This window comes from Melospiza melodia, chromosome 21, assembly GCF_035770615.1.
Source record: "Melospiza melodia melodia isolate bMelMel2 chromosome 21, bMelMel2.pri, whole genome shotgun sequence".
NCBI classification, from domain to species: domain Eukaryota; kingdom Metazoa; phylum Chordata; class Aves; order Passeriformes; family Passerellidae; genus Melospiza; species Melospiza melodia.
This window is the reverse complement of record NC_086214.1, coordinates 3,373,591-3,513,145: the sequence shown is the minus strand read 5'-3', so window position 1 is coordinate 3,513,145 and position 139,555 is coordinate 3,373,591. Positions and strand designations below refer to the sequence as shown.

General features: G+C 51.4%; 3 protein-coding genes across 10 annotated transcripts in view; all 3 read left to right on the top strand.

Annotated features, from left to right (window-relative positions):
• The window catches only part of RNF43 (ring finger protein 43), a 56,016-nt gene extending 11,624 nt beyond the window's left edge, over window positions 1–44,392 (top strand). The window contains exons 2-9 of the mRNA XM_063173848.1: window positions 27,918–28,040; window positions 32,330–32,404; window positions 33,723–33,854; window positions 34,361–34,462; window positions 35,141–35,296; window positions 35,795–35,897; window positions 36,405–37,913; window positions 43,992–44,392. Of these exons, the coding sequence (XP_063029918.1) occupies window positions 27,918–28,040; window positions 32,330–32,404; window positions 33,723–33,854; window positions 34,361–34,462; window positions 35,141–35,296; window positions 35,795–35,897; window positions 36,405–37,913; window positions 43,992–44,035 (2,244 nt within the window). The 3' untranslated portion in view covers window positions 44,036–44,392. The remainder of the gene's footprint in view (window positions 1–27,917; window positions 28,041–32,329; window positions 32,405–33,722; window positions 33,855–34,360; window positions 34,463–35,140; window positions 35,297–35,794; window positions 35,898–36,404; window positions 37,914–43,991) is intronic.
• A 3,058-nt stretch (window positions 44,393–47,450) lies between these two features.
• SUPT4H1 (SPT4 homolog, DSIF elongation factor subunit) lies at window positions 47,451–49,979 on the top strand. Its single transcript, XM_063173931.1, has 5 exons — window positions 47,451–47,573; window positions 48,076–48,182; window positions 48,293–48,348; window positions 48,553–48,606; window positions 49,582–49,979. Exons 1-5 carry the CDS (start codon window positions 47,496–47,498, stop codon window positions 49,647–49,649), a joined length of 363 nt encoding a protein of 120 aa, XP_063030001.1. The 5' UTR covers window positions 47,451–47,495; the 3' UTR covers window positions 49,650–49,979.
• A 17,328-nt stretch (window positions 49,980–67,307) lies between these two features.
• TSPOAP1 (TSPO associated protein 1) lies at window positions 67,308–134,464 on the top strand. 8 transcript variants are annotated; one of them, XM_063174278.1, is made up of 31 exons: window positions 67,313–67,754; window positions 79,258–79,365; window positions 80,978–81,106; window positions 83,132–83,308; window positions 86,527–86,781; window positions 91,245–91,352; window positions 92,168–92,251; window positions 92,932–93,021; window positions 93,719–93,841; window positions 94,233–94,337; window positions 95,664–95,714; window positions 101,616–101,799; window positions 102,099–102,319; window positions 104,844–104,953; window positions 106,751–106,860; window positions 108,271–109,086; window positions 109,576–109,727; window positions 111,188–111,748; window positions 113,868–114,155; window positions 114,426–114,605; window positions 117,576–118,703; window positions 119,313–119,439; window positions 119,584–119,735; window positions 120,182–120,344; window positions 122,553–122,624; window positions 122,985–123,020; window positions 124,302–124,405; window positions 126,125–126,196; window positions 127,664–127,792; window positions 130,888–130,947; window positions 134,244–134,464. In XM_063174278.1, exons 1-30 carry the CDS (start codon window positions 67,476–67,478, stop codon window positions 130,912–130,914), a joined length of 6,141 nt encoding a protein of 2,046 aa, XP_063030348.1. In that variant the 5' UTR covers window positions 67,313–67,475; the 3' UTR covers window positions 130,915–130,947; window positions 134,244–134,464. The 8 variants fall into 8 exon arrangements, with proteins under 8 accessions (XP_063030352.1, XP_063030350.1, XP_063030344.1 ...); XM_063174274.1 differs by lacking the exon at window positions 130,888–130,947 and having other exon boundaries at window positions 67,312–67,754; XM_063174275.1 differs by lacking the exon at window positions 130,888–130,947 and having other exon boundaries at window positions 122,988–123,020.
• The last annotated feature ends 5,091 nt before the right edge of the window (window positions 134,465–139,555 follow it).

Genomic DNA, 139,555 nt, shown 5'->3' with positions numbered 1-139,555 from the left:
TTCAATTGGCGTTTGTATCCATGGGCACTTTGGCCTTCATATCATGGAATCTTGGAAAAACCTGGGTCAGAAGAACTTTAAATATCATCTTGTTCCAAATCACTGCCATGGACAGAGACAGCTTCCTCTAGACCAGGTTGCTCCCAGTCCTATCCAGTTTACTGAACATAGCATTTTTATTCTTTGTCACCCTCATCATTCATGATTCCCTCACTATGTTCCACTGATGGGATAATAACTCTGTGTGTGTATCTCAAGCAACAAAACCTAGATCTTTGATACCTTCCAGAGAGTTTGAGTACAGCACATGCTCTCAGCAGTTATCTTGTAAGAGCTGTATCTCAATAACAGTCAGATATTCCTGCATTTGAAATAAGACTTCCTCTACTTATTTGAGAATATATATTTTTTGAAGATCTGTTGGCATATTCCCCTTTCCTTGCCTAGGGAATGAATCAAGGTGACCTGCAAACATCAGATACTTCATCACCAAGAAAATCAGTTGATGTGGAATCATAGAATCATTTAAGTTGGAAAAGATCATTAAAATCATCAATTGCGACCATAAACATTTATCTTGAAACAAATAGGACTGAGACATCATACTATGGGGAAAAAAACCTAGCCATAGTCCTATGGCCATCAGCTGAATTACTCTACACTGCTAATTGAAGGAAGCCCCTAAATTTGCCCTGAATGGCCATAAATACTTTGTGCATTTTAGAAAGATATATTTTATTTAGAGGTATCAGATAAATAAATCAGATAACTACTTCTGGGACATAAATTCTGACCTCAGCTGGGAGGTCAAAAATAAGCTTCAAGCCCTTGCCAACCATGCCATTTTAGAGTGGATTTTGGGGCAAATGTGTTCATTGAAGCATTGGTCAGGCCTGGCAGGGGCTGCTCAGGGCAGTGACGGTGTCCCCAGCCCTGGAGGGTTGAACAGCCCTGCAGATGTGGCACTTGGGGACATGGGGCAGTGCTGGCCTTGGCAGTGCTGGGAGAATGGTGGCGCTTGATGGCTTTCCCAACCTAAACACTTCTATGTTTCTATGGTTTGTGTTTTTAGGTCTGCTTGTTCAGCTAATGTCAAAGAAGGTATTTCGAGGTGCTGTAGTTTCTGTCTCAGGTCATGGAGCAGGGAATTCAGCGTGCTTGGTAGTGCCCAGCACTGGAAATTTTGGCTGCTCCAGGGGCAGAAAGATGGTTTAACTGGCAGGCCAGAAGTGTGAAATGTGGGATAATGTCCCAAAGGGCAGTTTGCAGAAACAAGGGGCTTTGCAAAATCCATTTCTCCAGGTGCCAACAAGTCCTGTCCCCGTTGTCTACAGGCCAGCCTGTTCCTTGGAATCCTGGTAGCACATTCCTGATTTTGCAGCCTGAAGGATTAATTGGCATCTGTCTAATCCTTCTTCCCCAAAAGCTGAGTTCAAGATAAGCAAGTTGGTGATTCTGCAGGCTTTGGTCTGGCTAGGACAGGCTAAGGGAAAGTTAAAGCCAGAGGGACTGGAGCCTGTTCTCCCAGCCTGACTAGAACAGAAGACAAGACATTTGCTCCAGTCCCTCTTCTGAGCTCTCCCCTCCAGATTCTGGTGGTTATTAGAAGCAGCTTCTCTTTCCTTAACCTCTCATCCCTGTGTTTCAGTGGTCCTGGATAGTTCACTGGGCCTGGTGAGCTGTGATGTACAGATCACACCAGTGCAGACACCTGGGCAACTATTTCTGTCCATATGAGGGATTTTCAATTTTAACTCCATGGTCCTAAAATTCTGTAGAAAGCTTTGGTAAAAGAGTGGTGACTTCTACCCCAGCATAAGATCTCAAGCAGAATCTCAGCATCCAGACACCACAGGGCTGTGGCAGCTTGTTTGTTACTGTGACTCTGTTCCTAAATGTGACTTCCCTGGCAGCACGAGGTTCTGCCGGAGGGTAAGAAGGACCCTCTGCTAAATATTTGACATCCAGGATCTTTGTTTCCCCTTCCCAGATAAGGTTTCTTACATCTTTTCCTGAGGTCATACCTGAGTTTTGCTGGAGCCAGAAAATAGCCCTTCTTTTCCCCCCAGTGACCCCCAGACCTTCACGGACAGAGAACTTTGTTCCCTCAGACACTGATGTCAGGCAGAACATCCCCTTCTGTGTTGCCCAGGACCATCCCCTGAAGGAGGCCTCTGTCCATTTGTATCATGAGCTGGGAGATAAAAGACATGCAGTGATATTGATAATTGCATAGCATACTGTATCAGGAGATGTTGTGGTACTGCCCAAGTGTTGTGCCTCCAGCCATCAGTAAATTCCATCAAAGGTCAAGTTGTTCAATGGCCTCTCCAGAGGATGGCTCCATTCCTGGTGTCTGCATGGCTGTGGAGTTCCATGAAACTCTACACCATTGCTGATGCTTTCAGGAATGCTGCTCAGTTAGGCAGCCTGTGGCTTGCAGACTACTCTAAAAGTGCTTGAGATGCCCCCTCTGTGGGGAGAGAATTGGTGCATGGAGTTGCCTCCTGAATGTGTATGTGGATTGTCATTTAAAGGAGAGAAGGAGATAAAGGGATAGTAATTGGGTTGTTTGGAGATGTACAAATCCACAAGAACTACTGTCCCTGCTTCCACTGCAGTCTTGTTCTTGGGGTGAATTGTCAGCCCACAACGGGGAGTCTGTCCCTGCTTCCCATTCTGAGCCCATACTCGTGCAAGTCTGCATCCCAAAGAACACTGCTTAATGCTGGGAACATTTCCCTTCTTCCATGGCAGGACTGGGACCCTTGTGCCATGACTTCTGAAGTCAGGGGGGAAGAAGGTGGGATGAAACTGGTGATGTTTTTTGGTAGCCATAGTGCTTTAAGCAGATGAATGCAGGGAGTAAGGCTGATGTTTCCATGAAGACAAATTTCCTTGTGTTTGTTTAATTCTGTTGACATATTGAGAACTTCAAGAGATTTTTAAACCTTCTAAACTCCAGCTAAGCATCTGTGTGAGTGTGGGCTTAAGCAGGTAGGCTGGAGAACTCTGGGTGTTTTGGGAGTATTCCTTTGCTTCCCTGAAAAATCCTGCGGGACCCAGGTGAAAGCTGCTGAATTTTAGAACCTTTGAGGATTTTTTTTTTTTTTTTTTGATGTGTGTATGTTAGCACAGATTTGAAGGACGATTTTGTATTGAATTGTAGCTTGTCTGTGTCCTGGTGGAGAGGTCACATTGCCTGGAGAGGTCAGTGATGGTTTGGCTGCCTCGTGGCCATGCAAACCAGTCCAGAGTTTGGGTGTTTGTTACGGATTTCCTTTAATCCAGTCTGGCAATTCCTGTGATCTTCGATCTCCTCCATCTGAATTGTACCCAGAGGTTTGCATCTGACCTTTTGACCATGATATCAGTCTGGCAGCCTATGTTAATTTGTTATTTCATCATGATATTGTCCTTTCATTGACCTTTGGTTGTTTTCAGAGTCAGTGCTTTCACGAGTGCAAGTCTCTCATCTTCTGTATTTTGAGCTATTTGTTCTTGGATTGTATTGGTGTCTGAGACTGTGTCTGGTCACACTAAAATGTGCATTTCTCATGTGGAAGATATCAGAGCTGGTGGCAAGCCTTATTTTTGACATTATTTATGATGGTCCAGGACTTAGTGTTTGTTATCTGCAGTGAGATTGCCACAAAGAACTAATCTAAGTTCCTCCATTTGATTGACTTTTCCAGTTAAATAGGTAGTTATTAAATGATTAAACTTAATTGATTAAAGAGGACAGAACAATGTATGAGCATCTCAAGTGCATTTCTGATTTATTCTTCACCTGTGGAAATTTCAGTGTGTAGAGTCTTGCCCACAGAAATGTTTGAAACCTGACACTTGTAGCTGAATTATTCATTTAGCAAATCTCTACCAAACTCCCTTCTCTCTCTCCAGCTGAGAAAAGAAACATCTTGGGGTAAAAAATGAACTGAAACATCCTGTCTATCAAATGTTTCTGTAGAATTTTTTCTCTTACACAAAGCCCAGTTCAGTGATCACCCAATGAGCACTGGTGGAGGGGGAGAGGTCTGAGTTTCAAAGTAATTTCTTTTTTATCTTTAAATTTGGATATTTGGTTTTTTGTTGGAATTCAGAGGAACTTCAGAAATTGAACTGTCTTTCAGATATGTTTGCAGGGAAAATGTATCTGCCATTTCCACTCAGACTGTACCTGTAAGCTGATATCTTTGGGGTTTCTTTGAGCTTCACTGGTTTGTTTTGCTTTGTTTCCAACCATGTTTTAGCAAGATAAGCATCTCTCAGTATTTTCCCTTCATTTCAGTAATTGCCTTCTCTAGTGACCCATTTCCTGTGCTCTTCTATTCAGGTATCAAGACCTCTGTGCACAGCCCACGTACCCCAGTGCACAGAGCCTTCACTTAATCATATTATCATCTCAGGTAATTCATTACAAGCTCCTCAGAGCAGCAAATGGAACAAAAAAACCCACTTATTTCTCTCAACTCCCTCCCCAAAGACACAACCCTTGTAAACAGAGCTGCTGACCAGATGCCTGGAAATTTGACATCATCAGCCACCGAGGTGGGAACTGAGCTTCTTTCAGGTTTTCAGAGTTCTTTCACTGAAATAATTTAGCCCCCCAAACTTCAATGCAGTTGTTATCAACTCAGTGTTTGCCACTGTTCTGATGTGCTGCAAAGCAATAAAGAAAACGTCATGAGTTTGAGTTTATGTGAGATTCAAACCATAAAGTGATTTGTAATAAAAACACAATAATTGAGGTTCTACATCAAAGAAATAAGGAAACGACTTTGTCTCTTGAAGCCAGATGTGATGTGTTCTCTTAAAAGGAGCTGACCAAGTGTCCAGGTCTATTCTGCATCCTCAGAGCTCACATTTGTGATGTTGCTCGATAAAAATCCTGGATAACTGATGCAATCTCCTCAGGAAACAGGGGATGGCTGCCTTGCAGGAACATGGCAATGCAATGTACTTTTACCTGCCATTGACTGGAAGTTCAGGCTCAAATGAGAAATCAAGGTTGTAAATTCAGGTAACTGAACAAAAGTCAAGCTGATAATGCTTTTTCTCCTTCTTGCCTGGCAATACTGTTTTGATCTTACTGGGACAGTGCTGGGTCAGTGTTTGTAACTGTGTGATCCTGCCTGGAGCCGAGCAGACACAGATTGTTGTGTTCATCCTCACCCCCTGAGGTGCCCAGGGGCCTCAGGGCTGTGCTGCAGGGGGAGGTGAGCAAGGCTGAGCTGGGCCAGTCCGAGGGCAGCAGGAGAGCGACTCTGGGGGAGCCTCCCCAGAGATACCCACAATAAACCCAGCCTTGCCAAACTGCCTGAGCAGTTCAGCTACTTGACATCAAGCCTGGAGCCAGGTTTAAAGGAAGTATGGAACCTTGAGCCAAGAGTTTAATTCTGTGTCAGCTCTGCTGCCTTTTTTTCCCCCAGCAATAACAAACCAACAGTAATCAGTTGGGATATTTCAGCCATGAGAAAAGAAGGCTTCAGTGTGACCTGACTGTGGCCTTCCAGCACGTGAAGGTGGCTGCCAAGAAAGATGGGAGAGACTATTTACAAAGGCCTGGAGTGACAGGACACAGGGAATGGCTGCCCAGTGCCAGAGGGCAGGGCTGGATGGGGGTATGGGGAAGGAATTGTTCCCTGATGGTGGTGAGGCCCTGGCACAGGTGCCCAGAGAAGCTGTGGCTGCCCCTGGATCCCTGCAAGTGTCCAAGGCCAGGCTGGAAGGGGCTTGGAGCACCCTGGGACAATGTCCCTGCCCATGGCATGGGGTTGGAACTGAAAACTAGATGAGCTTTGAGATCCTTTCCAATCCCATCCATTGTGGGGTTCTGTGAGTCCATGATATTAGACAGTGTTGAACCTCTCCCAGCAGTGCTCTGAGGTCACTGCTTCCATAAGTTGTTGTATCCTCATCTCTTTACAGTCAGGATTTTTGTACAGACAAGAGACTTGCTTTGCTGGTTTTAAAATGACAGTTTTCTTGCTTTTACTGGAGAACATGAAGCCAAAGGTGCCTTTACTTAGAAGTAAGAAAAAGTTTTACCTAGAAGTGAAAAATAAGATCTGCGATGGTTCTTCTTTCTTCAGGAAATCCAGTCCCTGCTGTTAGACTGAACCCCTCCAGAAGATTGTTTTCTGTGCAGAGGAGTTTCAGCTCTTTGGTGGAAAGTCATTGGAAAGGACTGGGACTTCTTGAGTGTGGGTGTGTGTCGCAGGGCAGATGAACCATGCAGGGGCCCAGGGGCTCTGGGGCTGTCTCTGAAGGGAGATGGGACAAAGCAGCTCAGCAGGTGTGGGCTGCACATGGGCACAGTGAACAGGGAGTCAGGAGACAAAGGACAAGGTGGGTCCATCCTCCCAACATCCCAGCCTCAGGAGCTTTGGGGTCATCCAGGCTGGAAATGACAGACAGGATACTTGAATTGTTATCTGGAATGGATCTTGTCCCATGGTTTATCTGGATCTTTTATATCTTCACACCATCCCTCAGCAGGGAGTGTCACTCAGAGCCTATGAGAAGAATTCTTGTTTATTTTACACCTTTTCCTTGGTTTGAAGTGACACCTTCCTCTGTGCATTATGAAGAATAGTGAGTAATTAATCTGTATTTGCATCATTTCCAATGTTCACAACTTTACAAGGTACCATCCTCTTCTGGGTGGAGCATCCTGGGCTCCCCTTAGCCACAGATTTCCCACCTTTTTTGCTACTTGTCTATTTTTTCTACCTGTGCCTTTTTTCAGATTTTCCCATGTTGACATAGAGTCAGCATTACCAAATTGCCTGTTGAGCTGTAAGTGTCCATGGACAGCATTTCCCAGTCTTTTTTTCCCCCATAAATTCCTAACTTTATCTGCTTTATTGGCTAGGGCAGGAATATATTTGTTTGTTTGTTTGTTTGTTTGTTTGTTTGTTTAAAATAGATACAGTGCCCATCAACAATGTGATGCTTTCAGAAAGTGTTCTGGAATAATTCCAGGATCTCTCCTGAGTTTAATGAGCTATTTTAAAGTCTATGTCCTTGTCTTTACAGCTCAAATGATTGTTCCAGGCACATCCCTTTGTCCTCACTGGTACTAAATTTCTCCTCTCCCAGCACAGAGCCATTTCAGCAGCAGTTACACACAGGGCTGATCCCAGCTCCTTGCTGGAGAGGACTTGCTCTTCTTTTTCCCTCACTACTGCTTTCCCCTCTCCTACTTTCTGTGCCACAACTCATCCCTCACTTGCTGTGACCCCAGGCCTTGTGAGACCCTTTCCCAAACCTGTCCAATTCATTACAACTGCAGCAAATGCTCAATTTTACTTGCTGGGTTCATTTTCTGGTGTTTTCATGAGCTGAATGAGCTCATGGAGGAGCCAGGGATGGGGTGAGCAGTGGGGAATGTGTGGCCAGGAGCATGGGAGGAGGTGGGAGCTGTTGGTATCATGTTGCTCAATAAACCATCCAGTGGGTAGCCTGAGATCCTTCATGCAAGTCTTCCCAATCAGTCTGAGATTGGATAATTTGGATTTTGAGATGTGGATAACTCAAAATAAAAAAAAAAAATTCATCTGCAAATTTTGTCACCTCATTAATTTACCCTTTCCCAAGTAATTTATGACCATGCTGAAATGCTCTGCATGGGAACTTCCTGACTTCCTCCGTGGTGCCCTATGATGCAAACAATTAATGTAGGTTTTTTTGTAAATATTTTTTGAGTGCATCTTTCATTCCCTGAGTTATTTGTTGGCCACAGAGACTCACTAATAGACATCCTGCTTCTAATGTGTTGAAAAAGACTTTATTGTTTGTATGGGAGCCCCTGGCATGTTTTTCTCTTTTGACCAGTCTCCTTAACTTGCCAGAATTACAGTCTTTGCTGTTCTCATCCTTTGGAGTTAAGTTCCTCTTTTAAAAGGTTTCCTTTTCTTTCTAGTCTTCTCCTTTCCTGTATTATTCACTGTTGGAGTTTTGGGCTCAATGGTGTAAATTTACTCCAAGCCTCCAGCAGGAAATCTTTCAATATTTTCTGTATAACCCAAAAACATTTTGCCTTTTAATTTGCGTTCTAAAATGTTTTCCCAACTACTTTTCTTATTCTTAGACTTCTAGTGCTTGAGAATGTTTTAGTTATTTATTTTTCTTTCCTACGAATAGTAGGAAAGAAAAATAAATAAATATTTCTCACTATTAGAGAAATAATCTATCTTCAACCAACCTCCCTGTGCACTATCCAGAATTGCACCTACTTTGGAGGTTGCTCCAAACTTTTCCGTAACGAAGTTGATAAAGATACCAAAATCTGTCTTATGATCAGATTTCAATACATTTGCCCTGCTGGTATGGAGATGACTGAAGTCACCCATTAATGATGAGCTGGAGCCCCTGTCCTGGTGCCCAGGAGAGGGCTGGACGTGGCACTCAGTGCTCTGGGCTGAGGACAGGGTGGGGACTGGGCACAGCTTGGGCTCAGTGGTCTTGCAGATCTTTTCCAACCCCAGTGATTCTGGGATTCTGTGGTTGATACCGTGCTTTTCTACTTTTGTCACCTCCCTCACTTGCTGTTGCCTTTCCTGCTTTCTGGGATCACCACAGAGAGATCATCAGTTGGTAGCTTTGGTATTTTTTTTCCATACTGGCATGGAATTTCAACCTATGATTTTTGAAACTGTTTCATGCAAATAAATATATTTTAATGCAGCCCACTGTATTATTCCTGTATCTCTGCTATCACAACAACATCTGAATTAACTTCTTTATTTTGAATTTCCCAGATGCTAATGAAATTAATTTTGTAATTTGAAAGTAATCAATTTGGTTTACCCATCTTAACTTCAGGCTTGGGTTTTAGGTTTGCAGTACAAGTAAATACTTCTATATATTTATACATAGAGATGTATATCTGTATATATGTACACATACAGATATATATACACACGCATAGGTACATATGTGTTTATACATACATTATATATATTTATTAATCAAACCAGAAAGGTTTGGTTTGGGAGGGACCTTAAAGATCATCCAGTTCCAACCCCTGCCATGGGCAGGCACATCTTCCACTACCCAGGTTGCTCCAAGCCCCATCCAGCCTGGCCTGGAACACTTGCAGGGATTGTTAATACCCAGAGCATTCTTGCATGTGGTGTTAGTGCAATATTCAGTTTTTTACGTGCAGGAATTAAGAGACAAGTCTTATCCCCAGATACCAGCTATGAATACATAAAACCTGACTTGCAGAATGACTTTAGGCACCCGAGGGATCAGTGGGGCACTGTGGGAGCTCCAGTGCCTCGGGAAGTGCAGTGGATTGGGAAAGGCTTCCTGGAGGGCCTGGTCTGGAGCTGAAACCAGGCACAGAGGGAGGCAGCGATGAAACATCTGCACTGCTTGATCTCTGCAAATGTTCATCAAAGTCTGAGCAAGCAACAAGTTTCCTCTTGTTGTGTCCTGGTTGGATCTCGCTCGCAGACAGCACGCCACGATCCTCATCTTCCCTCGCCATCCCTCACTCCAGCAGCAGCTTTCCCGAGCCTCAGGCAGCACAAGCTCTGACTCATTTACTTAATATTCCTCTAATGGAACTGCCCAGAGCTCTGGACCTATTCTCCGCCAAAACAATTCTTCTCCTCCCTATTTTTCCACACCCTTCACTTTCTTCTCAGCTCCCGTCACAGTCCTAATCAGACTTTAGCTGTGCTCCCCTGAGCAGACTTTGCCTTCCATTCCCTGCTGGATCCCTCATGTCCTGACAGCCCAAGGAGGGTGTGAGTGGCAGTGGAGGAGCCAGGTGACCTTTAAAGCAAAGCCAAGAGGGCAAGAATCAAGCAGGAGTTTCTTCAGCCACGGTGCCATGGGCAGAGGGGGACAGACATCCCAGTGTCCTCCCCACCCTGGGTTTGGAGCAGGATCCCAGCTAGCTGGAAGCTGCACTGGTTCCAGGGCATCTGTGGCAGGGGAGCTGGGACAAGCACAGATGCTTCTTCCAGAAAGGATGGGAATGGCAGAAAAGGCTGAGGATGAAAAGTCTCTGCCAGAGCTGTGTGTATTGGTCAGGCAGGCTGGAGGGCACTGGGATGAGCAGAGCTCCAAGCCAGGGACTGCCGCCCCAATCAGCCAGACAGCAGCTGTGGAAATTCTTGCCCAGCCTTGTTGAAGACCGTGTTACCACCATAATTCAAAGATGACAAGGTGGTAGCATTCCTGGAGTTCTGATCTCTTGATTGCAGGACCTGAAATCCCAGGTAGCAACCCCAGACTGCTCAAGGGAAGCTGGCCGAGATGATTTTTCTCTTTTTGTGGAATCTGCATCTTCCAGGATCTACCTGAGACACCTCCCAGGCATCTCCTGGAGCCTTTTCATATCTCCTCCAGGCAGCTGATATCCCAGGTACCATCTCCCAGAGTCTTTTCATCTCTGATTTAGGCACTGGCTATCCTCAGTAGCAGTCCCAGACTCCTCCAAGGAAGTAATCTGAAATTATTTTTCTCCTTTCATGGAAACCTCATCTTCCAGGATGCACCAGGCATCTCCAGGAGTCTCTTTACATCTCCTCTTGGGAGCTGAGATCCCAGGTAGCAGCCTCATACTCCTACAAGGAGGTGCCCAAGGGGCTCTTTCTCTTTTGAAGGAAAATGTATGTTCTGGGATCCACCTGAGCTGAGCCCGTTCCCAAGCATTTCCTGAAGCCTTGATCTCTGATTTCAGGGACTGAGATCCCAGGTAGCAGCCCCACACCACTCCAGGGAAGCTTCCCAAAAAGTTTTTGCTCTTTTGGTAGAAGTTCTCTGTTCTAGGCTCCAGTTGAAACTCCTTGGATCTCGGCAGGGAGGGGCAGAGCAGGGCCCAGGCTCTGCTCCAGGCCCAGCAGTGGCACCAGAGCCACGGGCAGGGCCTGAGCCCAGCACTGCCCCTGCCCAGCAGGCACAACTTGTGCCCTGGGCAGTGCCCAGCCCTGAGCAGGCTGCCCAGGGAGGGGCTGGAGTCTCCCTCAGCACTGGGGATCCTGCAGAGCCCTGTGCACACAATGCTGTGCCCTGTGCTCGGGGATGGCCCTGCCTGAGCACGGAGGCGCCACCAGGGACCCTCTGCGCCCTGCACAGCCTGGCCCATTCAGGGATTCTGTGGGATAAAGGGAACTGCAGCCATTGACAATGCTGAGGTCCAGAAATAGGGAGTCTCACCTCCTTCCTTCCCCAGGTCCACTGAATTTGCCTTTTCCCTGCTCAGATGCTGGCACTAAGCACTGGGAGCAGCCCTTTGTATATTTTATATAAATATCAATGATGGAAGTACTGCATGAGAGGTTGTGTGGTGGGAGCAGAGGGAAAAAGGAAACAGGGGTAACCAGCACACCCACAGGCTTTCCTGGGTGCGGGACGCAGATGGGGCTGGAATGGATCCGCCCGGGTTGGACTGAGTCTGGAGATGGTGGTGGGGCTGTGGTATTACCTGCACTAGGATGCAGAGACTGTCAGGAGGATTTCAAACCATTCTGCATTGTTTGGGGGGGGGGGGTTGTTTGCTTTATTTTTCTTTTTTTAATGTATTTGTTATTTTACTGAATCTAAAGGACTTTGAAGGACCTTGGTCCTCTTGGGAAGCAGATGGGGCTGATCCAGAGGAGGACTAGGTGCCCAAGGAAGGATGTTTCTTCCTAGGTCTGGAAAATCTGTGCACATGGCTTCTCAAACTCAGTGTTGATAAGCAGATTCCTTGCTCCTAAGGAACATGTTGTGTCCCTCCTCAGGATGTCTTTTTTAAATTGTTGCTACAGCATCTGCAGAATGGCTTCATCCAGGGCAGAGGATTTGTTGTGATATTGATAAATATAAAATAATAGGTGGGTGGACGTTCCTGCCAAGATCTGGCATTGTTGCATGGAGGATTTCTTCCTCCTGAGCAGCTTTGAAGGATGCCCAGGGTGGTTCTGAGCAGCAGGAGGGAAGAATTTGGGTTTGGGTGGATGATGGGGCTGCTGAAGAGCACATGGGGCAGGTGGGTGATGGGGAAGAGGTTTGTCTCTGGAGGAGGGGATTAGTGGGGTGAGGAGGACAAGGTCTGTCCAAGGGTGCTAATTGGAGGAGCAGAGCCATTTCCCGTGCAAGGCAAGGCAGGGGCTGGTGAGCGTTGTTGGAGCTGCACACACAGAGCTCTCCTGCTCCCCAGCCTGTACAGACAGGCCCGTGCTCCTCAAAGGAGGGATCAGATTCTTGCCCTCCGGGGCTTTCCAGCCAGCTCGCAGTTCAGAGGAGTCCTTTCTTTCTCCTGCTGTTCACGCCCCGCAAAGAATTTTCTATCAACAAAAGAAATTGTTTTGTAATCAACTTGATGTTCATCCCCAGTTCTGGGCTATGAAAGGGGTTTTGAAGGACCAGGGAAATGGAGCCTGGAGATTGTGGAAGAGGACAGCAGACAGTGCCACAGCCCAGCTGGGATGGGGTAGAGGCATTCTGGGGACACTCCAGAGCCACTGAAACTCTTGGGTGCATCTCTGAGAGTGGGTGCAATTGGACAAAATGCAAAGCACAGGAAAGGAATGATCCCTGAAAAGAAAGCATTGGGGGGTCCCTTGTGTGTGCCATGGTAGGCTGAGAAGGCTTCTGCAATTTTTCTGGCTGGATTTAAGTTCTGTTGGGTGCTCCGTGGCATGAAGGTCCTTGAAATGTTGGTTGTGGCTCAGGCTGTGCCTCAGCTAGTATGACCATGTCGAACTCAGAAGGATTTTCTTTGAGCATGGTTTGTTATCATTCCAGGGAAAAGCCAGTCCTGTTAAACCCTACTTGATGTCAGTCCTGTTGTGAACCTTCTCAGGTCAGGCTAGGCAGAAGAACTGTTTTGAATTATCTGACCTCAGGCTTTTGGAATTGAATTATCTGACCTCAGGCTTTTGGAAAGCAGCTGTTGTGTCCCTTTGCAGTACAACTGTCCTTGCCTGGGTCGGCAATTGTGGAGTCAATATTTTTAGAGAAAGATGGAAACATGGGCTGCCTCAGGAGCTGGACTCCATTACCTAACTGGTTTTCTTGGCTTCCATGAATGTGTCCAGAAGCCAGTGAGTTTGGAAAGAAATTTTTTTGTGCTTACAAAAGGCGATTTTTAAATGTCGAAGTTGAAAGTACTTTTTCTTAGTTAAAAAAGAAAAAACATCATCACTGAACCATCCCAAACTGGCTGGGCACAAAACTGCCTGAGCAGCTGAGCTGAATCCGTGGCACCTTCTGGAAGATTTTTTAGGGCTTTGAAAGGAGTCCCATGTTTGTGTTGTATCTCCCAGGCAGGAGCTCACACTGACCAACACACCGCAGCCTTTAAGCTGTTTGTGTCCAGATTGTTTGGTTAGTTAATTTTAAACCGACCAAATCCCCGTATTCAGAGGAATTGCCACATCATGGCACTCTGGAAGTGTCCTGTGGCACTTGATTTATAGCAACTAAACAGCAGTGGGGTCGGTGGTCAGCTGGCCACTGAGCAGGAAGCTGGATGACAACAAGAATGAATAGTTTTCCATGGAAGCTGGAGTGCCTGATGGCACTGGGAGGTGTGAGGATGGATCAGCCTCCAGGTTATTAACCATGGAGATGCTCTCAGCATTTGCTGCCAGTGCTGATAGCCCAGGGAGCAGATGGAACATGGGTTCATCTGCCCCATTGGCCACCAAGCCGATCAGTTTGGCTGGAGATGAGGGAATTTGATACAGTTGTACAGAAGCAGCATCTCTGCACGTTTCCAAAGCATGAGAAACAGCCATCCCTAGACAGATCTCTGGGAGAAGCAGCAGTGTTTGGGAATTCCCCACTCCCAGTAGCAGAAGAGATTGGTGGGAGCCGGGAGATGCTGGGGTTTGTGCTCAGCAGTGGTGTTTGGGCTGTCGGGCTGCCCATGCTGCAGCACTGTCAGAGCCGTGGGGATTGATCACAGAGCTGGGAGAGAGCTCAGGCTCAGAGGAGTGGGGAGGAGGGGCTGTGCCGCTCCTTAGCTGGATTAGATCCAGCAAGGAAGGTCACTTTCAGCCTATTTTTTGGTATTAGAGAAGGATTTGAATGCTCCTGCAGGAAAAGTGCCACCCCCACTACCACACAGCAGTTTGTCCAAGTTGACCTCAGTGGTTTCCTGCCAAAAATACCTGTGAACAATAATGACTTGTTAATGATTTATCCCTGTGTTCTCAAGTGCTGCACTGATTCCGAATACCACAGAAACCATTGGGACTCTTAAGGTTTTGGGCACAATGGCTTTTTGTCCTTCCCCTGTGACAGAGATGCCAGTTGCATGAGGGAACCAAGGGCTCCGTGTACTGGGCAGTGTAAATGCACATTGTTCAGCGTGACTTTAGGGAATATTGGTGGGAAAAGCAACTGCATTGGGCCAGGGCAGAAATCAGCTGGGCTGTAACGCATGATTGTCCCTTGCAGGGTTTGCAGAGTCGTGAGCAGTCACCAGCAAGTTCCCCGTGGTGCCAGCACGGCACAGCTGGACAGAGAGTGCTCTCTGCAAAGAGCTGCAAATCCACGTTGTGTGGACCTGGTGTGGCTCTGGACATGGGATCCAGCACAATAAACTCTCTCCTTCCCTGGGAGATGGGCACCTGCCATTTTCCCAGGCCATCAGGGCAAGAGGGTGGAGGTTTTATGGCATAGAGGGGTGAGGTACCACACCAGAAAAGATCTTCCCTGTGCTTCCAGCCTGGCTGTGCAGTAAACCTGCCTCTGCCATCCTGCCTTGGGAGTGGGAGCACCACAAGATGAAAAGCAGCAGATAGAGAGGGAGAATCTGTGATTGCAACAACCACCTCCACCCTGCAAAACCAGGAGAAAAGGCAGTGGAGCCAAGGAACCAGAGTCTGCATGAGTGAACTCAAGGTGTTCATGGCTCATTTTACACAACAAAGTAGACTTTCAGTGCTGAGCAGCCAAAGCAGAAGCTTCAGGCAATGCTTGACTCTCCCAGTGGTCTGTGTATGGCAGGGGCCAGTGTCATTGGTGAGAAAAAAGCAGAAAAAAGCAGAATTGGCAGGAGCCAATGGAGACTCCATCCATCATGTCTCCTCTGCAGGAACCAGGGATGCGAGCAGGAGACCTCCCTCCAGTAACCAGGAGGACTTTCTCCTTTCTAAATTTTTTTAGTCTGATGTACTGTGGCTCCAGATGTCCTCATTATGCCAGCACTCATCCTGCTCTCCAGGATGGCAAGGGCTGGATGCTCCAGTGGAGGCTGTGTCTCAGCTCACCTCCTTTCACTGCCCCAAACAAATGGGCTGTGAGTGGCTCCCTTCCCATTCCTTGCAGTAAAACAGCTGGTACAGCTCAGTGATTTCAAAGGAATATTTGATGAAATTATTGGGATCCTTGAATGAAGACAGTGGGTAGGGCATCCACTGGATCTCACTCTGTTGAGCAGGGAAATTATTTCACTTCTTGCCCTGTTTGTCCTTCCTCCTGTGTTCACTGCTCTGTGCTGCTCTGGACACAGCAGCAGAGATGCCTGAAAATGGAAATTTCTCCACATTTTTGGTCTCAGTCTCTTGAGTCCTGGGGCAAGACTTCCGTCATCCCTGCCCCTAAGAACCTCCACATGGAGATTTGGCCTTTGGTGATGAATGCTGGAGTTTCCAGAGGCTCCCAACAGGCTGAAACTAAAGGAGGAGTTTCATGCTTACCTGCTTCAAGCTCCTTCCAGTATGCCAGCTCAGCTCTTTGAATGTCTGTGACACCTGGTCTAGTGGAAGGTGTCCCTGCCCTTGGCAAGGGGTGGAATGAGATGGTCTCCAAGGTCCCTTCCAACCCAAACCATTCTGGGATTCTGTGATCTTCATTGGCTGGAGTCCCCCAGGATGCAGCAAGGATGGTAACAGAGTTCACTCTTGGAAGTCTCCTGTGAAATTATCTTCAGTCCAAGAAAGAGTATTTTATTGACTTCTCTGAAATCCTTTATTGAGATCAATTGCAGGGAATGTTGTGGAACAAGTATAAATGGGCTAAAAGGAAATAAGGTGTGTTTTTGAAATCCTTCAGGCTGTTCACCAGCTGGCTCTGGGTACACTCCCAGATCAGTAAGTCTGGTAATGCTGGGAAGGTATCTCAAGTGGAACACCAAGTGGAAAACCACTCTTTGAGAGGTCTCTGTTGGCCTGTGATGGGTCACAGATTCCCAGAATCCCAGAATGGTGAGGCTGGAAGGGGCCACCATGGGTCACCTGGTCCCAACCCCTGCTCAGCAGGATCATCCCAGAGCACAGGGCACAGGATTGTGTCCATGTGGGTCTGAAATATCTCCACCCCATCCCTTGCAGCCTATTCAGGACTCGGGCACTGCCCAGGGAAGAAGTTCTGCATCATATTCAGGTGGAACTTCTTGGGCATCAGCTCCTGCCCAGGTCACAGACTTCTGTCAATTCTGGGTCTGATCCCTTGGGCCTATGCTGAAATTCTTGTTTCTGCCCAGCATCTGAAGACATCAACGAAAGAAATTTTCAAGCAATTTCACTTCTGCTTTTTAAAGTGATGCAGCCCAGTTTGTTGTGTGGCCTCAGGAAGAGCAGTGAGTGTAGGTTGGAAGTGAGGCAGGAGTGCAGCCCAGGCACCCCACCTTTGGTGCCTCCTGCAGCAGCAGATGAGCTCAGCATCCCCAGGAGCCCAGAGCTGCATTCTTGGCATTCCTGCAGCTCCTTAGATGTCAGTGATGTCATCTATAGCAGCCAGGGAATTGCAGATCCCAGAGGGCCTGAACTCATGTCTTAGCAAGTAAGCGTAGGAGGAACCAATTTCTGTCGTGTACTGCACTGTACCAGCAAGTTTCATTGAATCAAATCACAGCAAATGTATTTGCATCTACATTTCTGTCTTCTGGGAATACAGCAATGTCCAACAAGAAACGCTCGTGTCTTCCACCAGCCACTTGCTCATCCATGCTACAGAAAACTACATCTGAGCAATAAAACAGCGGGAAGCCAGTGCAGAGTGAGATTGAAAAGCAAATAACTTATTCCTTTAGCTGTTCAATCTTTGTTCTTGTGCCCAGGACCTGCTGATATAAAACATATTTCAAGACAGAACTGGTATGGAGTGAAGGCATCAGCCCTTCTCTGGAAAGCATCCCTTGATAACTCCATCTCTTGTCAGCCTGTGAAAGAGATGAGTTTGCATTTTTTTGTGCAGGACAAAATAGCTTGTTTTAGGAACACAGAAGCAAAATTTTAATTGAAGTTTTGTAATTTTATCACCTGGCATTTTGTACCACGAGCTTTGGGATGATGGCAGACCAGTAGTGTGCAGGCTCTCGGTAGGCACAGGATGCATCGGTTCCTGCTGCTGGTGTAGCTGGGAGTTTGGAACTCTGGGATGGACTAAAGCAGCACTTTTTTAAACAATGGTTTGATGGTACCTCAAAGCAACAGTGGCACAGTCTGCACATGATCAGCATTAAATAGCATTTCACAGGCTGAAGTTTGGTGGTGAGGGAGACTGATGGGCCATGACACACGTTTCTATCTGAAATGGAAATCTTAATTTTTTTTCTAGTTGTATTTAGGAAGTTACCTCTGGCAGGACCTTCCAGGGCAGAGCATGGTGCAGAGATTCACTTCTACACCCACTGAGCCTCCCCAGGTGTATGTGGGTGCAGGACCATGAGTAGGACAGACCCTCCTCTGCAGCTGCGGAATTTCCTGCTCAGAAGCAGAGTTTGCTCTGCAGCCTCGGTGCTGCTTGAATGTGGCTCTGTGTTACTCAGCTGTAATTAGAGCAGCTTGCCAGTTCTTTATTTCATCCCTTCATTTCAATGGGATTTCTAGATCTGGTGCAATTTGCCCCAGAGAGCTGGGGTTTGTTTTCAGGCCAAAATCTTGCCAGACCTTATACCTACGCCTGCATTTCTCCATCTACAAATAACAATGGAAGTGATTTTATCTAATCTCCCACCACCTGGTTTGCTCTTGTGCTCACTCTTAGGCATGAGGGCATTAAAAATGTTTTTGGCAGGAGGCACTTTAAGCTGTGTAACCACCTGCACTAACCCAACTACCCAGGCTATGTGTAAAGAACCAGGTATGGATGGCAGTGACCTCATGCAGGGAGGGAAACCTGGACAGCCAGAGCTCGTGGATTGTGCGGTGTCCTCTGTGAGGGAAACCTGGACAGCCGGAGCTCGAGGATTGTGTGGTGTCCTCTGTGAGGGAAACCTGGACAGCCAGAGCTCGAGGATTGTGTGGTGTCCTCTGTGAAGGGCTGGAAGGAGAACAGCAAAGCCATGGCTGGTGTCGGGCAGGGAGCGGCCCACCCGCCTGCAGCCCTGGGCACGGGGGGCTCCAGGAGCCCTCGGGCCTTCCTGTGTCTCTGTGTGACTTGTCCAGACCCCAGGACACCTCTCCCGAGCAGATCTGTGACTTTCTAGCTTTGGTTTCATGACGGAGCACCCAAGGCCCCTCCTCTACGCCGGCATTTCGGCGCTGCGCTTTGGAAGGACTCCAGACCAGCAGTGAAGGGCTCTTTGATAATATCTGACGGGTGGGTAAGAATTTTGGGCAGCAGCCAAGGTACACATTGCCTGTAATCGTTAACTCGGTCTGTAAACAGTTCAAACGGCACTGAAGAGGCCGTCAGTTATTACATTAGAGAGAAGCCTTTCATGTGCCCGCGCAGGAGCCGGAGCCCACAGCGCCGGCCCCTGCGGAGCAGCTCTGGCTGCAGGGCTGCAGCGCGGCCTGGCCGTACCGCGGCTGCTGCACGCCTGACCTTCAAACCCTCGGCGCTGCAGCAATAACTGAATCATTGCTTTCCTTTTGTTCTGCACCTGGCTCAGCGCTGGAGCCCAGCGAGATGGAGGGGGAAGGGATCAGGCAATGTTCCCCCCGGCGCCGGCCGAGAAGGTTCAGCAGGGCTGGCGCCTCCAGCCCAAGCCCATCTCCTGGCTGCGGCTTTTCCCTGGGGCGATTCCTCCATTCCAAGCCCATGTCCTGCCGGCAGCTTTTCCCTGGGGTGACTCCTCCACACCAAACCCGTCTCTGTCTCCTGCCGGCAGCTTTTCCCTGGGGCGATTCCTCCATTCCAAGCCCATCTCCTGGCTGCGGCTTTTCTCTGGTGAGAACAGCTCCATATGCAATCCTAACAAACGTTTCACTTGTGAACTGTCAAAGCTTCCCTGGACCATTCCTGATTTCTCACGACATGGCCGCAGTGCTGGTTCCGGGCCATGTCAGGGTCCTGACATTTCCAGGCAATGATGCTTCATCTTCAGAAGAGTTTTAGAGAATTTCCCAGTCCACATCAACCTGTGGAGAGCTCTTTGGTCTCTTTCCAGAAGCAGTTCAGCCCTCCTGGAGATGTGTGATGCTTCAGAAGAAGTTATTGCTTAATTTGCCCCAAATTTCTTGTCAGTCTTTGCTCTTCTAGATCCACCTTCTCCTTTCTAGAGGATCAAGAATGGCATCAGTTGCCAAGGTTTTAACTTTGAAACCCATTGTAAAAAGCTGGTGGTTGAGGAAAAGTACCCAGTGGCTGCAGTAAAGTGATCTGGGCTCAGGTGAATCTCTCTATGTGGCCAATCACTGCAGGGCTGCTTGCAGGGTTAGAGATGTCTCAGGTGTTTCAGTTGTGGGAGTCCTCATGTGTTTGTGCCACCTCCGAGCTGTTCCCAAGGGACCTCTGTGCTTGGAGAGGTGAGAGAGCTGCCAGCACAGCTTGGGCTTTGCCAGTGCTCCAAGGGCTGCAGAGGGACAAGACTTGTGTGAGTTCTGTGGGACGGCTTTAACCTCCCTGCCGCTGCCAGCACAGTACAGAGGGGCATGTCAAAGAGGGCCTTCAAGGATGGAGATGGCTCCAGAGTGGGGCCAGGCTGGGCCCTCCAAGGTACTTGAGGTGAGCAGGTCACTGTGGGCTGGATGCTCTCCATGGGATTTGGGATCCAGACTGCCTGCAGAGTGCTTGAGGCAGAGAAGCATGAGCTGTTCTCCCGTGACTTGGGCCAGCTTGCCTTCACTTCCATTTAGTGCTGTGAGTCAGGGCTGACCAGACTCCCTTTGCCTTTGATACTCCACCATGGATGTGTGGAGCAGAGACAGTTTAACCAGACATCGTTATGGAACTTTGCCAGAGGTTTCCTTGCCAGTCCATATAATCCTCATGGTGCCTGGGCCAACGGAAGTGTTACTTGCTTCCCTCATGTGGGATTTCTCTGTCCACAGGAGAACAAAATTCAGCAGAGCAGTCAGTGAGGGGCGTTTGAGAGTTTTCTCCAGCCCCATGGGAATAATTTAGGTTGGAAAAGCCCTCTAGCACCATCAGACCTAGCCTGTGCCTGATCCCCACCTCGTCACCAGCCCAGAGCACTCAGTGCCACGTCCAGGCCTTCCTTGAGCACCTCTAGGGGTGAGGGCTCCATCATCTCCCTGGGCAGCCCCTTCCAAGGCTTGACCACCCTTTCTGGGAAGAAAGTCCTCCTGATGTCCAACCTGACCTTCCCCTGGCACAGTTTAAGGTCATTTTCTCTTGTCCTGTCCCTTGTTCCCCAGGAGCAGGGCCTGACCCTGACTTAGCTTTGAAGTCCTTTCAGGGAGTTGTAGAGAGCGACAGAAAAGATCCAGACCACCTAAACTGTCTCATCCTGCACGTGTGGTTATCAAATAAACATCCCTCTTGGGTTCAGCACTGCTCTTCATTGCTCACCAGCTTGGGAATGAAAAGGAGAGGGAAAACCAGTAATTTCTTGATTAGGGCCTGATTTGTTGTATCAAACCCTCTGGCCCTGCTGACCCTTGACTCGGGCCAAAGGTAGTGAAGTTCATGAGCATGAGTAAGGGCACGAGCACAGGAGTATTGCACAGGCACCTTGAAGGTCCTTTGTCTCCTCTCCCACCTCTGGCCATTCCTTCAGGGGACTTGGATGGTTGTCTGAGCTGTTCACACATTGAGGTAGGACCTGAGTCTCTCTAAGAATAATGTATCTGTTATCAGTGAATGTGTTTGTCTGTGACTCACATGTGGGTAAGGTGTGTTTGCTATTATAACAGCTCTTGAAACTTTATGCAGGTAAATTAAAACAGCCCCATATCCTGATGGCTGAGCTTCATGCCCAGGAGTCATGGAAATGGCACTTTTCCCTTGGGCCTCTTGAAACCCTCTGCTGTTCTTTTCCAGCCAGCCATTTCCATCTTCTTCCTGGCTAAAATCCACTTCATCTCCCTGCCCTGTCCCTCCTCATCCTCCCATGTCCTAGCAGTGTCCCACAGCACTTTCCAGCTCTGCTGTCAGTGTGTTTCAGCCTCCTGGCAGCATCTCCTGTGCCTGTGGTAATGTCCTGTCATTCCTGCTGCTGTCTCTGTGAGTAGAGTGGAATGATCTTGGGGTAAGAGTGGCTTCTGTTCAGCTGGTAAAGCTGGAGAGTTCAGGTAAACTGGGAAGAGCCTTTCTTACAGCAGTAAAGACATTCACACATTTCTTACAGCAGTAAAGACATTCACACATTTCTCACAGCAATAAAGACATTCACACATTTCTTACAGCAATAAAGACATTCACACAGTATTTTTCACGGAGTCACAGAATCACTGAGGTTGAAAAAGACCTCGAAGAGCATCAAGTCCAACCTGTGACCAATCCCCACCTTGTCACCCATCCCAGAGTCCTGAGTGCCGTTCCTTGGACACCTCCAGGGATAGGAACTCCACTGCTTCCCTGGGCAGCCCCTTCCAATACCTGACATGAAGAAATTCTTACTAATGTCCAACCTGAACCTCCCTGGTCACAACCTGTAGGTGTTTCCTCTTGTCCTGTCACTTGTTTGGGAGAAGAGTCCGATCCCCACCTGGGTCCACTCTTACCAGGCTGAGCTTTGGGGCAGGCTGGGAGAGGCAGATCTGGTGTCTGGGCTGTCCCAACAGGACAGTGTTGCTGTCAGGAGCATTCTGCAGTGACTGAGAAGTGCACATGGTCTGTTCCATCCCAGCTGTGCACAGTCCCTGGAGATGTCCCTCGTGCCAGCAGCTGGGACACTGCCTATGCTCTGACACCTCTGGGAGATGCACTGTGCAGGTGCAGATCTGGCTTTTAGAGCTGAGACATCTGCTGTGCTCCTTCCCACAGGAATCCTGTCTCAGGTGCCCTGTTTCCATTTCCTCATAGATCCAGCAGAGGAACTTGCCCAGTAATTCTTACATCCAGGCTGGTGTTGGCAGCAAAGATGGAGAGGGTTGTAGGAGAGCACTTCCACTTGCCTTTTGAAGCCTACAAAGGAATACAAACCTTACTTACCTCAGAGGCTCACTGCCAGAATTCCAGCGGGGAAAAGGTGTCTTGAGCCATACACATCCACAAATCCAGGAATATCCAGATACTGCCTCAGAAGCTCATGCTGGGTGACAGTGACATGAGAGCTGGGTGAGGCCAGAAGTGGGTGTCTGCTGTGGATGCATGGACATGGCACTGGGATGTCCAAGATGCTCTGTGTCACCAAAGGTGCTGTTGTGGTGCCCTAGGCTCCTTCATCCCCTCACTGCTGCTTTGGCTGTAGCTCATCTTTGGAGGAGACTTTCCACAAGACATTTCATCCACTCGAGGCTGTGGTGCCAATGGCATGTGGAGAATGGTCCTGGCATGAGATGGAGTGGTCCTGGCGTGAGCTGTGGTAGGGGAGGCCCTGCTGTCCTGAACAAAGTCCTTGCACCTTCTCCTGGCCCTGCATGTGTGAGCATTCCCTCAAGGTCTTGCATGGGATTCTGCCTGCTGGAACACTGGCAAGAGGAGGGGAAGGAGAACTGGTGCTGGGACACAGCCAGAAGTCACAGTACTGTCCCACAGATAAGGCAGCAGCTGGCTCTGCTGGTGTTCTGGACACAGATGCTGCCCTGGCTCTCTGGCACCACTGACCACAAATCCCAGCAGTATTCTGGAGTTTGGTTCCTCGATGAAATATTCATGGCAAAAGTCTTCTAGTGGGGAGGTGAGTGTGCAGCCCATGGTGCTGCCTGGTGAGTGCAGAACCTTATATGTGCCCCAAAATGGGCAGAGCACAGGCAAATCCCAATGGATAATCCTCTGCAGCCCCCTGACTGCAGCAGGCTGTGCCCACAACCAGGCTGGTGTCCCCACTTTTGCATTTAACAGCTCTTCCTGATGTTTTGATCCAGGAATTCTTCATATTTTTAATGAGTTTCTGTATCTTTAACATATCCCACCTGTAGTAAGCTGAAGAATTCTTGTTCACTTAATCACTTGTACAGAAATCTCTGTTTGAGATTTCTGCTCACAAGGAGTGAGCAGAACTCCTTGTAACAGTCAAAATGTTGACACACTGCAGCTTTATCTAGTGGATTTTCATTTTTCATTTGTTTTTTACAGTAATGCCTGTTTGCTTTTTGACTGCTTTGGGTGATTCAACAACGGTTTCCATAAAACTCCACTGTGACTTCAAGCTCTTTCCTGTTCATTAACTGCTCACCTAGAGCTCATCTCTGTGTAAAATACCTGGATATATTTTTCATATTTGCATTTCTTAATATCCTGTATTACTCCATCACTCAGTAGCATGAGATCCTTTGCTAGACAGTTTTAATATCTACCAGCTTGGATTTTTATGTGTTACTGAAGAGTTTGGTCATTTCACCATCCCTCTCGTTTTCCATGTGGTTTGTGAATATTTGAACAACACTGTTTGCCTTGGGACTGTGCTGGTGAGTTCATTGTAAGGGCTGCCCTGCTTTCTTCTCTTTTTAGTCCTGAAGATCATAGAACCATGGAATGGTTTGGATTGGAAAGGATCTTAAAGCCCATCTCGTCCCACTCCCTGCCATGGGCAGGGACATCTCAGGGTGCTCCCAGCCCTGTCCAGCCTGGCCTTGGGCACTGCCAGGGCTCCAGGGGCAGCCCCAGCTGCTCTGGGCACCCTGTGCCAGGGCCTGCCCACCCTCACAGGGAACAATTCCTCATTCCCAATATCCCATCCATCCCTGCCCTCTGGCACTGGGAGCCATTCCCCCTTGTTCTGTTGCTTCAGGCCCATGTCCAAAGTCCTTTCCCTGGGCAGTACTGCACAATATTCCATCATCTTCCATACCCTTGACCTTGCAGAAGAACAGAAGAGACACTAGAGATTGGCATTCATGGAACTACCTTTAGTCCCACACTCACTGACTGCTTTGAGGAGCCCTGTGGCTCTGTGAACCATCCCTTTCCTTTTCCAAAGCTCTGTTAGTTCTTCCCTTCTCTTCATTAACCTGTTTTTGTAACCTGGCTTTTCTTTTGGCAGGGAAGTCAGCATTATCAATCTGCCATTCCCTGCATTGCTCTTGACTCCTTCAAATGCATTTTGGTATTTGCTGCCTGCAATTCTTCAGGGATTGCAGTCAATGTAGTGAAGAGTTCAGTCCAGGATTTTTCTCAAGCCCTTTGGTGAACACTCTCCTGTCCTATTCTCTTCCTGTCTTTTCCATGTCAATCCTATCTGTTGGTTATACCATTTCTCCTGCCACTGCAGATCAGATCAAATTTTGATTCCTCCCCCATGAAGAAAGCGTGGGAAGTGCTCTGAGTTCCCTTACAGGGAAAATGAGGATTTTCTCCAAACCCTTTTTCAGCCCTTGTCCCTCAGGACTCCTTGGTGAACAGAAATGTTTAAAGTCTCCCTGGGGAGGAAAAAAAATAGCACAAATAATTTCTTTTCTATGGGCATGGTTGATTCAGTGAGAACTAATAGGCTCAGACTGGAGCAAAACCAGTGAGGTACTGCAGTACACTTTGTGATGTGGAGGAGAAGGGAGTCCTGCAGTGAGTGAGGAGTCTTCCTTTTTGGAGGTCTTGAAAACAGGTTGAGCAAGTGTCTCAGAGGAATGCTTTAGGTCTGGCTGATCCTGCCTTCAGGCAGCAAAGTGGGCTAGATGACCTCTCAGGGTCACCTCTTTTCCTCCTGTTTTGTACATGAAGTTCCCAAGTGGGAATTGTGTACCTCTCCATGCCTGATTCCCCAAGACCTTTCCCCATGTTTCTGCTGCTCAGTGCAACCTGTGATGCATGCTGGTGTGAACTTCAGTATTTTAGGAATAGTACTCTGGACAGAAAAGGTAAAAAATAAAGAGAAGCCATAAGGTAAAGAGAGAAGAAACCAAAAAGGTGATATCAAGAAGATGGGGATGAGGAGGAGCTCTGTGTCTTCTCAGAAGGTGTGACAGGTGGGATGTGGTGACAGAGACAGATGGAGTGACAAAGCCAGGGGTCACAGGTTGGCAGTGTCTTACCAGGGCCAGGGTGAGGACAGAGCTGCCGGGCTGAATTATCTAAAAGTGTGTCCAAAGCCTGCCAGCTGATCCCAGCCCATCACTAGGATCCCGGGAGCACAGAGGCAGGCAGGGATTGTCCTGGGAGAAGGATCTGCCAGAACAGCAATGTATCTTCCACCAGGGAGCCCTAGCTGGAACAGCATCATAATCCCAGAGGTCCCTCTGCTGCCTGGGAGCCCCTGGGCAGTGCTGGAACAGGAGTGTGGTGGGATTTAGGCAGCATGCATGAAACCTCTCTGATTTTGGGTATGAACATACCCCCTCTGTCCAGCAATGGGATTTGTTGTCTCCTAGATCAGATAAGGGTTTGTAAGGAGCTGTTGCCCCGTGGCTGTGGCAGTCGGTGCTGCAGAAGTGCCCAGCCTGGCAGAGAGGGGGATGCCATGCCTGGGAGCCCACCTGCAGCCACAGACCCAGGAGGGAGCAGGGGATCCTGACTCTGCAGCTGCAGCCACACGTGGGGCACGAGTCCTCTGCGCTGAGAAATCTCATAATATTTGTTTTTCCACATCATCCTTAGGTTGTTTTTCGAGTCTGCTCTTGTCCTGCGAGCGCAGTGTGCAGCCAGGATCCCTCACTCATAATACCAGGGACAGGGCAGTGGGAATGCCAAGAAATGCTGTTGAAGGATGTAGAAAGTAAGAGTCATGTCTTGCTGCTGTGCTGCTGCTGGGGTTGAGTGTACAGTAACAAACAGAAGGAGCTGAGGGGAGGAGAGGAAAGAGGTCTCTGGAGCAGAGATGAGTGGAGTGTGTGGCTGTGGCAGATAGTGCCTGTGTCCCCAAGCTGCCCCTGGGCGTTGCAGGGTGCTGAGAAGGCTCCTGGGCCCAGCCTCCAGCCTGATTGTGTCTGTGAGGGACCCAGCACAGAATAATGAGGGTCCACTACTCTGCCTCAGCTCCATGGACAGCTGCCCTTGTGGGGAGGGTCTCAGGTACAGGTACCAGCAGGTCTTCTCCAGATTTATCATCTGGGTCTTGCTCCAGAGCAGCTGCCAGCATTTTCCATATGTTCCCCATGCACATTTGGAGGTGCAGCAGCTTGGCCCGTTGCTCATATTCCTGGTGTTCATCATTAATCGTGGAATGGCCTGGGTTGGAACAGACCTTAAAGCACATCTTGTTCTACCCCCTGCCATGGGCAGGGACACCTTCCACTATCTCAGGTTGTTCCAAGCCCCATCCAGCCTGGCCTTGGACACTTCTGGGATCCAGGGGCAGCCACAGCTGCTCTGGGCACCCTGTGCTAGGCCCCCTCACCCTAATGCTGGCATGAGGCCCAGCAGTCCTGGTCACAGAGAGGCTGCTCTGAGCTCAGCACACAGGGCTGTCACTGCCCTGTGAGTGTCACAGCCAGGGTCAGACACAGCTCCAAGGTCCTTCTCAGCTCCCCCAGCTCCGGGAGCAGCCCGGGGAAGGCTCCAGTGGGGTCCCTCCGAGCTGTTGGAGCTATCCTGAGACACACTCTGCATTTCCTGCTGGGTGTTTTGCTGTGGCAAGCACATATGAACCCAAAGCCATGATCACATCCTAAGCCCACCTCCCAGGCAGGCAAGCAGGGCACAAAGCGAAAGCACAAAGTTCTGGGTGAATCCAGCGGGATCAGGGCACTTGGATGCCGTGTCAGTGTCGGTCAAGGCAGCATCTGTTGGTGCTCCAAGGGAGCAGGGGCTTTTTGGGAGCTTCCCTGACTGCTCCAAGCCATAACAGATCTGGTTGCTTCCCTAAAAACCTGGATTTATAGAGTTTGTGGTGCTTGGCTTGGTACAATCACACTCTATCTGATGTCCTGTGGTGAAGTCTAAGTTGTAGCGTCCCAGAATGGTTTGGGTTGGAAGGGACCTTATGACCATCCAGTTGTCCCCACTGCTATGGGCAGGGACATCTTCTACTAGACCTGTGTTTTGACAAAAGGATACAAACTTTTAAATATTTCAAATTTCAGTGAAGCCCTTTGCTTTTACTTTGGATTTTTTTAATCCAGAAATGATTAGGAGTTGGATTCAAACTCACAGCCACAGACATTTGCACTAGGCATTAGCATAAGTTGGTCTCGATGCTATCACCCTAGGATTTGATAAGTTTAACTTACTTTCATAGTTTTGTTAGACCTGTTCTTGTTTTGATGCCCAAGACTTGGTGCTACCAAAAGCAGCTCTGTGGCTTTGTGGTGCCTCCCAACCCTGCAGTGCTGGGTGGTTGTGGATGTGGGATTGGTGCTGAGTTACGTCACTGCACAGGCAGCAGAAAGCATCCCCGTGGCTGGCAGCAACATTCCTGGCACTTTTCTAGTGGGTATAACCCTGGTATGGAGGAGGTTGTGTGCCAGCCACCTTCCTGGGAATCCCAGTGCTGGGGTTCAGGGGAGCACAGCAGGAGCCCATCGAATGTGGTCTCCAGCTCCAGAGTCCAGCCAGGCTCTGGGGGTGGTTGGAGTGGCTGGGGTGACACCCAGCTCGGGCAGTGAGTGTTCTTTTGTGTCTTTCAAGGCCTCACTGGCTCGGGCAGGGCCATGGCATGTAGCAGTGTTATGGTGACACCCTGCAGGTGCGGGTCCTGCACCTCTGGGCAGGTCCAGAGGGTTTTGCAGGGTGGGCTTGAGCCCCCTTTGCAGTGCTGGGCCCCGGGATCTGAGTTTCTCCTTGCTTTTGTCCTGCAGTCCCACCCACTATCCCTGTGCAACACCAGCGAGGATGAACACACGGAGTCGGGATTCATCACCATCGTCAAGCTGGAGCAGCCGGACCGGGATCCCAACCCCTGCCTGTCCCTGGCCAACAAGGTAGGTGCAAAATGCCTGAAATGGCATCAGCCTGGGAAGTGAAACCTGTGGTGCAGCAAACAAAATGGGAGGAGGAGGCAGCAAGGAAAGAGCTGTTGGGAAGTAGAGAAAAGGACAAGGATGGATCAGGGTCCTTGGCAGAGGCAGTCCTTGGTAGAAGGGGTCCTTTGGGAGAGATGCTGTGCCAGCCATCCCAAACACCCATCCCTTGACCTTTTGGACTGCCTGACTTTGTAAAAGGTGTGGAGTTCCCCCTAGCCTGGCAGCTCTGGGATGGTCAGACCTTGCCCAGCATCCCACACTCTTGGCTGCCCAGTGGCCTTGTGCCTCTCCTGTTTTACAGCCTTACGTTGCTTTCTGGTCTGTGTGATTTGTGTTTCTCTGTGTTCTCTGGCCTGTGGGAAAACATGGACACAGAGAACATCTTCCATGGCTCTGTTTCAAAAAATAATGCTGCAGTACTTGACTGGATGAGGCATGGGAAGAGTCAGTGCTGAGCAGTGAGATAAATGCAGACCAGCTGAACTAGTGGTGGGTCACAACTTGTTAACAGTTCATGCCCTGGGAGATCTCAGAGGTCTTTGGATCAGGCACCTCAGTGAAACAGCACTTCCTGTGCCAAAAGCTGAGGTCAGTGGTCCAATTCTCTGGTAATAAGGAAGTCAGGTAGGAACAAGGGTCATTTTAAGGCTTAAAATCTTCGTGATTCTGATCAAGTTGCATGGATAAGGATGACATTGGTTTTTTCTTTTGATTGTCTCTCTGCCAAATGTTGACTATTTTCATGCTTGTGCAGGTGTTGTACAAGCATGAAAATCCCCTTGTTCTGCTCTTCTTGGCTTTACTTGGATTGCCTTCAGGTCATTTCACCCTGTTGCCTTCCTGCTGGTGGTGACGTGGTGGGGATGGGGACAGGGTCCTTTTCCATGTTCCCTACAACTGAGCTGAAGAAGGCAGGCAAAACTTGTACCCAGTGTTTGCTCCTGCACAACAGGGTTTTTTCATGGATGCTATGGCATCAAAAGTAAGGAAAGGGACGTGATGCAATGGTGGAAATGCCATCCCAGGGCTGGTTCCCCCTGGCTGCACAGGCAGACAGGCAGCAGTACCTGTCCTTTCCTAGGTTGCCCCAGGATGTTTGGGCAGTGCAGCTGCTGTGGAGGATCATGAACAAGAGGACGAAGCAGCTGCAAAGGTCCATCTTCCATTTCACAACGTTCAAAGGTTTCAAAACTTAGGCCATGTTGGATGGAGCTTGGAGCAATATGGTCTAGTGGAAGGTGTTCCTGGCTGTAATGGGGTGGAATGAGATGAGCTTTAAGGTCCCTTGCAGCCCAGACCATTCTGGGATTCTGTTTTGCTAGTTTTGTCCTTCATCTGTGGGACTCTGGTCGCAGCACTGGAAGTACCAGTGTGTTACTGAGTCCAAGGATCAGCTGAGGAAGGTTGGCACGGAGTGGGACAAGACATGGGGCATTGCTGCACTCTGCTCTTCCACCTGGATCCCTTCTCCAGGACTCATAACCCCCCAAAGCAAACAAACCCTCAGTTCACCTGTACACTGTGTTCACTGGCCATCAGTCATCACTACTCTGTTACCAGAGCCAGATCCAGCACGGGGTTTTGATACCCAGCAGTTGCAGTCCTGCAGGTGTTCCTGCTCTAAAATCTCACCAAGGGAGGCTCACAGTTCTTCTCCCCTGAACAGGAGTGCTTTAGCCATGAAATTGAGCAGATACTCCTTAAACTGGCAGCATCCCTGGGCCCTGCCTTGTATCATGGATCCTCCATCCCCTGCAATTCCTCCCTGTCTGCTTCTCCAAACTCCTGAAGCCTCTGCCAAGCTCCCTCCCTCTAACATCGTACAGACCAGAGAATCACAAACTGGTTGGGACTGGAAGGGACCTTAAAAGATCATTGCATGCTGAGCTGCTGCCATGGGCAGGGATGCTGAGGTCTCTTCCTCAAAATCCCAGGACCACACTCCTCCTCTGGATTAGGGGTGTAGCTGTGGGGTTTGGCTGGTGCTGAGTGGAGCTGGAACCTTGTTTTCCTGGCAAGTGTGTCTTGGGGCAGAGCTTTGCATGTGGCATTGCAGGGCTGTATCAATGATGATAAAAATAGCCGTGTGCAGAGTGTTATCACAACCTCTGCTTCAGCTGTCACCCAGCCAAGCCCTGCACACGGACAGCCCTGGCCAGCCCAGCACAAGGAGAACTCCACCAGTCACCTGAGGCACTTCCCTGCTTCCTAAATTCTGTCACTGCTTCAGCTTCCAAAGCTAAAACCAACAGGGAAAGCATTAGAGGAGAGGAAGGCATGGAAGGACCTCTGGAATCAATCAAAAGTGATTTATTGTTATTTCTGATCATAATTTGTAAATTTTTTTGGGGGGGGCTTTATTTTTATTTCTGAATGAACCTGTGATTGCAAGCCTGGTTGTCAGACTGCTGAGACCTCCAAAATCATCCTGTAAATACCTGTTTGCACCAGAGGGAGCTCAGCTGTGCCACATGGCTGAAGAGATACAGTGCAAACACAGCTAACACTGAGAAAATTACTGTATCAAGCAAATTGTGAAAGGCTTGAACAGAATTACAGAGTATCTTGAGTTGGAAAGGAGCCCCAAGGATCACCCAGTCCAGCCCCTGGCCCTGCACAGACACCCCAGCAATGCCATCCTGGGCATTCCTGGGAGCTTCTGGAGCTCTGGCAGCCTCGGGGCTGTGCCCATTCCCTGGGCAGCCTGGGCAGTGCCAGCACCCTCTGGGGGAAGAACCTTTCCTGAAATCCACCCTAAACCTCCCTGGCACAGCCCCAGCTGTTCCCTGGGCCCTGTCCCTGGTCACCAGAAGTTGTATCCTTTGCAACAGGAGTCAGAAAGATGTTGGGAAAAGTCACTTGTCCAGTCTCAGTTGTTCATTGCCCCATAGTCAGTGTCTCTAACAGGATAAAATCAATGTAGAGCTGTTTGTTGTTCATCAAGGCCTGACTATGGGATGGAATTCACTCCCTGAAAGTCCTCTTCCCCTGAAAGTGCTGGCAAATACTGAGGTTCCGTCGATCCTAGGCAGGACCCAGTCTCTGATCCCTGTCTCGAGCCTTGATCCCACTTTTCCAGCTTCCCTATGAGTGTTAAATCCTGTCAGCAGCTCAGAGCCTCCACCTCTGCCTGTTGCTGACCACCTGCAGCTCCATTCCCATCCCTGTACCCAGACCCAGGCCCGCAGTGCTCCTGGCCGAGGTGACCGGGAGCAGGGATGGATCTGGTGCCCCCGGGCTGCTCCGGGAATGCATCCCCGGGATGGAGCTGCTGCCCCCGGGCCGTTTCAGGAATGCATCCCCGGGATGGAACTGCTGCCCCCGGGCCGTTTTGGGAATGTATCCCCGGGATGGAGCTGCTGCCCCCGGGCCGTTTCGGGAATGCATCCCCGGGATGGAGCTGCTGCCCCCGGGCCGTTTTGGGAATGCATCCCCGGGATGGAGCTGCTGCCCCCGGGCCGTTTCGGGAATGCCACATCCTCGGCCCAGCCGGCTCCCGGGGCGGGCAGTGCCCCACGGCCCGCCGCCTTTGGCAATGCTGCTCCTGTTTGCCTGGGATCAAAGGGCTCCGCCTGAGCTACCGGCCCAGCCCAGCCCTGCTCACCTTCCACCTCCCGGGGCTGCCTCTGCCTGCCTGGAGGGCTCCAGGGGCTGCCTGGGAGGAGGTGGGTGACCCTTACCTCATCAGGGTGGCATGTGTGCTCGCCTGGGTGGGTCTCTGAGCTGTCCCTTCCCGAACTGCTAATCCTAGAGCAGACCCGGCTCCACCTGAGCTTCTCCCTAACGAGCAGGGGGAACCAGGGAGAGCAGCGTGAGTGGGAGTCAGGCCCTCTGACAGCCCTGGTGCTGACAGGGGACCTGTGGGAGTTTCTGCTGTCCGTGCAGGTCAGGAGGGTTAACGGGGCTGCACATCGCTCCTCGGCAAATCCAGCTCTGAAACAAGGGAGCAGCTGGCACGTGGACAGCTGAGGAATTGTTGGGTTTCTGTTTTGCTGTGGCTGCAACATCACCAAGTAGTTCACCTCAACAGCTTTAGGAAGAAACCACCCATGAGCTGCGGGGCTCTGGCAAGTGTAGGCACTGCAGCCCACCACAAGTCAAAAACTGAGGTAGGAATGGTTTCCTCAGTCCAAACAGGTGCTTCTTTCTCCTGGGAAGAGCCCAGGAGGCAGACATGGATCCAGTGGCAGGTGTGGACACAGGGTACAGTATAGAATTTCCACTGAAGCTTCTGTTGTTTTGGACAGGCAAAGCTGGCAGGGGAGCGTGGAGCCCGTGCGATCCTTTTTGACATCACCGATGATGAAAGTGCTGCTGATCAGGTACAGACCCCAGTGATACCCTCAGCTAAAACACAGTGCTCCTGTCACATCCCAAAATGTGCTCAGGGCAGGACCCCCTAGCCACCAGTGGGAGGTCCCAGGATGCTGCTGGTGTTGGGTGTTGGCTCTTACCCTACACAGACACTTTCCATGGCACATCCATGCTCTTTAAAGACATTGTCTGGACAATCAGACTTTTCTGTGAGGAGCTGGATTGTTTCCTCTTGGGAAATCATAAATCTCCCCATCTCACATAGTCCAGACAGCCCAGTGTACCTCAAGAAAGGTGATTTCTCAAGTTTCCAAGCCAATCTGCTTTTCTGTTGGTGCAGGTTTAACCTTGGTTAGGACACCTCCAAAAGTCCTTTTCCCAAGCACTGTTGTCATCTCTGGAAGGGAATCAATTCCCCATCCAGATAATCCAGGGATACCCAGCTTTAGGTAGGGAACAGACAGGGGAGCTGGTGCCTGACCTCATGCAAGCTCTGGGCTGACTCCTTGCTAGATCCATCCCTTGTGGCTCTTTCATGCACTTAGATCCTAATTTCTGGTGCCAGAGAAACACGGCAGCAAATGCAGGTCCATGAGGTGATGCTGAGGTTGCTCAGATCCCAGTCTCTGATCCCTACCTCAAGCCTTGGCTTCCACTTTTCCAGGTTTCCCATTTGGTACACAATAGCCAAGAGCATCAAATCCTATCAACAACTCAGAGCCTTTGGCCTTGCCTTCATGGTCTTCCTGACCATCTGCACCTCCATTCACATCTTCATCCCTGTCCATTGACCTTTGGATTCCCCCAGGATATGGGAAGGGGTTACTGGGTCTGATGGCCACCCTGATCCAGGTCAGGTGGAGGAGAGCAGACTCAGACACTTGCTGAGCCAGCCTGGACCACAGTGTGACAAGCAGAACAAGCAGAATGTCCTTAGGGAGGAGGGGAACGGGATGTGTCCAGAGCAGAGGAAGCATTTCTCTGGTGAAGGCAGCACTTGGCAGTGCTCTTGGCACTTTCACAGAGAAGAGGAGGGACCAAGAGCTTTTGCACAGAGGCTTGAAAGGAGCTCAAGAGACAGCAAGAAATGGGTGGTTGTGCATGAGGAGTCACCAGCAGGGAAAATAGAGAAATCCATGCTGGAAAATTGATAAAAGAGAAATTTCCATCTGATTAATCATAGAGGGATAGTGTAAACTTGGGGGAGCACTCAGTCTCTGAAGTGTTGCACAAAACATCATGAGGAATGGACTTGCCTGGGAGGCCGGGATCATCCTTGCTTCAGGCTGTGCTGGATCAGCCCTTACTGTGTTTGTTTCTTTGCAGCTGAGGAAGCCCAGAGGCCTGAGCCAGCCTGTGGTCCTGATCAGGGGCCATGATGCTGAGCTCCTCATGGGCGTTGTGAACAAGAACAGAGAGGCCCATGTGAAGATAGAGGTCAAGGAGCCACCAGCTTGGGTGAGAGACACATGATTCCCACTGCCTCCTGTATCCTCCCTCCCAGCCTGCTAGGCTTTCCCAGAGAGGCTGAGCTTTCTTCCTTAAGGATGGAGATCATGGCCTGTTGCAGGAGTCTTTAGCATTCAGACCTGCTGCAAGTAAAGGCTCAAAAGCACTTTCAACTTACTTAGTTTCTTTTGCTTTAATGTCATGAATGAGGCAAGGGGATTCTCTGTCTCTTCAAGTAAAACCAAACCTTGATTTTCTCATTTTGTGCTGCCTTAGACTATGTCTCAAGGCAGCTGAGATGCTTCAAGACTGAGATATTCTGTTCTTGTGTGGATGTGCAGAAAAGACTGAACCGTTTTTAATTTTACCTGTAAAGAACAAAGAGGAGGAGCTTGGCCAAGGATGATATTTCCCAAGACTGATGGTCCAGAAAAGATGGAGATTCCCCTAGCCTCTAACTCCCACCAAGAGTAATTTCCACACAAGAGTAATTTCTCTCCTATTTTATCCAACAGCCAGACTACGATGTGTGGATCCTTCTCACAGTGGTCAGCACTGTGGTCGTCATCATTTTGATTTTTGTTGTCCGCACAAAGTGCCAGCTGAACAGGACTCAGGTAGGGATCTCATGGAGCAGACGTGTCTGAGCAAACAGGAAGAGAAGGAAAGCAGGAACAGACACCTTTTGGGAGTGGAAATGGGCAGATAGTGATAGGACAGGGAGAACAGTTTTAAACTAAGAGGAAAGATTTAGGTTAGATGTGGGAAGAAATTCTTCCCTGTGAGGGTGGGGAGGCCGTGGCACAGGGTGCTGTGGCTGCCCCTGGATCCCTAGAAGTGTCCAGGGCCAGGTTGGATGGGGCTTGGAGCAACCTGGGATAGTGGAAGATGTCCCTGCCCATGACAGGAGAGTGGAATAAGATGAGCTTTAAGGTCCCTTCTAATCAAAGCCATTCCTTGATTCTATGATTGTATGATTTAGTATTCTTAATAGAAATTAACAAATGAAATAATAATCTTCTCAGAGTCAGATGTATTTCCATATTTGAGACTATCCCATTTGTCCCATAGAGAGACAATCCTTTGGAGATCAAAAATTCAGCACTGCTGAGTTACTTGAATATCTAGGGCCAGATGTCTCCCGCTGGTGACAAAGCCTGCTTTGGCTGAGTCAGCTTAGACAGAAAGTCACCTCTGAAGATAGGCATCATCCCCAAACTTCTGATAATCCCATTGTGAATATGGGAGGGCAGAGTAAGGCTGATCCTGTCCTCAAGCCCCGCGTGTCTCTGCAGGACTCGGTGCAGCAGCAGACCCTGCGGGCCATCGGGCAGCTGGCCACGCGCCGCTACCAGCCCCGGGCGCGGCCGGCCCCGCGCTGGGACTCGGCCAGCAGCTGCAGCTCCGCCCCGCTCTGTGCCATCTGCCTCGAGGAGTTCAGCGAGGGCCAGGTAGGCTTTGGGCAGGATGCTGCACTCACGGCCCTGGCTTCCCTGGTGGCGGGGGCAGCAGTGGGAGCTGACAATGGCAGGAGCCGGAGGCCTGTGAGATGCTTCCTTCTGAACTCCTGAGTGCTGGAAAGGGATTGCGTCCGTGGAGGTGTGCCTGCCCCTGGGCTATAAAGCCTCTGCTGAAGTCATGTCTCCAGGCAGGTCTCCAGCCGTGGCTGTGGGGTAAAATGCCTCTGTTGAAATAGGGTAAAATTGGGTTTGCTGCTCCATAGCACCCAGCCTGAAATCTCCCTATTCCTAAGGGCTTGAGCCACTCTGGATGTTCACAGAGCAGGACTGGAGGTGCTCCACAGGCTCCTCCATGCGCAGTTGGGCTGCAGATCCCTCGCTGTTAGACGTCTGTCTGTCCTTCAAGGCTCACTTCCATCAAGAAGGATTCATCCAGGTCTTGGAACATGGTTCGCCTTGCTCATGCTCCTCCTCTCCACTTCTTTCTAGGAACTGCGGATCATCTCGTGCTCCCACGAGTTCCATCGGGAGTGTGTTGACCCTTGGCTGCAGCAACACCACACGTGTCCACTTTGCATGTTCAATATTCTTGGTAGGGCTCACACACGGCATTTCCTGGCTGAAGACAGGGTTGGGTGCAGGATTGTGCCCAGTAGCTCCAGTTACTCTTGGGAGATGGTCCTTGTGTCCCTGTGCACAGAGTGGACAGGGGACTGTGTGCATGGAGAGGAGTCCCTTGCCTGTCAGCCCACCAGGGTACAGCAAGGTGCTGGGCTTCAGCTGGGACCCGCACCAAGAAGAGGGATTCCAATCCTGAGATCTGTGGGGAAGGGAAGGTGGGATCTGGGGGTTGCAGGGGCCACGGGGAGAGTGTGCAGGACCATCAGGGTGGTTTGGTGGTGGCAGCAAGGAGTTGCAGAGTATGGGTGGGACGTGGGGCCACGCATGGTGGGAGGGCAGTGGAGCATCAGTGCTGGGGTTGCTGCAGCTGGGCTGTGGGACATGTGCTGTATACTCCCTTCTGGGCTGTGAGGTTTGTGCTGTATACTCCCTTGTGAGCTGTGGGATATGTGCTGCATACTTCCTTCTTTCTCCACAGCCAGAGACTCGGGGGACCAGGCCATGGCTGCCAGCTCCAGGCTGGTCCCTCAGGACATGGAGCCGGGGCGGCGACTCCACCTTTTCCGCCAGCATCCAGGACATGCCCTTTACCACCTCCCACAAGCATATCCTCAGAGGAACCTCAGGAGCTTTCCCCCAGAGTCAGCCCATGGCAACCCCTTCTTCCACTCTCCAGAGCTCTCCCAGTTGGATTTTGGCACCATCCACTACATGCCCTACAGACCAGCCACCTCCCTGCTGGCCTGTGGCCACGTGGCCCCGCTGGCCCCGGGCTTGCTGGGGCAGCAGCACCCCAACCCCTCTGCATGCGGGCAGGTGCTGGCACCCCACAGGACATGTCCCCTTCAGCCTCAGCCCCCCTGTGTGGCACCCAAGGCAGCCGTGGCACAGAAGCAGCACCGTGTGCCCACCCTGCGCCGAGGGCTTGGCCACGGGCACCAGCACAACAGCAGTGGCTCTGGGGAGAGCTATCTCACGGAGCACAGCGGGTACCTGGCCGACGGGCCGGGCAGCGACTCCAGCTCGGGGCCCTGCCACGGCTCCTCCAGTGACTCCATGCTGAACTGCACAGACGTCAGCCTGCAGGGCATCCATGGCAGCTGCTCCACGTTCCGCAGCTCCCTCAGCAGCGACTATGACCCCTTCGTGTACTGCAGCTCCGAGGGCCCCACCACGGACCACGGGCAGGAGCAGCTGCGGCTGCCCAGGGACAGGCGGCCCCGGTCCTTGGACCTGATGGTGCCCCAGGGGGCTGCTCTGGCCAAGCCCCAGGTGCTCAGCCACGTCCACTACCACCACCACCAGCACCTCCACTACAGGCAGGACTCAGAGTGTCCCCCTGGGCGAGCCGGGCAGGGGCCCGGGCCACGCAAATCCCGGTATTCCGGGGCCAAGGTTGCCCTCCACAGTGCTCGGACACAAAAGAGAACTGAGAAAAGCCATCATTCTCAGCAGCCTCTGGAAAGCAGTGCCGTGCTACAGGAGGCAGCTCCAGCAGGCCAGCCAGCCTGTCCCCAGGAAGGCCAGGAACCCCGTCACACCCCCTCCATTTCTCCAAACAGGCTGGACTTCAGTGTAGATGCCAACAGACAACTGGGAGCTGTCCCACTGTCCCCCAGACACAGCTTACAGAGCAGGCATCACCGAAGGAAAAGAAAGTGTCCCCTGGAGCTGGACCCCGCTCTCCTGCCCAAGGACTCGGCCGAGCCCGGAGCCTGCGGCGCTCCCCTTCCTCCTGGCCATCCCGCTGGCTCCCGCTGCTCTCCCGAAGCCCAGCCCCTGATCCCAAGCGCTGCCCTGCCCAGCAGCTCCCAGCCCCTCTGGAAGTGTTTAGTGCCACAGCCCAGCTCCGAGCTGAGGAAGCAGGAGGAGAGGTTGTCAGGACGGGAGAGAAACCGCTCGGTTCCTGCGGATGTCTCAGGGACGTGCACCCCCAGGCACAGTCTGAGTGTCCGCCTTCACTGCCCATCTCAGCAGGGTGGTCAGGGTAAGTCTGCTCTTTGCCTCTACTGGCAGCAAGCAAGTGAAGGAGGAGGGGGTTTGCTGAAGGAAATCCAACTGCCAGGACACCTGGTACCTTCCTGATGGGTTTTCCTACAGGAGCACTGACTGCAGGAGCATTCCAGAGCTCACCTGTGAGGGTGATGGCCTGAATGATGAGCGAGTGTGTTAAAGAGTGCACCAAACCCTGAAATACTACAACTGAGAAATAGGGTGGCTAATTTTAATTAAACATCGCTAGCAGCTGGAATATCTCCCAAAGGAAGGGGTGGGACCACATTTTTCAGTGTCCTTGCACCAGTCTTGGGTGTCTTACTGGCACAGTCGTTATCATTAAGGCTTTTTGGGCTCCAGTTGTTTTAGCCAAGCCCAGCTAACTGGAATCAGTGAGAAAGGAAGTGTGTGTGGCCCGAGGTAGTAGAACAGACTAATTGAGTTGCTCGATTTGCACATCCCTCATTTCTCACCTGCCTCTGTTGCGTGGGAGTTGCTTTTTAGTGTCTTTTGGAAATCAGATGTAATTAAAGTTTGGCCTTCTGCCTAACTGCTGCGCTCTCTCACAAAGAGAGGGAAAATGCCTTTGAGACGAGTGTCTTTGAAAGAACCTGAGTTTAGCTCCCAGGTTTTGCTCTCTCAGGTCCTCTGAAGGCAGCAGCCTGCAAGTCAGCAGGGACAGGTGCTGGCTGGGAGCAGAGCCTGGCTCCCTTCCTCGCCCTGCCACTGACTCATTGCAGGTCCTCGGGCAAATCCTTTTGATTTAGGTACCAAACACAGATCTGGCTGTCTAATTTCTGTTATAACACTGGCCTTAAACTTGTGACTCACTGTGCCCATTGTGCCACAGAGATAATAACTTCCTCCCAGTGCTTGTCTATCCAGCCCCACCCCACGCCCAGGCTCCTGGTTCTGCGGAGGCAGTGGGGCAGGGGAGGCTGGATGGGCATGGTCCTGGCTCCCTGCAGCTTTCTGGCCTCCCAGACTCCCAGGAACAGATATTTTTCCCAGGTGCAGAAGTGCCTGACACTGCAGATAGATGATAGGGAGGTTCTGCCAAGGCCTGGAGGGATGCTGGTGTTTGGAGAGATAAGGAGGCATCAGGGCAGAGATGTCTCTGGTTGCAGGGAGCTCTGAGTGCCGATGCCCTCCCAGGTTACCCCACTTGGAGAGAGCCCTCCTGGCTCAGGGCAGGTTGCTCAGGGCTTGCTTTGAGCTCCCAATGGACCTGGGAGGCTTCAAGAGCAGGAGTCTGTACACCTCACACAGGGTGCTGGGCATTCCAAGGTCCGTGCCGGGATGTTCTGTGTCCTTGGAAATGTCCCAGTGGCCCCAGTTTGTGCCATCACCTCCTGATGACCCTCTGACCCCCACCCAGAGCCAGTGCCAGCTGCTTTGCCAGGCACACCAAGCCTTCATTCCCTCTTCACTCCCCATTCCAGCAGGCAGAAGGACCAATGTATCTGCAAGTGTTGTGTATCTATGTCTGTTTACTGCAGTAGCTTCTATGGATGCTTTCAGAATCACCCAGAGAGTCAGAATTCCCTTGCAAGATTGAGAGACTACACAGATTCAGGATTTAACTTTATTAAGAGCAGAAGACAGAGCACAGAGCTTGTGCAGGGCTTATGCAGAAAAGCCACCAAGCTGAAAACATTGGCTGACATAACACAACCTCTGAATTATAATCACATTGGTTCTTTATCTTGAGAAAAGTATAAATCAATAGAGAAGTAAAAAAGAGCAAAGAACAATCTCAGTGGACAGTCCCATGCAAGCAGGACACAAAACACAGACAAGGAGACCAAGGAAAAATGCATCTCTGCCTCCAGATAAATGGCATAAGGCTAAAAATATAAGTGGATGAATTAGAAAGCCCAGCTTTAAATTAAAGTTTTGACATAAACTTCTCAGAAACCCAGTTTAAAAGAAAAGCAAACAGTGGGACCCTGTAATTCCTAGATGAAATTACAGAGAGGGAAGCGTGTGTCTCTTATGGTGGCATGGCAGAGACACTGCACTGAGAGTGTCAAGTCCAGTGACGAGTGACACAAAAATCCCCAGCTGCCCCTGAGCAGAAGGAGGGTGGCATTAGGGTTTATAACACTGTGTCAGCATAGGCTGCAAAGAGGAGCCTACATAGACAGGAGAGTCTTATGATAATATTGCTAAAATCAGCAGTCAAATGATGCTTTTGGGCACAGGGATCATGCACAGCCCCAGAAAAGGGCTGGTCAAGCAGCAGGGCAGAGAGGGCACTTGGAAACTGCTGTTCCAAAGCAAAGGTGTGGCTGGAGAAGGAAATCAGAACAGAGCTGGATGCCAAGTGAAGTACAGAGCCATGGAGAGACAGTCCAGGGAATATTGCTGTGAACAGCTTGTGTGAAGCAGACTATTAATGCAAACGTTTTCTGCTGCATTGGGAGGGAGAAGGCTGCCTAGGGTTCTTCAGATCTAGGGAGTGCCACAAGTCTGAGGGATGTTCAGGGGCTGTAAGTGCAGAGCACTAGAGCAAACTGCCTTTATTGCATTAGTGATCACCAGGGGAGTGCTCAGGGAGGTTCTCACCTGGCACAGCTCCATTCAGGGCAGGGGGGGCAGAATCCCTCATGAATCAAATCACCAGTCTGAGCACTTCTGAAATACAGTGGAGAGTAACAAATTGCCAGGGGTACAGATTACCCCCTGGGCATCCTGCAGGGCTCCAGCACTCAGCTGATAAATCCTGAATGTGGACTGCAATCTCTTATCCATGCCCAGACCGAGGAGGAAGAGCTGAGGGCAATATCAGCTGGAAATAGCTGAAGCTACAGAATGATGAGCCTGACTTTCCAGCCAAGCAAACTGTTAAAAATTCAAATACAGGGTCTGATTTGTAGGCACCTGGCTGAATGTGAAAACCAGGGGAGGAGGCAACCCAGTTTTTGTAGGGAGAGATAACACCTGACAGATCTTTTAGGGGAAGGAAGCTCTGAAAGGATAAAAGGGAAGGTGCTCCCACAGGTAAATAACTGACTGAAAAAGGAGACAAGAGTGCAGATCAGACTTAATGGAGGGGAATTACTCAGAGAGGAGAGAAGTGGAGTTCTGCAACTGTATGATCCTTCCAGCAAGCTCATAAATATCCTGGACAAGGAGAGGAGATAGCCAAGTGTATAACATATAAAATCCATCAGGATGTCAAGCATTAAAACTGGATACAGAGTGTTACAGGAGGATCTCCTGCTGCTGAGCTGTTGAGTGAGGGAGTGGTGGATTAAATCCCCTGTAAGTAGCACAAAATGCCACACATGAGCAGAGCCACTTTTAAGTAAAAATCACATCATTATTGTTATCATTATTGTTGTTATCATCATCATTAGCTGGCTGGGAACTATGTGGAACAAGCAGAAAGTGCCTTTATGCAGCTGTGTAAGCCTGTGGTGATCTCACAGCTCCTGATCACCAAAAAGGGTGGAAAAAGAAAGGGAAATAATTTCTACCCCCTTGGAAGCAGGGCAGAAATGTATCTGGTACAATCCCAGTGATGTTTTTTCCTGAGAAAATAGAAAGAATAGTGAGACTTTCATGTGGGAAAAAAGGTGATCAGCAGAGGATAGGGAAGAGAAGATATGAAATAAGGAGAGCAGAGGAGAAGGTAGACAAGAGAGTGCTTAGAACAAAGTAATTGATGGCATCAAATGGAAACCAGAAGCTTTAAAACACCCAAAAGGCAACACAAGGTGTGTAATGAAACCTGGTGCTGGTTGCCCCCGGGATGTAGATGCCAGAAGTAAAATGGTTTTGAGAGCCCAGATCAAGAGGTAGCAAATGCAGAGATGCAAATCTGCCCTCTGGCTCAGGAAGTTCCTAAACCAGGGCTTCCAGAAGCTGCTGGTGGTGCTCCTGTGGGATGCAGCACCCTCCAGGTGTATGCTGACCTCACCCAGCTGCCAGGTGAGGCTGAATTTTGGTCCACAGCCCCTGGAGAAATTCCACTTGTGCAGGCAGTGCCATGCACTGGCATCCCAGGGAATAACGCTGTGGATGACCCCAAAGAGCCTTGCATGATCTTGGAGTTGATGCCTCTTCCTTGAGCACCTCCACCAGCCCTTCTTGGTGGGCTTTGCATAAAGGTGGATCCCTTACTCTTGTGTTGCCTGGAGAGACCACACCTGGGAGTCTTGTCCCTGGAGAATCAATCCTGGAGCAATGCTGATGGATCCTCCTAAGGGAAGACAGACAGCTGGCAGTGAATTCCAGCTGGATGGCTTCCTGAACTGCCCTGACACACCCGGGAAGCGTCCCAGAACAGCCACACTGCTCCAGCACAGGCTGATGAAATCTCTTCATTTCTCTCCCTGTGAAAGCTCACCTCCTGCAGTCCTCTCAATATCCTCCCCGTCTCCTCCCTCCTGCTCATCCTGACTCCCTTTTCCTGCCACATCTTTTAGCCTTACTAGGGAGGGGGAAAGGGATGAGAGGGCAAGAAAAGACCGCCCTTAAAACCCAACACCCAAAGAACATGATTTCTGTGGTGTATGATGGTGTGCTCCAGGTCGTGGCCCTGCCATGGCCAGTCCACCGGCCAGGGTTCTCTGACCTGTCCCAGTTCATGATCTTTTCTCAGCCCAAGCAGGAGACACTTATGCAGGCACAGCCTTCAGAAAATATTTTAGTAATGCTATTTGAGACTGAAGGCCTGTGAAGGCAGAGGGCTTGAAGCTGGACAGTCTCTTTTTGGTTTGCACTAAGCTGGTCACAAGGAAAGTATGTGGAAATGGCTTACTCCACACACTTGTGACTCAAGGCACAAATGCAAGAGATGCTTAAACTCTGTCTTCAGGTACTGTGGCCATGCTTGCACATGTGTGTATGTGTGTAACATCATGTGCATTCATTTTCCCACATTGATTAGCTACACTTTTCCAAGCAGAATCTCATTTGTTTGTTTTCTTCCCACATACTTAATTTTCAAGGCTCTGCTCCTACAGCTGGAGCAGATACATAGGTGATATATAACCAACAAGAATTTGTTGTGACTGTTCTGAAAAGCTGTTTTGAATTGCCCTCGATGAATCTCTAAGAGGCCATTTCTTTCCTTTGATCTCAGAAACATTCAGGAAAAGGGAGATAGGAAAAATAATGCCTGTGTGCCTTTGCTGGGCTATGCTGACCTTGTCTAAGAGTTCTGGGCAGGCTTGAGAGACATCTGGGAAGGGACTGTGGTGTGTGTGACAACAGGCAGTGAGTCAGAGAGAAAGGGGCTGTCTGGAGCAGTGACTTGGGTGCACCTTTTTAGGCAGCCCTTTTGTTGGATGTTTCCAAGTAAACTGCTCAGCACCTGCCTGTCAATTCTCCAGGCAGAAGGGGCTGGCAAGAGCCTGGGCCTGAGCTGGGCTCAGAAGCAATTTGTGCAACCTCTGGCACACTGTGGAACATGTGTCATTCCTGTCTTGCATCACTGCTCTCTGCTCTTACTGCCTGGAGTTTCTGTTGCCCCCTGCCTCTATGAGATATGAATTGGTGTAATTTTCTGTTCCTAATAATTTTTGAATCGGCACTACAGATTTTCACAAAGAGCAAACATAAAAAAGCCTCAAAACAAACACCTAGCAGTGATGTGAATCCTAGGATGCCCTTAGCCTGCCTCCTCTGAAATATATAAGGAGCAGCTTGATGTCTTGAGATTTTATTGTACTTCACCTTAGAGGAATAAACTGGCCAGAAAATTCCCTCTGAAAAACTGAGAGAAACTTCCTAGAATCATGCAATATTCTGAATTGGAAGACACCCACAAGGATCATCCAGTCCAGTCCCTGGCCCTGCCCAGGACACTACAACAATCCCAGCCTGTGCATCCCTGGGAGCATTGTTCAAACACTCCTGCTGTGGCAGCCTCGGGGCTGGGACCATTCCCTGGGGAGCCTGTTTCAGGGCTTAGTGGCTTTTTTAGTAGCTTCCACTTAGTGTTTTTTCCTGCAGCATCTGTTCTCTGGATTGCAGGGTCAAGGCCCCAGCCGCTGCAGAGCCTGGGAATGTTCAGCCAGGTGTAGCTGACACTTTTCTTTCTCCTTTTCTTTGAATGCAGAATCTGAAGAGGAGGTCCAGGATGTCCATGAACACTCAGTTTAATAAAACACTGGCCTGTTTGCTCGCTGGGAGTTGGAGTGGACACAGATGTTGATGGAGCTGCTCACATGTGGCTCTGCCCAGCCCTGCCCTGCTGAGACACAGACTGGCGAGAGCAACGGGCCACTCATGGTCTCCTGCCATGTCCCCAGGGCCCCACGGTGACACAGACAGAGCTGCTCCCTGGGCTGTGTGCTCTGGAGGCACAGCAGCCCCTCCTCATCCCATGGCACCGCTCCGAGCTGGGCAGGGCTCCCGGGGGGAGCTCACCGAGTGAGTGCAAGCTGCTATTTTGGCGTCTTCATGCCACAGAAGGTTTTGCTAAACACTGCAAAAATAAACAAGCCTTCAGGACCAAAAGCTGCAGAAATTACTTTCTGTGGCCTGGTAGCTCCTGACTTCATTTCCTCACTTAGGTCAAAAGCCAGATTTCTTCAATTAACTTTTCCATGCTTATTTCAGACACAGGAACAAGCTATTCTCCATCTCACCGCTCACAGGGCTGCCCTGCAAAGTGCTGCTTCTGACTTCAGTGGAAACCAAGAGCTCTCATCACTTTTCGTCACCTCAATGTCCCTCAGCTGACACCATCTTGGCCACTGACTGTTTGCCAGCAGCAGGAGAGGGGAAGACACAGGGATGTCAGCATTTCTGGGAAGGAGCTGGGTCAGACTCTTTTCATTGCAAAGAATCTACCCTCTCATCTGGCAATGTGAACAAAGTCTCTCATTCACCCCCTAACTTCTCCACCTACCCCCAAATAGCTGTCATGGCCTGTTAAGAGCATATTTCAAACATATCTTAGATGTCTCCATCACAGGAGTCATACAAAATCCTGGAGTTCATGTGGTTCCTGCTTCTCTCCTTCCTCTCATTGCCCCAAGACACAGCAAAAATTCCCAGCAAAAGCCTCTGTAACAGATGCAGAGCAGAGCCCTATCCATCACCCAGCCTTAACTTCATATTCTGAGACTCCTGAAATCCTTCAAAAGGATTTTTCTATCTTTTCCAACATTTGATGATGCAGGGATAAAACTTGAGAAGTCATCAGGCTGTAGTTTATTACATTCCCCCTTCCCCCCCCCATTTATGAATGTTTTGGGTTTTTCTGAATATCACTAGTTCTTATTTCCTACATCTCATAATTTGCAGACATTCAAGCAAAATGAAACCTGCCAAATTCAAAACTTACAGAACCCATGCAGCTTTCAAACAGCAGAGAATTCCTGTCAGATTCATTGCACTAAATGATCAGTCAGGCCAGATCCCCATGTGAAGTGCACGTGTCTGTGGCATCAAGTGCTTCCAAGCACAAGGAAGCATTGGTGAGGGTACAACACTGGAGCTAAAGACAACTCTTAACAATTTGAAACTTGATGTAGGGACAGACTTTCCCCTCTGCTCAGTAAAGCTTCCCATGTCTTCCTTTGAAGCAGCAGCTTCTCAAGAGAGTGCTCTGGTGATGCAGTCCCAGTTCAGGATAATCCTCTGCCTCCCTTTGTTGGTGGGAAAGGTTTTTACAGGGTTTGCTGCCCTTAATCCTCGAAAAAGGCATCTTTGTCCCAGCTGCTAATCAGTCCCTGACAGTCAAGTGATCAGCCAATAGCGCTGTTTTAAGCCCAACATTATTCCCTTGTAGAGCTCATTCCTTGTCTCCTTGTGACCAGGCCCCTGTGGAACCTTTCAGTCTAGGGAAGAGCTGAATTTCCTTCACCAAAGAACCCGGCAGAATTACATTCAGACCTTTCCAGGCTCTTGTTTGTCCTACAGCACAAGCAGAAGACACAAGCTCAGAATTCTCCTGTGCAGAGAAGTCAGTCTTAAACTAGAGGAAAAATCCAGGAGCGGGTCTGGATTCACCCCATTTGGCTTCTTGTGCTCCTGGTTTGTGGCTTGTCTGAACCAGCTCCCTGTAGCCTTGACCATTCTGGAGGGCTCAGAGGCTTAACAGAGGGGGAAGATCTTGAAGTCAGGGTGCTCCCACTGCTTTTTTTAGGAGTCAGGAAGGCAGAGAGCCTCCAGGGATGCATTTCTCCGCTCAAAAGAACAAGTGCAGCTCTAAAGTCCTCTTTTTCCCTCCTTATCCCTAACAGAAGAGGAGATTCCTGAATTTGTGAGCCACAAGCTTCTTTGGGAAAGCTGCACCCCCTCCACTCCCCACTGCAGTATTACCAGGCTGCCGGGGTCTCCCTTGCCCGACCTTCTGCTGCTGCTCCTGTTCCCATAGGAACTGCTGGAGTGCAGGTCTGTCTCCGTGGGGCTCAGGGGAGGAGAGGGAGGAACTGTCTGGGAACTTGGGTTTGAAAGATCCTCTTCAGCAGATGTGTGACTGTCCTTGGCTGCCTGGAGGGGAAGAAGCAGTATCTGAGAAAACAGGGAATGGTTCCTCACAGTTCTTTACCTCTTGCTTCTGGGTGATGCTTTTGAGGGCTGTGGGCTCCACTGTGGAGTTTCTCCAGCATTCCTGCAGTGATGTAGAGCTTATTTTCCTTCTTTGCATCCCAAGTCACAGCCAAAAACTGATGGAAGCCAGAGCATCCCAAACTCCCTCTATGGAAACTGAAGGCCCACTCCTTCTGCTGGGACCCCCTTCCCAAGAGGTCCCACCCCTGAACTGGGCATGGTCGGGCTGGCTGGATATCTCCCCTCCTGCACAAATCCTTCAGATCCTTTGGAAATGTGAATATCGGTTCATTTTGTTGTTGCTTTTTGTTTCGTTTGGGGTTTTTTTTGCTGAGTCTATCTTGGCTCTCGGGGTTTGGGAATAAATTATGACCCAGAAAAAAAAAAAAAAAAAGACCACACACGGGGGAAAAAAAATACATTTTATATATATGCAAAACTGTGTATTTATGTCCGATAAACACAAAGATGTGTGAATATGCTGATGTGCTCAGAAATATATTTATTTACTAATATATTTATCCATGTACTGGTCTGCTGCCTGCGTTTGTTCTTTGTGCGTGGGGCTGCGCTCGGGCCCGGCCCGGCCGTGACAGAAACCCCGTCCGGGCCCGGGGCGGACCCAGCGCTGGGGCGAGCTCGGAGCCTCTCCCGTTCCCGTCCCCCGTCCCCGTCCCCGTTCCCGTCCCTGTCCCCGTCCCCGTTCCTGTCCCCGTCCCCGTCCCCGTTCCCGTGCCCGTGCCCGTCCCCCGTCCCCGTTCCCGTCCCTGTCCCCGTTCCCGTCCCCGTTCCCGTCCCCCGTCCCCGTTCCCGTTCCCGTCCCTGTCCCCGTCCCTGTCCCCGTTTTCCCGTCCCCGTTCCCGTCCCTGTCCCCGTTTTCCCGTCCCCCGTCCCCGTTCCTGTCCCCGTCCCCGTTCCCGTCCCCGTCCCCGTTCCCGTCCCCGTTCCCGTCCCCCGTCCCCGTTCCCGTCCCTGTCCCCGTTTTCCCGTGCCCGTGCCCGTTCCCGTTCCGGGGCGGCGCCGGGGCCGCTGCGCAGCCGCAGAAGGGGAGCGGGCAGCGATGGCCGCCATCTCGCTGGAGACCGTCCCCAAGGACCTGCGGCACCTGCGGGCCTGCCTGCTCTGCTCCCTCGTCAAGGTGGGACCGGGGAGGGGACAGGGACAGGGGCCGGCACAGGGATTGCTCCCCGCCGGCTCCGGACCTTCCTCTGCCCGGCTTAAGCCTTGCAGCCCCTACCGGGCCCCTTTTCCCGGCCCCGGCACTCCCGGTCCCAGCCCCGCCGCGTCGGCTCCGGCCCCGGCCCTTCCCTGCGCCAGCTCTGTTTCCTCTCGGTCCCGGCGCGAATCTTTCTGCCCTTCTCGGTCCTTTCCATGCCTGTTCTGGCCCTCCTTGTCCCGGCCCAGGCCCCCCTTCCCGGCCTGGTGCTTCCCCCGCCTGGTCTGTCCCTCCTGCCCCGGCCCGGCCTCCCCGCTCCTGCCCCGGCCCTGCCCCGCCCGGGCCGCTCCGCAGCCCCGGGGCGATTTCCGTCCGCCCCGGCCGTGGCCCTGAGCCCTCCTTCCCGGCCTTCCCTCCCTTTCCCCGGCCCCGTCGCTACCCGGCTCCCGGCTGGTCCCGGTCTCCCACACCCGTGTTCCCTTAGACCATCGACCAGTTCGAGTATGACGGCTGTGACAACTGCGAGACGTATCTGCAGATGAAGGGCAACCGCGAGATGGTCTATGACTGCACCAGCTCCTCCTTCGATGGGTGAGTGGGGCTGGGCCCCGCCGCGGGCCCCCGGGAGCCTGGGGACACCCAGGTGGCACTGTGGGGTCACCCAGCCAGGAGACATCCCCTTACTGCCATCCCTCCTGCAGGATCATCACCATGATGAGCCCTGAGGACAGCTGGGTCTCCAAGTGGCAGCGGATCAGTGAGTAATTTGGGAGCTGGAGATCCCTTCTCTACAAACCCTTCTCAGGGGCAGTGGGAACTGCTGCTTGGGGTGGAACTTGGGTTTGGGCACTTGGAACTGCTGGAAGGAGTTCTTCCCTCCCTGTAAAGGGACATCTGCACAGGTTGAGGATTCCCATGTGGCTGCTCCATGTGGGGTAACTTGGGGTTTTATTTCCTGCAGGTACCTTCAAGCCAGGTGTCTATGCAGTGTCTGTGACCGGCCGCCTGCCCCAAGGTACCTGTGTGGTGGAGTCAGGCTTTGGGGCTCTGAACACTGCATTAGGGAACATGCCATGTGGGTGATGGGATCAGCAAGGGTGTGACAGGATCAGCAAAGGTGACTGCGAGGAGGTGCTGGATTAGAGAGGGAGTTTTAGAGTTCAGCACTGTACCTGCCAGAAGTTTATATTGTAAGCTGCTGACTGAAGCCTGGCTATCAGAGGCATCAACTGGGTTTAATTAGTGATTCTGGAAAGTGGGCATGTCTCAAACCATTCAGCTCCAGGATAACATGGAGTTTTGTTTATAAAAAAGGGTTTTGCAGAATGGGGTGCTGTTGTGGCAATCCCAATGAGCAGACCCCTCCTCCTGCACTAAGGGCTTATGCCATGGTGGACTTGTGTGTTTACAAATGGAGTAGAGGGTGCAGAGGATTTGCTTCATCTCTGGAATGCAGAAAGGGCATCATCCATCCAGCTGAGTTCCTGCCCAATATGTAGTCCCAGAGTAGACTCCTAACCCAGGGGTGAATCCCAAACCCTGGGGTGGAAGCTATGCCTGTGTCTGACTGGGGTCTGCATTGGGAAGGAGCTGGAAACATCATGAGGCCGGGAGCTGAGGCCTTCTGACACAGCCCAGGCACATCTGAAATACCCAGGGTTACGGTTTAAATGGGATATCCGGGAAAGGTTCTTTCCTCAGAGGTGGTGGGGCACTGCACAGGCTCCCCAGGGATGGTCCCAGCCCTAAGGCTGCCAGAGCTCCAGAAGTGTTTGCACACTGCTCCCAGGCATGAACAGGGTGGGATTGTTGGGGTGTCTGTGCAGGGCCAGGGACTGGACTCCCGTGATCCTTATCTCTCTTCCAACTCAGGATATTCCATGATTCTGTGAAATGAAGGTTATTGTCCAGTTCTACATGACAGAACCACCAGATGTTCCCAGGGCTCCTCATTCCAGAAGACTGAGATGTGTTTGTCTCCTTGCTGCAGGGATCGTCCGAGAGCTGAAGAGCCGTGGCGTGGCCTACAAGTCTCGGGACACAGCCATAAAAACCTGAAGGGCCCTTGTGCTGCCTGGAGATCCCAGTGCTGCATGGAAGAAGCAGTGGGCACTGCTCCAAAACCTCTGAGCTTTATCCTGTTGGGAAGTGGGGCTGGACTTGGGGTGTCCAGCTTGGCTTGGAGCTGGCTCAGCTCCCCTCGCTCAGTCCCTCCAGACTCCTCCACACCACAGACATTTATCTGAGCCTTGACAGGGGGGAGGGTGTGAGTAGAGCCGGGAAAAGATGTTTAATCATTATGCCCAAGCTTTTTTACAGTTGGTGTGGGAAAGAGGGGATTTGGGAAATAGCTGTGTAAATAGTTCAATAAAACCCACTGGCTGGTCAGGGCTGGGCCCAGCTGTCACTGTGTCACTGGTTTCACCCTGTGATTGTCACTGCTTGTGCCATGGGCCACACTCCTGCCTTGAGAGCGAGATCCTGCCCTGGCTGCATGAGGTGTCCTTCCGCGTGGGAAACCTGCAGCTGCCAGCTGGGGGGAGCACAGACGGTGATGGCCAAGCTTCCTGTGGAGCTGCTTACATGGAGGTCATGGAGCCCTGGGCCTGCAGGTCCTGTACAAGGGACAGGTGGCAGGATGGAGCTCCCAGGACATCACTGGCTCTTGCTGGGCTCCAGGGCAGGCAGAGCAGGACGAGCCCGTGTGGTGTGGGAGGCAGCACCAGGCCGTGCACACAGGCGGGGTGGACAAGCAAGGGTGGAACGCCCAGCCAGCCTTTTCTTTTTTTGGCCTTCTTGAATTACTTTGTTTCACTTCTGCAGCACCCATTGATCAAGAAGGGCCGAGTCCTCAATCAGTAGCCCTGTGAAATAAGATTTTTTTTTTTTCCATGAGATAATCCTGGAGCTGGAAAGCTCAAGTTTTGTTTTCTGGAGACAAGTAATGGAAAACCAGTAGAGCCTGAAAATTACACTTGGTCTGGGATGAGAGCAGCTGCAGCACAGGGAATGCAGGACTGGCTGAGAGTCACACTGCCAGGCGTGCAGAGGTGATGCCCTCCCTGCACTGCTCTAGTCTGTAGAGTTGGCCATGAGAAATGAGTCCTAGGTGCCCCAGGTCAGACAGAGCATGGCCTCCTGTAGAGATCTGGAGCAGAAATGTGGTGAGAGAAGCCTGGAGAACAGGGAAGCTGGAGGGGAAGGTGTCTTAGGCCACCTTTCACATGGGCCCTTGCAGATGTGGTGCTGAAGTAATGAGTATTTGCTCAGTGCAGACCAGGGTCAAGTCAAGTCCTTGCTGGGCTCTCAGCTCCAGCAAACATCTCCAGGTGCAGGTCACTTTGTGGAAAGAGGTGAGAGCACATCAGCCCCTGGTGTGGGGGTTGGACTCTCCTCTTGGGTACAGGGAGCAGCAGGTTTGGTTCTGCAGTCAGAAGGGGAGTTGATCATGACTTTTGCACATCTCTGGTGAAATCAAATCCCTCGAGCTGACTGGTGAATCATCCTTCAGGCTTGCTGGGTTGCACTCTGGGCAGAAGATGGACCTTGGGAATTCCCAGCAGACCAGTGGGACAAGAGGTGTGACTGTCCCAGCTGCCCAGGGCCTGCCTCTGCAGGATGCTCCGGCTCAGGCATTCTGGGCACGCACCTCTGGGCTCTGGAGGGCAATTTTGACCCAGCTGTGCCGTGAGTGGCACAGGGAAACCTGGGATCCCCCCAGATGCATTCATTCCCTGTGGAATGATCTGGGAAAGCTGCAGCCCTGGGCTGTCTGGACTGTCTGACACGTTCAGGATGGAAGGGGGCAAGGAGGATGAGGTGGGTGGCTCTTTGTCAGCTGGCTGGAAACGGGTTTGGGGAGCAAGGGTTTGGCTCCAGCCAGGCTGGGACGATGCTGGATGACAGATCCACCCCCCTGCCATGCCCAGCCCGGGGAGCCGCACGCTGGCAGTGCCACGGGGTGGCAGCACGGCCTTGTGCTGGGGTTGGGGAGCTGCTGGAGGCCGACTGAGACGCAAGCTCCATTTTCTGCTGTTTCACAGCACCTTTCAATCCAACTGCCTTCCCCTGGCTGCAGGGAATGGCCATGCTGGAGCCACATCAGGACCCAAGACCCTTGTCCCCTGGCCCATGATGCAAAGGAGGTGACGAGAGGGCTCTGCACAGGACCCTGAGCATGATGGGCTTGTTTGGCCGGGGTTGCTGTGGGGCTGAGGCTCTGTGGTTCTCATCTCCCTTCCTGGGAAGTTGCAGTCACTGCTCAGGGCTGGGAACTTTGCTGAAGGAAATTGTCCCCAGGGCGCAGTGTGCACTGTCACTGTGCCTCTCGGGGAGACTGAGGTGGTTTGGGAACCCTGCAGAGACCTCACCCCTTGCTAGAAGTCCAAGTGCTCCAGGATATGTGGAGGTTAAGATTGGCCGGAGCTGCAGTGCAAATGCAAAAGAGCCACCCCAGTGAGGAAAATGAAGGTGGTGGTCCTTGAAAGCTGCACCTCCTGTGCCTGGTGAATGCGGTGCCTCTCACCAGGCTGGCCCCGAGCCCATTCCCTGCGAGCTCCCTCCGCTCCCGCAAGGCTCCCAACAGAGCCCTTCAGTGAGAGTCCAGCCCCGGAGCTGCCTGGGGTATGTACGAGCAAAAAAGCAAACGATGCGGAGCTTTATTGGCTGCAAAAAGTAGGGCAGGGAGCTCTCACGTTGAAGAAACTGGAGGGAAAATGTGCGGCAGCAGCCGGAGTGGGAATCGGGAGCGAGAAGCGTCAGCGGGCCGGGAGCTGAGATGAGTCAGGAGCGCTCCTCCCCCTGCACCAAATGACGCTCGAATGTTTCAGCCAGGCCCGAAAACGCTGCAGGTTTGGCACCCGAGCAGCCTGGCAGCGCTGGGCGGCACGGCCAGGGCAGGAAACACGAGCCAGTGGATTTTCGTGCGGGTTTTGAGAAGCGATACCCCGGCTCTCCCTGCGGACGAGAAAAGCGACTTTCCAAACCGCAGCGCCCTCGGTGCCTGTGCAGAGGCAGCTGCCGGGAAATGCCGTCCCCACCTGCGGGGCCCCTCCGGCTCTCCGGGGACAGCGAGCGGCCCAGCCCGGGCCAAGGCGGCCCCGGCCCCTCTCTGGGGCCGCCCGGGCTCCGGGTACGGGAGCACACTGCACCCGCCCAGGGCCGAGGCTGGGCCGCCCCCCGTCTGCCCCCGTGCCTGCTACGCTGAGGTGTTGCCGGGGCTGGCAACAGCATCATGGAATCATGGAATGCTTTGGGCTGGAAGGAACTTTAAAGACCGTCTTGTTCCCTACCTTGCCATGGCAGGGACACCTCCCAGTGTCCCAGGCTGCTCCCAATGTCCAGCCTGGCCTTGGGCACTGCCAGGGATCCAGGGCAGCCACAGCTGCTCTGGGCACCCTGTGCCAGGGCCTGCCCACCCTCACAAGGAACAATTCCATTCCAATACCCCATCTAACCCAGGCCTTTGTATATTGTTTCTCTTCATCTTTCCTGTAATTTCTCTTCAGGTACTGGAAAGCCATAGTTAGGTCACCCTGGAGCTTATTTTTCCATGCTGAACAATTCCAGTTCTCTTGCCTTTCCTGACAGGACAGGCGCTCCTGCTCTCTGAGAATCAGTCCTGCTTCACCCTAAATGCCCTTTCACCTTCTCCACTGGCTCCCAGTGTGGACTTGGACTTTCCCAGGTGCCTTCTGGCCACCCTGTGTGCCTGGGGGGACCAGATACCTCCGGGATGTGGAAACCCCTGGGGACAGGTGGTAGGAGTAGGAGAAAAGCCCCAAACAGACCCAGTTTAAGACTGTTTTCCTTGGAAACTGGCTGAGGAGACCTTGGCAGGTGGAGGTGATAGGGAAGATGACCTGAGTTGTCCTGGCAGCTGGAGTGAAATGGTGCTGTAGTGAGGATGGCAAAGCCTGGGCATGCCAGGAATGGGTGCCCCTGTCGCCCCCGTGTCGGGGCACATGGGCAGAAGCCACCGAGGCCCCTGTGTCTGATGTGGGGAGAGGAGGCGCCCAGGCCAGACCCGAGCAGCAGCAGGAGGGGGGAGTTCTTTAGGGGGCGAGGTGGGGAGGGGGCAAGCTGCAAGAGCCCTCAAAGCATGGCAGGAACAGAGCCCAGCTGCCACGTGCCTGCGCCAAGGGGACCCTGGTGCACTGGGATGGAGGCAGGTGGGCAAGGAATGGGGATGTGCTCCCTGCTGAGGGGATCTGTGAGCAAACAGGGAGCTCCCATGCATGATGGGTCCTCTGGGTGCTTTCCCCTCAGGAACTGTGGAGGAAGGAGGAGGCGCTGCCTTGTGAAGGGGAGAGACTGATGGGTTCCTGACAGAGGCCTGCAAAGGGCACCTGGAAGTGGAACATCCACCCCTTGTGAGCTCAGGGCTGTCAGCAAAGAGACCTAAACTGCTTCATGGTGGATACACCTCCAAACCCACAGGTCTGCCCACAGAGTTGGGGTTCTGGAGTCTGGTGGGGGGTCCCAACCCATCTCTAGCCTGAGATCTTTCACCTCCCTGGCCTACTCCATCATGGGAAGGGAGATGTAGAGGCTTGGGAGGGGCAGAGTGGAGTCTCAGCTTAGGAGTGGAGGTGGCTCGGGGGTGCTGAGGACCCATTTCCTGAGGCCACATGGCAAAGTGAGACCACAGCTGAAGTCCAAGGATGGTATCTCTGCATCCCCAGCTCTCCCAGACCTCCTGCTGCATCCCAGGTGGCACTTATCCTTCCTCCTCCTGGCCAGCTGCATGTCACCCAGGCTGGTGCTGCTGCTGGGCTGGAAGGGGCCTATTCCCTCCAAGGAAACTGGAAGGGGCTTTTCCCCTCCAACAGGCAGTTGCAGAAGAACCACTGAGTGCCCAAACAGAGCCGTGGGACTTGGTTTGGGAAAGGCCATTGCAGCTCTGGTGCCCGAACAGCCCAGGTGTGTGGTACAGGGCAGCAGTGGCTGCAGGATCCACCCCCTTGGCCAGGCGGGGGCTTTGGAACAGCACAGCGGGCCTGGAGAGGCGCAGGGAAGGTGCCGCCAATGCCAGCTTCGGGGAGAGGCTTCCTGGCAGCCCCGACTGCCTGTCCCCCCTCCTCAGCTATTCCTGCCCCTTGTCTTGGAAGCTCAAGGGACAGCAGGGTTTGTCAGCACAGAGCTCAGCCCTGCACCTCTGAGCCCATCCTGCCCTGGGAAAGCCACAGCCCAGCCTCGTGGTTCTCATGGCTGCTTGCCGGTGTCCCTGCCGGGCTCTGTCCCACAGGGGGGACACAGGAGCTGCCCACGTGCAGCAGCGGATGCTGCGGGCCCGCAGCGCCCCCGGCCCACGGGTGCCTCCCCCAGCAGGTGCCCCGGAAAGCGCCGGAGCGGCCCCGGCCCGGCCCGGCCCGGCCCAACCGCCCCGCGCCGCCATTGGCGCAGCCGGGCCGCGATTTTCTCCATATTTGGGCAAACCCAGCGCCGCGTCCCCCGCCCGCCGCGTCACTTCGCCTTTTTGAGGTTTCCCTTGTGCTCTCATTTGCCTCCCGCCCGCCTCCTCCCCGGGCCGGCAGTTTCTGGTTGAGTCACGTTTAACGGCCCCGCTCCCGCCCGGCCCCCGGGACACCGGCGAGCCTGGGAGCGACCGGGAGCGCCCCGCACATCCCGCCCAGGGCCTCTTCCCGGGCCCGGGGGCGAAACGGGCCCACGCCGGGACCACAGCTCCTCTCTGAGGTGCAGGGGTGGCCTCTCAGCCGTGCCACAGGGGCTGCTGCCCTTCCTCGAAGGGTTGCCATGATGGTGGCAGACAATGCTCCGTGATGGTGGCAGACAATGCTCTTCCCATCCAAAAAGCTCTTGGGGGCAGTGCTTGGCACTCGTGGCTTTTTGGTGCTGCAGATGTCCCTAGTATCTGTTCTCCTGAAGAGAGAGGGCTCAGAGCCCTCTGTCCCAGGGGTTTTAGGAGGTCACTCTTTGCACTGTCAAGCGGAGAGAGCCATCCCCCTCCCGCCTCTGTCCTGTGTTCTCAGAGGGATGTGGTGTCATTAGGCTTCAGTGTGAATGGTGGCCTGACTGAGACACTGTGGCTCCTTTGGGGCCTGGCCAGGAGATGCTACAGCTTGGCTGTGCGTCCAATGGCTCACCTGGCCGCTTTCCTGCTGGCCCCAGGGCAGTGGAGATGGCTCGGGGAGGGTTTGGGTGAGACCCTCCTGTTCCTCCTCCTCCTCCTGTTCCTCCGTCTCCTCTTCCTCTTCCTTCTCAAGGCACCAGTTGGATGGAAGCCATGGGGTGCTGAATGGATGGATGGATGGATGGATGGATGGATGGATGGATGGATGGATGGATGGATGGATGGATGGAGCCATGGGGTGCTGGATGAAGGGATGCAGCCATGGGGTGCTGGAGGGATGGATGGATGGATGCAGCCATAGAGGGATGGATGGATGGATGGATGGATGGATGGATGGATGGATGGATGGATGGATGGATGGATGGATGAATAGATGGATGAATAGATGGATGAATAGATGGATGAATAGATGGATGAATAGATGCAGCCATGGGGTGCTGGAGGGATGGGAATCACACGAGTGTGGCGGGGCAGCTGCCTGTCCCCACCACAGAGCGGGTTCACAGGCCGGGCCGAGGCGCCGGCAGGAGCTCAGCTCGTCTCCCAGCCCCGGGCTGAGGGCAGCACTTCCCCTGCCGGCAGCGAGCGCCGCGACCGCAGGCGAGGAGGGGAAGTTGCTGCGAGGCCGATAAGAACTATCAGCGCTTTCGCAGCGCCCGGGCTGCGCAGCCCGACAAGGGCCCTTCCCCCTGCCCGGCGCCGCTGCCCCGGCCCCGCGCTCCTGCTCCCCTGCCCTCCCCGATACTGGGGGAGTTACTGGAAAAGGAACAGCCCCGGGGAGCTCGGCGCTGCTGGGGGGCAGCGAGGTACCCGGGGGCTCCATGCACAGGAAATTTCGGGGTGCGTGGCAATGTCTGAGCTGCCTCCGGGTGCCACAGACGAGGGCAGGGGAAGGCAGAGTGGGGGAGTGGTGCCTGGGGGGTCAGGATTTGTCTCAGGGAGCCCCTGGGAGACACTGAGCAGGTGGGCAGAGTGTGGAGAGGGGCCTTGGGAAAGCTGGGGACCAGATCTTGTCATGAGGTTCCCAGGGAAGGAAATGCAGTTGTTTCAGCCTCCCCCAAACCCAAAAAGCTCCTGGAGCTCCTTCAGACAGACATGAGTGGAGCAGGACCAAATGGTGCAGAGCCAAGGGCTGGAGTAGGAATTCCCACAGCCTTGTTTGCCAGTCAGTAAAATTAACCAATGGCTGGGGAATGTGGTAAGTTCATCATCAGCTGGAGACCTTCAGAGACCCGTCAGAGCCCAAGGAACCAGATCTGCTGATTTCTTCCTTTCTGAGACTCAAGCAGGCAGAAGGAAACCAGCCCAGGACCCAAAATGTCATATCCCCCATCTGTGCTGGGCTGGGGAAAGAGGAAGCGTCGCCTCCCCCCACTTCTCTGCTGGGAAAGTGCCTGTGGCCCCTCTCTGTGGCCCCTCAGCAGCACAGGCAGGTGCTGGGCAGGGCTCTGCTTGTAGGGACCCCATTTTGGGAAGGCACAGCTTCCTCCCTGCTGTCATCCTGCACATCCCCAGCTCTGGCCACGTGCTTCACTCTCCCCTGACATTTTGTCCTTGGGTACAGTCTCCTCCAGCCGCCTCTGTTCAGAAATATCTTCATCTCACTTTGCCCCATGGTCAACTCAAACTCAGGTTTCTTCACTGGGCCCAACTTCTCAGCCTGTGCCCTGCTCGCAGCCTGCAGTATTTACCAGGGACCAGTTTGTCATCAGCCAGAAGCATGGCCTGGACCCTGGGTCACAGGGGGAAAGTCCCTCAGCAGCACCAGGGGCCAAATCTCTCTGGTTGCCCCCCAAAAGGCTCCTTTCTCTGCTCTGAGAGTGTGGTTGCCTGTACCCTGTGCAGTTTTCACCCCTTGTGATGGCACCCACCACTTCTGGGGAGTGTCCCATGGCACTGAGGTGGCTGATGGCACTGGGGGATGTCTCCAGGATGGTCTCTGGGTTGGCCACAATCTGCTCTCAGGCACAGGGTGGGATTGTTTTGGTGTCCTGTGCAGGGCTGGATGATCTTTGTGGATCCCTTCCAAATGAGGATATTTTGTGGTTCACACCAAAAATTATATTTACATGCTTCAGGTCCCCATGAGGGCCATTCTGAAGTCACCTGGCATCAGGAGGCTGCCCATGGACCCAGCCTGTACGTGATGGCCTCTGCCATGGATGAATGCTTGCCCAGCACAGGCCCTGGAGAGGCAGCACGATGCTCCTGGGCTCAGAGCTGCCAGAAGGGCCCTGGGAGACATCACCGACAGCACTTACATTCCTTGCTGCATTTCTCTGCAGCACAGGGAACACAGTGTCCCCAGCCCCATGACCATAAGGGATGGAGATGGGCACAGGGCCAGGGGAGGGTGGGAGACAGGGCAGCTGTTGGTAGCCCAAGGCACGAGGTTCTGATTGGTTTTTTTCCACTGAAACTCCCACCAGCCTTGGTTTGGAAAGGGCTTCCCAACCAATTCCCTCTCTCCTAAAGCCTCCTTTACCTGCTGCCATCAGCACACATGCAGCTCAAGTCAAATCACTTCTGCCTGTGCTGCTGCCTGGTTCTTTTTGGCTTTTCTCTTTCCCTGCCTCTTGCAAACCTCACCAGCACAGTTTTAAAATACATTTCTGTCCAGATTATCAATGTTGAGAGTGAATTGCATTGGCCTAAAAAGAAGCCTTTGGCAGAGGCACATGAAAACCAGTGCAGGGACAGACATGGCCCCATTTATGGTCACTTTTGGGGATTTAGCCTGTAGGTTTCGATCTAGTTTAGTGGTGGGCTTACCCTGGTGCTGGGATGGGGTGGTGCTAGCTGTGCAAAATCCACCTGCTCTGTGTCCCAGCACCATCCCAGCGCCGTCACCAGGGCCATTGGGACCTGAATGTGCCAACCTCCAAACCCAGCTTTCGGTTTTCTTCCCGGGCCTCACATCCCTGTTGGTCGCTGCAGCTGCCCGGGCCGGGGGAAGTTTGGTGCTGCCGAGCCCCGGGGTGGGAGGCTGCAGGAAGCCGCTTGCGCCACGCGTTTCCTAAAGCAAGGCTTGGGGATGTGACTCGCTGGCCTCTGTGTCCCCACTGCTTCACCCCACTGACCGGGCAGCCCCTGAATCCTGCAGCCCCTGCCACGGGGACCCTCCATGGGCAGCAACTGCCCCCGTGCAGGTCCCACCACTGGGATGGGGCGAGGGGCCGCAGCGCAGCCGAGCAGCCGTGGGAGGTGGATTCAGTTACTGTCACCCTGTTGTAACACCTCTTTTTTTCCCCCCCTTTCTTTCTTCTTTTTTTTTTTTTTTTCTTTTCTTTTTCTTTTTTTTTTTTTTTTTTCTTTTTTGTACAAACATGTTTGTCGCTGTCAGCAGCAAAGCCCACGAGAGCGTAACCGGCTGGTGCTTCCTGGCCCGGTGCTGGGCCGGCTGCGGTTGGGCTGCGGGGCGGCGCTGGGTGGGAGCGGCACCGTTATCTGCTCTGCAGCCGCGGCTCTTCCTGTGCGGGGCCACGTGGGCAGGATGGGGTTAAAAGCAGCCCCGCGCCCCACGGGGGCCCATTGCTCCCCAGGCAGCGCCCCATGAGCACCCCGCGACCCCGGCAGTGGCACCCGGCACGGGCCACCAGCTCCTGCCCGGGGCCACCAGCACCTGCCCTGGGCCACCAACACCTGCCCCGGGCCACCAGCTCCTGCCCGGGGCCACCAGCACCTGCCCTGGGCCACCAGCTCCTGCCCGGGGCCACCAGCTCCTGCCCCGGGCCACCAGCGCCTGCCCTGGGCCACCAGCTCCTGCCCCGGGCCACCAGCGCCTGCCCTGGGCCACCAGCTCCTGCCCGGGGCCACCAGCGCCTGGCGCTCACCTCCGTGCCCGGTGCGGGCCACCGGCACCCATGGGGGTCGCCCACGCCCGGCGAGAGCCGCCCGCACCCAGCCGGTAACGGAGCCGGGCCCGGGGGCGGCACGGGGTGCCCAGGGGCCCTGGTGCCACCGCCAGCGGGGCATGGGGGGCCGGGGCCCGTGACAGGTAAGGGGGCACAGTGGTTGGCAGGGGAGGAGGTGCCATGCTGGGCAGAGGCGGGCAGAGCGGGAAGTGCCCAAAGCAGAAGTGGCACCCACGGGGATTTTGGTGGCAGCCAGGACGGGAGCGGGCGGACGCGGAGGCTGGTGTGGCAGGTGAGGCTCTTGGGGCTGGGTGGTCTCAATGGTGGGGACATGGGGGTGACCCCAGAGGGCAGCGGGGACATCCAAAGGATCTCCGTGTGTCTGGCAGATGGGGCGAGGGGGGCCCAGGCAGAGCAGCAGGACAGTGAGCTCCTGTGACCTCCGGGCAGGGATGGGACAAAGGGGACTTCAGTAAAGAATGGGAGAGCAAGGAAGGTCCCCATGAGGACATTTCAAGAGGGACCCATTGCCATGGATCTCTGCCATAGGGACGAGGCACTGCAGGCAGTCTCTGTCACGCAGATGGCGTTTGCCGTGGGCTCACCACCACGGGGACAAGGTCAGGGAGCCCTCTGTGGCCAGGATGCCATTTAGGTGGGGTCCCCTCGTGGGGACATGGCACAGTTGGGCCCTCTGTGATGCAGGTGGGATTTGAGGGACAAGGATGGAGTTTGAGGTGGGATCTCACCCTTGGTGTCCCCACATGGGGGGTCCTCTGAGACTGGGGTGAGGTCTGAAGGGCAGCAATGGAGCTCAAGGTGGAATCTCCCCTATGGGACAAGGCAAGGGGTCCTCTGGGAATGCGATGGGAGCTGGAGGTGTCCCCATGGGATCAAAGCAAACGCACCCTCTGTGCCTAGGATGAGGTTTGAGAGGGGGTGATGGTGTTTGCAATGTGGACCAGGCATTAAAAGCAGGGACAGGGCATTTGGGTTCTCTGTGACCAAGGTGGGGTCTGATGTGGGGTCCTTCCTTTGAGAATGAGTAAAAACTGTCCCCTTCGACCAGGATGAGATATTAAGTGACCTCCCTGCCTTGGGGAAAAAGTTAGGGTGTCCCCTGTGCCCAGGACAGGGCTCGAGGTGGGGCTGTGGAGTATGAGGTAGGGTCTCACCCATGTGTAAAAGGTGAGGCTGTTCCCTGTGCTCGGGCGGGGGCGTTTGGGGGGACAAGGGAGGCCAAGGCAGGATCTCCCCCCAGGATAAGGATGTCCCCCATGCTCGGCATGGCTCCCAGAAGGTGGCACTGCCATAGGGTCTCTGTCCCGGGGCCGGAGCAGAGCTGCCATTCGTGTCTGTGGCCACGTGGGGTGTGGCACGGCCCGTGTGGGGAAGGAGCTGCACGCCGGAGGAGAGCGGCCGCCGACAGCGACTGAGAGACAGTGCAGTCACCCATAAAGTAGAAAGCACTACTAAACAGCACTGCAGGGTGTAGTGTTTCCTACTTTATGGATGAGTGTACTGTGGGCTACGGAGAAGAGAGCACAGAGCAGCGTGGAGCCACAAGCCCATGGAGCGCCGCCGGGCCCTGCCTGGCCCACAGCACCCACCCAGAGCTCCAGCACCCCCGGGGCTGCTCTGCTTGTCCCCCCTTGTCCCCCTGACACTGGCATGGCCACGTGGGCGGGAGAGGCCAACGCAGTGTCCCGTGGGTGGCACTGGAAGGAGCCATCCCATGGGCATGAGCCTCGCACTGAGAGGCCAGGTAGGCAGCAAAGCCTCCCGTGCACGTTTTTCCCCCCACCTTCATTTTCCAGGAGGTGAAGCCCTGGGGAGAGCTGGGCAGTGGCAGCCACGTGGAGCGTGGGAGGCAGAGTGGGGTTCCTGGTGATTGCTGGGTTCAGCAGGGTGAGGGGCTGCTAAATAAAACTCTTTTGGTATTGACTTGTGGGTTTTTTAATGCAATTCCTGAGAACTGGGGAGAAGCTCTTTGCTGTGCCCAGGGCCACGTGCGGTGGGGTCATTCCGGATTTGGAGCTTTGGGGAGCCTGGGAGACACCGTGGCTGGGGGTGGTGGCTGGCCAATCTCAGCCCATTGGCACAGGATGGTCTCCTTCAGTCCCCTGAGGGTCACCAGCACAGCTGCTGTGTCCCATGGCAGCCCCAGCCGTGGTCACAAGGCCATGTGGAGCCAAAACCTCCAAAACTCCTCCTACAATCCCAGTCTCCTTCCATCCACATGTCCCTGCCCCTGTTTCCTGGGGGTCTAAAACCAACCCACCTTCCACAGAGGAGGTTTGGGCCTTGTTCCCAAATGTCAGCTCCCAATGTCCCTTCAAGCATTGTCCCTTTGTCTTTGACTCCCCGTGTCCTGCCTGTGGAAGACAGCATCTAAAAATAGTAGGAAAAAATATTAAAAATACTTTTTTTTTTTTTTTTAAATGCAAATGCCACTGGAAAGTTTTTACATTTTGTAAAACTTCTTATGCTGGTCTTGGGATCATTTGGGGGGGTTTACTGAGTTTGTGGTATTTTTCTTTCACTGAGCTGTCCAGAAATGACTGGGGTGTTTTACTTCTTGCTGTCCCAGCTTTCCCATGTTCCCTGGCTTTGTGGCTGTTCAAAGGGGATGTGGAAGGAAAAAAAAATCAAATCAAAACTGTCGTCATGGTCACAAGGATACAAGTTTTTAAACAGTAAAAACGAAAAAGGGCTAAAAAAAACCCCAAGCAGCCACTGCGGACTGCCATGAACAGCTTTCAGTTTGTGAGCACCGGGAGGGAAAAGCAAATTCACATTTTTAACATGCAAAAACTTTGAAAATTTACCTCCTAATAATGTGCATTCAAGTATTAGGAAGGATAAATATCCAATCTTCGTGCCCAAGGTCTGTTGGGGTTGCAGATGCTACTCAGTGGTCACTGCTAGGAGAGACAATTGGAAAGGTGGTTCATGCTTAGAGCAGCAAAACAGAAACTGCTACTTTTTTCCTGTTTTTTTTTTAAATAAAACCCTCAATTTTTTCAAGCCCTCCCTCCATCCTGAAGGCATTTTAGCAGGTTTCTGCAAGGAAACGGGTCCTGTCCCTGTTGGGGTGAACTCCCAGTCCCCACAGGACCTCGCTGCCCCAGGAATGCCCCAAGCAGGGCAGGGTTTGGGGCTGAGACCCCTCTGGGGGCAGGGGTGTCCATCCCAGAGCTCTCAGGATGGCTCTGGAAGGGCTGTGGGGACCAACAGAGCCCAGCCAGGCTCTTGCCAGGCTCCCCGTGCCAGCCTGAGCTGGTGTTGCCACACCACAGCACGCTGCAGCTGCCAGGGCTGGGGCTCACTGTGGACCCTGGCAGGGCCAGCCCAGCACATTCCTTTTCTAGGTTATTTTTAACAGGGGCTCCATCCCAGTGCTGCTCCAGTTCCCTGCCAGTGTCCGTGTGCTGCTGGGCATGGCAGGATCGGGGGAATGGGGCCATGTGCATCCTCCTTGGAGCTGCTCCAGGACGCATCAGACCTCAGGCTCAGGAAGTGTTGTGGGAGCTGGAGGGCTCTGCTGGCACAGCAGGTGCCCACTTGTGTCCCTGCATGTCCCTGCAGCCACCAGCATGGCTCATGAACAGAGACAGGATGATCATGTGCTGCAGCCATTCCCAGGGCACTGCCAGAAGGAGGGTGGGAATGGGTTGGCACCTGCCAATCCCCTCAGCTCGCTGAGAGCTGACACACGTCACTGTCCCCACACCCTGGGGACCTCCCTCAGGGCTGCCTTGGCCCCTCATGCTCATTCTTGTGCTTCTTTCCCAGCCAAAACCACAGCAGAGCTCACACTGCCCACTCCAGTCCCTGCTGGAATGCCCAAAACCAGGGCAGGACCCATCAGGCACTCACTGCACATAACCACCTGTAGGGCCAGGAGCCTCAGTGAGGCTCAGCGCTGGTTCTTCAGGCCTTGGCTGGGCTTTTGTAAGTAAAGCTCTGTTGGCTCTGATCTCCTCAGCAGGCTCTGGATCATCACGCTAAGAATCCTGTCTCCAGTCACATGTGCTGGCTGGAGCCCAAACCAACCAGTTTGTGTCTGGCCCTGCACCTGGCTGGATGCACCTTTGCTGGAGCCTTATTTCCAGCTCTAGCTCTGTCTCCTCCTGATCCTGGCTGGGGTCCCTGTCCTGGCTCATCTGATCTTGTCTGGGGCTGTCCAGGGACCCCATTAGCACTGTCCTGCTCAGTTCTGGGATGGCCCCTGGGGTTTGAGGATGCTGAGTGTTCTGGATCACACCCGGGTTCCCCTTTGCTGCTCACTGTGGAGCAGCCCTGTCCTTGCTGCTGTCTGCTGGAGAGCACAGGGACACCATGCACTGGATCCCTGTCCCTGCAGGACCAGGCACGGACCCGGCTCCCTGGAGGCCTTTGGAGAGCAGTGGGAACTGCTGGAGGGCTCTCCTGGGATCCTTTGTCATCTCCCCACATTTGAGCTGTTGATCTTGAGCTCTCCAGTGTCACTGTTGCTCTTAATTTCCTCTATATTATCACCTCCTTTCCCTGAGCCTGTGGTTTCCCCTGTCCTGGAGAGTTTCAAGGATCTTTCTGGGTCTCCTCTGCAGGGAGCACAGCCCCACAGCAGGTACCTGGGTAACCTGGAGGACCAAGGTTACCATCCCTGTAGCCCTCATGAGAACTTTGTGACTCGGAGCTCAGGGACCTCATAACCCACCGAGTCTTCAATAGCCCAGATAAATTTTTCCTCTAACCTTTTAAAGTAGACTTAATAAGGACTTACCCAGCTGTAGGCTGGCCAAGATGTGAAAGATCATCTCCAGCTTCCCAAGCTCAGGGCCTCAGGAGATATCCTCTCCCCAGGAATGGTGTGAGGTTGGGGTTAGGGTTAGTTTGGGTTAGGACACCCTGTCCTTCATGTCACCTAACTGGGGCTTTCCCTGAAGGCTGTGGTGGGTCCAGACTTGTGCCTGGGGGTCCCTGGCGCCTCTTTCTCCAGAGCAGCCCCAGCAGTGCCGTGGAGCCAGGTGGGTCTGGCACACATCTGTGGGACAGGGGAAAGGTGCTCAGGGTCAGTGGGGGCAGCATGTTCCAGCTGAGCCCAGCAGAGCCTGAGCAGCACAGGGCAGTGGAAGCACAAAGCAAGTGGGGGTTCTGAGAAGGCTGACAGCCACAGGAAATCTTATCAGGGTGCATTTCTCCTCCCACTGCTGCTGCCTCCGCCTAATGAAACCTGCTCGTTCTGTCTCGCTGGGGAGCTGAGCTGTGCCTGGCTGTTCTTCCACACTGGTTCAGCACCTGCAGAGCCTGCCTGGTACCTTGCCAGGGGGAACAGCTATGGGCAGGAACTGAGGGGATCTGAGTGGTGGGAGATGGTGAGATCTACCCTGACCTGTTCCTGCAGCACAAGGAGCCACGTGAGCTGGTGGTTTCAGGGTACAAGATTACCAGAAGACAGAGGAAGGTGGGATCAGTTTTCTGGAATCTTCCCTTTAGTCTGTTGACTGCATTTTCTCCTCATTACAAGCTTGGGGCTTCCCTTCACCATACACAAACACCCCTTACGAACGGGCTTGGAGATAGAGGATTCAGGTGGGATGGCAGAGTCCTGCACGCTGTGAGAGGTGCCTTGTAGCCACACCCAGATGTGAGAGAGACCCTGCCAGACCCAGTGATAACTCCCTACACACAGGACCCATCCAAGTGGGTCCTACACCCGTGGCAGTCTGCAGTGAATTTACTGTCTCGATGTGCCTGGGCTCAGGCAGATGTGACACACAGTGTTGGGCTCAAGAGGTGACTCGTGCTCATCTGGATGGGCTGGAGAGGCTGCTCAAAGGAGGTGCCTACAGAGTGGTGTCTGACAGGGGCACAGAAGGCCCCCCTGCCCCCCCGGTTCCTTTTCTGGAGAAGGTGGCCCCAGGCAGGTTCCTCTGATGGCTCCACTGCCACAAAGGGAGCAGCACGTGTGAGATGCCAAACACCACCCACGCTGCAGCAGGGAGCCACCAGCAGTGGGACTGAGAGCTGTTACCACATACAAGGACATGGGGAGGCAGGACCTCTCCCAGCTGCTCAGGGGTTTGGGGATCACCAATCCCTCTTGGGTTTTGGGATCGGCAAACCTCGCTCTGCAGTGGGTCAGGCATTGAGTGGGGCTGGGGACAGGGCCAAACAGATGTCCCCCAGGGTGGCCCAGTGGTTTTCCCCTGAGCATCACGGGCACTGTGCAGCCTGGTGTATGATGTGATCTCCATCAAAGACACAGCACGGCAGGGAGGAGGCAGGGAGAGACAGAGCAGACGCCCGCCTGCTCGTGTGCGGGGGGATGGCGGTGCCCGCTTGGCTATGGCGTTATGCTGTGAACTCCTGTCACCAGGGATCACATCACCCATCCTCTCCCTGCCTGCTCACACACTGCTCTGCCACTTGTCCCAGCCCTTTTCAGAAGAGGGTTGTTTCCAGAACGGTGTGTCCGGGAGGTTCTGAGGTTTAGCTCACACTGTAGAAAGGTGTGCAAGCCAAGCCTGGGAAAGAACCAGGCATCCTGGGCAGAGCTGAGGGCATCCCCAGGGCAAAGTCAGGCATCAGCCGGGGGCAGAGGTGGGCATCCTTGCAGGAAATCAGGCATCCTGGGGCAGAGCTGAGCATCTCGGGGCACAGTTAGGTATCCTGGCCAGAGTCGGGTGTCCAGGGCCAGAGCTGAGCAGCCCTGGGGCAGAGCCGAGCAGGGGCTCGGGCCGTTGCTGTCCCCAAGCCCCCATGGCGGCGGCTCCCCGGCCCCGGTGCGGGGGGATGCGGTGCAGGGGGAGATGCGGTGCAGGGGATGTGGGGCAGGGGGGGATGCGGTGCAGGGGGATGCGGTGCGGGGGGATGCGGTGCAGAGGATGCGGTGCAGAGGATGCGGTGCAGGGGATGCGGTGCAGGGGATGCGGTGCAGGGGATGCGGTGCAGAGGATGCGGTGCAGGGGATGCGGTGCAGGGGATGTGGGGCAGGGGGGGATGCGGTGCAGGGGATGCGGTGCAGGGGGATGCGGTGCAGGGGATGCGGTGCAGGGGATGCGGAGCAGGGGATGCGGTGCAGGGGATGCGGAGCAGGGGATGCGGTGCGGGGGATGCGGTGCAGGGGATGCGGTGCAGGGGGAGATGCGGTGCAGGGGGAGGTGCGGAGCAGGGGATGCGGTGCAGGGGGAGATGCGGTGCAGGGGGTGCGGTGCAGGGGATGTGGGGCAGGGGGGGATGCGGTGCAGGGGGAGATGCGGAGCAGGGGATGCGGTGCAGGGGGAGATGCGGTGCAGGGGGTGCGGTGCAGGGGATGTGGGGCAGGGGGGGATGCGGTGCAGGGGGAGATGCGGTGCAGGGGGTGCGGTGCAGGGGATGTGGGGCAGGGGGGGATGCGGTGCAGGGGATGCGGTGCAGGGGATGCGGTTCGGGGGGATGCCGTGCAGGGGATGCGGCTCAGCACCGCTGCCCCCCCGCCGCCGCCTCATCAATAGGCACCAGACCCCGCTCCGCAGCGTTGCCGTGGAAACGGGCGGAGCCGCCGCCATTGGCGGCGCGGGGCGCGGCGCGGCCCCCCCGGTGCCCGGCCCGGCTCCGTATTGATGACTCGGCAGCGGCTGCGCCGGGGGCTGCCCGGGGCCGCGGCGAGGGGCTGGCAGCTCCCCCGGCCCCTCCGCTACGTCATGGGGCCGGGGGCGGCGGGGGCCTGAGGGCGGCGGGAGCAGCCTCCGCACGGGGAGCCGCGGATCCGGGCGGGGACGGAGCCATTCCCGGTGCGGGACGGAGCCAGCCCCGGTGCGGGGATGTTGCTGCCGCGGCCGCCCCCGACCCCGGTCCCGCCGCGGAGGAGCGCGGCCCGGGCTGCTCCCGCCGCCGCTCTGATGCCTTCGGCTTTCCCTCGCCGTGTCCCGACGTGCCGGGCAGCGGAGTGAGCCCAGCGCTGCCCCAGCCATGCAGGAGCCGGAGCGCGGCGTGCCCAGCGCGGCCCCGGGGCACAGCGGGGTCCCCGCCGCCTCCGCCCGCCCGGACCTGGACACGCGTGAAGGCTCGGGGGGTGACACGGCCGGCTGCCGGCTGTCCCCGGGCTCGGAGCAGGACGGAGCACTCCAGCCCCAGGAGGAGACCTCGGGACCCACCCGCGTCCCTCCGCCGGACGCCCAGCGGGTTCACTCCGCACCGGAGCTCGTCAGGCCGCTGCGAGCGATGGAGCGGACAGACAGAGCCCCCAAGGTAAGGCGGGGGTCGGGCTGTGTTTGCTCATCCTGGGGGAGACGCGGAAGGATGTCACCTCGGTACGAGACGGGGAATTGGGAGCGCGGGGCTGCGGCTGAGCCATCCCCAAACCCATCCCCGTGGGGCCGGCACCTGCCACAGCCGCTGCCACACACCCGCGGGAGAGAAAGGAGCCTTTGCTGTCCTTCAGCAGGGATTTCCAGCTGCGTCAGCCCTGGAGGACGCTGGAGCTGGTGCGGGGTCTTGCCGGAGCCCACCTGGAACAGGCACAGCCCTGTACGAGCCGAGGCTGAGCCATCCTTGCAGCATGTACCCGTTCCGGCAGCATCAATGGCTCTGCAGACAGTGTCAGGGACGTGATTCAGTGCCGCCCTCTTCCAGAGCATCCCCTCTCCTCTCTGGGGAGCCCTGGAGGACTTGGGGCACCTCCACTGCAGGAGGAACCAGCCCCTGCAGGAGCACCCAGGCACCTTGGGCAGTGCAATGCCCGGCCCTGCAGCATCTCCCTAAAAACAGCCCCAAAGGCTTCCTCAGGATCTCACCGCCTTGATCTGGGTCACAGAAGTTCATCAGCTCACCCTGTTTAGGACAGTTTCACACCCTTTCCCATGGGGAACATCAGCCATCTTCTTGGGGTCTCCTGGAATCTGGGGAAGCTCTGTGGTGCTTTTAAAATAGGGGAGAAAATGGCTCTTGACTTTTTCTTATTGAGCGCAGGGGAGAAGAGCTGCCCAGTGCTGCTCGGGGTTTAGCAGGGGTGTTTTGAGCAAGGCTGGGTTGCTGCTGAGCCCAGCTGGAGAGCAGCCTGGAGCAGCCTCGGGAGGAACGGCGCCCCTGGAAACCCTCCGGGGGAGAACATGATTTCACTGCAGGCCAGTTTGTAAAGGGTCTCTTCTGAAAGGCTGTTTATTGTGATAACAGGGAAAAGCCACATTGAACCTTGGTCGGACTCTGACCTCAGCCCTGCTGTGCCAAAAGCGCCACAGTCAAAATATGGGGCAGCAGAATGGGATGGATTTCTGCTCCCACCCCTCTTTTGTATCCCAGGAGTCCAGTCAGTTGTGCCAGACTTACTGTCTTCAGAGAATCCTGGAATGGTTGGGTTGGAAGGGACCTTACAGGCCATCTCGTTCCAGCCCACCTTCCACTAGACCAGCTTGGCACAAGCCCTGCCCAGTGTGTCCTGGAACACTTTCCTTTGGGAGAGCCGGCTGGCAAGGGAGGGAGTGGGTGCTCTGTCCTGCTGGGAGCCCGAGTGGGAAGGCTGGGGTTGGAGGGAGGGCAGGTGGCTGGTGCAGAGGGCTGTTTGTGGGTGCTCCAGCAGCTGAACTGCACCTGTGTGGTGGGAGCAGTGCACTGGTTCTGATCCCTGCAGTGGTCCCCCCTATTGGTCTCTATGGAGGTGACTGCTGAGCACCTGCCATCCAGTTTGCCTTTGTCCTTGGGCTGCATTGAGTGTTTTCCTGCCATCCTGGAGGCTCCCGGCTGGGTGGGAGCCTTGCCATGGCATTCTGGCAGCACCACAGTAGTACCATCAGGTAACCATGTACTGGGGTGGGATTGGTGGTGCTGGTGGTGGTGGGATGTGCTCTGGTGCCAGACTGATGGTGCTGTGGGACCGGTGTTACTCTGCTGCATCGTGGCAGTGCCACAGTGGCACTGTGATGTCATTGGGGTGGTGCTGGTGGTGCCATGGCAGTACCATCTTTAATATTGATGTTGATATCCAGAAAGGTTACCTCGTGTTTTCCTTGGAAAAAAAAATCCAGCAGTTTCTCCTGGAGTCAGGTGGCTTTATGGATGTGAAAGGCTTCCAGTTCAGCCCCAGGAGGGAGCTCAGTGCTGCTGTCCCCAGTGCTGGTGCTGCTGGGCTGTGGAGCAGCAACCCTCCAACTGCAGGACAAGGTGCTCTGTTAGAGCTCGGGCCAACTCAGGCTTGCACAGTTCCCTTCCAAAGCTTGGCTGCTCCTGGCCGGGCTGGGACACACCCTGTGTGTTGCGCTGCCAGAGCTGAGCTTCCTCTAGGACGTGTGTCCTTGGGATGTCAGAGCTGCACTGTGTGAACAGGACAGCTGCCTCCAGGGAGTCCTCTCCTGGTGTGGGGAAGAGCCTCCTGAGGGCTCATCGCTGACAGAGTTGATTAAAGATGTTGATTTTATGATGAAGCTCTTGCTGTGTGTCCCAGCTTCTGGCACCACTGCTCAGCCATTCCCTGGGGGCCAGGCTGTGGAAAGGCATTCAGAGAGGCATTAAGACTGTCTGTAGGTCAAGTTAATCCTGGTGTCCTTGCCTGCGTCTCTCCTGAGTGCAGAGCGTGGAGAGCTGTTGCCCTTCTCCCGTCTGGGAGATGGCAGAGGAACTCTGGAGTTTGGGAGGTGGGACGAGGGGACACACCTGGAGCCTCCCATCCAGCCCCTAGAAGGCTCCAGAGATGGAAGAGGATCATGCCCTGACCAGGCAAGTGTTGAATATCTCCAGGGGCTGGGATCCCACAGAGAAATATTCTTCACAGCCTGGGGGGAATTTTCCTTGTTGAGGTTTGTGCTCACATCTCTCCATCCATTTGTCACATGTCCCTACATCCTGCAAGGCACTGCAGGCTCCTCAGCAGAGCAGTGTGTCCCACCACAGCCCCACTGGATAATGCTGTCTGGGGTGTTGTCACAAGTGTATCCTTCCTCCTGGGCCTTTGGAATTGCTCTGGTCCTGCTTCCCAAAATTTCTGTGTGGACATGAGACATAAGAAATTACTTTGCTGCTGAGAATCTCCAGGCACTGCAGGGGTGGGATCCCAATCCAAATAATGAATATCAGAGGAGAAAAACATTGTCTGTGTAGGAAGAATGGGGTTAAAGTGGCACAGATACAGTCTGTCTGGAAATTGGAAAGCTCCCAGAATGCTGTCAGATGGATTTTAGAGCACTTCCCACAAGAGCTCAGTTGCCTGCATCTCCCAGGGGTTGCTGCTCCAGCAGGATCTGCTTTGGCCCTGGAAAATTCAGAGTTTGGAATTTGGGAGTGGGTTGCAGAAGGGAAGGCTCCCTCCTGGTGCCCTACACTGGACAAGGGAAGAGGATCAAACTGTTCACTTTCTGCATATTCCCTGCATCCTTCCCTTCCAGATTACTCATCTCCCCAAGCTCCCCAGATCACTCATGGAAGGGATGAGCTCAGCAGCTGACCATTCCCTGTTCCCATCCCAGAGCCACACAGGCAAGGGGCACAGTTAGGGTGCTCTGAGCTGGTTCCTGTGATTTCTTCTCAATCACAAGAGGTTGCTTTGGATTTGAATTTCTTAAAATCCTAGCCTCAGCTTTCCTTGAGGTCATGTGGAGCTGAGAATATTCAATAAATCTGTAAGCCCAACTGAAAATGCTTAACTCAAGGAGCCTTCCAGTGAGTAAGAATTTAAATAGCTGCAAAAAAAACCAAACCAAACCAAAACAAAACAAAAAAACCAACACCAAAACGTGTCGGTCCCAGTGGGGCCTAATAAAACAACGCAGAGACACAGCTTGCTCAGGCCAAGCTGCATTTAATGATAAGCTCAGTGCCTTTTGCAGGAATTTGTGGTCTTTCAAGAGCTTCAAATTTTCCATTGGCAAAGCTGGAAAGCTGTTCATTTAGTGTCTGAGGGTGTGTAGAGCTGCACCCTTGACTGGGAAGGGGAGGTCAGCAGGATGAAAGATGGCAGTAGGACAGGGAGAACTTGGGCCATGGAGCCGGTTCTTGCCACCTCTTGCAATCCCAATTAAAAGGCTGTATTCCATCATGCTCAAAATCTGAGTAAATTAATTTTCCTTGGCTTGGCAGTGCACAGCCTCATGCAAATGCCTTAGTGCTGTTTGCTGCAGCACTATGGATGCATGGCCATCTCAGGCAGCTGCCTGCCAGGGAGAGCCAGTGCCTCTCTATTTGTAGGAATGAATGGAAAACAAGGCAAAGTGACACTGTGCTCATTTTAGCTCTTTTTTTTTATTAAACTCATGCCTTCTGTGCAAAGACATGTCCAAGTGGTTTGGCCAGGTCACTTGTGTGGGATGTGGAGGGTGAGTGACACCAAGCAGTGCCTCCTTGCTGTGTCCTTGGCTCCTCTGGGCTGGTGGAGATCAACTGGATTTGGGACAGGGCTGTGACACCCTCTTGCCATTGGCCATTGCCAGACCATGACCAAGGTGAGCAAGAGCACTGATGCCAACCTCGAATCACAAAATCCCAAAGTGGTTGGGTGGACCCTTAAAGCTTATCCAGTCCCACCCCACTGTCCCAGGCTGCTCCCAGCCCTGTCCAGCCTGGCCTTGGGCACTGCCAGGGATCCAGGGGCAGCCACAGCTGCTCTGGGCACCCTGTGCCAGGGCCTGCCCACCCTCACAGGGAACAATTCCTTCCTATCTAATCATGCCATAGCCTGGGCAACTGCAGCAGGATTTTAGCCAATGTGACCCAAAATAAAATGTGTTCTTGGCCCCTGGGAAGCTTCCAGTGATTTGGAAAATGGGAAGAAGTGGGTGAGAAACTGCAGTGCAGATTTCTGGGCAAAAACTGACTTGTACATACAAAATCTGCCCCTCGGCTCCCTGATGTACTCTGCGAGGTGGAAGAGCAAATACACCTCTTCAGAGCTGCATATCTTGAGGAATCAAGTATTTCCACTTAATCAAAGCACACCTGTGATCAGGATGTTGCTGCCGAGGCTCTGTGGGAGGAGAGCTGGTGTTGACTTTGCAAGCCATGATCGTCTTAGAGGTCTGTGGCTCTTCTGTATGGGCAGGGGATTGACTGAGCTGCAGCTCAGTGGCTTCCCAGGGTGAAGGCAGAAGTCTCCTCATGCCTTTCTTGGGAGTGTTTCTCTGGATTAGAGTTTCTGTTACAGGAAAGATGAGATATCAGAGAACAATCTTCCTTACTCCAGCCATCAAACACCAAACCTGGAAAGAATAAAATTTTATCATTCTTCACCAGGGACTTTAGGGTATTTTGCATGTTCACAAAATAGAATTATCTGACCCATGGCATCCAGAAAGAGTCCAGATGCTCAGCAAAGAGCTCAGGGTGGTCTGGGCCTGAGCCTGCAGTGCTGGGAGCTGCAGACTGACCTCTGCTTAGAGCTAAGCAACAAAAATGTCTTATAGTAAGCCAGTACCCATGTTTTAGCTCAAATAATTTGCAATGTGCATGAGTACACAGCAGTGGAGGTTGCGAAGTCTTTCTGTGTTTTCACTGAAGTTTTTCACACATTGCTTCCCACATCTTCTACATTTTGAGTTTTTTTAATATAGTGGAAATAGTGTTGCATGAGCTACTTCTCTGCAGATTCAATGATTTGTTCAGCAGCACCCAGAAAATTCTGCAGTGGGGGAAAAAGACAGCTTGGCTGTCTTGGCTTCAGAATGTTGTAGCCTGACCAGGTTTTATGGTGCACAGCCTGTCTTCCACACGTTCCCCAGGCAGGCAGTGAAACAGCAACGTCCCCTGAGTGCAGTGGGGATGAGCACAGTCCTGCTTTACCAAGAGTGGAGCTTGGCCAAATCTTTCTGGACGCTGGTAAGAGAAAAGGGAGACACTTGTACACCAGTGTTTAAAGGGTAGTTGGGAGAACAGGCTTTGTACCTCTTTTTCACCTTACAAAATGCAGATATCTTTCTTACAAGGTGTGTAGGGGGCAAAGACCCTGCAGGGGACCACAGGGATGGGATGGGGTCACACAGTGGCCCAAGAGCAGGAGGGTGATGTTCCTGTACTTGAGGAGTGTTGCACAACCCGGTGCTGCTGCAGGTTATCTGATGGATCAGCTGCAGTTTGTGGCTGCACACAGCCTGGGGTTGCAAAACACTCTGTGCTTAACACAGAGACAGCTGGGTCACAGCTGGGGAAAGCCTGTCCAGGGCCACACAGACCTCGTCATGCCTCTGCTTCAGGTGGGTCGTGGCCATCTGGAAGCAGGGACACGTCTCCATAGCCACTGGAGAGCAGGACCAGGAGCAAACTGGCCACACAAAAGAACTGGCAACACCAGCAGTGTCCAGGCAGATGAAAACCTGCACCCTGAGCAGCACCTGTCCCTTGCCAGTGCTGCCCATGGCTTCTCCAAACCCTCATTCCTCACAATTCCCTGCCCTTTTTTCTGTCTGATGGTGAAGGATGAAGAATGACATGTGCAGCGCCTCAGGAGCATTTCAGAATCACCTTCCCAGCAGCCATGAGGTATTTCAGTGTCATTTTCTCTCATCTCCTTGCAAATCCTCATGCCTTTTGGATTTGCTGTCAAACGTGAGGAATTGTCGCATTGCACTCTGAACCCAGCTGCAGCCTTGGATTTTGGAGAGCTGATCCTCTGCCTTGGGAGTTTATTTTCCATTCACACTCTTCCCTGTCTCAGTTTTGCAGGAACATTAATTTCTCCATGGTTGGGAGGCTGGAGAAGCTGAGCTCATCAAAGGACAGTGAGCCAGGTCCATCAGGCCTATTGAGCTGATTATTCTCCTGGAATAGCTCAATTTGTGTTCCTGGGATTCATATTGGTGCTTCCAGAGAGGGTTTTAAGATAGAGAAAACCTGTTTTTTCAAGACTCCAATTTCAGCTGCATCTCATTTTAAACATCCAGTCAGGAGCATATGAAGAGCTGGCAGTGGTCAGAGCGTGTGCAGGAGAGGACGCCTGGGGAAATTCAGAGAAACAGCAAATGTATAGTGACTGCTCCCCTGAATATTCCCTCAATATCTTCCAATTCATGGGTCCAGCACTCCTCATGCTGGAGGCAGGATTTTGGAAGTTAATAGCCTTGGATGGATTTTTTCTTCCATGAATTTGTTACATGGGGTGATAAAAATCAGATAAATGAGGAAATCACATAAATAAGGGCAAGTAGTAGTCTGGAAGAGGGATGGGCAGCAGGAGAAAATGCTGACTGATGGAAAGGGAGTTGGCAGCACACAGGGCTGTGGGGAAGTGCCCTAAAGGCAAAGGCACAACAGAGATGTTTGTGTCTGAAACCAGGAACGGTGCAAAATGCAGGAAGGAAGCAGGACAAGCACAGTGGGACACACTGCCTGCCAGAGTGGCAGGATGATCAAGCTTCATCCCAGGCATGTCTCTTACTTCTCCCATGGCTTTGCAGCACTGTCCCTGTTCCCTGAGTGGGGATGTGCTGGCTGATCGCTGTGCTGCAGCTCTGGGGCTGGCTCTGCTCACTGACCCAACAGGAGGTGAGGCTATTTTTGTCTTGCTTTTAACATGCAGTGAGGGCACTGCAAAAGAGCAGCCTATGGAAAATAATTTTGTCCTGTGCGGTGGCTGATTCCCTTGAAACTGTCTGGAAGAGAAGAAAATGGATTGGCAATGACAGGCTTCATTTCCAAGTGAAGAGGATTGAGAATTAAAGGGAACTAATTACTAAAGTCAGGTGGAATGAACAGCTAAAGGGCTTTGGCATGGTGGAGGCTTGGGGACAATGATTTCAAATGAAGGAGAGGTGGTTGATTTAATATATCCGAGATAGCAGGAGAGCTGGGATAGCTTCACCTGGGTCACTCTGCAAGGTGTCTGCAGAGGGGGGTTGTATTCAGAGATGGCTCCTGCAAAGCAAACCTAGGAACTGGACCCTGGATCAGCTGCAGGTGGAGAAATCAGGACATCTTGAAATTGTCAGTGGTTTGTACACCTTTAAATTGTGCGTGGTTTCTACACCCTCAAATTAGGTATGTTTTCAAATCAGCTGTGTGCCTGCCTGTTTCCTAAGGCCACCTGAGACCTCCTGTTCACGGGGCTACCTGGTAAATTCCTCCTCCCTGTCTGGCTTTCAGCAGGGCTTTCAGAGCCTGGCTGGGTTTAGACTCTGGCTGTTCCCCGGGGCTGGCTGGGCAGCCCTGGGCAGGTGGGTGCCAGGCCGTGCTGCGGCGCCAGCGCTGCCCCAGCCGCATTGCAGAGCGTGGCTGCAGGCAGTGCATGCCTGATTTACTGTCCCCCAATGGCCTCCTGCAAGTTTTCTGCAGGACTTTAAGGGCTGTGCTGAATGCTAGGTGCTCCAGAGGGATTTTGCCTGCATGACCCATTTAACAGCCTGGCTGGGCACCTCTCCCTGCAAAAGCTGCTGCAGCTCTCCAATCCATTTGAAGCTTTCAGGTGAAAAAGCAGCAGTTTTCTGGCAGCTGCCATGCTGAGGCTTTTCTTTCTTTGCTGTTTTCAATGCATCTTGTAGAAACTTTGGGCTCTACCTGCCAAAAGAGATGACAGATGAAACGCAGGCTTCAAAGCCACGTGCCTGCTGCTCTCCTCCCTCAGCATCCCTGCTGTTCTGCTCCTGCCTTCCTCTCATTTCAGAAACTTTCCCTGTGGCAAAAGACCATGTCACTTGTGTTAATTTTTAGGTTAATTTTTTAGTGGCCAAGGATGCTTCTGATCTGGGGAATGTGGCTGCCCAGAGACCCTCTCTGCTGCCCCATGGTGTCAGCTCTGCCTTGGCTCACAGAAAACCTCCTTGACCAAGGAATGCATTTGGACTCCAGCTCCTGCTGACACTTCTGTATGTCTTCATCTGGATGAGTCACTTTGGGGGGAGCCTCTGTGTCTCTCCTACCTAATGATTTCTTCCAGCTCCCCATGAAAGGCACCATGGGAGCCCTGAGTGCAGGCAGCAGCGAGGCTGCGCCGTGCAGTGCGGGATCCTTAAGGAACTGCAGAGCGGTTGATAAATTAAAAGCCATTTCATTATAGGAAATGAATGTTTAATGAGCGTGGGATGACGTCTAGACAGCCCTTCGGTTCCAGGCTCTCCGTGGTCTTGGAGGAGGGCTCAGCTGACGCAGCCAGCACTGGCTCAGAGCCAGCAGGAAGGTTTGGCACAGCTTTTGTGGCAGTGAGGTCTCCGCGCGGGACAGACGTCCTGGCACAGCAAGGATCTCCTGCCTCCACGTCTTCTTGCTGCTGCTGTCCCTTGTGCCTCTCTGGGCAAAGCCCCAAGGAGCTGCGGCCGCAGAGGGACGTGCTGGCACAGGGGACACTTGGCCCCGTGCCTGGCCCCAGCCTGGAGCACACAACCACACTGCTCCGTGGCACTTTGCCTGGGGAGGCTGCCACATCCACAGAATGGGAAGGTTCATGCCAGCCTTTGCCATGTCATGGGCTCCGGAGTCGTGACACGAAACCTGGGCTGAGCTGGGGACAGCCTGGCATGGTGGGGGTGAGAGGTTATGTGCCTTTGTATCTTGCCCTAATGAAATGGTTTCTGGCTGCAGAAATGGGATTTCAAATGCTGGAGGTGCTGATTGTCCCCTACTGAAAGCCCATGCTGCTGATGTCAGAAGTCCTGGCCAGCTGCTGGGGGAGGCAGCAGCACATCAGCTCCTCCTCAAAAGCTCTCCTGCTCCCATCCCAGCACACAGGCTGCCGGCTCATGGTGCTCGCCCTGTCTCAGGGCAACCACAGACAAGAATTTTCAGGTCTCTTGGCTGTGGCAAAGAGATGGAAATAATGCACTTTGACTTCATTGCAGGGCTGCCTGCTTGGCTCTGGGGGTGGCAGCAGGGGACACGCCTGAGGCGCTGCCATGCACAGGACAGGAGATCCTGGAAGGACCCCTCTCTCCATGAACCTGCCCTGTTTTGTCCCCTTTGTCATCTGCAGTGCCCCCTGTGTGGATTCCCAGGCTGAGGAAGTGCTTTGTTGTTCATGTAGCTGGTGATGGAGGAAATGGTCTCTGGGACACCTCACTGTACCTGTAAAGCTACAGGGATAGGACTGATGTTGCAGGAGCTGGTACTGGGCACAGTGCTGTTGCACATGGCTCCCAGGAGAAGTTCCTGGCATCCCTGTGATGCTGGGTTCAGGGATTTCCTTTGTTCCTGGGTCTCATCATCTCTGGAAGTGGCCCAAAGTTGTTGGAGAGCAGGAGAGGGCACCCAAGTGCTGCAGTGTGGTGTCTTCAGGAACAGATAGAGGAAGATGTATTCTTCCTTTGCAACCTGTGGGTAGCAGTACAGTCTCCTTCTATGGGGCATTTCACTCCAGTTTTCACAAACCTGGGATATCTGTGGGGAGGGTGGGCATCTACAAACCACTCTGTCAAAAGTCTGTCAGCCTGTGGCACGTCATATCCTGGTGTCTCAAGTGGTTGATGGGACTGGGGACACCATGTGAGGCTGATGGGAAGGGCTGGGTGTTGTCTTCTGATTTTTTTTTTCTTTTTTTTTTTTTTTTTTTTTTTTTTTTTTTTTTTTTTTTTTTGTAGTTGTTGTTTTCAGCCTCTTTCAGCTGCGTTTTCCCTCCCTGCTTTGTCAAGGCATTTCCATACAGGTGTGAGAGGTTGGGAGAGCCATGAACATGGCACCACGCTGGGGAATTCAGTGGGAAGGACTTTGTGGCACTGGTCTCCTGCCCTATCTCTACAATGGACACAATGGAGAAACCAGAATTGTTCCAAAGTGTAATGTGTTTTAGCCAGTCTCAGACCTCCTAGAGCTGAACTCCCGTCTGAGCTCTTGCTACCAAGAAAGCTTGGGCAGCATTCCTTTGGGAGTGAGAGATGTTTCCCCAGTAGCTTTGGCTGGAAAACTGTAGGGCAGAGCTATGTGCACTGAGAAGGTCACGGCCATTCAGCAGAGACTTGTTGGGCTCTTGGAGTGGGTCCTGCAAGACCTGCCTGGCTGCTGGGAAAACCTGCTGGACCTTCCTAAGGCACTGCCTTGTGGCAGCTGTGAAGCAGCAGCTCAGCTCTGAGCTTTGCTAAGGCCCAGAAATCTTTGCTGGGAGCTGACTCCGGTAGAGAGCGTGTGGCGAGCTGCTCTGGGCAGGAAGCAGCAACCACAAAATTCTATATACAGGTCCTGGCAGAGCTGCTGCTGCTGCTGCTTTTGAGGTGGCAAAATGAAAGTGATGTTTGCAAAGAATCTTGCATGTCACCTTCTTTTGGAGCCAAGGCTGACACAGAGAGGATGATCTGGGCTCTGGTTCCTGGGCCAAACACGAGTGCTGGTGTGGAGAAGAGGGTGAGGAAGCCTGGTTGCCTCCAAAGCCATGTGGTACTGGAGGCCACTGTATCCCTTAGCCATGGGGAGAAGCACACATTCCTGGGGTGCCAGGGGTTGCATTCTGCCTGCCTGGGTCTTGCTGGCTCTGCTCATGTTTCACCTGAGCCAGTTTGGATGGTGCCATGGCTCAGGACAACAGAAGGGTCTGGGCTTTTTTCCAGGGTGGAAGTTGAAAGAATTCTTAAAGCTATGGAGATGGCAGCTGTCACCCTCCAGGTGGCCTCAAAGGCCACTTGTCCCCCCAGTGGACATGCAGCTCCTTGCCTCCTCTTAAAACCAGCCCCCACATCCCACCCTTTGGCACCAGCACCCCGACCCTGCCAGCCACTGGCACAGCCAGGCCAGGCTCACCACAGGGCTGGGGCTGATGTGAGGCTGCAGCCCCTCTGCCACTGCCCCTGGTGAAGCCCTGTGGCCCTGCAGGAGCTGCCCCAGGCAGTGAAGCCCTGCCTTGCCTTTCCATACTGTTTTGCAGAGCGGGGCTGACTACAGCTTCCTTGTGAGCCAGAACACAAAGCTCCTGAGTGCACTGGAGGACCTGCGGCACCGCTGCTCCAGCCTGGCCGAGGAGAACAGCTTGCTGGTGAGCAGGAGATGCTGGCATGGGATGGTCTGTGGGGAGGGAGTCCTGCTGGACACAGAGAGCTGCTGTCTGCTGCCAACTCTAAGAGATCACAGAATCACAGAACATGCTGAATGGGAAGGCACCCACAAGAATCATCGAGTCCAGCTCCTGGCCCTGCACAGAGCCATCCCCAAGAGTCACACCATGTGCAGGACTATTGTCCAAATGCTTCTTGAGCTCATGGGATAATCTGGCCAGGGCCAGAGGACAAAGAAGGTCGGGTGCTATGAGTCCCCTGGATGCCTTCATGCTGCAGCCATTAGCTGCAGCTGGAGCTTTCCCTGCAGTGCTAAGCAGGGCTGGGCTGAGGAGGGGAAGTCACTCTTGTTTCCTCTTTAACTGGAAAAGCAGAAATACTGATTCACTCAGCCTTGTCTGTGGGTGACAGTGCAGCACTGCCCCCTGCTCCCATGAGAGCCCAGCACCAAGGTCGTCCCCAGCTGCACCCCAAAGCCAAGCCAGGCTGCCACAGCCTGGGCCGTCTGCCTTCTGCCCCCTCCCTCATCCCTGACTGCCCAGGTGGGCTAGCCAGGACTCTCAGGAAAGAGGGGATATTCCTCTCCTGCATCCTCCCTGGAGAGCATCACCCCTTACCCAGCCCTGCAGTGTGGGGGTGCAGCCCAGCCATGCTGGGTAAATTTGATTGCTCAGCATTTCAGATTCATATCACCCCATTCAAAATGCTTATTTGAGATAATTTTCTTACACTAAAAGCACAAATTCAGCATGACCTGCACCCCGAGGAGTTACCCCTTATCAATCATCTGTATTTTAGTGAAGCACAAGCCTGTGTGTCAAATTTTGACTCTCAAAAATCAGCCTCAGCCTTCCAGCCCAGGCACCCATGGTGCACTCTCACAGGGGCAGGGAGGGAAATAATCGTGAGGATCAGTCAACCTGACGTTTCTGCTGATGTGAAAAGACAGCATAACACATGTGGGTTTGACCTTGGGAGAAGGAGCCATTGGCAAGAGGCAGCTTATTGGAACAGACAGATAACAAATAAAAGGGGATTAAGAGTGAACAGAATCAATAGGAAGAAAAGGGAAATTTGCTTTGCAAATATCATAAAGTCCTTTGTTGCCTTCTCCTGCTCATGCTTTGGTGTCAAGACAGAAAGGACACAGATAAGTTTGTTGTGGTGGTACAGTACAAATCCTCAGGAATGTGTTGAGTCCAATAATCCTGAGGAAATAAACTGAGAAGACTCTGGAAGAGAAAGCCCAAAGGGTGGGTGGCCAGGATACCCTGATGCTGGAGACATGTTGAGTCCTAGCAGGGCCTGCAACAGAGATGTGGATGGAGAGGGACCAAGTGGGATGGTCTGGGGTGGGGTGAAGGGCATCTTATGGGGACTGAGAGGTTACATTAACAAAAATACCAGGAAAACACAGTTTTCAGGGAGTGGAGAGGCAACAGAGGTTGGTGTTCAATGGTTGGGATAGTTCCAGGAGAACAGGCCAAGCCCTGGCCAGGAAAAGGCCTCTGTGCTCTCCACAGGTCAGGTAGAGGCCAAGATGTTGGCTCCTGAGCAAAGGCTTCACCTCCAACCTGTCCTTCTGCTCTCCAGCGCAGGAGCTGCTTCCCCCAGACAGAGGAGAAGGTGAAGCACCTGAAGAGGAAGAACGCGGAGCTGGCAGTGATCGCCAAGCGCCTGGAGGAGAGGGCCCGGAAGCTCCAGGAGGCAAACCTCAAAGTGGTGGGTGCTGGGACCTGGGCTGGGAGAGCACCTCACCACCAGGACCTTTGGCTTTCTGCTTCCATTGAGCTAGAAAGGCCTTGCCTTTCCCTTTTTCTTAAACCTACAGCAAACATGCTTTGCATGTCATAGCAGAGCAAGAATCACCAACCCCAGCTATCGCCAGCTTCTCTACTCCTCTTGGGGGCTGGTTTGAGGAATTTCTTCCTGCTTCGTTTCTTACTGTAAGGTCATAGTTTAAGGTAATTAACTCAGCTTTCTCTGGGCAAGTCATGAAAATATTTCATCTGACTTCATCAAAAAGAAACAGGAAGGATTTGAATTAGAAAAGGAGTGCGGTGAAGCAAAACAGGAAGGGGTGAGAGGCAGCTCTGTCCCATCCACACCTCGCTGGAAATGCTGTGCAAGCCACAGGGCTTCTGCCTTTTCCAACCCAACAGCAGCTTGTTGTGATCCCTGGAGTGTGTGACATGGTGCAGCAGCAGTGGGAGGTGGCTGTGGGAGGGTATGGGATCTTGGCCACACCTTCCTGAAGGAAAGCAGGGATTGTGATAGGGAATTCAAGCCATTTGGGGTAGAAAGGAGGAAGTGAAAGCTGTGCTGGAGAAAAGGTAGGGGGATTTCCTGGCACTGCTGCCCTCTCTGTCCCCAGGCACTGTGTGGCTCGTCTGTCACGGGGTTTTGGTACTTGCAGGGCAACAGATGGAGTTGTCAGATACTATGTTGAGAGAAACCATTTGACATACTATGCAGATCCTCCAGCACCTATACAAATACTGTTTTATTTGTTTCCCCAGTGAAACTTTGGGGTGGGGGCAGTTTAGGGCCTGTGCAAGTCCTGGAGAGCTGACTACTGGGCTCCTGTGCTGGCCCACGTGTTCTGACGGCAGCAAGTGCTGGGGTGGCTGTGCCTTTTGGAGAGGGGGCTGGAGGTACAGCCAGAGAAGGGGCCTGAGGAGCTGGGGTCAATTTGGCACCAGATCCCTCCTGTGCTTGGTACCCAGGTCCTGTGGAGCCATGGTCACACAGCTTCTGCACATGCATGAGATGCTTGGGAAGACCTGGGGAAGAAAACTTTGCACAGAGGATTCTGTATGGCTGATCTGGCAGCAGAGGATCCCCTTCCCAGACTGTCAGGCTTTGTGCAGATGAAAATAGCTGGGCAGAGAGAGGCAGGGTTGGATAAACCCAGGAACTGGATGTATCCTCACTGCCCATAGGGCTAGGATGAACAGAGGACTTGAGCTGCCCCTTCCTCCAAGTCTGTGGTGCTGGTACCCAGTGGGAAAGCCAACTCCAGGGATGGGGACATCCCAGGGAGTCTGCCTGGGCAGAGCCGATACTCAGCCATCTGCCTGTCCCTGCCTGCCCCACTCTCCCTAAACACACTGCCATCCCCATCTTATGCTTTTCTCCCTCCCAGGCAACATGTGAACCTGAACTACGTTTTCTCCAGTCCTGCTTTTCTCCCAGTCCTCCCTGGCTGCACTGGCCCTGGCTGGGCTCTCCTTAGCCTCTGCCTCTCCCTCTACCTTCTGCCCACCCATGCAGAAGCTCTTTCCTACTAGAAACCCATGGAATCTCTGTTTCTCTTCCTGGTTTGGCCACCTCTGCCCTTGATCCCATGCTATATTTGATCCCATGCTCATCTTTCTTACCATTCTCCCCACCTCTCTGCTGTCTTCTCTTGTCTTTTTTACCTCATCCTGGTTTTCTCTCCTTCCCCTACCCACTTTTGCCCTGCCTGCAGCCCCCCTGCTGGCTGTACCTTGTCCTTCCCACCTATTCATTGAGCCACTTCTCCATCCAGCCTTTCCTTTTCTACTTTTCCATAGGTCTGTCCTGCTGCTCTGTTTGTCTGTCCTATGGGGCCAGGCTGCATTTTTTGACAGTGCTGCCTGTGCTGGGTGATGGGGTGGTGGTTAAGGAATGCCAAAGGGTGATGGGATGGTGGTTGTTGAATACCAAGGGGTGCTGAGGTGGTGGTTATCACACACAAACACACCTCACTGCTCTCTGGTGCAGGTGACTGCTCCGATGCCTCTGAAGGGCTCCAGCCTGGAACTGTGCAAAAAGGCATTTGCCCGCCAGCGTGCCAAGGACCTGACAGAGCAAGCCAGTGCTCTCCTGGCAAAAGACAAGCAGATTGAAGCTCTGCAGCAGGAATGCCGGGAACTGCAGGCCAAACTCCTGGCAGGGAAGGTGAGACACTTGGTGGGACATCACTCCACTGGGGACAAGCGCAACAGCAGTGATAGAAACCAAGCTCTGGGAAGTGGTGGGGGGGAATTAGTCTCAAGTGGAGGCTGAAAACAGGGGAGTGTAAGCTGAGTGGGGACACTTGAGGGAGTGTGTAGCAAAGACTGTCCATATCTCTCCAGAAGAGTGCCTTGGGGGACACCCTGCTTGTCTCTCCATCAGTTCATGGATCTGAGCTGCCATTTCCAGCAGTGACTAAAACTCCTTCCCTGGAAACCCCCAAGAAGCCACAGACACAGGGTGACTTTTCAAAGGGCTGAGCTGCAAGCAAGCTGTAGAAGCAGGGCCTCCTTTCAAAGCAGTTCTTTGAGAAGCACATTCCCAAAAACCAGTCTAGATCTCAAGCTTCGAGCTGCATCTTTCTGAGGAGTCACAGCCACCATGGGACTGGGGATAACTCAGAGCCTCCTGACATGTTTATTGTGATGGCTACAAATCACCAGGCGGGGCTGGGTGTTCATGAAGCCATCTGCAGTGCTAGTGTCTGCTCCTGAGCTGGTGATCTGCATTCCCCTCAGTACCAGCACAGGCCATGCCAATATAAATGGTGGGACAAAGTGGTAATTTAGTGGCATAAATGGTGGGATAAAGTGGTAATTCAGCTCATCCCAAGATCTACGACTGGTCAGAGCTCTTCTCTGTGACAGTTCTGAAAGGAGCCTCTGCAGAGAGCTGGAGCTGGGTGAGGTGGTTCCCACTCAAGGTGACTAAAGCAACCTGCTCTAAGTTGCATCTGAGTTGCATCTTTGAATTCCAAAATGGATGCTTGCAGTTTAGGTCAGTTCAAATCTCCAAAGGATCTCAGTAACGTTTGGGCCTGTGCTGGTTTCCCCCTGTTTTGGTAATGTAAATGTGGTCAAGTGACACCCTATCTCCCTGTCCCCAGCTGAGCTGAACCCTTGCACTTCTACCTGTCCTACTTAAGTGGTATTTAGGTGACAAATACTTCCTCACTGAAAATAGCTTTATTTTTGTCCCTGACCTCCCCATATGTTCAGTTTAACTACAGATTTGAAGGTGGATTCTCAGTCTTTCCCTAATGTAGATCTAGTCAGGTTTAGAACAATGGGGTGTATGTATTTGGTGTTTGTACAGAGCTGCCCTATTGATCTTTCCTGGCATTAAACCAAAGGACAAACCTGTCCAGGTCTTTCTGTGCTCTACAGTGTCAGCAAGAAGTTTCCTTCCTATTCCTTTGATTTCTCAGCTCAGGCCCCCACAGAAAGGGGAACAGACCCTTTCCAAAGCACTCTGATTTTCCTAGCAGAGTGTGCTGGGCAACCTGAACCTGCTAGGGACAGGTGTGACAGATTGCAAAGGAATGTGACAGAAGTGGGTGAGCAAGATTCATTCCTGGCCAAGGCAAAGCACATGGATGCAACTCCCAGGGCTGACAAATTCAGTCAGTGCCTTCCTAGGCTGACCTGGGTGAACACCCTGTCCCTGCTGACCCTGTCTGTGGCACCAGCAACCAGGACATTGATGCCCGAGCAGGGAATCCACAGGAAAGAGAGCAATATAGATCATTCTGTCTGATCTTGTTTTTCCCATTTCTCTTCCAGGCAAACCGCTCATTAAATTTTAATTTCCAGCTACTTAAAATTCCAAATTCCCCTAATCTGTCTGCAGCATGCAAAATGCATTATGCCAATGAAGGGTGTTTTATGCAGAGATATGATGTGCACACTCAAGAGTTTGTAACCAAATCAATTTTAATCTTGGGTATTTAAATCAGTAGAAAATTTTCAGTAGCAATGAAACGGATGCACTCAGTTCCCTGGCAGCAGCAGAACTCACAACCTGCACCCTGGGCTGCAAATGCATTGGCCTTGTTTTGCAAAGCCAGGGATCTTAGGATGGAATAAAATAATTTCCTGAGATCATACTCCGTGATCTGCTTCCAACCAAACCCAGCTCCAGCTAAATCCAGGCTGCAATTTCTTGCAGCATGGGTTCTTGGAAGGACTGGGGGGAACAGCTGCAGGGGATTGGTACAATAGAAACTGAGGGGAGGACTCAGCTTTTTTCTACTCCCTTATTCCCCCAGGCTTCAGAGGCTGTCTGTTGGGAATAGCTGCCTTTTTGTGGTGGGGAAGGGAGATTTTATACATAGCCCCAGCCAATTTTGTTTAAAGAACTACTACCCTGATAGCCTGAACATGGAGCTGGCAGAGAGGGGGCCCAGCTGCTCACTTCTTGAATCTATAATCAGTTCCCATTAATGCTGCCTCAGTTTCCCCATTGCAGCGTGAGAGTAACCATGGTTCTCTCCACAAATTGAATTTATAAAGCACACACTATTTTTAGAGCAAAGAAGAATCAAACAGGGAAGCAGATTAAATTTGTTCTGGATACCAGTTATGTCTGGAACTCTCTGGTTTAGGAGCTTACCAGGGGAATGAACAATGTCTCCTCAGCAGCAGATTTTTAAAGACAGGTTTTTCATAACCTGATTTTGTACGTATGGACATGCAGGGACACGTTTCTTCAGCTTCCTGAAATCAGGAAACCTTTGAAGAATCAAACAAGCTGGTGACATATTCTCCCCAGTTTTATGAGAGTCAGATTGTGCTGGTTCCTTTCAAAAGCTGCTGTGTTTGGGTCATGTGTGGATGGGACTGACCCTTTGTGCTATAGACAGGTGTCCATCACATGTACTATCTTGAGAAAAGAGAAATCAAGAATGTTAGGAAACCAAATATTATCCTGAGAAAGAACTGACCAAATCCCAGATGTTCTTCATTCCTGCAACCTCTCAAAGCCAAGTGCTTGCCAGCACCCACACCAAGGAGTAAAGAAAACAGCAAGAGCTCTGGTTTGGCTGGGCTGTGAAATTACATTGTCCTGCCACGCTCCCTACTGGCATGTGATGAGATGGCCCATGCTTGGAAAAGCCCTGCACATCATGCTGGGAGAGCTGCAGGAGCATTACAGGCCGGGTTTCATCTTGACAAGGAATAATGTTTTTGCATAAAGGATGTAAAGCAAGTTTTGAGGCTTTGGAGACCCAGGAATCAGCCATGCATGTGTGCCACACTACCTGGGTGGGTTGAGGCTGGGTTTTCCCAGTCTCTCATCTTTTGGAGTTTGCATGTTAAATGTGAGATGTCCCACCTTTTGGAGCTTGTCAGTGCCATGGTGCCATGGTTGGTTTCCCACAGGATGACCCTCGCTGCCTGAACATCATCGAGTTCGACCGCCTGCTGCGGGAATCCCAGCGAGAGGTGCTGCGGCTCCAGAGGCAGATCGCGCTCAAGAATTTCAAGGAGTGTCTGCGTTCCTCCAAAGTGAGCTCAGGCAGTGCCCTGCCCAGTGCTGCCGCACGTCCAGGACCAACCAATTCCTGCCTCAAAGATGCACCTCAACCAAAGGAGGCCTTGGGAGACTCAGTGCTGGGAGGGAGAGCTCACAGGGAGGTGAGACGAGTGGGTCAGCGATCGGAAAGTCTGGCTATTTAATGACTCAGTTAATTGCTGTTCTTAGGGAACTTCACTTGGAGAAGGTGAGGGCTGTGGTTCATATACACGGCAAATAGGTGCAGTGCTGGTTTCCAAAGGGACACATTCCAGCACCAGGTCTCAGGGTGAGGAGGAATGTTGATGCTGCTGGCAGCCCACACCAGCACCGGGACACAGAGCCATGCCAGGAGCTCAGTCCTGCTCGTTTTCCCTAGCACAGGGCTCCCACGCTGTGTTTTTCAGCCTAGGAAAGCAGGTAATGTTTCTTCTTTAGATAATCATAGAATGGTTTGGATTGGAGGGATCTTAAAAGTGCATCTCATTCCACCCCCTGGCATGGGCAGTGACACCTTCCACTATCCCAGGTTGCTCCAAGCCCTGTCCAACCTGGCCTTGGACGCCTTCTGGGATGGGGCAGCCACAGCTTCACTGGGCAACCTGTGCCAGGGCCTCCCAACCCTCCCAGGCAGGAATTCCTTTCCAACATCCCATCCATCGCTGCCCTCTGGCAGTGGGAGCCATTCCCTGTGTCCTGTCCTTCCATCCCTTGTCTCCCTGGAGCCTTCTCCAGGTGAGCACCCCAGCTTTCCCAGCCTGGCTCCAGAGCAGAGGGGCTCCAGCCCCTGGAGCAGCTCCGGGGCCTCCTCTGGGCTCCGTCCAGCACCGGGCCCCCAGGCGGAGGCAGCTCCGGAGGGTGTCACCACCGCACAGGGCCTGGCCCGGCGCCGCGGCCCCTCCGCCCGCAGTGGTTCAGCCCGGCAGATCCGGGGCCGCCTCAGGGCGCCGCCCCCGCCGCGGCCGCGCAGCCGCCAGGTAAGGCCGGGCCGGGCCCCCGCGGGGCTGCGCTGGGCCGGGGGTGCCGCGGGGCCTCGGACGGGGCTGCGCCGCCGCCAGGTAAGGCCGGGCTGCGCCGGGCGGCTCCGGGGCCCCGCCGGGGGGCGGCTTCGCCGAGCGCGGCCGGTCGGGCCGGGCCCTCCGCGGGGCCGGGCCGCGGGTGCCGTTGTGCCCCGCAGTCCCCGGGGCGGCGCGTCAGGGGTGTCCGAGCCCGGGCTCCGGAGGATGTGGCTCCCAGGGGCTCTGCCGGTTTCCTGCCGTGTTTTCAGCGTGATACAATCCCATATCCCCCGGTGGGAGATCGGGCTGCGCATCTTCCTCCCACCTTCCCGCCAGCCGCTCTCGTTTATTGCCCCCCGGCTCTTACAGCAGATGCACTGAATATTAATTCCTTGTCCGTCTTTTCCAAGTCACTCCTGGATTTATAAATCCCTCTTCTTCAGCTGTTGTTGTGTTGGGGTTTTTTGTTTTGTTTTGTTTTTTATTTTTTGGGTTTTTTTTTGTTTGTTTTTTGTTTGTTTGTTTCTTTCCAGCCTCTTCCATTATTCACTGTTCATCATCTTTGTCTCCCTCCTTTGTGTGTTTTCTCTGTCAGTTTTGTGTTGGGGAAGCAGCGTGCAGCAGCATCCCGGACTGTGGCATTGATTTATATGACAGCATAATGAAGTTTTCTTTCCCTTTCCCAGAAGATCTCTTTACCTTTTTGTCTAAGCACTCTTTATTAAACCGTCATTAGTCTCTGTAATCACTCAGTGTCATGAGGCCCTCATCACTGTCTCTGCTGCATCAGTGCTTGCAGAGCAGTTCCTGCTCTCTCTTATTCCTCCCTCTTATTTTTACTGAATATTTAGCCAAGAGTAAACCCCCCCTCGCCCTGCGCTGGCTCAGTGTCTGCAGACACCTGCTAAAGGACTGCAGCTGAATGTCTTCTGAGCGCCCAAGCGCGTTCCTACTGGGTCTCCCTCACCCACTTACTTGCTGACATCTTTAAAAAAAACCTCTTTATACATCTGTGAATATGTTTCCCCCTGCCGCAATGACATTTGTTTGGATTTTTTAAAGTATTTGCGTTTTTTAGCAGTTTCTATCAGTTTGCCCAGAAATGGTGTCAAATGTACTGGTCTGTCTTTGTACAGATGTCTACTGGAATATGCTTAAGACTCTGGAATACTCTTGAAGCATGGCATTTGCCATCTTCCAGGTATTTTGTCTTGAGGCAATGTTGGAGAAGTGACTTGCTGCATGGACTGATTCAGTTCCTGCTGAACTCAGGGATTCAATTCATGCCAAAGGGGGTTTTAAACCCTGGGGTCAATGCTACATAATCTTGGTAGTTTGTTACTTTTTATTTTCTTAGCTTCCATAGTTCTTATAGACCGTTCAGTTTCAGAGAGGTTCTCAGCCTTGTTCTTCATAGTTTGAGATTTCAGCCCACATTTTCCCCCAGATTTGGCTGTGATGAGGAGGGATGCACAAATATTTTCTTTCCTTCTGCCCTGCCCTTACCTTCCTTGAATGACCCTTCTGTACCTTGATTTTCACCTGATCCTGCAGGTTTTGTCAGACAAGATGGCTTTTGTCGTGCATGTGTTTTGTTTCTCTGACTCAGAAGAGCCTGTCCTCACTGCCAGAAGATTTTCTGGCTGAAAAATAAGTCAGCAAGGCTAAATCTGACAGCACTGGTGAAGAGAGGAGGCTATTGGCAGTCCCTTGGCTGAACCCTGTAATATGGAGCACCCCAGGCTGGAGCCCCAGGAGCGGCTGAGGGGGCTGAGAAGGGCCTGGAGCCCCAGGAGCAGCTGAGGGAGCTGGGAAGGGGCTCAGCCTGGAGCAGAGGAGGCTCAGGGGGCCCTTGTGGCTCTGCACAGCTCCTGACAGGAGGGCACAGCCGGGGGGGGTCGGGCTGTGCTCCAGGGAACAGGGACAGGAGCAGAGGGAACGGCCTCAGGCTGGGCCAGGGCAGCTCAGGGGGGACAGCAGCAGGAATTTCCCCATGGAAAGGGGGCTCAGGCCTTGGCAGGCCTGCCTGGGAAGGTTTGGAGTCCCCATCCTCAGAGAAGTCCAAGGAAGGGCTGGAGGTGGCACTCAGTGCTCTGGGCTGGGGACAAGGTGGGGATTGGGCACAGCTTGGACTGGATGGGCTTGGAGGTCCTTTCCAAACTCAGTGATTCTGGGATTCTCTGAAATACAAGTTTGGTACTTAGTATGAGAAAGGTGATTGAAAAGCAAAAAAAGTCTCAGAAATATTTCCACAGGGCTATTGCTCAGTTAAATATGGGTTTCACAGCAGACCTGAAAGCTTCCAAGCACTGGGGCCCTTGAGGTGCCATGGGTTGGGAAGATCCCAGGATTTCCACGTGCTGGTTGATGCACAGACTGTTGGACTCTGCAGTGAACCTTATTTCATGGATAGGGAACAAGGTTCACATGGAAGGTGATTTCAGATTTGGGTTTTTTTCAGCAAAAAATGAGGAATCCTTGGTAGCCTGGGCTTGAGTGTGATGAGCTCTTGGGGCTCTCAGTTTTTCAGCATAAGAGCCATGAAATATAGATGGAGATAAAACCTGTGTTTCTCAAGTCAAAAACAGGTTAAAAACCACATCCTAGGTATAGTGCTTAGACACTGCCCTAATGGCTGGCTGTACAGGGAGCTCAGACCTCATCCCATGGATCCCTCAGCACTGAAGGTGTTCAGAGTGAAATGAGGAATCCCATGTCTGAGGAGAGGTCAGCTAAAGCTAAGGCTGAGATGGATTCATAAAGTCCTCCTGCTTCCTCACAGTACAGGTTTGCTTTGATGATCTTAAAGATCTGTCCCTAAAATCTGTTTATCAAAAATAACTTCACAGTTAATGTTTAAAACCTTATCAAGACCCTTTTTCATCTGTGTGTCTCAGTCCTTGCCCTGCAGTCAGGGCTTATTCTAGGCAGACAATGTCAACTCAAGTATCAGCCAAGAGGAAGAATTCAGAGCATTAACGTGTGTTTGCCTGTGACCCAAATGAAAAGGAATTTTGTTAGAAACTGGTGTACAAATGTGTATAGAAAGTGTCTCCTTTCATCTGGTTTGGTGGTGCACAAAAGCCATGGCACTGCTGCCATTTTAGCCCTTCCCAGCTACAGCAGAGGTGGGATGCTGCATTTGTTGATAGTGTTTGTCTGCTCTTCCCTGCCCTTAGATTCTGACATCTCCACTTATTTCTGCCCTTTATGGGCTGTGTCCTCCCTTCTCCCCTCTGTGTTGCTTTGGGGAGGGCCATGAAAGGTGTTGCTGCTGCCTCTCATTGGGTCATTAGGTGAGGCACAAATGGGAGCTTGGATCTGAGAGCTTCCAGGAGCCCACTGTTCCTCAGAGACGCTCCAGTCAAGCTGGGCTGGTTGGCCCTGGGCTCCAGGAAATTGCCAGCACAGAGATCCCTGGTGGGCTGTCCAGCTTTCTCCATGTCAAGTGGTGCAGCTCAGAGATCAGGAGTTCCCTGTGGAGTGCTGTTCTCCTGGGTGGTACTGCCAGGAAAGTCCCTCTTCCCTTAGCATGCTCTATAGTCTCAGGATGTCCCTGAGCTCTCTGGCATCTCTTCGGCTTTCAGGTGGAACCAGGTGTGCAACCACTGGGACCTGCATCTGAAGGACATGAAAATTTTCCTCCCAAAAATGCAGTAACAAACCAGGAGAGCAGCAAACAGATACAGCAGCTGGTGAGTTGTGAACCTGGTTTGGGGGAAGGAGTGTGCTGCTTTCTTATTTTTGTTGGGGGTTTCATATGTGCAGTCCAGGTAGAGATTTTGGGGACTGAAGTCTTTCTAGGTGCAGCTGCCCTGCAAAAGTTGAAAGCTTGGGGAACTGGAAGAAGAACACAGGCCATGTGCATGCAGAGTGTTGCTGGGTGCCAGGTCCAGGTGCTTGGCTGGCAGGGGAGTATGTCACACTCAGATGAGAGGGAAACATGCCTGTAGCTTCTGTGCTGTGTTTGGTTTAGACTTATCTGAACTGGGGACAGATGTGGATGAGGAATGTGCCCCTTGTGAATTATTCCAGCAATGAAGACAGTGCACAGGGAGGTTTAGCAGCTCCTGTCCATCTGTAGTGAGTAGCTACAGATCAAGAGGATGTCTGTGCTCTGTTAGGTGTCAGTGGAATTGGAATAGGAGCTAAAATAGCACAGCTGGTGTTTAAAGATGAAAATTTTATACAGCAAATGTGTTGTTTTGTCCCCCACACCTTGTCCTCTCTACTGTTGTGTATAAATAGGAACAGTCCATGCATGTGGGAGCAGAATTATTTCCAGATGGAAGGTTTGGGGGACAATGGAATAGTGGGGTTTTCTTTTTGATTTTCCTGACTTTCAGAAGAATCTCCCTTGGGTTCTACATTGTTTAACTTTGTCACAAAGAGATTTTCATAAGAAAATAAAGATAACTAATGCAGCACTGGGTCTGAGAGGCTGGGCTTGAATTTCATATGCATTGTAAGAGTGTGGGCTTCCTGATCTACTTCTGCTTGTTTTGTGCAGGAAGCTGAACTCAAGAAAAAGCGCAAAAAATGTGAAAACCTTGAGCATGAAGTGAGGAAAAAGCATAAAAGATGCAAAGAACTAGTAAGTGTTCTTGTTGCCTAGTTTATGAGCATAATGAGAGAAGAGGAGCTAAGTTGTTGTGTGCCTCTCTTGGATTCTCTTCATTTATTCTTAATAAGGAATCACCAGTGTTTCTGTTCATTTGAACAGTGTCACAAATTTGGGGCTCCAGCCCTTAAGACTGGGATTGTTTATTTAGTCTTTCAGCTAAATAAAAGACTTTGTGTAGCTGAATACAGCTGCACAAATCACTGGATGAAATTCCATGGCCTTTGCTAATTTGGGGAAATACTTAACTGTTTTCACAGGCACTCCAGATAGGTGTTGAAATGGTAACAACACCATCCCACTGTCTTTTTCTTGTGCTTTTTGTTGGCTGAAATCCTGTTTAATCCCAGGGAAGTTTTGCAGCTCATAGCAGAACATGTGGATTTCTCCCTTCTGTTTCTGCTTTGCTTTGCTCAAGAGATCAAAGGCTGGTTTGAGTTGAAAGAGACCTTAAAGGTCATCCAGATCCAACCCTATCATCCAGCCCTGGGTTCTGTTTGTGCAGTGCTGCTCACTGTTGCTTCCCAGACCTTGAGCAGCATCCCACCAGCATCCTGCACCATCAGAAAACAGGAGCAATGGAGCTGCTCTGCAGGAGAATCTGGGGGAATAAGTCAGAGGTCCTTGGTGTAATTCCTGCTCTTTCTGGACAGGAGATCCAGCTGCAGGAGGTACAGAGTGAAAATGCACGACTGGCTGAAGAGAACTTGCAGCTGAATGAGAAGGCTGGGTGGGCAGGACAGGTAAAAGCAGTATTTTTGTCAGGTTGGCAGCATTGGCTTCTGCAAAACTGCTGAGAAGAACATGCTTGTTCTTAAGTTTCCAGCTCAGTAATGGTTGTGTGCTGATCTGGCTTCTGTTCTCAGCTTCTTCTCTGAACAAATCTAATGCACAAGAATTAGAAAGTCATTTGTCAGTCCCATGTGTCAATTTGCCACCATGAATAAGGATTCCTACATATTTAATAACAGCTGTAAGTGGAAATGTTTGTCTTTGCTTGCATTGCTGGTAGTTGTCAAGCCCTAGTACACCCTGGAACCAAAAGTTCCTTGTGGTAAGTGAAGGAGGCAAAGATGATTTCAGCAGGCTACTGAGTTTTCTGTCCTGTTGTCTATGTCTAATCCTACAGTGTGGGATTAAAAATGCTTATAGACCTTGTGCTTGTTTTTTTATCTCTTCATTATGATGTCTGTTCCTATCCCAGTCTCTTCCTCCTTGCAAAAGGAGGGTGAATCTAGGGAGAGAAGCAGTGTGCAAATAAATTGTTACACATTGAGGCCTGGTACAAATGCTCATATATTTAAGTGAAAACCTGAGGCAGAGGAGGTTCCTGATTTTGGTATCATTGCCAGCAGAAAGCACAGAAATAAACTGGTCTCTGTTATTTTTACAAGGAGCACCTATGGCTGCTTGTGCTCACTGAAAATCCTTTCTCTTCAGGTTGAATCTGAGAATGCTGACCTGAAGCTGCAGGTTGTTTTAGTGACTAAGGAACGGGATTCAGTAATTCAGACGAATCAAGGACTCCAAACCAAGCTGGAGAATCTAGAGCAGGTGCTGAAGGTCAGTAGCATCCACATGGCTGGAAGGACTGTCCAAATACCTGCTGCTTCCTTTGAATGGCACAGGTTGTCTGTTTGCCTTTTCTGACCATTCTTTTGTCTCTCTGCTTTCACTGGGAATTCTGCTTCCACAGGATCCTGAAACATGGCTTTCCAAAGTTGACAGAGGTGCTTTGGAAAGGCAGCTTCAGGGATTTGGGTGGGAGATAAGGTGGACATCACTGATTTGAGGGTTTTCTCTGACAGTGTTGCTCTGCCTTGTGATGGGAATTTCTTTCTTTGTGCAGTGATGACGTGAAATACAGGCACTGGTTTGGCTCTGTGCCATTGGTAGAGCACAGGGCAGGGTTTCAGTAGTGTCACCCCTCAGGTGTGTATGTCTTCTCCTGCAGCACATGAGAAATGTGGCAGAGCGGAGGCAGCAGCTGGAGGTGGAGCACAAGGAAGCTCTGCTAGTCCTGCAGGAGAAGCAGGAGGAGGTCCGGCGGTTGCAGCAGGTGTGTGCTGTGGGATGGGGACAATTTTCTCTCTGAATGGACTCCTGCACCTTGTTTCCTTTGGAGGTGTGCATGGGGGAGGTAGATGTGAGTTTACAGGGTAAGAGTGTCTGAGTCCAGGTGAACTCTGGTACCTGAGCAAAGTGGAGGGCTGTTGCAGTGTGTTGCAATTTCCTGTTTTAAACTTCCCAGGTGTGGCAATACCTCTCTTCCCCTTCCCCCCTCGCCCCCTGCTGGGCTCTCAATCAGTCTTAAACATTCCAGCAAGGCCATCGTGTGGTTGGTCAGGTTCAAAGGATGCAATTCAGGCCTGGGGTCATTGGCCTGTCTGTGTCCCTCGTCCCCTGAGACCCTTGTCCTCCTACCTGGTTGGTGCTCACCTGTCCCTTCCCCTCCCCCTGTCCCTGGGCTTAAACTGAGCCAGGACCATGCGGTCAGTGTTCTGTTGGAGCTGTTACCAAGATTCAGATGTCTGTGACCATGGAATAAACTCTGGATTAAACCCTCCGGCAGAATCCGTCTCCTTTTCCTCTTCACCCTAGCCTGAAGCCTTTCCACCAGAGGTAAACTGAGTTTCTACAAGCCTGGACTTGTTCAGTGCCCAGCTGCAACATCCAGCCAGCCAAAAGTGTCTCTGAGGTGAAACACCACAGCTGCCCCCTTTGGCCCAGCAGCAAGGGTCAGACGAGCCCAGGCACGTTCCACCTGGTAATATTGGGATCTTATTCCAATAGAGGGCTTTGCTTATGAATGTCAGTTCTGACCTCTCACTGCTGTATGTCCAGAGCCCAGAGATGTTTCCAGACTGTACAGTGATTTAAATCATAAAATCATGGAATCATTACGTTCGGAAAAGCCCTCCAGGACCGAGTCCATCTCTTCCCCCAGCACTGAAAGGCAGCTACTGACTCCTGTTCCCAAGAGCCACATCTACACAGCTGTTAAAACTGCCCCAGGGATGGTGACTTCACCAGCGTGCTGGTTGGTCTGTGCCAGGGACTTTGAAGAAATTTTCTCAGTATTCAACCTGACCCTGCCCTGACACAACTTGATGCCATTTCCCCTTGTGCCGTCCCTTGCTCTCTGGGAGCAGAGCCCAGCTGCCACCCCCCCAGCTGTCCCCTCCTGTCAGGGAGTTTTGCCGAGCCAGAAGGTCCCCCCTGAGCCTCCTTTTCTCCAGGCTGAGCTCCTTCCCAGCTCCCTCAGCTGCTCCTGGGGCACCAGACCTGTGCTCCAGTCTACAATGGACTGCCAAGATAGGATGACAGTAGAAATGAAATCAAGTTGGCTGCTCTCTGATTTACTCCCTTCCTTATTTTTCCTCAGGCGCAAGCAGAGGCAAGAAGGGAACATGAGGGAGCAGTACAGCTTCTAGAGGTAAGACAAAAGAAACAGGAGGGATTAGTGGCTGATTATTTATAATATCAGTTTGGGTGCCCTGGGTTTTGTTCTGCAAAATACTGTAGTGGTTTGATTGGATGCAACATGTTGCTGCAGTGAAAGTAATATTTTGGTTAAAGTTCAGGGAATTATATCCTAGCCTGCTCAGTCATTAGATTGGTTACTTCATTCAGATTGTGCCTAAAAACTCTAGGGGTACATTTAGTAATCAAACTCAGATCTGCCTGTTCCATTTTCCAGCATCATGTGAAAGGAGAGTACTTGTGTCCGTGAGATTCAAAATTTCTCTTGTGTATGTGTGCTCTATTTGTTTTATTAAGGAAAAATAAGAAAAGTTTATTAGGTAAAAGCAGGAAAACCTGAGCATTAAGAGTGGTGAAGCCTTGTTCCATTTGCTCTGATTGCACACTGGAAATGTGCTTTGCCTGGTGGCTGACAGTGTACTGGTGCAGCCTGGAGGTGTGCTGAGCACTGCTTTGGGGTTGATGGGCATGAGCTCATTGTCTGTCAGGGTGACTTTGGAGAAAACATTGGATTCCTGGAGCTGCAAAGGCACAGTGCCAAACCCTGGAGCTTGATGTGACAATTTAGTGACTGTTGGAGGGTTGGGTTGAGTGTATGGCCAGGGGAGCATCTTCTGCTCTCTCAGAGGTTTTCTGAGCACTGAAACATCTGAGGTGAGCAGGTTGTCTTGCTGTACCCCCAGACAGTAGGATCTCTTGGGGCCGTGCTCCTGTCTCCAGTGGTGACAGTCAGGGCTGTAAGAGTGAGCTCCCTGTGCCCGCTGCTGTGCAGCTCTGTGGCTTTTGGAAGCCCAGGACTGTTGATGCAGGTGGGAATAATCCTTGATGGACATTGCTCCACGACTGCAAATAGCACCAGCTTTGGATGGGGCCTGGCCAGTAGAGCCCAGGAATGCTGGGCTTCTGCTGAGCAGGATTGAAATGTTATAGGTTGGGTGAGTATTGGGGGATGTGACATTTTATCTTGTGCCCTTGCCACACCCCTTTGGGGACCTCTGCATTTGGCTGCAAGGATAGGATCAGCTGATACAGGTGCTGCTCTGCATGACCTGGTGTTTAGCTGGGTTCTGAGCAGCTTTTAGGGAGAGGGAGGGTTGCTGTGGTTCTGTTTCAAGGCTGTTGGAACAACCTGGTATAGTGAAAAGTGTCCCTGCCCATGGAACAAGATGAGCTTTAAGGTCCCTTCCAGTCCAAGCCGTTCTGGGATTTGATGATTCTATGATGTTTGCCAGAGGTTTTCTACACTAACTCAATGAAGGGTTGGAGAAGCTTCTTAGGTTTAAACCAGACATCTTCCTGTGCAAAGGAAGAAAGAGACAGTCCTCTTGTTCTGGGTTTGAAGGTAATGTTCTTCTGCAAGGGCCTTACCAGTTAAATATTCTTGCTTTCATGGTACTAGTACAGAGGTCACAGAATTATCAAATGGTTTGGGTTGGAAGGGACCTTGAAGTTCATCCAGTTCTACCTCCTGCCATAGGCAGGGACACTTTCAACTAGATCAGGTTTCTCAGAGCCCAATTCAACCTGATCTTGAATTTTATAAAGTAGAACAAAGAAAGAGGAACTGTCATTAAAAGCTAGTTTAATGCAGAGCAACAGTCATTTAAATTACATAACTATAATCATAGTTATTCCAGAACATCGGTGTATGGCATAATTAGGGGGTTTGAGATGTCTTTGCTATGTATTGTCATTTTCACATGTGCTTGAATTGCTTTTTGATGTGATATAAATGAAGAATGAGTGTAGTCCATTTTCCTGTTTGAAGAGTTCTGTCCCATGATTGTCATAAGTGGAGTCTCTGCCCCTGGAGATGTTCAGAACTGGACAGAGCTCTCGGCAGCCAACCCTGCTCTGAGCTGAGGGCTTGTATCAGGTGATGCCAGTGCTCCAGGTGATCTCCTTCAGCCTTAGGTCTTCTGTAGTTCTGGGATAAAGCAGTGACAGGGGTAAGGAGAATGCGATGGGGTGTGTGGAGAAATGCCATGGAGAGAAGCACCCTCTCAGCTTAGGAAGAAAAGCTTGAGGGTTAAGGTCATAGGAATGAGGGAGTTCAGTGGTTCCAAAGTACATGAGACAAGATTTCAACTGCCTTTGGCACTGCATAGGTACAAAAGGAGACAGCCTCCTTCCAGGAATCCAGTTTTGGTGCGAAATGAGGGGACCAGAGCTCAACTCTGCTTGCTTTCCCTGACCTAGGAGCAGGATGCAGGATTGAGCAGGCAGTCAGATGCTTAAGAGCCTGTCACAGCCAGGCTCTGAGCTGTGCTTTGACTCCCAGAACTCCATGATCTCAGACCTGGGGAAAGATCTGAGCACAAAATGTCCATTCCATTCATTTTTGTGTGGGTGCAATGTGCTGGGAAAAGGGGGCTTGAAATTTAGCAGCCACTCTAAGTACATTGTCATTTATCTCAAAGCACACTGGGAGGAGGCCCTCAAAAAGTACCTGGTTATCTTATTCATGCATTTAGTGTGTAGGATTTAGCTTCTGGGAATGAGGTGGGAATCTCAGTATGGAACAAGGCAGACACTGTAATTTGGTGAGAAAACAATTTCATTCAGACTGAGGGTTGGATTATCTTCGGCAGAGTGTTGTAGTGTAACTGCTGATGTGGTTTGATATCTCTTTTTGCTTTTCTTCTTGCTCCCAGAGTACTTTGGATTGCATGCAGGTACTGCTCTAATGCTGTCAAACAGGACGTTTCTCCATCTGTTCTGACTTTGACAGTTGCTTGGTGTTCTTGTTTTAACTATACTCTGGAAAAGATTGCAAGAGTGTTACTGCCAAGAAATAAGTGTAATTAAAGGAGCTCCCCCTATGAGTTTGATGGGGCAGCTGTGTTTCTCTTTAAGTGCCTTGCTTTCTTGACCAATTAGAAAATTAGAATTAGGAGCTTACTTTTCTTGGCACTTTCAGATTTTTAGAATTGCCCAACTGTGCTCCTTCTCCACATTTAAGTGTCTTTGCAGTCCAAGAGTGAAGTGTTTCCTTCAAATTCCAAAAGCAGTGGTGACAACATTGCAAATGAGCATCGTGAAGATGGGTCCTGCTGGCTTTGTAACTGAGTGGAAGATGGGAAGTAGAGATTGTGGATGACAGTTTTCCCAGAAGAGGTGGTACTAATGAAATTCCAGCTTGGGAGCTGTGCTAGCTGGCCTGTTCACAGGTGGTTTCGAAAGAAGGCTGGTACAGAAGTGCTATGGTTTGTAGCTGATAGAAAACTTCTTTAAAACCTTCCAATCTGGCAGAACTCTCAGGAGGAATGGGGAGATAAAATGTAGGTGTGCAAAGACACGTGGAGGAGAGAGTAGAGACTAAACATGCCCGGTGGTGGGCTCATAATTCCCTGCTGGCACAGGAGGTGCAGGGTTAGAGGTAGGGGATTTTAAAAAAAAATGCCAGCCACAAGTTGGTCAAAAAAGCAGCAAAGTGGTGGGAATTCTCAGGAAAGGACTTTATTGGGTTATGGTCACAAGCCTGTAGAAGTTGCACCCACACTGATGTGGAGTTGTGGATGTTCCTTTAATTCCTTTGGCATCAGCCCTGCTTTTAGCAAGAGCTTGGACTGCACAACTGCAGAATTCCCTTCTAGCAAAATGGGAATTCTCTGATCTGAAAAGTAATAGCAGAAGATATGGAGAAGGGGAGCAAGGCACATCTGAAAGGAGAGCATGAGCTGGAGAAGTGGAACAGACCTGCCATTAATGAGAGTGTCTTAGAGGATGGGGCTGAAGTGGTGGTGGTTGGATGTGGAGAATCAGTTCCTGAGTTGGTGGTTAAACTGACCCCACCAAGCTCTGCTCCTTCTCTTGCAGCCTCTTCTGGAAGTCCAGTCCCTTTTGTGGGAGACTCCTCTTTCTCCCCATTTTGGGTTGGGCACAGACACAGAAGTCTTCTCTGTGTCTAGAGCTTGATTCCTGCTGGTTCCCTGAACCTCCTGGCCATGTCCTTGGGCCTCATCTTCCTGTCTCCCAGCACTGCCCTGGAAACCTGCTGCTTCCCAGCTGCCTGCAGTCCCCTACAAAGTAGCTACTAGAAGTACACCTTGTGTATGGTGTGGCAGTAGTACTTAAGGCATGTTTGTGTGTTGTTTGGAATAACGGATTGAAAAGACACTTGACTAATTAGGTGTCTTAGAATTAAACTGAATGATCCAGGTTATTGGCTTGGCCACCAGTATAAATGGATTTAGACTGTGGTTTATGAATTTACAGGACAAGGTACTATTATGATGCTATTAAACACAATATCCAGATGCATCTGCTGGCAGAGAAGACAGGAAATCCCCCTCTGGTCCTGCAGTCATTCTGAACCTGTCTGTTGTTGTAGGCTCTGTCCCAAGGTGGGATCAGGGATGGATGTTGGACTTGAAGAAGCCCTCCTTTGATCCAGTGCAACTGTTCTTACTGTTGAGGGTTTCTTTTCTCTATTGAGATGCAATGTTGTAGGGGAGAAGTCTTTATGAGAAAAATCCAAACTGTAAGTAAATTCAAACACTCATATTGGCAGAGGAATCCTGTGCACCATGACTTAGTAAACAGGGAGTTGACTCTGAGCAAGTGGATAACACAGACACTTCTGGAAGTTGGTCCTGGCATCTGAATTCAGTTCAGAGATAGCTCTTGCCAAACTTGAGAGACTTCACCAGGCTTTCCTTAGAGCATGAGAGCACCTTTAGACTTGTGGAGGGAACAAGTAATAAACTGAAATGCCTAAAACAGGTATGTCACAGTCAAATAAAAATGCATGACCGTCCTAAATCCTTAGGGAGTGGCTACAAAGGTTTTGTGTTACTGTGAGACCACAGAGAGAGCTTTATCCAGGTCAGAAATGTTATTTTTAGAGCTGCTTAAAATCTTGGGCTTTCTGACTCACATAATATTTCAAGGCATAATTTATTTTTTGAGTTGAAAGGAGAAAAAACACTTCAAATACATTTGGTAGAATGGAAAATTTTGAAGAGTGCAGTGCAGTCATCTGTTTTGGTTCTTCTTACCTACAAGAAAGTGAGAGGAGGGAAAGGAGCAGTTGGAATCACCTGGGAATTAGTCTGCCTACAACCTGGGGGAATGTGGGGATGTGTAGACAGCCAGGAATCAGCAGTGTTTAGTAAGGGGAAGTTCTAGGGATGGTAAAAAGACAGTATGGGAAAATACAAATGGTTCTCTAGCAGGAATGTGTCCCTCCCTCTCCACAGTGTTTCCCAAGGCTCCTTGGCACCTCATCTTGCTGAGTTGTAGCTTTCTTGCCCTCAGCATGCATTTCCCTGGAGTAAATCAGCTCTGTAGGACCAGGGAGAAAAGTGCTTCCCACATCAAGGGAGAGTTCTGCAACATGGGCCCATGTGCTCTCTGCCCTTCCTAGTGCCAAGGTCCAGAGGGACAGTTGGCAGTCCTGCCTGGAATGGTGGGGAAATCAGATTAAGGGAGCTTGCTGGGGCCTCTGGAGTGATGAACAAAATTGGGAGAGCAATTCCTTTTGGAGATGTGATTTTAATGCTCCAAAAACCATGCAAAGCCTTTTGAATCTTTTTAAGGCTTATTTGTCTCTCACGTATCTCATCTGGTCTTGTGCAGGGCTGAGAGAGGATATTGAAGTTCAAATGCAGAATTTTAGGGCTAAGTCCTACTGGGGTTTGTAGTCAGCATCCTCAGAGATGATGAGCCTCAGCTTTTCTAAAATAAGTAGAGGTGTGAGGCTGCCAGTTTCCAATGACTGTTCCTAGGCAGGGCATTTGAAAGCATCCTTTAGCTCCTTGGAATCTGGGAAAAGGTGCAGCAAAGGCAAATCCTGTTTGGAACCTCAGTGTTTTGTCAGGGGTTTGTTCCTAACCTCGTTCTCTCCTGGCAGGCCCGGGTGAAGGATCTGGAGGACCAGTGTCGCAGCCAAACAGAGCAATTCAGCCTCCTGTCACAGGAACTCCAACAATTCCGACTTCAAACAGGAAAAATCGACCTTCTCACCTCCACCCTGGTGACTTCAGAGCTGCCCCTTGCTCTGTGCAGCTCCACCCCGCAGCCCCGCTGGGAGAAGGGTAATGTTGGACGTGCCTGAGAGGCATTTGACAAATGGGTTGATATTTATGTAAATGAAAAGGGCTGAAGGAGTTAATGCAAATATTTAGTGTAATTTTGGCATCTCTGTCCCTACTGTAAATACTTTTGGTTCATTTTGTAAAGAGAAGTTGGCATGTCTGTGGCCAGGGAGAGCTGAGGTGTCCAGTCTGTTGAACGAGGCGCATTTGGAGAGGCTTGGGCTGCTCCTTGGGGTGCTCAGTGCTGATACTGTATCCTGCCTGTGGCTGTAACTAATGGAGAGCTGATTTTGTTGCAGAGTCAGCTGTTCCTGGGTTGCTCCCCCATCAGACCACAAAGAAGGTTCACAATGAAGGGAGTGACGAGCTGGAGCTGTCGCAGCGAGGGCCAAACACCACCATGGGCTCCCCAGCTGCTCCCAGCAGTGCTCAGAAACAATCCAAGAAAGGGGAGTCTCAGTCCAGCTCTTCAAAATCTGAATCCATGCAGAACAGCCCAAAATCCTGCCCAACTCCGGAGGTCAGTATGGGAGTCCCCTCTGCTGCCTGTGCTTTCCAGCCAGAAGGGAATACATGCATTGCTGAGAGCACCAGTAAAGTTGCATTCATTCCCTTCTGGCTGCCTGAAGAAAATGGAATAAACAAGAGGAAAACCATAGGAAAATACTGAAATTACTTCAGATGTCATGTCTTTAATGCTCATTTGAATATCTTGCTGTGTTCCATGAAGGAAACAGCTGGATAGACAGTGCCTGGGAGCTTGGAGGAATGGGATGGGATGTGTGAAGTAGCTCTTGCTAAGCTTCCTTGTGGCATCTCAGCTGCCACTAAGACATACAAAGGCTACAAACTAGAATTTCTAGCATGAGGAGAAACTGTGTCCAGACTATTTTTCGCCTTGAGCTGTTAATGAGGAACTCAAACTTCTTGTGTGGTGTTTTTAGTTACTAAGATATTGGTGAAAGAAACCATGAGAGGGTGCCAAGTTTGTGCTAAGAGAGATGGAGCTAACAGGCTTTTCATGTTTGTGTCACCAAGATCTCCTTGATGGTTGTTGCTTCTTCTCCCCAGGAGCCCTTTTGTGGTGGTGTGGGGTTCCCTTGAGCAGGGGTTGATGCTCTCTCCTGTGCGTCACTGGAGGGGACAGACTTTAGGGCAGAGAAGTGCTGTGAGCAGGGCCAGGTGTGGTGGCCTGAGAGGCACCTTTTGCTCTTTTTTTCCTGAGTACTAAAGCTGCTGAAGTGCTGAGGTGCCCAGCTCAGGACAGCCACAGCAAAGGGCTGCTTCAGTGCCAGGCAGAGCCTCCCACTGTGTAAGAGGTGAAGGAAGTGCCATGCTCAGAGACAAAGTGAAGGTCACACCTGGGGAGGAACAGGTATGGGACTGTTAGCAATTCTATAGCAGGAAAAAAGCCTACTTTTTAATTCAAGAAAAAGCTTGGAAGCCAGCCTGCCTCCCTGGAGAGATAGATGGCTGCAGAGATCAGTGTGGGACCCTTGGAAAAGAGCCATTGCCTGGAGAGTTTGGCTTCCACAGCACATAACTGTGGGAACATTCCAGGCTAAGCCCCTTTGTTTGGGTGTTACAGATTTTTGTTCTCCAAGGACATGGGGTAGGATTGCATTACAAGGAGTACAGTACCTTGAAAAGATGCTCTGAACTCCTCCTGAGATTGGCTCTTCATGTGTTAAAAAAAAAATACTTTGTGTTCTGTGACTGTGTTCACAGGGGTTTTTGGATGAGAGGAGAGACGAGAATGTTGACTTCATGTTCAGAAGGCTTGATTTATTATTTTATTTTATATATATATATTGCATTATAACTATACTAAAAAGAAAAGGAAAGGAAAAGGTTTCCTCAGAACTTAGCTAAGCTAAGAATAGAAAAGAAAGAATGACAACAAAGGCAGCTGGCTCGGACAGAGAGCGAGAGCCAGCTCTGCCGTGACTGGTCAGTAAATCTAAACGTCTACAGGAGACCCATCACGGATTTACTTGATACATTCTACAGCAGCAGACAACCATTGCTTACATTTGTCTCTGAGACCACAGCTTCTCAGAAGGGAGAAAAATCCTAAGAAAAGATTTTTCACAAAAGGTGTCGGCGACAGTGTTCTGGTGCCTGCAGTGGCTCTTGATCAAAAATACGTTTGCCTTGAGGTCTGCTTTAAAAAGGCAGCTTGAATTGGTTCATTGGCACAAGTTCAGACAAACCCCAGGGAGTGCACTGCCTCAAGAAGAAAGGTTGCATTACATAACCCCTTGCCACTGGATGTGAAATCCCAACATTTCACCGGATCAAAACAACTGAGAAAAATTTCCCAAAGGTGCTTTGCCAGTAGGCACCAAATGACCTGAAGGTGCAGCCTTCAGCTTAGGAAGTGCAGAAGGAGCTGCTGGCTAGAAAGGGAGAGGTTGTAACAGGAATGGGGGCTTCCTGCCCTGACTTTCATTCAGCATGTGCTGTTAGCAGAGTCAGCTAAAACCAAAAGTTTCAATCAAAGCTCTGTCTAAAGTACATAGACATCCTACAGAAAATTTACAGGTATTGGAGAGGACAGAAGCAGTTAAAGACCCCAACATCCAACAGAGCTTCTCTGTTCAGGTTGACATTTCTGTTGCATAAGGCACAGCTACCATTTAGAGGTAGCAAGAAACCAGTATGCTGAATTATGGATGTCTGGGGTGGAGGAGGTTTCCAGACCCTCTAGTCAAATCTCCTGCTCCAGTGGGATTGTTACCAGCTTTAGATCAGTGTGGCCATGGCTCTGCTGAGCTCAGGCTACAGGTTCTTCAAGAATAGAGTTCCCCCCAGCTCTGGGAACTGTTCCCAAGGCTGTATCACCCACCTGGGCAAGGAGTTTTTCCTGATGTCTGACTGGAAGCTCTGAAGCTCCAACTTGGGGCTGTTGCCTCTTATTACTACTTCCTCACCTAAAAAGTCATTCTTAGAGATGGTCCTTAGCCCAGGAGCCATGAGATTAGAGGATGTGTTCACTATGTACAAACACTCTGAGTATTCTTTTACTCCTTTAACTTTTTTAGGTGGACACTGCGAGTGAAATGGAAGAACTGGATGTTGACAGCATCTCCCTCATGCCAGAGCCGGGCAGCCAAGGCCCTGCAAAGCTCCAGGTGTTCTTAGCTCGATACAGGTACTGAGTGCTCATTGCCTGTGCTCTGTGAAGTTACACAGTTATCCACAGTTCCCTACTTCACAATCTTCTCTAGGATTCACACTGTTAGGAGTGGATAATCATAGGTTAGACCTTTTATCTTATTTCTCCATGGGATTTTCACACTGGAAGAGCTGAGAGTGTCTAGCCTGAAGAAGAGAAGGCTCTGGGGAGACCTTAGAGCTCTTTCCAGTGCCTAAAGGGGCTCCAGGGGAGCTGGAGAGGGACTGGGAACAAATACCTGGAGTGACAGGACAAGGGAATGGCTTCCCACTGCCAAAGGGCAGGGATGGATGGGATATTGGAATGGAATTGTTCCCTGGAGGGTGGGCAGGCCCTGGCACAGGGTGCCCAGAGCAGCTGGGGCTGCCCCTGGATCCCTGGCAGTGCCCAAGGCCAGGTTGGACAGGGCTTGGAGCAGCCTGGGACAGTGGGAGGTGTCCCTGCCCATGGCAGGAAGTGGAATTAGATGAGCTTTTGGGTGCCTTCCAACTCAAACCATTCCATGATTGAATGATTTGAGACTTGTAACTTCCTGCACAATCCAGGCTTAGCTCAACAAAAGCACATTAAGCTCAGTAGCTTTCAGTGAACAGCACTGTGTGAAACTTTAAATATTGGTCTCTGTTAGAAAATTAGTTCAACTGACATATTCCTTGAATTGTCTGGTTTTTTTTCAGAATAGTGCAAGAATTCTTCTCTAAGAAATCTTGTTTCAACAATTAAGAAAATTTCAACTTAGAATTTTTGAAATTTTTGGCCAAAATGCTTCTGGCTGTAATTTTTAAAGAGAAAAAAAAAGCCAGATGTTTTGTTTGTTGCCATTCACTGAGCCATCATGGTCAAGCCCATGTTGCTACAGTTCAGTGTATTACCTATCCTTCAGCTTTTCCATTGGGAGGAAGAGAACAGGGATGATTCTGTGCTTGTGAGGAGCACATCAGATGTGGTCTGTGTCTTCATGCAAGTCTTGGGCCCATAAGGTCTCAGTCAGATCACAGAGAGATAAACATTGCTTTGGCATGATGAAAACCCTTTTAAGGGGTAAAGAACAGGAATTGGCAGTAGGTGTTTGTAAAGATAAAGGTTTTTCATGAGGCATTTTCCTGTGAAATGAGACCCTCTGATTAGTCTGAGGATCCCTGGGTAGGCAGGTTAGAACTGCCTAGAGTCCAAGCCATATCACCAATTTATGTCTCATTTTCTTGCTGGTGAAGTTTTTGGAGTGCTGTTTAAAATGTGGGGTTAGAGCAGGAGGAGACACCACAGCCTCTTTGTGCAGCCTTTTTCAGTGTTTGCTCAACCTCAAAGAAGTTTTTCCTCAGGTTCTGGTGAAATTTCCTGTTTGTTTGTGCCCACTACCCCTTGTCCTGTTGCTGGGCACCAGTGGAAAGCATCTGGCCCCCTCCTCTTGACACCCACCCCAAATATACCTGTGCATTGATAAAATCCCCGTTCTGTTGACTTTTCTTCAGGCTGAATAGGCCCAGCTCCCTCAGCCTGTCCTCAGAGAGATGCTCCAGTCCCCTCCAACATTCTTATATCCCTGTTCCTTTGGATGTAACAAGTCATCTCTTCTGCTCCTCAGAAATTATCTGTTATTAAATATTTTCATATGTAAACTACAGTTTACATGTAAACCTGTGTCTGTGGATTTTGCTGCTTGCCAAAGTGGAGTCATTCCCAATGAACTGAAACCTTATCAGCATCACAGCTGTAAGGTGTTGCTGGGAAGGTTCCTATGCAAATTAAGTCTTCCAATTGTAAATATTTCAGCTACAATCCTTTTGATGGACCTAATGAAAATCCAGAGGCAGAACTTCCACTGACTGCTGGAGAATATATTTACATCTATGGAGACATGGATGAAGATGGCTTCTTTGAAGGTGTGTTTTAGTAAAATGAAATGTGACCGAACTGCTAGGGAGTGTTGGTTTCTCTCCAGAAAATGAGAGAGAAATTTAGCAAATCTTGAGACCACAAGGTAAAGGGTTTCTACCCAAAGTTAGTTTGTTGGATGAGCAGATCTTGTTGGAAACTACTTTATTTATGATATGAATAAATTAAGTCTAAGCTATAAAATCTTTGTCTATTGATTTCAGTGGAAATTTTGCCACTACTTTCAGCAAGTTCCAGGTTTCATCCCCAATGGTTTCAGCTCCCATATGGTTCCTCCCTCACCATGGAGAGGAACATGTTCAGCCTCTTTTGCAGATGGGCTGTTTCCCTCTTTCCAGTGCCTGTAGTGAGCCAGGGACTGCAGCAGGTAATGGGCTCCATTGCCTCATGCTCTTTTGACAAAGAGGGGATACATTAATCAACCCAGACTACAATTGTGACCTTTGCTAGTGTTACACAGTGTTGCTGTTCTGGTCCCTTTGCAAACATGATCCTGGTTGACTAAAAGGTGGATGGAATTGAAACCAAGATTTGTGGGCTGTAAATTTGTGTTGAGGTTTTTTTGTGGAGCCACTTGCTTAAGGGGTGATAAATTCCTGATTTCCTGAGGTGCTTTGCAAGAGCTGAGACAAATGCATGTGTGTTGCACTGCTTGCTCTGTGACTGCTCTGCCTCATTTTTCTTTCTTTCTATTCCCAAGCTTATCATTTATTTGTTTGTTTATTGTTTAAAAAGATTATTCTTTACTAACCTTTTCTGCTTTCCCTGCTTTCACTTGATTTGCTGTAGGTAGAGTTTGGAAAGGAGAAGGCAGTGCAGTCCCTGTGTGCTGCTCATCTGTGGTTTGATGGGTTTGCACAGACCAAGTGCTGTTTATCTGTTGTCCCCACAAGTCTTTTTGGGACATCTTTAGTGGAGGAGTTAACTTAAGAAAGAAGGGAGCTAAAAGAAAGGCCAGAGCTGAATACAGAGCTGGGAAGATGGACTTTCTGGAGGAAATACTGCAAACCCCAAATCTGTATGTCTGGGAGAAGACGTAAAATCATCCAGCTGGGTAGTTTGGGAAGGCTAAAAAAGTTAGTGAAAGAGCTGTGATGAGGAGGAATGGGATAATGAAGAGGGAGAAAGCCTTTAGCTAGTTACACAACCCAACTTTTTACTTAGTCGGTTTTGAGATGTGTGAAGCAGTGAATTTCCTCACTGTGTCCTTTGGGACCTAACAAGGGAAGCCCTAGGAAATCAGGAAGCATTGCCAGGAATAACCTCCCCGAGATCTTTTCCACTCTTGACTGCTGAGCTGTTGTACCCTGGCAAAGATGTTGTGCCATAGTCCTGGCAGCTGAGTTGGAAGGTCAATGGCAGGAGCAGTGGTAACAGGTGTCCTGTTTTTTGTTTAGGGGAGCTGATGGATGGCCGGCGAGGGCTGGTCCCCTCCAATTTTGTTGAGCGAGTTTCAGATGATGACCTCATGATGTTTCTGCCTCCGGAGCTGAATGATCTCACCCATAGCTCATACCAGGAGAAAAGTTTGGTCAGTACAAGCACCAGCAGTGGAGATAAGAGTGAGTTTTCCATTGAAGAGAGTAGCACCAGTCCGTTGGCCAGCAGAGCAGAAGGAGACCAGGAGGAGCCCGTTAGTCACACAGCAGTGCCTTACCCAAGAAAACTGACTCTTATCAAGCAGCTTGCCAGAAGCATAGTTGTAGGCTGGGAACCACCTCTTTTGTCAGCTGGCTGCCCAGACATACAAAGCTACAACATCTATGTGGATGAAGAGCTACGTCAGAACGTGAAGAGTGGCCTTCAGACCAAAGCAGTGATAGAGAAGCTGGACTTACACAGCAGGGCTTACCGCGTGTCCGTGCAGACGGTGACAGAGCGCGGCAGCTCGGATAAACTGCGCTGCACTTTCTTTGTGGGGCAGGATTTTGGCGTGGCACCGACGATGCTGAAAGTCAGAAGCGTCACAGCCACGTCAGCAGAGGTCACGTGGCTTCCCTGCAACAGCAACTACAGCCACGGGGTGTATCTCAATGGGCAGGAGTGTGATGTGACCAAGCCGGGCGTGTACTGGTACACCTTCCGCAACCTGCAGCCCAGCACCCAGTACGTGGCCAAGCTGGAGGCCCGGCCCATGAAAACTCCTTGGGAAGAGGTGCCCAAGGGGCAGGAGCAGGACTCAGCCGTGATACACTTCACTACCCCTCTAGCAGGTACTGCAGGCCTCTGCACATGGAGAGGCTGTGCTTAGCTGGCCCTTTGCTGGGAAGCCATAGGACAGAGGGAAGCAAGGTTGATTAGGTCCCCAAAGCCTGAGGTGCTGCACTGTTTTGTCTTAATGTTTTTCTTACTTTATTTTAAAATTTGATTCGCCCTTTTGCTTTCATTTGCTCTGGGAAGACATCCTCTGTGCTGGTTGGGCAGGGAAGAGATGGTTTACCATGACTTTGCTCCAATGATTGCTGCATCTTGGCCTCAGCTACTTTTGCAAAGTTCTGTTTTCTGTGCATTAAAGCTTTCACGGAACAAGAGCACCTTATTTTCTCTGGTTCTGTATGACATTTCCCAATACTGGCCTGGCTGTTGTAGTTCAGTTCTGCAGGGGCAAGTGTGGTTGGGAGTTTGCTCTTTGGTTCTAACCAGGGTTGAGCTTTATGCTGTAGCCAGATAAGCAAGAGGAAATTGTGTTTGGTCTCTCACAGGCACACCTGATGCTCCTTTGGATGTCCAGGTGGAAGCTGGTCCCTCTCCAGGTATCCTGGTTATCAGCTGGTTACCTGTCACCATTGACGCTGAAGGATCTTCCAATGGGGTGCGGGTCACTGGCTATGCCGTGTACGCGGATGGACAGAAGGTACTGGCTGTGCAGGGGGCTGGGCTGTTGCAGGGGGAGCATGAGGTATCAGACCTTAAGACATGGAAAGCTTGATCCAGGAAGGGTCTTGAAGAGGCAGTGGCAGTCCTTGGCCCAGAAAGGAGTGACGTCAGAGAAGGGACATTGCTTGGGCTGTGTGATGCACACTGCAAAGGACATCTGTCCGGGTTTTGGAGGTGCTCCTGGAGCAGGACCCTCCAGCAGCAAAACAGCCTCCTTTGCTCAGCCCAGGCACTGGCCTGATCCTTTGGCAAACAGTCCCCAGGGTGTGGGCAGAGCACAAGGACAAGTACACAGCCACCACTGGAGCTTTCTTGCAAATGTGAGGACTGAGGTGTAGTGCTCCAGCATAAAGTTGGCATCCTCACAGCATGGGCAGAAGAGTGTGGGTGGGGGAATCTGCCCCTCTGCCATGCTTAGGTGAGACCCCACCTGCAGAGCTGCCTCCAGCTCTGGGGCCCCCAACATCAAAGGGATGCGGAGCTGCTGGAGCGAGTCAGACAAGGCCAGGGAGATGCTTCAAGGGTTGGAGCCCCTCTGCTCTGGAGCCAGGCTGGGAGAGCTGAGGGTGTTCGCCTGGAGAAGAGAAGGCTCCAGGTTGATCTCAGAGCTTGTTCCAGGGCCTAAAGGGGCTTCAGGAGAGCTGGAGAGGGACTGAGGGCAAGGGATGGAGGGACAGGACACAGGAAATGGCTTCCCAAGCCAGAAGTCAGGGTTAGGTGGGATACTGGGAAGAAGTTGTTCCCTGTGAGGGTAATGACGCCCAGGCAAAAATTGTCCAGAGAAGCTTTGACTGCCCCAGCCCTGGTGGTGTCCAAGGCCAGGTTGGAGGGGGCTTGGAACAACCTGGGGTGCTCCAGGTGGAAGATGTCCCTGCCCATGGCGGGGGCTGGAATGAGATGGTTTTTAAGGTTCCTTCCAAACCAAACCATTCTGTCATTTTAACATACAAACACCCCAGGGTTCTGTTTATTCAGTACTGTTACTGATACAGAACATCCAAGGACATTCTGTATTGAAAATGTCCTGTGGTCTTATGCACACATGATGTTGTTTGAGGAGCACAGTGCAAAATAGAATGATGCTGTTTTGGATAATTGGTCTTTTGTCGTGGAAATGCTTTTTTCTCTTCACAGATGAAAAAAAGGAAGAGTTTGGGAAGGTAGTTGAAAAAGCGACCTAAAAAAGGGAAAAGCTCCTTAAGGCTTAGGAAACAAGGAGGGTTAAAATCTGGAGTAGGAGAGGATATATTCATATTTTGTAGACCATTCAGTTTCTCAAATTTCTCTTTAACATTCATTCTTCCCAGATAGTGTGCAGAAGGGTGGGAATTGTGCACAGGTGCTCTCCAGAACTGTGGGTTCTATCAACTTTGGGTTGGGAATTGAAGGGCTGAGCTGTGCACAATAAATAATTCCTTCCTGTTCTTTTGCTTACAGGTGATAGAAGTTACTTCTCCAACTGCTGGGAGTGTCCTGGTGGACTTGTCCCAGCTTCAGATGTTCCAGGTGTGCCGTGAGGTTTCTGTGAGGACGATGTCTCAGTACGGGGAGTCCGTGGATTCGGTTCCAGCCCAGATTTCTTCGGTCCTGCTGCAATCCTCCCACTGCCCTTCCTCTGCGTGCACCACTGTCCCCCCCAGACTGCCCCGCTGGGCCCCCAGGGCCTTGCTGCCTCCCCGCAGCCCACAGCACACGCTCCAACAGAAAATTCCTGCTGAGAGCTCAGATGCCAAATTGACTGATCCCTCCTCCAGCCCTGTTGGCTCAGTGCAGCCTCTGACAGAAGAAGCCTCTTCCCCACCACACCTCCCCTCCCCTGGTGCTTCCTTGGTGCAGGCTCCAGGCACTTCCCCGCAGGGCTTGGACATTGAAGGAGACAAGAAATGCCTGAGTGTGCCTCCCCAACAGGCTGGCACAGTGCTCCCAGGGCCTGGCACGGAGCCTGGGCTTTCCCAGAAACAGGGAATGCAACAGCTGGGTGGAGGGATGGAGGTGCAGGTAAGTGCTTACATCTCCTGCCCAGTGCCAGGTGTGCAGGGAAGGGCAGTGGATCCTTTTTGGGGAGTAGGACAAAATGCCACTGAGCACCTTTCTGTGACACAGCGTCACCTCTGCGCCATCATCCAGTGGTGGCAAACTGTCAGAGTTTTGGCTGCTGTTGTGTACCTGGAAGATGCAGCTCACCTCTTGATTATGTTTGCTAGCATATGAGGAACAGAATGAGAAAAGGAAGAATTTGCAGAGTTAAAAGGTTAAAAGGATGTTCCCATGTTAGTCTGGCATTGCTGTGCTCTCTGACTTGAAGGGACCTTCTCCAGTCTGGTGGGTTTGTACGAGACAGTGGTAGAGCACCTTAGTGGATGGCGGAGCAAGGCAGCCATGGCTGCAGAACTGGCAAACTGTTCTGACACTGGCTATTTAGGGTTCCCAGTGGGTGAGTGAAATTCCCAGTGGTACTCCCAGTGGGGTGGGTAAGTGCTTTCAGAGTTCTTTTAGGACAGTGATGAGGATGTCTGAGAGCTGTATAATGATGGTGAATGATTGTTCTGTGACGATGGGGAAGTGGGCCCTCCTGTTGTGGGATGTATTACATCAGGGGAAAGGATCTATTTCCCATTCTGACTTTTAACATCAGAACTCATAGGAGTGCTTCAAACTGTTAAATTTAGCACAACTTTATTAATCATGACAGTGTGACCTTGTGAAGGGTCAGAGTTAGGCTGAGATTTCTGAAAATTGCTGAAGCAAGAGCAGCATGGTGGGTCCAAGCCCAAAGGCCAGCTCAATACCCAGAAGAACTGAGATGTTGAGTCCAAAATTTCAGAGGTCAGTGCCTGATCATTTGCAGCTCACAGTACCTTGGATCAACTGCTGGATTCATTTACCCACATTTCATAGAATCATGGAATGGTTGGGGTTTGAAGGCACGTTATAGATCATCTGGTGCCTGACAGGGACACCTTCCACTAGGCCAGGCTGCTCCAAGCCTCATCCAACCTGGCCTTGAACACTTCCAGGGATGAGGAGTGTCATGGTGGATTTGTCCCAGATTCAGATGTTTGTGGTGTGCCAGGAGATTTCTGTGCGAGTGATATCTCAGCCAGTGGATTCAGTACCAGCCCAGATTTCCTTGTTTTTTTGTGAGACTTACTGCACTTCACGTGTTCCCAGCAATGTTGCCTCTGGACATTTAGGTGTCTGGTGTAGATGGCTGCACTTGTGGTGGTTGCTTTGCCTCCTTTGTGGAGAGGAGTGAAATGAGTGCTCCCAGGATGCAAATCATCCTTCTCACTTGAGGTGTGTCTCTTCACTTGGCTGTCAGCAAAGGGAATCAGGGCAGAAAATCTGAGCTGTGAGATTAGACATGAGATCAGGACCTGCCTGGCTTTTGTCCAGGGGACATTGAGAAGCTTGCAATGTCTCAATGTCCCTGGGGTCTGATCCTTCAGTGTTTTCAAAGTGCCTGGTACATAAGGACAAGGTTCTGCTCCATTGCAAAATGCAGGGAGGTTCCCTTGGTTAGAGTAAGAGAAAGAGGTGGTTGATAAGGCCCACCTGCCTTACCCTTCTTGTTTCTGGAGTTCCATTCCTCCATCTCCCAGAGGTTTTCTTGGACTGGTTGGAATACAGATGAAGATTTTCTGTAATTCTCATTAGGTGATCTAATCAGAAGCTTATTGCACTCTCTGTGTTTATTGTTCTTCATTAATTCTCCTTTTCTTCACGCCCCAGGAAATCCTGGAGTAGTGTCCTCATCTCCGGCTCAACCCAATGTGCTGATGTCTAGGCCATTCCTCTGGCAGATGACAGTGGGAATAACCTTGTTGTATAGCTTGGGCTCTTCTTGCAGCCCTGAAACTTGTTACTCTCCATGCCCTTGTGGGCCTTGCTGAGCTGCAGCACTTGGGGCATCATGTGTCACCTGGCACCTGAGGACAGGGCGGGCTTTGTTCCAGGCCTGGCCAAGATTCCCAAGCTGCAAGTTGCCTGCCAAAATACTCATATGCCTGGAGCAAAGAACATGTCAAAGGGTCAAAGAGTTTGGGGTGATAAGACTCCATTTTGGTGCATAAGTAGTCTGAGACACCTCCCCTTTCACTGTTGGTTTGTTTCCCAGATGGAGCAACCAAGAACCAAAGCAGCGGAGCAGGGAAGCCCGACGGACAGTGGGGTGAAGCTCCAAACAGAAACCTGCCACGTGTGCTCTGTGCAGGAGGCACCCAAAGGTCCCAATGCTGACATGGAGAGAGAGGCAGAGAAGCATCTGAGCCCAGAGCCTCTGTCCTCCCCCAGCCAGGCTGGGGAAATGCAGGGCACCTTCCAAGATGGGAGCAGCTGCCAGGACTTTCTGAGGTTGTCTCCTGGCAAGGAGGTGAAGAAAGAAATGTCCAGAGTGAATAGAGAGGTTTGTTTAACCTTGGCTTGTGTCCATGGAGGGATGTGAACTGTACTTGGCCTCCTGAGTTTTCCAGCCTTAGACAGTGCTGTTCTGCAGGCTTTGAAATGAGGCTGATGGTTGTGTGTGTCCAAATGTGCCAGTCACTCCCTTGGGTGCTGCCTCCTTTCTTGCCTACCACACCTGAGCTGTGTGTGTGCTCAGAGAAAGGAAAAATGCTCCTTTGTTGCTGAAATAGAGTCTGGGAGAACTGAGAAAATGTGTTTTGCTTTTCAACAGCAAGAAGAAAAACTGTCAGAAATGGGCCGCCGACAGTTGACCCTTTTCAGTGAGCACAACCGGAGTTCTGACCTTTCAGATATTTTGGAAGAGGAGGAGGAAGATGAACTGTCTTCAGAAGCTCTGGAAGAGAAGAAATGGGACCAGAGAGAGCCATGTTCCCAGGAGAATGGGGAAAAGGTAACGTGTTCTGAGTGCTGCTTGTGGGGAGCGCCGGTGCAGCCATCCCATGCCATCAGCTCACAGGAGGAGGGGCTGGGCTGAGCCTTTCCCAAGGTCCTGCTGCTCTGCTTTTAGTCCCAGTGTTGGCTCAAGGTAGTAAAAACACAGGTTCTTTGGGAGAGGGAAGGGTGTTTGTTTGTAATAAATGGAGCCAGGGTTTAATTAGTTGGAAAAACACGCAGTGTGATGTGGTGTTTAAAATCAGTGGGGGGTGATTTGAGTTCTTAACACAGGCAGTAAACAGGGAGCAGTCAATGCTCTCAGGCACAGGGTGTGGTTTTTGGGGTGTCATATGTAGGGCCAGGAGTTGGCCTCAATCCTTGTGCATCCCTTCCAGCTCAGGATATTCCTTGATTCTATGATTACTTGGCTTAGGTCTTGATGCTTTCTGTTGCCAGGGGTGGCATGTAGGAGGAGAGTTGTGGCTTTGTAGTTCAAATGCTGCAAGGGATGAAATCCTGCCTAAGCTTAGCTGTAAGTGTCCAGCTTAATTCATGCTCAAAGAATTGAATCTGGTCTGAATGCACCTGTGGGAATGTGATTCCAACTGCATGGCCTGGAGCTGGTGTGTAACCATACAGATTACAGCAGTTGGCATGAATATCCATGAGGGAAAGCACTGAGGGTGAGAGACTGGAAAGTTAAAAAGCTTTGCAGGAAATGTGATATGCCCAGATGGCAAGAAAGCACCTTCTCTTTGATTTTTCGTGTGACCAGAGAACATCTGTAGTTGATGGTGCCCTGTGTGGCTGCTGGTCTGTAGGGCTGGGGCTGGTGAGCAGTAAATGGTAGCAGGCAATGTAGTGACTCTGGATTAAATTTCCTTTTCTCCTTCTGAAGGGTCTTCTGCTTCCCAGGTGAGGGATTGAACCTGCAGTGAAGCACATCAGGAGCCCCAGGAGAGCCTGGTGGCTGGAGGGGCTGGGGCTGCCTCTCAAGGTTTTGGAAGGGCTTCCAGTTGTTGGGATTGGACTGGAAAAAAAATGGAAGGAAAACAAGTTTCCTGGAAAGAGAAAGAAGGAAATAAGAGCAATCAAGAATGCTATTCTTTGTTTTTTTTCCCCTGGGTGTTTTGTTGACTGGATAAAGTGATTGTTTTCTGTGCTGGCAGTAACAGAGTGAGGGTGACAAGATGCCGAATTGAGAGAGGATGTGAGGGGCAGGAAGCTTTGGGGCACAGACCTCCCATTACTGCCTTATGGATTGAAGGGGATTGGACTGGAATAGCACTGTTTCTAGGATTCTGCATTTTAACTACATTTTCTGTTACCTCAAGGCTGCTCAGCCAACTCTTCCAGGATCCAGAGGATGAAAACACAGAGGGGTGGTGCTTTAAAAATGTTTATCCTCAAACAAGTTGTTTAATCACTGAAACCATTTATTATATTAAAACTCAAAAGCAGAAGCCACAGCTTTGCAAATAGCTAAAAGAAGTCTTACTGAACTTTTTTTTTGGTGTATTTATGAATTCTCCATATTCCTAATTGGTGCTAACAAGGCAGGAGCCTTGAGCAATGTTCTGTAAGGAAAGTTTGAGAAAATTTGAGGGGTTTTTGGTCTAGAGGAGTTGAGTGGGAGATTTTTTACCCCCCTATTTGCATAATGGTTAAAAGGATGAGAGCCAAAGTAGTCTTGTTTCTGGGAGATGATGCATTAAAAGAGGCAGAAATCATGAGCTGCTGTTTGGGATGTTCATGTTGGAGATGTGTTCAAGCCTCTTACCCTAGAGGACAGCGCAGCCTTGGGATCAGTCCCCAGAAGGTTCAGGATCTCCATTCTTTGGTGTTTTCAAACCTCATCTAAACAAAGACATGGATTTATTGTTGGCAACAGTCCTGCTGTAATTAGGAGACTGAACTGGAGATCTCAAGGCCCCTTCAACCAATTCTAAATATAATTCAAGACCAAGTTTTGCTTGGAAAAAGCTATAGAGATTGGAACTATCAGTAGACAGCTTGCAACTACCTTTGTTTTTTGCTCACTCTGGTTCAGTTTTTAATTATCTCTGGACAGACCTGCATATGGCTGTAGTTTAAAGTAGCTACACATGCTTTGTAATCTATTTGTAAATGCCTTTGGAACACATTAATAATATAACTTGTCAGGGAGGGTGAACAAGAGACCTCCAGAGGTATCTTCATACCAAAATGACATAATGCACCTGGGGATTTTACCTTTTATGTTACTGTTAATGTGATAAGAAATAAACCTGTAAATTCTACAGTTGATCCACAACAAATTTTAAAATTCAGCAGTGTTGTCCCCAAAATTTTCTGTAACCTGGTAGGCTCTGACTCATCTGCAAGTGAAACTCATATCTGTGTGGCCCTTTGAGGTAAAGGGTTTTCCTTTGTTTTTGTGGGAACTCTGCTCCTGGATTTGCAGACAGGAACCTGCAGTAGGGCTGCACTTTGCTAGGAGGTGAGAAGGGCCCAGGCAGCAACATCTCCAAGGGGTGTCCTACAGCACAGGGCCATTCCCTGTGCTCCAGGGAGAGGACAGCTAAGGGGGACCCATGGCTCTGTGGGCGAGCCCTGTGGACAGAAGAGCCCACTCAGCTTTGCTGTGGAGGGATGGTGCCTCTCCTGCCCCCATCCCTCCCAAAGGTGCCAAGCTGAGAGGAGTCATTGCTGTGGTGGGGTGAGAGGTGCTGCAGGTAGAGCTGTGTGTGTACAGGAGAGGCTGGGAGGGAGCTCTTCCATGCATTTGCCTTCCTCGCTTCCTGCCGCATTGCTGGTTCATCTGATTGCTTTTGCCAGAAGATCCATCACTCCCTCTGCCCCCTGCCCTTGCTTTGCTGCAGCCACAGCTCCATCCTGCTCTGCTGGGAGGGAATCAGGGTCACTTTGCCTCTTGTTTTAATGTTTATTTCCTCTCTTTTTTCCTTTGCTTGTCCTGGCTGTGGCTTTTCTCGGGGTCTGGGTACAGATGGATCTTTGTGATACTGACAGCGATGAGGAGATTCTGGAGAGGATCCTGGAGCTCCCGCTTCAGAAGAACCACAGCAAGAAGTTGTTCAGCATCCCTGAAGTGACTGAGGATGAGGATGAAGATGAGGATGAGAAGGGTGTTACAGAAGAAAAGACAGACCCTCAAGACTCCTTGGAAACACAAACCTACCATTCAGGAAGAACAGAGAAACCACCCAACAGCAAGGAGCCATTTCTAAAGGAAGATGGGAGTAACACCTCCATGAAGGTCTCTGCTCAGACTCCTCAGGGGGCGCACAGTGCTAAGGAGAGCAGAGCAGAGGCTGACCATGCAAATCCTGCCTTTGGCCAGCTGTCTTGCAGTCAGAAGAAGGCACACTGGAACTGGGGCTATCAGGAGAATGATCCAAAGTCTGGGAGTGGGACAAGTCCCTCTTGGAACAAGAAGAAGGGAAATAATTATCGGGAGAAGATCCGGAGTCGGCCTGAGATAAGTAGGAAGAGACAGAGTGATCTAACAGAGCACTGCAGTCGTCTGCTGGGCAGCTGCAGCCAGATGGGGAGCGGGTTATACAGAGCTCCCAGTCTCAGGGAGGAGCTGAATGTTGTCAGCAGTGCTGGTGTAAAGGAGGGGTTGGATTTGTACAGCCGGGCCAGACAAGGCACCTTACGGAAAAAAGCCCCAAGAGCAGTGGGATCAGGGGGGGCAGAACCAGCTGTGATAGCAACGCACTGCCCCAGCCCCAGGAGCCTGGAAATAGACATCGAGTATGACTCCGAAGATGAGCAGGATTCAACGTGTGCATCCTCCCTGGAGAGCAGGCTGTGGCCAGAGAGGTCCCAGAGCTGCCAGGGGGACTGGAGTGATTGCTCCAGTCAGTCTGAGGTTGCCCACCTGGGTGGCAGAAGGGACCTGACCAGGCTGGAGATGATGGAAGAGCAGGGTATGGAGTGGGCCGGGTCTCCGAGCCGGCACCTACGATTCTTCTGCCGGGAGAAGGAAGCTCCAAGGTGTGAGAGCAGTTCTGAGGAGCAGGGCTGGGAGATGGACTGTAAGTCACCTGGCTGGAGAAGGAGGCTCGAACATTCTTCGAAGGGGATACGTAGCACCTCCTTGCACAAAAGGGTTGGGTGACTTTTCCTATTCTGGCTTTGAAGCAGCTTGCAGTGGTGCTGGCTTCCCTCTGCTTCCCTGGCCTGCCTGTATCTTGCTTTGTTCAGTGTTGTCCAGAGAAAGAACCCTCCTCTAGGATTGCCTGGAAGAATATCTGAGAGATTCTGTAGTTCTGTGCTGCTCCATGGCTTTTCTTGTAGTAGCTGCTTCTGCTTTTCCTGCTCCCTGACCAAGTGTCACCGATGCAGTATTCCTTTTCACGCTGGGTCATCCTCCCCACGGCAGGAGGCTGTGGGACCCAAGCGAAAATCCCTGGTGCAATAAGCTGATTGGTGAAAGCTTTGTGTAGATGCTGACTGTAATGTCATTGCCTCCCCTTGAAATGCCCTTTCCTGCATCTTCACCCTCACCAAGGGGATCATCACTGGTGCCTTGGCAGAGTGTCTGCCTGTCCTCCGTTCTGTTTTCCAACTCCCTTGGTCTTTCCAGCTCTAGAGTGTCCCTGAAGAGGAATGTTGCATTTGGATGCACTGCTCTTTGTGGAGTGCGTTTGGGCTGAGCGCTGTTCAGGGAGTTGGAAGGCAGAGGCTGCTACTAATTCTCTGCTGGTTCCAATTGCAGGCACCCAGTCATAAAGATTCCAGGGGCCCGGAGCCGCCCGGCACAGGCGCCTGGCAGGCTCCTAGCCGGAGACGGAGCAGGACTGAGAGAAGAAGCCAAATGCAGAAACCTTTGCTCTCTAGTCCAGGTGAGCAGGAACGGGGAGACAGGAGGGCAGCGGGAGAGATGGAAGGTCCTGGAAATGGCTGGGGAGAGGCTGGCAGGCAGGGCCTGGCCCTTGCACTGCTCGGGCAGGGCTGATGTTCTCTCTGCTGTGTTCCCCTGTGCACAGGCCTTCCAAGGAGCACTGCTCCCGAGAGCTCTGGCAAAGATGATGGCATTCGGATCTTTGTGGCTCTCTTTGACTACGATCCTGTCTCCATGTCACCTAACCCTGATGCAGCAGAAGAGGAGCTCCCATTTAAGGAGGGGCAGATCCTGAAAGTAAGAACTTAGTGAACTTCTCCTACTCTATGGATCTGTCTGGTGTTCCAGGGGAGGAGACAGAGTGGGAGGTCTGCAGTTTCCTCATGGGGGAAGTAGAGGGGCAGATGCTCATATTTTTTCTCTGGTGACCTTATGGAATGACTGGAGCTGTGTCAAGGGAGAGTTAGGTTGTATCTCAGGGAAAGGTTCTTCCCCCAGAGGGTGCTGGGCACTGCCCAGGCTCCCTAGGGAATGGGCAGGGCCCCGAGGCTGCCAGAGCTCCAGGAGCATTTGGACACTGCTCCCAGAGATGAACAGGGTGGGATTGTTGGGATGTCTGTGCAGGGACAGGGGCTGGACTGGATGGATGATCCTTGTGGGTCCCTTTCAACTCAGGATATTCCATGATTCTTTCTCTGTTTAGCTCAGTCCCTGCAGCATAAACAGTCTATTTCCCTTTGCAGGTTTGTGGAGACAAGGATGCTGATGGTTTTTACAGGGGGGAATGTGCTGGAAGGGAGGGATACATTCCATGCAACATGGTGTCAGAAGTCCCTGTGGAGAGTAGTGAGCTCAAGCAGCAGCTGCTAAAGCAGGGATTCCTGCCTGCGGACACGGAGAGCCCAGGTATTATGTGTGTGTATGTGTGTGCCATGCTCCTGAGGCTCTTTGCTGGAATGTTGGAAGCTCAGTCCTGCTATTGTGTGTGGCCAGTGCAGCCACCAAACCCATCTGGAGGGCTGTCCCTGGATCTGCAGCCTGATTTAGTGGCTGCTCCTTAGCAGGGGCATCTGGCTGGATGTGGGTGTTCTGAGCTCTCAGTTCATCCCTGGCTCCACTGCCAGCATTTGCAGCTGCTCCTGGGCTTGAGGTGTGTGAATTCAGCACAAAGTGAGGGTGAACCTTGCTAGGGACAGGGAAACAGAAGCATTTGAAGAGCAGCTGAAGTATGTGAACAAGAGTTTTCACTCTGTTCCCTCCTTTGTTTTGTTTGTGAATGGAACTCTTGGGATGACCCTGCACTTGGGTGAGAGAATCTGTGACTTGGGAGTGGAGATGTGAAAGGGGGAGGAAAGGTGTGAGACAGCAAGGTAGGCAGACAGGAGTGAACAAGGAGCAGTGTACAAGGGTTCTTCCTTACTCACTCCCTGAAGTGTGTGGTCAGTGCCTTGTGCACTGCAGAGGCTTTCCTGATCCTTCCCTCTCATGGACTCAGAGAGGAGAGGGAGCAGCCCTGGGATGTGCAGCCAGTGCAGCTCAGGCTGAGCCAGGCTCAGGGCTGTGAGCTGCCCCTGCTGTGAATCCCAGTGTCCCTGTGCCTCTCCCTCATGCCTGCCACCTCTCATCATGCCACTCCTCTGTGCACCCTACTGCCAGTGCCAATTGTTGGATCTGCTCCACTTGATAAAACACCAGGATATTCCTGCTTTGGCTGGTCCCTGTTTCCCTGCCAGTTCAGCAGTGAAAAATAGCACAAGTGTTGGTCATGGCAAAGGTAAGCCCTGACATTGCCTGAGCTGGGAAAAAAGCCCAAATCAACTTAAAAATAAGAAAACTCAAGGGAAAAAAAAAAAAAAAAAAAAGAGAAATCCAACTTGTTCCTATTTCTGTGGAGGGAGACTCTGACAGACCCTTAAGGTCCTTTCTCACCCAGACCATTCTGTGATTCTGAGGGACTGACAGTGCTCAGCTCCTAAATGTTAGTCCCTGGAAAGTTGATCCTGAGCAGCACAGGGACTGAAGGAGCCTGATGCTTTCACTGTGTGATTTCTTGAATATGTTTTTAAAGGACAAATATATTTGGTCTCTCCCATGTCTGAGGAGAGGAGATTTGAGTAAGATGTTTTTCACATCCATACTCTTTCTCTTGTGTGCATGCCAGAGATGGCTGGATGCCTGTGGTGGCCTGTGTCTCTCAGTGGATACACAAGGGATACTCTGCCCTGCCCCACTGCATAGTCTTGGAAGAGTAAAGGGTTTTAATAGTTCTGAGACTTCATTAAACATGACGGGTTTGAAAGTTTTGAGGAAGGTGGTGGTGGTAGTCAGTAAGTTGTGTGTGGAGGGAGGGACTGTAGGTTTGGCACTGGTGGGGACACTACTCAAATCCAAGGGGCAGTTCTGGGCCCCTCTTGGTAAGGACACTGAGGGGCTGGAGCATGTCCAGGAAAGGGAACAGAGAGCCCCAGGAGCAGCTGAGGGAGCTGGGAAAAAGGCTCAGGCGGGAAAAAAGGAGGCTCAGAGGGGATCTTCTGGCTCTGCACAACTCCCTGACAGGAGGGATCAGCGGGTGTAGGTTGGGCCTGATGATCTTTTGATAACTGTAGTGGTTCTTTGATTCCTGGGCAGTTGGGCTGGCTGTACCTCTGCTGTTTCCCTGCTGCCATAACAAGGCTGTCACAGCCTTGTACCTAAGGAAATGCCTTGGAGGGGTTGGTCTGGGCACTCCTCAGGTTTGTTTGGGATTTCATCCTGTCCTGACCCTGCTCAGTGCAGAAGCTTTAGCTAGGTGTTAATAGTACAAGGTTTTATTTTGTCCTTATGGTGCTGCTTCTGAAAGCTAAGGAGCAGCAAAGTCTGTGTGCTCTGAGCTGTGGAGTGCCTAAAAGGTGTAAGTACAGTGTGGATTTCTCTGTGTATTTGGGATGTGGATCACAGCTCATCTGAGTCCACATATGAGGCCCAGAGGGCTTTGCCCACAGAAATCCCGTTGTCAGCCTCCCAGGGGAGGCATGTCATCTCTGTCCCCTGTTCACTATTCAAGATGCTTCTCACTTTCCATTCACTGTCTGTTTCTCTTGTCTATTTATTTGCTTTTTTGGTGTTTTTATTAAGGAAATGGCACATTTTCTCCACCTCCACGCCGCCAAACTGTCCCTCCTCCAAAGCCCAGACGCTCCAAGAAAGGTCTGTGTCACCCACTGCTTCCTCTTTGGTTTTTACTGTAGGATTACAGACTGCATTGAATTTTTACTACTTGCTTTCAGGACCCTCAGATGTTTGTATGACTGCTAGGAAGTGGAAAGAGAGCCCATCCCTGTTCTGGTGTTAAGTTTTTAACAACAGTCATGTCTTTCATAGTTTGGAGCTTGACCTGTGCTTCTTGTTACGTTCCTGAGTCCTGGTTACTGGTGTAGACTTTGAGTTGCATGAACAGTTTGCTTCTGTTGTTTGCTGTCTTGGTGCTCTTTTTTGCTGTTTATCAGTTGTGTCATGTGGTCGCTGTTGGAGATGAGCTCTTACTGATGAGGCATTTTCTTCCCCCAGCAGGGCTGGACAAACAGGAATGCAAGTCTCAGCCAGGTGAGAAGTGCTTTTACTGGGGAGTAGGTAATGCATGATAGAATTACAGATGTGCTTTGTGGTCAAGGGCCAGTGTGACACCCTGTAGTGCTGCTTCTGAGCACTGTAACAAAAAGGTTTTAGTTCTTTTTGTTTAGTGGTGGGTGCAGAACGGTTTGGGTGAGCAGGGAGTGCCTGCAGGGGGAGAGCACCAGTTGTTTTGCCGTGGGAGGAGCAGGGCAGTCTCTCACTCATCCCATGCTGTGGTCCCTGTGATCCAAGAGACACTGAGAGGGTGCTCCCTCTTCTGAGGTGCATCATCTGCTTATATCCTCAGAGGCCAGGTGTGCAAACCCTTTGCCAGCCAATCCGGTGCTGACCCAAAGGAGAGTTTCAATCCATGAACGTGTGTTTTCTGTTGCACCAGACTTGGCTTTGGTAGGCTCAGGGCAGGTCTGTAGGTACTGCAGTGATTTGATGAGGGTTCCTCGGGGTGAGAGAGATGGACGAGAATCTTGGTTCATGATCAGAAGGCTGGATTTATTGATATATATAATACATTATGACTATACTAAAAGGAATAGAGAGACAAGTTGCAGAAGCTGCTAAGCTAAGAATAGAATAGAAAAGAATTAATAACAAAGTCCTGTGTCCAGCAGAAAGCAAGGACAAACTCTCCCGTGAGTGGTCAGCAGCAAAGCCAAACACTCACAGAAGACCAATCACAGATGCACCTGTTACATTCCACAGCAGCAGATAATTATTGTTTACATTTTTCTTCTGGGGCCCCAGCTTCCCAGAAAGGACAAATCCTAAAAGAAAGGATTTTATGAAAAAATGTCTGTGACAGTAGGTAATGGGTTTGAGCAGGCAGGAGATTTGGGATGGCAAGGCCTGGACTTCCCTGTGTGCTGGTTCCTGGCTCTTGGAGGATAAATTTTGTAGCTTAATAGCAGAACATTGTGTAGTGGGAGGAGAAATGTCGTTTCAAGACACTGTAAAGGGACAGCTGTCCTCTGTGTGTGTGTATAAGTAAATAGAAAACATAAAATAAAACATTCCTGTACATATAAACAGAGCACCAGGATGAGGGGATGGATGGATGTCCTCACTTTTGTGCTTATGAGGCAATGAAGAAGATCAGAAAACTGTTTTACCAAATGGCTCTAAAGTCTCTCCCCACTCAGTTGCCCCTCTGTATTCTTTTTGCACAGACCACTATAAGAATGGTGAAGGAGTTGCTGTGATTTGGGATTTTGTCCTAGTATTTCCATCTAAGAATATTTTATTTTTCTCCTGCAGGGCAGAAACATAAAGACATTGAAGCAGAGCTGCTGACTCCTCGCAGGATGGTGGCTGCCTTTGACTACAACCCAAAGGAGAGCTCTCCTAACACAGATGTGGAGGTAACCACCAGCTGTTCCCCCCTTTTCAGAGGTTTCTTCTTCCTATCTCTTTTTTCCTTCTCTCTCAAGACATTCAGCACTTTGGTCCAACCAGGGTCTCAGTGAAACTGTGAGTATTCATTGCATCCTTTAGTGATCAGACAGGACTGAGCAGATCTGGGGCAGGAGGAAGCAGCTCCTACTGGTAGCAACTGATCCAGGAAACACTCTAGGAAAAGGAAAAACCTGCTTAAGTGTTTGAAAGCACTTTTGACACTTAATTTGAGCATGACTTCAGTGTTAACAATCTGTGTAGTTCTTTGTTCAAGCAAAAAGATTTAGCTCCAGTTCAATATACTAGATTGCAAAGTTCTTCTTTTCAAACAATTCCTACATATAGAATCACAGATCATGGAATGGGATGGGTTGGAGGAGATCTTAAAGCCCATCTCATCCCACCCCCTACCATGAGCAGGGACACCTTCCACTAGACCAGGCTGCTCCTTCTGGCCTGGCCTTGGACACTTCCAGGGATGGGAAGGGGTATAATCTAAACAGGGAAGGATACAATCCAAACTAATTTTGTGGATAAATCAGTTCCAGGTAGAAAGGTGGCAATGCAGAATCCTTTCTGCAAAAAGAGATGAGCACATGATCTGTTCTCTGTTCCTCCAAGCTGTGTTTGCTCTCTGAGCAAACATAAACACGGGGTTTGGATTCCCATCCTTTCCCTTCATCCACAAAGGAGTGTCTGGCCAACAGAGGGCACAGCTCAGGGAGTGCTTGCCTCCCAAGCTGTGTCTCAAGCCCAGAGAGACACAGCTGAGGACAGAGAGTTTTAGGATGGTGGAATATCTTGGGAGAGACACAATGTGAGCATGTATCCTGCCACCGAACACTTTTGAACCCTTGTCACTGAGGAGGTGACTGTGCTTTTTACAGTGATTTGCTCTTGTAGAAATCTTTTGGACAAGAGCTTAAATTACTGAAACAAGCTGGTAGAGTTCTGTGGGAGATGCTCCACAGGAGCAACCTGCAGCCTCAAGAGATTAAATTGAGGACTAGGGATATACTATTGTAAATGTATTGGAAGTAGATCCCTTCCAGCTGACACTTGTGAAGTGCTAGAGTGTCTTAAGTGGGACTCAGCCTGTTTGGAGCCGCCACTGGGCAGCTTTTTCCATTAAAAGAGACTGGTGACACCTTTTTCTTTAGCCTTATGCCCCATGGAGCATGTGCTGGGGTGTCTGACAGAACAGAGGGTGTGACAGCAAAGGGTAACTGTGTGCTGTGGCCCTGTTCTGTGTCCAGGCTAAACCACCCTGTTTGTATGCATTCCTGCTAGTGACTAGTCCCTAAGTGCTGCATACAAAACAGGCTCATCCAAGGGAGGAGGATTTGTGATTATATTTAAAGAAATTGACAGTATTTCTGGTGCTTGCTGAGCCTGTCCTCAGTGCACCTTTCCAGAGCAGGTGGTAGGTACTATTTTGAAACCTTATTACAATTGGTTTTAAAATGGGCTTTGCTCTTGTCTTAATTTATGAAATGCTTCCCTAGCAATGAATTCCAGAGTTATCCACTTCAGTTTCCCTCCTGCATCTGGTCCTGCAAGACCAAACACAGTGGGCTCCCTCCCCTGGAGTGAGATTGGGCAGGAAGCCAAGGGGAGCCTGTGTTCCTGGTGGGTGATTCCAGGCACTGCTTCTCCTGTCACCTCTCTTCTCTGGCTCTTTGCAGGCTGAGCTGACCTTCAGTGCTGGGGACGTTATCACTGTCTTTGGGTCCATGGATGATGATGGATTCTACTATGTAAGTGCAGGGCTTGGGAAGGTCCTGTGGTTACACTGGAAATTGTTGGAGTTCATGGAGTGGCAGGGAAGCAAAAATGAGGGCACAACATATCCTGCTTTTAAGAAAACCCCCTCTCTACTTAATGCAGGGAAGCCTGTTTCTAGAGCTCATTTCTCCTGCTGTAAATCCAGTATTACAGAGTCTTGGAATGGTTTGGGGAAGGGACCTTAAAGCTCATCCTGTTCCACCCCCTGCCATGGGCAGGGACACCTTCTACTGTCCCAGGTTGCTCCAAGCCCTGTCCAGCCTGGCCTTGGATGCTTCCATGGATGCAGGGGCAGCCACAGCTGCTCTGGGCACCCTGTACCAGGGCCTCAGCACACTCACAGCCAGGAATTCCTTCCCAATATCCCATCTATTCCTGCCCTCTGGCAGTGGGAAGCCATTGTCCCTTGTCCTGTCTCTGTCCCTTGTCCCCAAGCCATCTCCAGCTCTCCTGGAGCTCCTTTAGGCCCTGGAGGGGGCTCTGAGGTCTCCCTTGGAACCTTTTCTCCTCCAGGGGAGTTCCAGGGTATCCCAGCCTGGCTCCAGAGCAGAGGGGCTCCAGCCCTGAGAGCATTGCTGTGGTCTTTAAACATCCCAGTGGTTCTGAGTTTATTTTTTAGTATCAATTACCTGCAGGTTTCCCAAAGCCTTGCCTGCATTTTTCCATGCACACACCAGCTGAACCAGCACCAGCTCTGAGCTAACATTTCACCAGGCACTTGGACACTTGGGTCAGAGGCTGAAATGGTGATCCAAGTTAGCAGACACATTCCTGGGGCTGTGCCTGCCCTCCAGCTGTGTGCCAAACTTGAGCCTTGGCCCTTGGATCATCCACCTTTTCCTGCATGGGAAACACTGTGCCTTCACACATCTGACTTAAGGTTGAGCTCCAGGTTAAGTCTGAGGGCATCACTGAGAATGTTTTGTTTGATCCTTTTATAGTGTTGGACAAGCAGCAATGCTGGGGTGGGTTTTGTCTCACCCAACCACTTCCTGTTGAACTGGATAAATATTTGTAGGATACAATACTGCAGCTCTGGGCCTCTGTGATCATGGATGCAATGCCTACAGGACACTGTAGTACTGCCTCATTCTTTAAAGACATGAGTAAATATCAGGGCAAATCAAAGGCCTCTAGGGCACCTGTGGCACAGGCACATTGAGTTTTGGAGTGGAGATTTTGAGTTTGTAGAAATCACCTTTGTCACAACTTGCTGTCATCTCTTCTTCCTTTACTCTCTTCTGTGTTTCTGTGCTCTGAATTGTTCCACAACTAAGCAAGGATGTGAGTTCTGGAATTTTCTGAGGATCCTCCCTATGTGGGTGTGTTCTGGACTTGTCTCAGCCTACAGCCCAGCCTTCTCTGCAGGGCACTGCACCTCAAGCTGTTATTTATGTCTCCAGGAAAGCTGATGTGAGAATTGAATGTTGATCTTGCAGGGAGAGCTGAACCAACAGAGAGGGCTTGTCCCATCCAACTTCCTGGAAGCTGTTCCTTTGGATGGTGGCACGGCCAAGGAATTCCATTCCAAAGAGAAAGAAGCCTCTCCACTGAGCGCTGAGAGCCAGGTGAGATGTGTGACTGCATGGCCCTGCCAGCCAGGTGGCTGTGGCTGCAGCCTGGGCATTGCATGGCATGCAGCACCCATGGGATCACTGAACTCACTGCACGCAGCCTGTTCATCCCAAAGGAGTGCCAGGAGCTCTTCCCAAGGACTTACTTGTAGTGCAGAAAGTGACACAAAACAACCCCTGCTGGGGCCTCAGTGTGCTCAGGTAGGCAAGGAGTATTCAAATCCTACCAGCAAATTGTGTAGATCCACTGAAAGGTCAGTGGGAAAATCCTGCTGGAAGGAAAGGTTCAAACAGCTCCCCAGGCACATGAAATTCCTTAAATATTACTATATCCTTGCCAAGGAGTTCTGAATTAGCAACCCCCAAACACCAATGCTTTTCCATCCACCCCAAGTTAGATATATCTTAATCCAGGCTGAGGTGCTTCTGGGTAAATTCAGAACATGCTGAGGAGTTTCCCAAGCAGATCTAGGGGATGGATCCTGTGGTTTCAAAAGCATTCCCCAGAGTCAAGGGATTCAAAGGTTAAATTAACCCCTTGCATTGTATTGCTGAGACTCTTGGAATAAAGGCTTAAGTGGGAAACTGGGGTCATGTCAGGGGCTGAGGCTGAAAGTGCAGCAGCTCCTTTGTCATTCCTGGATCCCCAGTGCTGTCTCACTGTGGAGAGGGAGGCAGGAGGGGCCCAGCTTGGTCCCACCTCACATGGGCTCAACCTTCAGTCCTTCTTGGGAGGTTGTTGGCACTGTCATGTGGTGTCAGAGCAGGTTGGCTTTGAGCCATCCTTAGGGAAGCAGGTGGCCCTAAGTCCCTGAATCCTTTGTTGAACTCCCCACTGGTGCCATCCCAGCTTTCTGCTCTCTGCAGAATTTCTTGGGCTTTTTTTCATGCTCAGCTCTTCCTGTTCTCTGTATCTGTATTTCTATCTTCAAATGCTACCTGGTCTTCCTTCACCTCAGCCCTATTCCTTGCTTCCTGGCATTCCAGGCTTTGTGGGTACAGGATTTGCACTCCAGCCTTGACGTCTTCTCAGGCAGAGCAGCCTGGCTCAGACAGTGAAGTTTGTGGGCAGTTTGTTGGATCATCTGCTGACCTCAGCAGCTCTCTGGGGTCCTTGTACTCCCCTGCTGGGGACACTGGTCCTTGCTGGGGAATCACAGGTTAATCAGCTGTTACTGCCAGGGTTTAAGAGCCCAGAGGTCACCCAGGTCTAACCTCCCTGGGGGTTAACAAGGATGCAGAGTGGGGTTCTTTATTCAGTTTCCCTGTCAAAATTATTTACTTAAAAGTAAATGACTCATCTGTTGAAATAGAGGGTGCCAAAGGAGACCTCAACCAGTAAAATAAAGGTGGAATTCTAAGTGTAATTTAGTGCAGATCTTCCCTCTGGCATCAACTAGCAGCCACAGGGCCTGTTTCAGATTCCAGGGATTGTTATTCTAGCCCCAGCCCACATCCTCCCAGGGACCAGGGAGAGTTCAGGTAACTTTGTCTGGCACTGGCAGGTGTGAAGTGTTTGCAAAGCCAAACCCACTTTCCTCTCTGTTCTCTGCTGCTGAGTTCAGTGGGTGACTGATGCCCTGCACAGCACTTTGGCCCACATATCCTTGCATGCTGAAGGGTATGTGAGCCAAATATTTACCTTTTCTTATGTTTCATGACATTTTTTTAAACACAAACACCTTTCAGGTGTGTTAAAGACAACCCATATAAAATAGACAGGTTTCAGGTTTGCCTGCCCTTCAAACCTTTCCATTTGTCTCTAGTCCTTTGTGCATGAGATCCAAAGGAGCCTCCCCTTACACTGGCTCTGATTTTTGGGTGCACAGAGCAGGAATCTGTTGGGTTTGGTAGTTTTGCTACTCTCCTGATCCATGTACTGCTGTTCTCTGTAGTTGGAGGACTGGAAAATGCAGATAATTTTGATTAAACCAATTTTATTTTAGTGGGAATCAGCTTGAGCTCCCTAGGCATGACTGTGGCTGCTTCTGCATTGTGCCAGCCTGGCTCCTGTCCTGCTGCCTCCCTGCTTCTCCTGGACACCTGTCCCAGGGGATTCTGGCTCAGCACCCTCAGCACTCCTCCCATTTGTGCTTTGCAATCCAGACCTGTCTAAAAAGCTTCCAAACAAGAAGGGCACATTTGCCCCCTGTTAAAAGTGGTATATTTACCCTCCTCAGAGACAAAGTGGAATTAATTAACTGCATTTAAGTGTGTTTCATGATTCCTGAAGAGACAGAACCTGACCCCACAGTGGTTTTGGCTGTCACACCAATCACAGCATCCCAACCTGTGGGCAGAAAACCTCATGGGAAAGGCAGAAGAAAGAAATACCAGGCATATTCCATATCCATCCCTGAGCTGGAATAAACTCTCCCAGTGATACAGTCATGCCTGAGGCTTTCCAAATTCCTGTAGCACTTTCAGCCCATGGAGTTAAGGAAAACTTGCTTGTTCAACTTGCTGTTAGCAGAGCAGGCTCCCTGCAAATTCCCAGTCCCAGCTTGAGCCCTGGCACCTCAGGGGGGATGTGTGTGTACCATGGCAGGGCTTTGGACTTGGTTACAGCTTGTTCCAGTTGCAACAGAAGCTTCTCCATGAGTGATTTTTAAATCACTTGTAATTTCTTGGATGTGATGTTCTTACCTTACCTGTTCTTCACACTTCCCTTGTTCCTGCTGCCCTACCAAAGGCCTGAGAATAAGGACAATTTATTTCCAAATTGAACTGGGGAAGGTGGATCATTTTTAATTATTTCTGAATAAATCTTAAAATGCTGGCAACTGAAAAGGTGAAGCAATTGAACTTACAAACTGACAACATTTGGGGATTAGAATAAACAAACAAAAACAGCATAAAGGGGAGGATCCAAGAAATTCTGGTCACAGCCAGGGCCCAAAACACTCATGCTTACCGGCTCAGAGCAGCTGCTTTAACACTGTTCTGTTGATGGAATATTTTTCCATTGCTAACATGTGGTTTCTGTCAAAGACTGATTGTAAAGCACCTTCAGAAAGTGTTTGATTCTAACTGATTTCATGTATTTATTTCTGCCTGTGTTACGCACCCGGGACGGTTCTTTTCTTCAGAGAATGAGGAAGAGAAGAGTCCAGTGATAGATATGAATGATACATAGAGAGAGCAACCATGTAAGTGTGTGAGACCTTCAACCTCCCACCCAGCCCAGCACCTCAAAGGCTCCTGCACCTGCAGTTGGCTTCTATTCTTGTTTGTATTTTGACAGGCTGGTTTGGGGCTGTGGTGGCAAATCCACCTTCAGGTCTGATGTCAGACCTTTCACTGCCACCTGGGTTCTGTGGTAAAGACAAACCATTCAGCACATGAAGTGCAGTTGGCTGGAACAATTATCTGGTGGTTTTGGGGACCAGGATGGGACTGTGCTGGATATTCAGGTTTGGGAAGGAGCTGCTTTGTAACTCAGCTTGGCCCTTCTGTTCACATCAACAACCAAAGCATCGTTTGGCCTTTGCAAGGTCCTCCTCAGTCTGAGCTCACTTCATGTTCAGCCTGGGGCTTTTTCCGTCTGGATTTTATTCCTTCCTGAGAATAGTCCTGAAAAACTCCTGCCCACCATCCATTTAAGAAAATAGTAACATTGAGGCCCTAAAACCAACCTTGTGTGGATAATTGTTCTGGGGCTGGGTGGGTGAGACCCCTCCTTTTGGGGACCAGTGGGAGCAGTCTTTGTTTTCCTTAGTTTCAAATGGCTGTTTTTCAGAAATTGTGTTAATAGTAACACCTGAGAGAGTACTAAAACCACCCCTGTAAACTGACATCACTCTTGTGTTTATCACTCTGATAACTTGTATGAGGATTTTGACAGAGCAGTTTTTCCTTTGTGTCTCTTAGAGAAGAACCCCCAATTTTCGTATGATTTTTCTCTTACCACATGAATCTGTGAGCTGGTTCTGTTGCTTTCATGCCACATAGAGACCTCTGAGAAAAGGAGAAATTGTTTGTGGGGCCACTTCAGGTCTGTCCTGAAACTGTTCCATCTTTACCAAAAAAGTGTTTTCCAATGGTGTCCAATGGACAGAGCCTCCACTGCCCTGGCTGCACAGGGGCCTTTACATCCCTGCTGCATCACTCCCTGAATGTTGGTGAGCCCCTTCTGATGCTTGCCCAGTGCTTTTGGACATTTTATCCAAGGATTCTTTGTTGCACAAAATCATAGTTTCTGGAGTAGAACTTGGGGATTCTTTCTTTTGCTCCCAGCTGAGAGAGTGGGCTCCAGTTTAGCCCACTTGGCTTTCTTTTTTCCCTTTGCCTCCATAAATCTTGCATTTCTGGCTGCATATGGTTCATCTGGATTTATGTGGGTTTGCTCCTGGACTCCTCAGACTGGACTAACCCTGGGCTTACCAGCACCAAGTGCTGTTCTTTGCACAGTGGAGCTGCCAGGACAGACAGAGGTTGCAGCTGTTGCTTCATCATTGATTGGAGTGGTCCTTTCAGGCAGAGTGCAGCTTTCCCAAAGGCCAGCCTGGGCCATCCATCAGCATGTGTGACATCCTGCAGCATGTCCTGGACAGCAGCTGGCCTTAGGACACAGTGCTGCACACCTGGAGTGTTGCAGGAGTGCCTTGGAAAGCAACATCTTCAGGTGAACAGAGTGTGAGCTCAGGAAAAGTCAGCTGTGGGATTGGTTACTATCATGGGGAGAGGCAGGGAGGAGTTCCAGCTCTGTCCTGTAATTCAGGCAAGGGAGAGTCTGCTGGCACTGGCACAGCTGAGTGATTGCTGTGAGGCAGAAGTTGGCTCTCAGCTTAGTGGGGTTGGGAGGGGTCACAAATTCACTCCAAGATGGAGCTCCCAGTGCTCTGCCCACTCAGGACTGACTCCATGGGTGTTGTAGGTGCTGAGTCTCACCCAGAGCAGAGGTTTGTGCTCGTCCTGGGCCAGAGGTGCTTCCTGCCTGCAGCAGCCCCGACCAGCACAGCTCCCACCTGTGAGGGAGGAGAGGGCACAGCCCCTGGCTGCTCCTGGTCCCAAAGGAGGTGGGTGCTGAACCAACACTAGGGTGCCAGAGCAGAGCTGCTTTGACTTTCCACCTTGGGAAGCTTTAAATAAAGTCCCCACAGGGCATGAGCATGGCTGTGCTGGAGTGGGGCAGCAGTGCTCTGGGCTCTGCTGCCTTATTCAGCTGCTTGCCCTGCACAGAGAGTGGGACCAGGACCAGGCACATCCAGTCCTGCCCAGGGGCTGCTGCTGAGATCTGCACACAGTTCCTGGCTGGAGTCTGATCTTCAGGAGTGCTTCCACTCAGGCAGAGAGTCCTGCTGGCACTGTCACCATCTCACATTCCCTCTGGGGCCTTTGGCTCCTGCAGACCTGTGAGGGACTCAGTGAGGCCCAGGTAGAGGGATGCTGAGGGTGTGATGTTCCAATGTCAAAGGACTCTTCCCTGGCACAGGTCCAGCCACTCTCACCTTGTGTTTTGGGGAATGCCAAGACAGGATGTACAGCTGGAGCTGGGAAGCTGCTGGTGTGTGAAAGCTGTGTGGAAGAGAAGGCAGTGAGGCTAAGGCTCTCCTAGCCTCAGAAACCCAGAGCCTCTTCCCTGTGGAGCTTCACAGCCTGTTGGGAAAGGTTGACCTGCCAGATTGGTAATTGTCACTGTCTGGACAGCCAAGCCTAGCAAGAGGAGGTTGTGGAAGGAAGGCTGCTGACAGGAACTGATCTCTCGGTGCTTTGTGAAGAGGAAACGGAGCCCAGGACTAGGGCACATTCTGATTTCCAAAGGAAACAGCACTGCTTGAGACTGGTGGGTCCCAATTAACCATCTCAAACACTCAGGAACATTCCTGTGTGCCACTTGCTCCAAGGCTTCTCCTTGTGCTGCTCCATTGGTGTCACTGCAGAGCACCAGACTTGGCTTTCTGCCCCTCCTGCCTCTGGATCTGCTGGATGCTGAGCAGCCTTGCAGGACCCTCAATTCCTTTTACTATCATGGCTGCTATTGAGAAGCCTCAGGGCTTAGCCAGTCTCCTTGATCTTGTGGAGGTCTTGCAGAGCACTTGCTCTTATGAAATTTGTCTTTGTTAATGTCCTGGCTTCTGTCCCAGAGTATGCTGGGAGCCCAGCAGGCTCCATGGCTGAGGACTCATGGACTCATCAGTACCTGTCCCCATCCATGCTCTCAGGAGCTGCTTCACTTACTTAGCTGTGGAGCAGCATCTTTCACCATGTGCTTAGTGGGTCTTTTGTGCTGTCCTGTTCTTAGCCCAAAGTTCAGGAATTTCAGGAATTCTTAGCTAAGGAAGGGTTTGAGTTGTAAGTAAAAATTTAAATCCACTGGAAACTTCCTAAGTGGACCTGCATAGAGGGGAGGCGGCCAGGTTCTCTGGCTGAGGTTTATGTTGGTGTGATCTTCAGCAGCTCTAACTTGTGCTTTTGTCTTTTGTGTTCTCTCTTTCCCACCTAGCTAAATGCAGATGGGTCTGTTGATCAGAGTGACTCCTCTCCATCTCCTCCTCTGCCAGCACCTTCCTGCCTTGTCCCGGGCGAGCAGAGGCCAGAGCAGGCATCGCTGGCCCTCCTCGTCTGCAGTGATGCACCTGGGCAGAGGAAAAAGAAGAGAGGCTTCTTCTTCAAAGGGAAAAATCTCTTCAAAAGACTTGGGTCCAATAAAAAAAACTGACAAGGGGTTTGTTTATTCCATCCAGGCTGCCAACACAGCCCCAGAGACTGAGAGTTCACGAGAAGTCCTCTGCAATAAGCTGATTATTTTCATAGGGAAGAAGTATGTGTTGAACAGAGAAAACTGGAGAGCGTGGGAGCTGAGAGCCCCCGGGGGAAAAGCGTGAGGTGTGAGGGCTCAGCTCTGGGATCCAGCATGTCCTGCTCCATGCAGCCCTTGGTGCACTGGTTCCCTGTAAATATTTTAATTTAATGATTATATTCTGGCTGTAAGTTAGCTAACTGGCTTTTCCCAGCAAAGCCCCAGCCCCTTAGGAGAGATCCCTTGTACTCCATACCTTGGTATTTCTCTGCTCCAAAGGAGGTCATGTCAACTCCTTCACTTCCTGCAAAGAAAATTTGCACTTTTCTGTTCCTGTGACTTCCCTTCGCTGTCTCTGGGCTGATGAGTGAGTTCTTATTTGTACTGTAACCCTGTAAATATGCAGCTGTGCCTCGGAGCATCCCACACTGCCTCAGTCAGCTTCCAGCACGAGGATCGCCGGGAGGAAGGAGCGATGCCCTGGTGGGGCTGGGCTGCTGTCAGCTGCTCTTGCCTGGTTCACCTTGACCATGCACTGGCTGGGGACTCCGCCTTATGATTTATTTATCAGTTTATTTATCAATTGATTTATTTATCTACCTATTTATTTATTTATTTATTTATTTGTCCGTCTGCCTCTCCACGGTTCTGTTGAGCTGTGTCTGGGAGCTGCTCCCAAGCCAGTGTTGGGAGAGCAGTGCTGGGGCTGGGCAGCTTGCACTGTTCTTGTAGGAGAGGATGTGTTCCTGCAGTTGAGATGCTGCCCTGTCCAAGCACGGAGGGTTTTGTATGCCATGGTTTCTGTCCCTCCCCATGTTTCTTTCTCTGCATGTTCCAGTGGGTCCTTGTTCTGAGCAGGGCAGTTCCGTGAGCTCCGTGAGTGGTGCCAGCACAGCGGCCGTGAGTGGTGGTGGTGGTATGGTATGTTTTTATTTAATATCAAATTTTATGATAATAAATTCTATTTTCACAAAAATACATTTTCCTTAAAAAAAGCCAAAGATTCAGTGATGCTTCTTTGGGGGGGTGGGTGAGGAAATTATACCAACCCCATGCACTTTGAGGGTCTTGTGCACCTTCTGTGTCACCTTCTCAGAGGGACAGATGTGGCTGTGGATGCTGCAGGTGTGAGGTGAGGGCAGGGGCTGAGGTGGCAGCCCAGGGAGGGCTATGGGCATGAGGCTGCCCAGAGTGCCTGGGCTGGATCCCTGCACTCCCAGCTCTGGCAGGGGTGTGGGCCTGCACCTGCAGCCTCTGAGAATCCAGCCAAGGTGCCAGAAGTCACTGCGGGAATTTGGGGGGATTCTGCGGGGTTCCCCTGATAGGAGGGACTTGTTTGGGAAGCTGCTGCTCCCTAGAGAGAAATATTCCATGAGGATCCTGATAGCACAGTAAGGCACAGTGTCCTGTGGTGGATGGGAGTCAGGGCAAGGACACAGCAGAGCTTTGAAAGGATGAGGTGCTGCAGCTTTGCTGGAGTTTCCGTGGCTTCTGGAGCAGCCTCAATGATGAAACTCATCAGCAACCCAGAGCTTTATCTGCAGCCTGTCCCCCCATGGAGGAAGTCATTGCTGTTCTAACTGAATTTACCAACCAGAGTTTCTTAAGTGAGCTGTTGAAGGTCTTTTGAAAGAAACTGTCATTGCTTTTATCAGTTCCTCTGGGGATTAATTGAAGAGCAAAACTTTTAGGCTGAAAAGCAGCCGCTGGAACATTCTGGGGTGTGCCCAGAGCCAGAGGCCCTGTGGAGCCAGTGCCTGCCTGGCTCCCTTGCTCCCGGTGCTTCCATCCTCCCCACCCAGCTGAGTCTCTGGGACCACGACGTGTGTGTTGTGTCTCTACCTCCTGTAAATTTTGCTGGGATAGGCCCAGAGCCATCATTCAGCAGTCTCCCTAGTTCAGCTGGTTCCCCAACACCAGACAGGCTGTACAGCAAAGCTCAGACAAGTCTCCATGAAAAGGATTTTAAGATTAAGAGCTTTAAGCTGTTATAGATAATAACATGAAAAACTACAATAAACAAAAAAAAAAAAAGGGGCAAAATAAAGATGTAATCCAGATGTTCTGCTTTGCATCCTCTGCTTCTCATCCTGTGCCATGGCCCAGGTGGGTATAGCACCTCTCTGCCCGGGGGAACTGCTGGTGGCATCAATACATTCCTGTTTCCATTCTCCAGATAAGCAGTATGTATTGTCTGAGTGCAGGGGTTTGGTGCTGGTGCTCGCTGGAGGGCTCAGCCAGGCCCGTGGCCTTTCCCATTCACCCTGATCTGGGAGCAGGGTCACAGTCCCCAAGGAAAGTAAACATTCAAGAGGCAAAGCATCCTGCAACCCCCCACTTCCATGGTTTCTGAAGCAGTTGGAGAACAATTCTTTTTTTGAGAGCAGTTTGGTGTGGTGTCTCTCAGGGGTTGATGTAGGAGTGTGTGTGTTTAACATCTTCCCCAGTGATAAAGATGCTCATGGGCACCTGGGCAGTGTCCTGGTGACACCAAGCTGTGTTGGTGGGAGGTGCCCTCCTCACACACTGGAGGGCAGGGACTTGGCATCCATGAAAACAATCTGGACTGCCTGGAGAGGTGGAGCTGTGCAAAACTCATGACACTTAACCAGGCCAAGTAAAAGGTCCTACATGGAGTTGGGGCAATCTTAAGTCCAAGCACAGGCTGGGAAGATGGATGGATGGATGGATGGATGGATGGATGGATGGATGGATGGATGGATGGATGGATGGATGGATGGATGGATGGATGGATGGATGGATGGAAGGAAGGAAGGAAAGCTGCCTTGAGAAGGACTTGGACGTACTGGTGGATGAGAAGCTCAACACAGAATCATGGAATGGCCAGCGCTAGGAGGGACATTAAGGTCAGCTGGTTCCAAACCCCTGCCAGGGATGTGCCCCAGCCATGTGTGTCAGAAACCCCCCATGCCCTGGGCTGTCCCACTCTGGGCAGAAGGGGAAGGGGAGATTCTGCCCCTCTGCCATGCTCAGGTGAGACCCCACCTGCAGAGCTGCCCCAGCCATGTGTGGCAAACTGCAGAAGGATCTGGAGCTGCTGGAACGGGTCCATAGAAGGCCATGGAGCTGCTCCTGGCCTGGAGCCCCTCTGCTCTGGAGCCAGGCTGGAGAACTGGGGGTGCTCATCTGGAGAGGAGAAGGCTCCAGAGAGAGCTCAGAGCCCCTGCCAGGGCCTGAAGGGGCTCCAGGGGAGCTGGAGAGGGACTGGGGACAAGGGATGGAGGGACAGGACAAGGGGGAATGACTTCCCACTGCCAGAGGGCAGGGATGGATGGGATATTGGGGAGGAATTGTTCCCTGTGAGGAAGAAATGGCTTCCCTGGCACAGCATACCCAGAGCAGCTGTGGCTGCCTGATCCCTGGCAGTGCCCAAGGCCAGGCTGGACAGGGCTTGGAGCAGCCTGGGATGGTGCAAGATTTCCCTACCAAAGGCAGGGAGTAGAACAAGATGGCCTGTAAGGTCTGTCCCAAGCCCAACCCTCTGTGATTCTCTGAATTAAGTTCCTCATTGTGAAACACATTTCCCAGCACTGTCATGCACTAACTGTCCATAGCCTTTGAAACATCCTCATCCTCCTCCTCTATCTGATGCAGCAGGGGAGGGACTCAGAGCTTTGCAAATCCACCAGCTCTGCCCCTTTGCACAAGAGCTGTGCTGTGGTCTCTGTTGTGCAAACTGCTGTTCTGGAGCTACTGCTGGATCTGTTTCTGGTACTGGAGCTGGTTCTGGTGCTGGAGCTGGTGCTGAAGTTGGGACCTCAGGCAGATGTTCTGCTTTTGTGTCACACTCTGAAAGGGGTGGGCTGGAGACCTCCTGAGTCTCTTGGGTTAGGGTTCCCTGAAGGCCCGGGGTCTCATTTAAGGAAGCATTATCCCCAGGGATGCAGGCCCCCCCTCTGGTCTGGGTCCTGTCCTAGCACTCACCACTATCCTGGGTGGTTTTGTACATCTGTTGGGAATTTTCTTGGCAGTACCAGGTGTCATTGCCTCTTGTCCCATCCCTGGGCACTCCGAACAGCTCTGTCTGCTCTGCCGCCCTTCCATGAGACAGTCCAAGTCAAGAGTAAGGCTTCCAGAGCCTTCTTCCCTCCAGGCTGGCCAAACTCAGCTTTCTCCTGGGCTCAGGTGGGTTCCCTCCAGGTTGTCAAAACCAGTCTGCAAACAGGACCAGCCTCACTGGGCCTCACTGCAAGATTTGTAATTTGTTTTGCTGATTTTCTTTAAAGTATTAAAGGACCAGGACCATCATCAGTTCATGGCTCCACTTACAAGGAGGCAGCTTTGGGGATGGTGGATCCCAGCTTTGGGGATGGACACACCCAGATGCCAGGGGCACTGCACCACCTGGACCATTCTGCAGCCACTGGGGGTCCTGGGGTGTCCATGCAGGACAGTCGAGGTGAAGACCTTCATCCAACCGGCCTGGGGAGTCCTGGCAGGAACTTGGTTGCTCCCAGTCTGTGCTGCTGATCCAAGGAATTCTGAGCGCAAACACAACTGCAATGTGCAGTGAGGGGGAGCTGAGGAGCAGTTCCTCTGCCTCCCCGTGCACTTCCATGCTCAAACACATCCCTCACTGATCCAGCAGCATGCCCTGTCAGCATTTGTCCATCAGATGCTCTTGCTCTGGGACAGGGAGAGGGGCTTTGCCCGTGCAGGGGAGATGCTTTGCCAGCTGAGCTCCTGGTGCAGCGGCACTTGGGGCAGACCAGATGCTCCAGACCAGAGCTGGAGGGTGATGCCTGTTCAAACCATCATCCCAGTGCCTTCTCCTGGGCAGGAGGAAGGAGCAGCTCTCGTGGTCCCCCGGGATGTGGGGCAGAGCCCGTCAGGAGGTGGGATGGGGAGTGCTGGGCACTGCAGGTGTCTCTGGGGGTGCATGTGAAAGCCTTGCTGTGACCTTTAAAAGCGGCAGAGGATGAAGAGCACCACGGCGGAAGGAACTTTGTCCCTGGAAGGCGCCCCCAGAAGGGCTCAGGGCTCTCGAACCACCA

Excerpts from the sequence above, each read along its gene's own strand:
- SUPT4H1 (XM_063173931.1), top strand. The coding sequence starts at position 47,496 with ATGGCCGCCATCTCGCTGGAGACCGTCCCCAAGGACCTGCGGCACCTG. Across the intron at positions 47,574-48,075 it reads TGCTCTGCTCCCTCGTCAAG|ACCATCGACCAGTTCGAGTA; the intron begins GTGGGACCGGGG and ends GTGTTCCCTTAG. Across the intron at positions 48,183-48,292 it reads ACCAGCTCCTCCTTCGATGG|GATCATCACCATGATGAGCC; the intron begins GTGAGTGGGGCT and ends TCCCTCCTGCAG.
- TSPOAP1 (XM_063174274.1), top strand. The coding sequence starts at position 67,476 with ATGCAGGAGCCGGAGCGCGGCGTGCCCAGCGCGGCCCCGGGGCACAGC. Across the intron at positions 86,782-91,244 it reads GAGGGAGAGCTCACAGGGAG|GTGGAACCAGGTGTGCAACC; the intron begins GTGAGACGAGTG and ends TTCGGCTTTCAG. Across the intron at positions 101,800-102,098 it reads GCAGCCCCGCTGGGAGAAGG|AGTCAGCTGTTCCTGGGTTG; the intron begins GTAATGTTGGAC and ends ATTTTGTTGCAG.